This window comes from Phyllostomus hastatus, unplaced genomic scaffold, assembly GCF_019186645.2.
Source record: "Phyllostomus hastatus isolate PE091 unplaced genomic scaffold, TTU_PhHast_1.1 phas_contig_159, whole genome shotgun sequence".
Taxonomy (NCBI): Eukaryota; Metazoa; Chordata; class Mammalia; order Chiroptera; family Phyllostomidae; genus Phyllostomus; species Phyllostomus hastatus.
The window spans coordinates 36,239,544-36,383,722 of NW_025333640.1; the positions used below are offsets into that span (position 1 = coordinate 36,239,544).

The 144,179-nt window shown below is 42.5% G+C and overlaps 2 protein-coding genes across 2 annotated transcripts; both read right to left on the bottom strand.

Moving 5' to 3' along the window:
- Positions 1 to 387: 387 nt before the first annotated feature.
- Positions 388 to 17,024, bottom strand: SLC25A31 (solute carrier family 25 member 31). Its single transcript, XM_045831633.1, has 6 exons — positions 16,781 to 17,024; positions 10,140 to 10,267; positions 9,222 to 9,339; positions 6,500 to 6,654; positions 4,452 to 4,577; positions 388 to 588 (listed from the first exon to the last, which is right to left on the bottom strand). Exons 1-6 carry the CDS (start codon positions 17,022 to 17,024, stop codon positions 388 to 390), a joined length of 972 nt encoding a protein of 323 aa, XP_045687589.1.
- A 3,147-nt stretch (positions 17,025 to 20,171) lies between these two features.
- On the bottom strand, positions 20,172 to 66,428 carry INTU (inturned planar cell polarity protein). The gene is made up of 16 exons (XM_045830685.1): positions 66,218 to 66,428; positions 59,630 to 60,168; positions 55,302 to 55,387; positions 51,288 to 51,494; positions 46,876 to 46,994; positions 44,722 to 44,811; positions 42,317 to 42,394; positions 39,123 to 39,315; positions 36,270 to 36,323; positions 32,191 to 32,253; positions 31,247 to 31,468; positions 29,943 to 30,419; positions 28,512 to 28,609; positions 26,605 to 26,794; positions 24,145 to 24,302; positions 20,172 to 22,165 (listed from the first exon to the last, which is right to left on the bottom strand). Exons 1-16 carry the CDS (start codon positions 66,358 to 66,360, stop codon positions 22,054 to 22,056), a joined length of 2,829 nt encoding a protein of 942 aa, XP_045686641.1. The 5' UTR covers positions 66,361 to 66,428; the 3' UTR covers positions 20,172 to 22,053.
- Between the last annotated feature and the right edge of the window lie 77,751 nt (positions 66,429 to 144,179).

Consider the following 144,179-nt stretch of genomic DNA (forward strand, 5'->3'; position numbering starts at 1 on the left):
TTCAATCAGTTTTTAAGAAGTATTTGTCATATTATATGATTTTAAAAGATGGGAAGACAATTATATTAGAAGAATAGCATTTTAAAAGAACTTTCATGTCTTATATTTTAACATTATACACTTTAATTTTTCATCACAAACATAAGGATTTTAAACTAATAAAAATAACATATACTAATTATAAGTAACATGTCTCATTAAAGTGAGTTTGAGTGTAAGTAGGAAGGAAACACACATTTATAGGATTTTTAGTATTTAAATCTTTGAAAAAGCATATACTTTATTGCAGAATTACCACTTAAAAAACAGTGATAACTATCAAAATTTATACAAATGGCAGCTATGTAATTTGTATGTTTAACAAGTTAAATATATCCATTTCTCAATTTAATCTCCTGATGAACTACCTCCACTACCAAGATTAAGGAATTCTTTAATTTTATCATATAACACCAACACTAAAGCACCCCCGGTACCACGAAGGACGTTGGAGAAGGCGCCACGAAAAAATGCATTGACTCCCTCATGTTGGTATATCTTCATAAAGCAGTCTAAAGTTCCTTTATATTGCCGTTCAGCCTCACCACTCTATATAGAGAAAGACAAATAGTTTCTCATCATCTTAATAGCTTTTATGTTAAGATAGGTTTTACTCAGCACCAAAGACACATAAAAATAACACTGTTTGAGTACGTATGTTGGGTCAATGAGCATGCATCGAACATTGTACATCTAGTAGTTGCTGGAGAACATTCGCATTTCACAAATACACTTGAAAACTGACTAGATACCAGGCTTAACAAATTTCAAAGGATGGCATCATATACCATGATTTATCCTCTCCTCACAATGCAATTAAGTGCTAAATCAATAGTAAAAAAAGATACCTAGAGAAATGTTTGGACATTAAGAAAAACATTTAAATACTTAAAACCTAATAATAACCATAATATTCAACTAAATTTTTAAGATGCTGCCTGAGTGGTAATTTCCTTATAATTTATCAACAGACTAAATTCCAATTGGGATAATAAATGAATTAAAGATATTCCATCAGTTGTTGAAAATGTTCTCATAAAGAAAACCACCTGTCCCGATGGCTTTATACGTACCGGTCTACTACACCTTCAGTAAACATTTTTTTACAAGATTTCATTTATTTATTTTTAGAGAGAAGGTAAGAGAGGGAAAAAGAGAAGGGAATATGATGTGAGAGAGAAACATCAATCAGTTGCAACCCAGGCATGTGCCCTGACAGGGACTGAACTGGCAAACTTTAGCTTTGTGGAATGATGCCCAACCAACTGAGCCATGCTGGTCAGGGCCATCCAATAAACATTTAATTCTCATCTTACATAAATTATCCTAGAGAAGAGAAAATTAGGAAGAGTCCCCAGTGTATTTTATGAAGCTTACATAGCCTTGATACCAAATTAGACAGTACAAGAAGGAAAAATTCCAAGCCAATGCCAGTGAAACACAAATGCCAAAACCCTGAACAGAAATTAGCCAATCCAACCCAGTAAGGGACACCAAATACAATGCATCATGACCAAACTGGATCATTCCTGGCATATAAGGTTGGTCTGGCTCTGGAAAATAGACTAATGAAATATAGATATTAACAAATTAAAAGGGAAAAATGATATGATCATCTCGATATAAAAAAATGACTGCCATTCATAATTAATAACTGTTATAACCCAAAACCAGACAGGAAGAGCCACAGCTTGACAACAGATAATTACAAAAAAAACAGAGGTAACATTAAATCATGTAACGCTGAAGGCACTTCTGTAAGATTAGAAATAAGAAAGATTGCTAGTTATTACTTCTTTAATACAACACTGTATCAGAGGTCTTAGCTAGTGCATAAGTGCAAGAAAAGGAAATAAAGCATTTAAGTATTGTTAAAAACAGGGTGGGTAGTGAGCCTGGTATTTTTTGCAGATCATAAACCCAGAGGGGTGTGTTTAAAAAGAAATCTTGAAAGAATGTATACACAGATTAGTGCTGGTAACAGCATTTAAGAAACTTGTGGGAAATTAAACAAAAACGCAAAAAAATCTACTGAATTGCATCCCCACAAAATTCATATATTGAAGTCTACATCCCCGGAATGCCTCAGAATGTGACTATGTTGAAAGAGAGGGTCTTTATAAATGTAATTAAGGTCAAATGAGTTCATTAGGGTCAGTCCTCATCCAATACAGCATCCTTGTGAGAAGAGAAACAGAGCGGACCATAAAAGACACGGAGAGAAGGTCGTCCACAAGTCAAGGAGACATGCCCTCGGAAGAGAGCAACCCTGCCAGACACCTTGACATGAACGCTGACCCTCCATGTGTGTAAGGAAATAGAAAATAAATTTCTGTTGTTTAAGCTGCCTGGTCTGCTGTACGTCATTATGGCAGCCATAGCAATACACTAAAATACACTTATTTTGACAGTAAACTGTAGATATTATGACCCTTATTCTTAAACACTCCAATGTACATTTTCTAACATACCTGAAGTACAGTTATCAAAATCAGAAAACTTAACATTGATACAGTATCATTTACTAATCCAAAGTCTATATGCAAATTAATTTTCCATTTTAAAAAGTTTCAATGTATTAAACTAGAACTAGATATAGATCAAGAGGAAACACAGATTTAAATGGAATAACTTTAAGCGTGGTCCAAGACAATGGTATAACTCTAAGGATGGTAATAGGTTATATATGTTTTACCCTTCTGGGTAGCCTAGGAGGTTCTTCTAGGACCACTTCGTAGAATAAACTAAGGATAATGATAGTAACTACACCTCACAGCACTGTTTTGAGAATTAAATGAGTCAAACTGTAAAGTGCTTAGGACAGTATCTGTCACAGTAAGCAATACAGCACTTGGCTAGCTTTCTGGCCTCATTATTTTCACTTGCCCTCATGAAACCTATCATCTGGGTATACTGAACCACACTTTTCAAGTCCTGCATGTGCTACGTTTTCTTTCACTCTTAGAAACTTTGCTCACTGGAGAGAAAGCCTACTTATTGAGATTTATCTCTCCAAGAGGACACATCTGATTGCTTTAGGCAATTGGGTACTCTTCCTCTGTTGCATTCTGGGAACCTATGCACATTTCTACTTAAACAGTTAACTATATTCCTTCAGGGCTATGCTATGACTTAGGTTCTGCCTTATTTTATTTGTGTCACCACAGCTAAGCATAGATTAGGCAGTCAAATATTTGTTGAATGAATATAACAAGTAACAGCGATGCATATTGAAAATATCAAATTTTGGCTTGGGGATTTATACTTTGAACATAGATCATTATAAATAAATCTTCATCTTTGAAGTTAAAATTATTTACTTTTATTAAAATATACTGTAACAAATGATATTATATATGTCAGTGGCTTGTGAGTGGGCTTACTCTACTTGATCTGATATTCAGTTAAGATAGGCATACTCATCCAGTCCCTACAATCCCCCAACACCCTTCATACAATTATGCCACAGGAGTGGAAAGCACTTCTGGTAGCAGAATAAAAAGCTGTGCTGGGTGGTGGGTGCTCAGCGATAGGGAAGAATACAAAACAACACAGCATACATTTATTTTAAAATACTCCATTGTGTAAATGTACCACAGTGCCCTGACCAGCATGGCTTGGTTGGTTGAGTGTAAGCCCGCAAAGTGAAAGGTTGCCAGTTTGACTGGTTCAATTCCCAGTCAGAGCACATACCTGGGTCGTGGACCTGGTCCCTGGTTGGGGCATGTGCAAGAGGAAACTGATTGATGTTTCTCTCACACATCAATGTTTTTCTCCCTCTCTTTCTCCCTCCCTTACCCTCTCTATAAAAACAAATAATAAACATAAATGTGCCACAACTTTTTTGTCCACTCATCTACTGATGGGCACTCAGGCTGTTTCCAGATGTTGGCTATTATAAACAGCGCTGCTATGAACATATGGAATACTACACAAGAGTAAAAAAGAAGGAACTCTTACCTTTTGCAACCGCATGGATGGACCTGGAGAATATTATGCTAAGTGAAATAAGCCAGTCAGTGAAAGACAAATACCACACGATCTCCTTATATATGAAATCTAATGAACACAATAAACCAATGAACAAAATAGAAACAGAAGCACATATATGGAACAGACTGGCTGCTGCCGGCGCGGGGGCAGTAGGTGACAAACAGTGAAGGGACTAACCGAGAACATTTATGCATGACCCACGAACAGGGACAACGACACGGGGACTGACTGAGGGAGAGGAAAGGGTGGGATTGGGTGAGGTGGGAAAAGGGAGAAAAAGCGGGACCAACTCTTATAGCATAAACAATTAGAAAATGACCTATGCCTTTCAGTCAAAATTTCTCTAAAATTTAAATAAGTTGTAACTGAATATCAGAGATAGTGGAAAACTCAAACTTTGAAATAATAATATAAAATACCTGCATCATCATACGCCTTCTAACTGTGTCAAAGGGGTAAGAGAGTATTCCAGAGCATGTAGTCACAACTTGAGCAATGAAAAAGGAGACAAGAAATGGGGTTTCCTTTGGTTTGGGTAATAAGCCCTATAAAAGAACAATGTATAAAGTAACCATCTAAATTTCTAAAATGTCTTAAATCCTTAAGTCAAAGAATAATTCTAAGGAATATATGAAAGAGGGCTCAATTATACTTAAAAGTGCAATTAAAAACAGTTGGATTTAATGTGGAAAAATTAAAATATTAGTAGGAGATCAGTAAGAAAGGAGAATGTCATACATGACTACACTTTAAAAACATATGAAAAAGAAAAGCATATTTTATAATTAATTGATCCGTCACTACTGGCACTAAAAACTAGAAAGATAGCAGCCAGTGACCAAAAAAGTTCTTCCATGGCTCTTCACAGATTTGAAAGGAATGAAATAATGCCTGCTGTTATCATCAACAGATGGTATTTTATTTGACAAACAGCTTTGAAGCTCTAACTCAATGAAGAAACATTCCTAAATTTCACAACTGCTACATGTAGTAATAGAGAAAAGAAGGAGAGTACATACAAATTTTTCAGTGATTAAGTAAATATACATAAGAAAAAATACACTACAAACTCTAAGTTATTTCTAGACCACAATAAGAATGACATTCAACTACATCTGATGGAATGTCAAGATGATTTATAAAACTATTGTAAAATTTCTATCCACTTTTAATCCTATTCAGTAAATAATACTGATAGTAATTTCACTGTTTCACTCTGGAAGCATTATTATATAGTGATTAAGAGCATGAGGTTTTTGCTTGCCACTTAAATTACTTGACCACTTCTAGGTTAGTTATGTTTATTTGTTTAAGATTTTATTTCTCTTTAGAGAGAGGGTAAGGGAAGGAGAGGGAGAGAAACATCATGTGAGAGACATACATCGATGAGTTGCCTCTTGCACACCCACAACTGGGGACCTGGCCCACATCCCAGGCATGTGCCCTGACAGGGATACGAACCAGTGACCTTTCAGTTCACAGGCCATCACTCAACCCACTGAGCCACACCAGCGAGGGCTAGATTAGTTATGTTTAAAATGGAGATATTAAAAGCTATCCTAGCCCTGGCTGGTGTGGCTCAGTGGGTTGAGTGCTGACCTGAGAACCAAACAGTCGCTGGTTTGATCCCCAGTCAGGGCACACTCCTGGGGTGCAGGCCAGGTCCGCTATTGGGGGGGTGTGTGAGGGAGCTGACAGATGTTTCTCTCACACCTCTCTCAAGCACTGACGTTTCTCTCCCCATGTTTCTGCCTCCCTTACCCTATCTCTGAAGACACATAAATAAAATCCTAAAGAGAGAACCCCCTATCCTAGAACACTACGAGGAGGTAAAGAATGAACAAAGTTCCTAGAACTAAGTAATAGCTCAAAAAATGATAGCCATTATTATAATCTTTCTCTTTCCTGCCTTTTGAAAATGCTATCAAAATCTGAAATGAAAAGGCAAGTTTCTAAAACAGTCAGGAGAATACAGCAAAGGATCTAATGATATACAATAGACAACTGAGCTAGAGTACCATTTATTACATTTAACTAATTAATTAGCCTTGCCTCTTTCCAAAGAGTGATGAGAGTAAACTTATTTGTATATAAAAAATAAAAGTGATGATAAAGTAAATACAAAATCAGAAAATTCTGTCAGGAGGTTTGCTATAGATCAAAGATTTTGACTATATATAATGTTTCATATTTGCAATATGATGTATAACAGTCTTGCAGTGCAAAAAGCACAAAAACTTAACGTTTAAATTTATGCTTTATATCTATAGTCAGATTCACAGTAGAGTTGTAATTGATTAGGTTATGGCAAGGTTGTGATTAAACAGAATTCTGTAATGTCTCTTACTCCATCATTTATTTTGATTTATATAATTAAAAGTAGATATATCTGTTGAACATGTTATTAATTAGAATAAAAAGAAATAAACCATTTCTTTAGTATATACTAATTAAAGACCCAAATTACCTTAACTGTGTCATAAGCTCCAAAATAAGAGGCTCGGTACACAATGATGCCCTGCACTGAAACTCCAAACCCTTGGTACAAGCCAACAATTCCATCCGACTTTGCTATTTTCATAATACAGTCACCTAAGCCCTTGAATTGTCGCTCATTGGGACCTAAAATAAAGCCATTTGAAATTTATTAGCAGCATTATATATCAGATAAACACTTTAAACATTTTGCAGATTTAAAGTACTTGGAATTGCCACTTAGAAACATTTCTAACAAGAAAAACATACATCAAAATCCTCCCATTCAGTAAAAAGTAGTTAAGGTTTTAAGTAGTATCTTAAAATTTTTAAAAATATTAATCTCTTATAAAAGCAATCTAATTCAAGAAATATGATTGGCTTAAAACATTTCAATAAAATTACCAGAATTTACTGGAAACACAGTTACTAGGGATGTAGACATTTTTGTTTTTCTTTAGGAATGAAAAACTCCATGACTAGTTTCATTTAAAGAGCATAAAGACAGATGAAGCAAAAAGAAAATGCTATAAACAAGTACCTTACAAATCAGTAACATTTTAGATGGGGTGTTGTATTTTTCAACAGTTGATGGTTTTGTTTTTATTGTCCCTTGACTTCAATTCTTTGACAATATTTTAAAAACATTATATGTAGAATACAATCTTTCAAAACAAACTAAATTCTCCCAATTCTGAGAGAAGACAAAGGTACTGAACTTAAAGCAAGATGTATGAGTTATTTTCACTCTCTTGGCAGTAACAAGGAAATTTGGACTGCCAGCTCAGCGTAAGACGGAACTCCTACCTCCGCCCTTTCTCAGACTGCCGCCCTTTCTAGGGTGTTTTCTCTGACCACTTATTTAAAATTGACGTCATTCCTTTCTCCTAATTTTCCTTCATGGATTTATTGCTAAGTGACAGCCTATTTCTGTCGTTTATTCATTGTTTTATTACCTGTGTCCCCTACTAGACTAGAAGGTACACAAACCACGAGCTCCATGTTTTATATGAGGTGTGTGTATATGTGTGAGACACACATACATCTTGTATCTGAGGCAGGGCCTGGCCCACAGTGTGCAACGAAGAAATATTTATTTAATGAGTCTCTGCTCCCTTAAGACATACTATTAAGTGAAAGTAAAGAAATAAAAGAGGTTTAAAGCCATACAGGTAAAGAAGAGTATGTGACAGAGAATAAAATTCACACATTTTAGCGAGATAGAAAAAAGATGAAGTGGAACCTCACTAAGCAGAGAAAGGTGAAACTTCCTTTCTTTATTTTGTAAGATTTTATTACTTATATTTAGAGAGAGGGGAAGGGAGGGAGGAAGAGAGGGAGAGAAACATCAGTGTGTGAGAGAGACACCAACAGGCTGCCTCTTGCAGGCTGTTCTCCATTCCCTCCAGCTGGGAACCTGGCCGGCAACCCAGGCAAGTGCCCTGACTGGGAATCGGAATGGAGAACTTTTGGTTTGCAGGCTGGCACTCAATCCACTGAACCACACCAGCCAGGGCTTTTTTTCTTTATTTTTTAAATTTCCTTTTTATCCTCACCTGAGGACATTTTTCATTACTTTTCAGAGAGAGAGGAAGGGAGAGACAGAAACATCGATGTGAGAGGATCATCGACTGGTTGCCTCCCAAACAAGCCTACACTGGGAATCGTATGTGTCTGGACCAGGGACCAAACCCACAACCCAGATGCCCTGACTGGGAATCAAACCCATAGCCCTTTGGTTGTGGAATGACACTCCAACCAACTGAGCCACATCACCCAAGGTTAGAACTTACTTTCTTGCAGAGAGAGAGATTGTTGAGAAGTGAGCCACTGGACTCTAACCTCAGAGAGACTTAGAAATGAGAGGAAGTACTATTTTTGTGGTGAAAGCAAAGTAGCATCTGAATGTTCAAAATGCACAACTTAACTCCTCTGCCATCCTTAGAACGGAACACAAGCCTCCAGATTGAATGGGGTCAACTGAGTTACTTCTACTATCACTGAAAAAAAGACTCACACAAAGATACATCTTGTGAAATGTCAGATCATCAGGGATATAAAGTGATCAAAGAGAAAAAAAGGCATGTACAGAAGTATCAGCAGTAATAGGGACTTCTTAAGAACAATATTAGAGACTAGAATCTAGAGTACTACTTTAAAATTGTGAAAGAAATTAACTTTAAACCCAAATTTTTTATATGGCCAAGATAAGAGGGTAAAAGAGAGATGTTTTTAGACAAGCAAGATCTCAATTTATATTGTCCTATTCTCATAAAACTCAGAAAACCACCAAAGATCAAAATCTACCAAAACAAAGGGATGACAAAAAGATAAGAGGACATGATAAATGAAATAAGCACGAGCAGAGGGAAGGACAACCTCTAGGATGAGAGTTGTACGTTGAACCTAGACGGGAGTCACAGTTGAGGCAGGGAATAAGCGTATGCGGGATCTAGGAGGTGGCTCTCTAGGAATAAAATGGAATGAAGTTGGTGGCCTTTGTGCTTGTTTGTTACTACAGCACTGGCCTTCCCCTTCTCTCTTTGAAGGGAGAAGAAAACAGTGGTCATCTTTAGGCCCCATGACCCTACCAACTGGTTACGAATAAAATTTTTAGACTGTGACAAACACTGTTGTTACAGCATAACTACAATAAGTAACACACGGATCACAACACAAAGAAGGAAGAGTTAGTCTTTCTGAAAATCCCATACCTTTTCCAATATCGGCACCTAGTCGGGTTCGGGCAAAATCTAGCGGATACACTACGCACAAGGACGTGGCCCCCGCCGCTCCACCAGAAACCAGGTTTGCCAAAAACCACCTCCAGAACTATTAAATTAAAATTAAATTAAAAAGTGGTTATTAAACTACAGAATGAAATTAACATGTTAAATTAAAAAACAGTTATAAACTACAGAACCTGATTGTGTAAAAGTCTTATTTTTCTCGAGGTTAAAAGGCCAGCTCTACAAACGGCTCTCCTGTAGTACACATCTGTAGTTATCACACACCACACTACCCACAATACTTCTCTGCGTGTCCGTGCCTTTGTTTAACCCCAGGCAGCCTAGGGGGTGCAGTTTAGATGATGACATGCTGAAATTCCAAAATACTTTAATGACCTCCAGTGAAAGGAGCCCAAGTCAGTGCAAGTGGCCACATGAGACAGTCATCTCTTTAGGTTATATGCTGTGCACTCTAATCTCAGCTAAATATGTCCTTAGTCACAAAGAAGAAAACAATTTACTTTTCAGGGGATAAATTACCTCAGAGGTAAGAGTACATATCTCTTGACTGCCTTTTTTTTTTTGCTTAACAAAAGGAGATAAAACGCTGAATTTTTCCTAGTGCAATGATTATGAAATATAATTAACATTACAACAATACTTATTCAGAGAAATACTGAGACAAAAGACCCCTTAATTATTAAAACTATGCTAAAAGGTTTAGAGAAATGTGTAGAAGTTAACATAATAGTGTTTTCACATGTAACTTAACACACATTCTATGTTAAGTTACTATGTTTAAATTATTATTTTTCTGCCACTTGAGCACATCCTCCCAACATCACAGGTAAGACGAATCCAACTGTTTCTTAAAAGTTTTTAGAGATATTAAGATATACTTGCCTGTTTTTCTTTATTAACTCCAGACATGAAAAGTTGTTTGTATTTGTCCTTAAAAGCAAAATTTAGAGCTTGTGTTGGAAAATACCGAATAACATTTGCCAAATTGCCACGCCAAAAACTGAGGAAACCTATGAAAGAAAACATAATAAATATAAGTAAGTACATTTAGTGGGGGGGGGGGGATCCATAATCTTGGTGAATCCTAAGTGGAATATAAAGCAGCTGCATGAAGACAATTAAAAAGTATATTTAATAGCCAAGAAATAACCTTCTCAGTACCTACACCTGATTCAGTCTTTACTAGTGCATTTAACATGTAATGGCAAAAGCTACCATTTACTAAGCATTTGATATGTGCCACTCACTGGCTAAGTCTTTATATGTATATTTCATTTAGTCATCATATTATGCTTACGATGTAGGTTCTCCTATAGAACCCATTTTATACATGCACAAACTGAAACTTTAAAAACTTTACAAACTGTCGAAGGACACGGTTACCAAACAGCCAAACCAGGACTTAGAATAAAGTCCCCTGTTTGATTCCAAAGCTCTACTCCCGAAGAACTGATTTTTATTCACTTAATCCTCATAATCACCCATGAAGTAGGTAGTATCAGTCTCTTCATTTTAAGCATGAAGAAATGAGTTCCTTCAGATCTCAAACGTTCACTCTGTGTGTAATGCAAATAAGTGCAGAGGAGCAAAATGAGCCACCCCAAAATGCATCTCTGGAGTGTAGATTATTTGGATTGTTTTTAAGAAACAGAAAATTCAGGAAGTATGTGGTTTTTTAACCTTCCCGTTAACTACCAGAGATGATGCAGAGAGAGGGCTTGGTCCAGGGAGAGAACGATCGCCAGCGATAACCACAAAGAGGGTGGGTGGGGTTCGGTACGCTGGGGGGAGCTGGGCAGGACCTGTTTGTTCAAAGTGCCTTCCGTGCCCCATGGTCTCAGCACAGCACGATAAACATTCGTTTACAAAACACCTGTTTTCCCCATCTTTTTATGAGTTGTCCTCCTTCCTAGAAGACCCAGACCTTTACCACCTTCTCAGTTCAGAAAGCCATAAACCCCAACTGTCTGACTGCCTGTGGTTCTCAGATTCATACAGGGGCCTGTACGCCAGCAATCAAATTGTTTTTCTCCTGTTAATCCATCTTCTATTAATTTGATTATCAGAACCAAAGAACCTAGAAAGGTAGATGAAAAATTATTCCTCTTCTACCCAAGTTTATCCCAGATATACAATGAATCAGAAATGAACATTAGAAATATGTGTATGTAGATTTAGGGGTGCACACATGATGATTAAAGAGTTAAAATGTACTGAGCACTAACTATGCAACAGACGTGTGGTTGAATATTTTATAGGTATTATCTTGTTTAACCCTCACAATGACCATATCATGAGGTATGCAGCATACAAATGAGGAAACTGAGGCTGAGAGAGGTTAAGTAAAAACAATTCAGCCTTGGTGGCTCGGTTGATTAGAGCATCGTCACATTCACCAAAGAAGGCTGTAGGTTTGATCCCCAGTCAGGGTACGTACCTCGGTTGCAGTCAGGGAGCTAACCAAATTGGTGTTTCTCTCTCACATCAATGTGTTCCTTTCTTCTTCCCTCCCTCCCTCTCACTATCTAAAATCAATAAATATATCCTGAGGTGAGTATTAAAACAAAAAACAAAAAACAAAAACAACAGTTCAGGCCCTGGGCTGGCAGTCCAGTTGCTTAAAGCATTGTCCAGATACACCAAGGCTGCAGGCTGCATCTCTGGGCAGGGCACATATAAGAAGCAACCAATGAATGCATGAATAAGGAACAATCAATCGATGTTTCTCTCTCTCTCTCTCTCTCTGTGTCTTCCCCTCTCTTTCAAGTCAATAAATTAGTAAGAAAAATAAAAAGAAGGTTCAAGGTCACAAGGTAAGGGAAAGGCTGGGACTTGATTCCAGATCTGACTGCAGACCTAGAGCTATTAAATCTCTACTGCCTCTCTATAAAAATCCATTCTCAATAAAAACAGTAGTCTTTTTTTCTTTTTGGTCAGAATAATAAAAAAGGGAAAAGACAAGAGTGGTGCAAATGCAGGAGTATTTTGATTCTTTAGTCATACAGAAAAAAAGGGCAGATTTCTAACATATAATCACAAAACTGGTAGAGAAAAACATAGCAATTGTGGTATCTTTAATAATAGCTGAATAGCTAAGTCATTGACTTAACTGCTAAGAAAAAATAACCTCTTCAAAATTTAAGAGCAAGAAAACACATACTCTGAACCTAGTTCTGAGAAAAAAATTAAAACAGGACTGGTGAGAAAATAGGAAAAAATTACCAGGCCCCTTACTGGTCAACTTACAGCCAAGAATGGGAGTGCTGGGCGCATATATATTCTAGACCAGCAGGCCCCGGCCCCAGTATGTTCAGACAGAATGCCTATCAGTGAAAATATATGAGTATGTAGTTAGCATGTCTCACAAATATGTATACATATATTTTAAAGTTATATACCTTTGCTACTATCCTTATTTTATACACTTTTAAGATATACCCAAAATAGAAGTTTAAAAAATCAGATAAAGATTCTTCATTTAAAAAACTTTTATTTGGTACCTAGTGCATGGCAGACCTGCTGTGGATAGCACCAGGAACAGAGTCCTGGGTCTTACGGGCCTTACATTTTAGGAAAGGGGCCAAGGAAAGAGACAATGAACAAATAAATGTCACGTGACCATAAGAATTATATAAATATGTCAGGTGGTCTTAAGAACAAAAATAGAGATGAAGAATGACAAAGGGCTACTTTGATAAAGGACTGGGGGAAAACTTCCAGTAAGAAGATTTAGAACATAAATGAGTACTTATTTGAGCAATATTTTTAGATATCTTGCTAATCATGCCATTTTTGTTCTACTATCTCAAGGCATCCTTAGGGCGAGGTTAATTCTGAAGAATAGTGTACATGGCTCTGGCTGGTGTGGCCCAGTGGACTGCACACGAGCCTACGAACCAAAGGGTCCCAGGTTTGATTCCCAGTCAGGGCTCATGCCTGGGTTGCAGGCAGGGTGCCCAGTTGGGGGTGTGTGAAAGGCAACCACACATGATGTTTCTTTCCCTCTCTTTTCCCCTCCCTTCCTTTCTCTCTAAAAGTAAATAAAATCTTAAAAAAAAAAAAGAATAGTGTACATGAATCTGTATTTCAAATAGTCTTTTTGTCTTTACAAATTCATCTAATTGAGCCAACATAAACTATAATGTTTATTATATGATAATTGAGGATTAGTGCCTGTCATCCCCTCTACACTGTGTAACTAACTCCTACTTCTTTTTCAGAATGCCTTAGTGTCCTGTGAAAAGTAACTAACGTTTGTCCCAAGTATAAGTGCCAGTGTGAATTCACATATGAAATATCAGTAGTTTATTTTCCTGTTTATTTAAATAAAGTGAATATCTAATATTTTATTTGCATACCACAAAACATAATCTTCATGATTTTTATAAAAACCTCGCTGCTCTAACCTTCAAAAAAATAAGTTTGGAGAAGTTCAGATTAAAAATAGTGCCCAGGAACTTCTAAATGAGGAGCGTTGGTAGGCTCTTAAAAATGAGGCTGCATAGTTCAGATCTTTAAAAGGCTATTTTATAATATACTAAATATAACAATTGCTGTAATTAAGAATATATTTACATATGCATATTTTGTTCAGTGAAAAATCATTGCACAGACACCAAGATGTTAACTGTGGTAATTTTGGCAGTGATTTGTTTTTACTTTTTACTTCTCTATTATATTTTCTAATTTTCAATAATAAATATGCATCACAGGTGTTATAAAGATTTAAGCAGCATTAAATAAAAGTGCACATACAAGTTGGAAGGTCAAAAAAACAACTAGAGCACAGAGTAAATCTTTAAAAAACAGCATTAGTCAGGATAGAACCAGAAGCTTTTATAATCCAAGGAAAGCTTATAAAAAGCATCAAAGACACCCAAAGAGATGTTTAAAGCTATTTTCAGAGCAAGAATAAAGAGATTCATCCTTGGGCTGGAAAGAAAGAAAAGAACAGGTAAGAAGGCAGTGAGAAAATATCTAATTGTGCCTTCTGAGTTCAAGTTTCAGCCTCATCCATGTTACCCAAAGAAAGGAAAAGTTGGCAACGTTCGAGCAAACAAAAAACAAGAGAAAAAGGGTAAATTGCAGAAAATAACAACCTCAGAATGTGACTGCGTACTAAATTCCAAGATGATCTAGCACGGTGATTCTAAACCCGACCAGGTTCATCTCCTCTCTCTATAAGTATCTACTGTAAATACTTTACCATCTAGGAACAGAATTCAAAGACAGTGTCCTCTTCACCAATTAAAAAAAATCAATACAATGCCCTCACTGTTCTACAAAAGAGAAAAAGAAAGGAATTTATAATAAAATATGTATTTTAGCTAGTAAATTGGTGAGGGATGATCACACTACAGACGTAATAGATGCTTGCTTCTACTGATAATGAGTCATTATACTTAAGGTACACAATGAATTTTGAAAAAAGGGCTTAACAAACATGTTTATGTATGTGTACGATGATCATGAATTCAACAGTTAGAGAGGCAGACGATGTAGGTGGTGATCCAGTATCACAAGCAGAGTAGCTGTCAGGCGTTTTCACAATGAAGAACAACTCTCAGTGAGGTCATGAACAAACCAAAATACAGTCTTCCCTCTGTTTAGATGGTGGCTGCATTGCTGGAATCGATGTTTACTAGAACTAGGCCCAGGTAGTTCGTGTTTATGCGTAAATCAGAGTTAGGTTTGAGGCTTAGATGATCATGCACAGGTTTCACTGTTGCCTGAAGGACCAGTGGGAGACCTTAGTCTTTCAGGCTGCAGGTTAAGTCTTCGCTGTGCAGGGCTGGCCATGTAGAGCAGCAAGATGTTTAGCCTCCCCAGCTTCTGCCTTTCAAATCATTGCAATTAAAGATGGCACCCCTCTATCTTTGCGATAAACAAAGCATTCCCCACAAGTTTCCATAAAAGCCCCTAGATGGCAATATAGTCCCTGTTGTGAACTACTAACCCCTGGGCATAGACTGTATACCCTAGTCTTACCGTATTTATAAGAAGGCCCTGCATACAAGAATAGAAAACATCTTCAAGTTCTGCTGTTACCATCTCATCTTTGAAGGTAGAGAAAGCAGGAACAGCAATAACAATTCAGAATGACCTCAATTAATAAAAGCCATATTGAATTATGTTTAACTTTAAATATTAAAAAGAACATTTTAAATATAAAAATAAATTAGCACACAATCTGACCAGAATATTTAACTTTACCAGACTAGGTAGTTAAAGCAGAGTAGCTAATAATAAAGCAGCTCCTACTTCTCTGAAGAGGTCTTAGAACACAAACCAAGGAGAGGGAAGTTTCTACTTTCCCTGTGAAAACCTTGGGGGAAATGAGCAGCTCACTCTGATGAAATAAATGGGGTGCAGAGATGCGAACCACCCACTATGGAGTATCTGGGCTCAGCTCTTGGAAGGCATTTTAAATTCACAGTTTAGATGGTGCCTTAGGGGTCTACCTCGGACCCCGAATACCGCGCTCAGCAGATCAAGAAGCGATGCCACCACGTCGCTAAGGAGAGGACACCTTTTCCATGGGAGAGTCACCTGCCCCAGAGTCAGCAGTGGAAGAAAGGACTGCACTGGAGCTGAAGCCACCTCCCTTCCTGATCAGAATACACAATCAAAAGGGCCTGTTTCCTTTTCAAAGTTCGTATACAAGTTTTCAATCGAATCCAATTATATGGGTGGATCACAGAAAGCTTCTAATAAATTATCCCGGTATCCACTGAGCTAACTTAGGAGCTATTCCGCAACAGGACAGCCCTCGGTGGGTAACAAAGCACTTCCACTATTTATCTCTTGACATCTTTCCGTAGCAATGGGGGGGGGAACCCCTCCACAATAAAGAACAAAACAAAACTTTAAATAAAGACAGGGTCTGAGCCAACCGCCGCCCCGCCCCCCCAAAATGGTAACACTGATCTTGTCTTTCTCCAAAATTTTATTTTGCTCACCTTGGATTTAAAAAAAAAATACTGCATTAAAATACTACGTGCCTTTATTATTTTGCTCCCCCCTCAACTTTGTGCATAGGCGTGTGCCTCCTTGGGCTCAGCCCCATTCTTCAGCGGTTTTCAAGAAGAAACAAAACCTCATCCCACTGAATACGGACCAGGGTACTGGGGGGGCTCCAAAGCTCCCATCGTCGGAATATTTCTCAAAACTATTATTCAACAAGTATTTAAGCAACTTAAGCATTTGTTAACACAGCAGAGTGTCTAACAGCATCACCCCTAGTCCTGGGAGTCACCCAATTGCCTTTTGAGCGAAGCGCAGGGGCCCCGGGACGTAAATCCTGCTGTGATGGAGGCATTTAGACAAAGAGGAGGTGGCGGCCTCCCCCGCACCGGGCCTGGGCATGGGCAGGCCCTCTTTTCCCTGGACTGGTTCCGGCAACTGACTTCTCAAAGGTGAAGAAACAAACGCACCACCCCCAGGCAGACACGGCCAAGGCTCCCGCAGCCGTCCCCTCCCGGCACCCCCAGGGAGAGGGCGGCGCGGCGGCCGCCCGTACGCACCCTGCTCACGGGGAATCCGCACCAGGCAGTCCACCATGCCTTTGTACTGGGCCTCGGGGCTGATCTGCTTGGACGATGCCTGCACTTGCAGCAGCAGCTTCACGCGCTCAATGGGCGCCACTGTGGTCTTCGACACAGCCGCCGCGATGCCTCCGGCCAGCAGGTCCTTCCCGAAGGACGCGGCATCGAAGAGCTGCTTTTCCGCCTTCTTCTCTGGCTTCTTCTTCGGAGGGTCCGACTGCATGGTAGCACGTGGGCCGGGAATAACCAACAGACACAGCTTCAAACGAGCCTGGAGAAGCTATGAAGGGAAGCACCAAACCGCTTCGGCGCCGTCCTGGCGGGAAGGCGGCGCTGAGGACGCCGGGAAATCAGTGCACCGCGTGAGGGCCACGAAGCTGCGCATGCGCTTCCAACCGCCTCCCGCCACCAGGTGGTGGCCGCGTGACTGCCTGCACGTGACTTCCTGCACGCTGCGACCCCCTCGGTGTTGGGTGGGTGTAGCTCAGTGCTCTGGCTTTTCCTTCATGCAGGCCGGATGCAGCGCCCGTGCAGAGCCCTTGCAGGCACCTGTCTGAGCAGGGTAGGTGCAGAAAGGGAGCCGGCAGAGCTGTTTCGTGTGATCGTTAGTGTACAAGCAAGAGAAGTCAGCCAGCCAACCATGTGGGATAAACCGAGTGTAGATTTGTTCCCAGGGTTACTCTGAATTTTTCTCTTAGAAACGTTTACCCATGTCATCATTGGTTTTACTGATTACACCCAGAAAGCATAATTCACCGTGTTCCTCTTTCTCCCTTTTTTTATTGAAATTGGTGATTTTACCTAGCGCGGTGCTTCTCACTCCGGATTCACCATCAAAGAAGACGAGGGAATAGCGTTTAATTTTAATGCTTGGACTCCGGTAATTCTAATGTAAAGGTTACCAGTCACCCATTTTAGAACTGGGGTTCACACACTTTTCGATTTTAGGACCCCCTTTTCACTCTTAAAAATTAAGAGCACAAAGAAGCTTCCGTTTTTGTGTTACATAAATTGGTATGTCCCATGTCAGAAACTGAAACATAATTTAAAACTATTCATTTAAAAACACACATTTAAAATAACTTATCGTGGTAGGGGAAAATGGAGACAACTGTACTTAACAGTAAAAATTAGTTAAAAATTAAAAAATTATCAAAACAAAAAATGTGAGAATAGCCTTGTTTGATATTTTTTGGAAATCTCTTTAATATCTGAAGAAAGGACTGCTAGATTTACATAGGAGGGGGACCCCCCAAAAACAGAACTACCTTATGGAGGGTGGATCCCTTAAAGTACAAGCTGCCCCAGCTAGGTGAGTGTTCTGGGAACCCATCTGTATCAGCTGTACCAGCTGGCATTGTTGTGGGAGGCTGCGTTTGGCTTCAGTGAAAATTTCTTTTTGAAGACTCTTTCACTGGGTTTGCCCATTTCATGATGGGTGATTTAAGAGCGTACCTGCCCACACCTTGCTGCACCCAGTAGTTTTTGACAAAAAAACGACATGACTCCCCTGAGCCCCACCCTCCCCATTCATCTGATCTCATTGCAAGTGACTTTTTTTTTATTTCCCCAGAAGAAAAAAAATCCTCAAAGGGAAACATTTTGCCAATATGGAAGAGATGAAACCAAAAATGGTAGAAGCACTAAAAAGTATCAAAATCAATGTGTTCATACACTGTTTTGAGCAATGGAAAAAAAAACCGTCTGGATGGGTGTATTGCATCAAATGCAGAGTACTTTAAAGGAAACTGAAGTTTAAACATGTAAAAATAAATACACATTTTTTTATAAATAAATTCCAGGGTTTTTTGGGTCCCCCTAATAACTGCTTTTCAGGCAACCTCATGGAGCTGCTGGAAAACTCCACTGAAGAGGCTGAGAGGCTGAGAATGAAACTGGCAGCTAATGTCTCACTATTACACATTAAGGAAAGTTTCGAGGTCGTGGAGGTCCAGATGTCTTGGTGACACCTATGCATGCCTCTTGCCCACTGCACTTTGAAACCTCTGAGGCCGATCGGACTCGGGTTTGACTTCTTTGGACAAGAATACTCAGTACATTGTGTCCTTCTGCCTCCCTTTTTTAAAAATCTGCACATCCTAGAGATCCCTCTGTAACCCATTCCCAATTCCTTTCTATAGCCTGTTGGATGGTTTCTCATAACTAGAAACTCTCTGCAGGACCGGCAGAAAACCTGAGTTATTGACAGTTTGGAACTTAGGCTTTAATTTTTCCTTCATTATCTTAAGTGTGTTGTAACACTTTTCATGCCAGTAAAAACCCAAAACTGTAGGCCAAAAGGATTCCAGAGTAGGAATTTTGTCACTGTTTTGATTACCTCAAGTGAAACAAGCGGGCAAGCCCTGCTGGTCTGGCGTTTTGTGCTACTTTCCTTTCTGCAGAGGGTAGTTTTTCAGCCGGAGTCTCTTTCATTTCACATGTTGCCACCAGATTAATCTCTCTGAAGCAATTGCATTACTCACTATTTCTAGTTTTAAAAAATTTGAAGTCTTTCATTGCATTGACTTCAGAATCCTTTGCGAAATCCATTGTAAATTCAAGAAATAAATGATTGGAGTTTTATTTGCAAAAATCTGAACAATGAAAGGTTGTAGTCTCCTTAAAGGGAGTTTTAAACATTAACAAGTACACAGGGAGAAACTTAAGGGGGTGATCACTTAAATCTCACTCCAAGGTGCCAGGAGAGGCCAAAAGAAACATCTCTGGTTACAGGGAATGTAAGTATCTTGGAGGACAGACAAGGTGCTCCTTAGGGCAGTTCCCTCTTCCTTTCTTGCCTCCTTTTCCCCTCACCCCAGCATTTGACTCTGTAGTTGAGGATGTTTACAACATATTCTTTTATGATATCCTTAAGCTGATTTATGATATACATTCATTGATAGGAGACAACAGAACTGAAAGTACTTAGAAATGTAGCTTTTTTGACCTTAAGTGCTTCAGATCAACTCTTTTCAATAGACTGAACTGAAAATAAACATTTACTTTAACTTGCTGCATTGCACTTTATTGACTAATTGATGGGTCAAAAACAGTGCTGGTGATTTATATGTTAATATTAAAAGTATACAGTCTCAGGGCCTTTGTGTTCCTCACTCCCATGAGGGTGGAGACTTTTAGCTGTTTCATTTTTTAAATTTTTTCCCCACTGCTGCATCCCCAGCAACCAGAACAGTGCCTGGCACAGGGTTGAAATTCAATAGACATTTTTTGTACCAATGCATGAAGAGGAACACAACCACAAACAAATCTCTAAACCATCTTTATTAAAAACTACCAATATAGTATAAAAATAGCTTCAATTATATAGAATATAGAAATATAGATATACAAATTAAATTACTTTCACACAGTTTAGTGTATAGACTAAAGTTTTAATAACATTTAACAGTATTTTTCAAAATAACCAAAGTATAAATCCTTGTTCTTCAAAGTGTTTAGTGCTGAATACGTTTCCTCAGCTTCTTTCCAATATCTCATACAGTAGCAGGGATGATTCAGCTGACTCCCTGGTTTTCAACCAATGGGTATTTGGTCATACTAGCAGCAGCAGCTAACACTTTTATAGCACATAACATGTGCTAGGCACTATTTAGAGGGAATCCACACACACAACAAACAAGTATTCACAATACTTTCAAGAATGTTCAGAGCAGACAAACGTGCTAAATTGGTTTCATAGGCATTTCCCATTTGTATTAGAAATATAAAAAGGCAGGCACTGGAAATGTACTATCTTGCCTGCATGCATCATCATTAACAGTCCCTTGGCACAAATAAAAAACTCTCCCTTGCTAAAGTACAGTTGTCTAACCCTAAAAATAAACCAACAACAGTTAAAGGAGGAGGAGGGAGGAAAAGGAGGATACTCTAAAAGGGAATTTTGGGGGACTAAAAATACAGTGTGGGGCAAAAGGAGGTTTACAGTTCTGAGTAACAAAACACAGATTATTCTTATATTATTATTTGTTGATTATTGTATTACTTTCCATATGAACAGTTGTAATTACAATTACATATTATGTAAAATATTACAGTTGTTCACATGGAAAATACAACATATTACATATCATGGTGATAAGACAGCACTTGATATTTTTTAAAAGTGGTTGTTATATAATCTTTTGCATTAATAGTCTTGGTGAAAGGGACCATTTGCAGGATGCTAACGAAATCCGACTTCAGAATGTTTCTGTACCTGCTAAAAGTACACACCTCTGTGGTACATGCACCATCACTTTGTCCACTGTACTGAATGAGGTGGTGGTAGACAGACATTTATTACACAGTAACCAGACTGATCTACTTTCAGACGTGGCTATGAACGTATTTGGGAAATAGACTGCCAAGTTTACTTGCAATGTTTACTTAAAACCAAGATGATGTTTGGTTTCATTTAAAAAAAAACTGCAGTCTCTACAACATGGACATTACAGTATAATCTGTATAGTACAGCAAATGATTTCCCCTAATTAACATCAGTAGTTTACTTTGTCTTTTTATTTCAATTATTTAGCGGTGGTCAATATGATTCTTTGACACCAGAAAAGCTGTTCAACAGACTAAAATTTCATTGAATGAAGCACACACAAAAAAAGTCCTTTATGATAGCTTTCAGTCTGTTTGAAAAGCTCAGGTGATCAGTAGCTGCATTTATTAATAATTCTCAATATTAAATTAGGTCATGGTGTTTGGGGGGGAAATATCAAGGAATTTAAAACATTTAACAAATACTTTTAAACAAAGTGCCTTCATACACATGATCCCTCAATGCCCTGAGCTCAGAGAGGTACGAAGACTTGCTCACGGTCACGACACTATGCAGTTCTAGGACCCGGTCATGCTCCTCGATTTCATGATTCAATGTTAGTCTTGAGATAAATACACAATGAATTGAGTACTTTTCCAAGACAAATATTCGCTATATTAATTTCATATAAAACACTTAATATTATTTCAAAGTAGTCAATAAATTAATGTTATATACCAAAATGGAAATAAGTTAATTCCTTTTTCAAATTTTGATCGTGAATCTTTTTTCAAAAAGTCTCACAGTATGACATAAGATCTAGTGCATAAAATCCAACAGCAAATGCTCTTGATATTCAGCAATATTATGTTCAACACTGAACAGTGAAAAGAAGCTAACCCTTAACTTCTGTGTGTGGATTTCCGCAATCCTGAGACTGCCCAGGGCTCCACGCTCAGTGTTGCTATGCAGCAAGAAGACACAGTTACAAGGTCAACCCGAAGAACAACTTAAAGGCCATTTCAATGGCAATTTCTGTGACTGAGTCATGAAAACAGACGTAAAGTTCTTGAACTTTGGGGTGAAGAAAGAGTCTCCTGCAGAGAAAAACACTTACTTTAGAAATTAAAAAAACAAAGGAAAAAAATGTTCACTTTCAATTGACTTTATTTCTTTTTTGTTCCTGAAAGTATTGGTAACACATTAAAACACTAATCCAAATCTATAGTAGAGGGCAATGAAGCTAGATTTACTTTTAAATAAATAATATGTGCTTAGGTCAATTATTTTTATTTTTCCAGCATGTAAAAAGCCTATTTTACTAATATGTATTACAACCCTCGGTTTTTAAATATTAAATTTAGTCATTATCATTACGATAAAGCCAGTGGTGGTCCCACCATGTTAAGCACAACAGTTATTAACACTGTCATTTACTTTCTGAAGTTTAATTATTATTAAAACATTTTATATAGCCCTGGCTGGCGTAGCTCAGTAGATTGAGCGCAGGCTGCGAACCAGGCATCGAAGGTTCGATTCCCAGTCAGGGCACATGCCTGGGTTGTAGGCCATGGCCCCCAGCAACTGCACATTGATGTTTCTCTCTCTTTCTCCCTCCCTTCCCTCTCTAAAAATAAATAAATAAAATCTAAAAAAACCCATTTTATATATATGACAGCTCATTTTGCAGAGAGTGTTGAATTGGGATTAACAATGAAACTTTACTTGGTTTTGTTAAAGAGTTAAAACCTAAAATGAATACTACTGTATACACACCAAACTATTTAAATCAGGGGCAGTTCTGCCTGACTTGCATAGATGTCTCCATCCTATACAGACCTGCATCATCAGAATCCGACACCTCTTGATTCTTGTTATTCCAGTCGCTGGGAATACAATTCAGGCTCCTCTACACTCTCACCTGTGTGCCTGACTGTTCCTGTCTCTATTCTCTCCTGTATCCATCCACACCATTCCACTTGCTGCTCCCAAATTCACTGTCTAGTAGGTGCAGCTCTGATCACAACACACAGGACTGAACTTACGCTGGTGCTCCCAAGCTTGGCTGGTTGCACAGCAGAATTACAAGGGAGCTTACTAGGGTGGAGTGCAGGCATCTCTGATTTTAACAAGTGACTCAAATCTGTCTATTTACCTACCTATATATCTATCTATATAGGCATGTATCTACATCCATAAAACACATCCATAAATATACAGACATCTGAGCACAGTTCATTTTTCTTTTGCTAGATGTAAGACCATTCGATACAATGAGTGTGACTTGTCTTTTCTGTTCGCCATACCACCCACCTACCACCACAGTTTGTCAGGCACAGCTCCATTTACTAAATTGGTATATGTTTATCGATATATGTGCTAGGTGCCAGTGGCGTTCAAGGCAGACCTCATACAGCTGATATTCGGGTGAGGGGGAGGAAGACCACAAACAAACAAGAAAGTAAATAATGAAGGTTATATAATAGAGCATCACTGAGTAGCTCTTTTAATGCAGGGAAGAGAGTGTGGATCTTTCCTTTGAGGAGGGGACCTGTTAGGACTGGTGTGAATATCAAGGAGCCGCATGCAAATGTTAAGAATGTTAAGAGGCAGAACATCCCACACACAACAAACAGCAGGAGTGAGATTCGATTATGGCCACGTGCTGTGCACATGGGGTGGGGGAGAAGAGGGCAGGCAGTGGAAACAGAGGTGGGCAGGAGCCAGGTCAGTTGGTGGGGGGGGTGAGGGGGGAGGAAAGTGGGGGGGAAGAGAGAAAGAAAGAAGTAGGGACAGAAGGAAGGAAATAGCAGTAAAATTGTGAAATCATTGTTTTTTTAGATTATTACTAATATATTTGTGTAACTGAGTAAGCTTTTTGCCTTTAGTAGAAAAAGACTTGGGAGGAATTTAAAGGACATACTTAGCAAATAAAATAAAATTCTAAAATACAGTAAGATATTATAGTTAGATTAATAACTACATGCCTACACCTTAAAATGTTCTCTCCTTTACCACTGCTTTTCTTTCATGTTGCTAGCGCTCTCCTTCCCTCCCGAATGCGTCCCCCACTCACCCGACCACCCAGTACGCCACGACCGGGGGTGCTTTCCTCGGATCCGCCCAGTTTTCGGGCGAGCACTCGAACAGCACCCCGTGCTCTTTCACGGGGTTGGGGGCAGAGGCCGAATCTGTAGAGTCTGGATGATCTGCAACACTCGCTGCCTTCTTTTTCTGTAAATGAACAGGCATTATTGATATTAACTGGTATGCATAGTGTTACCTTAAAATGTCTTCACATATATATCTGAATTGGCTGATCCTAATACTTAAGAGCCTGCAAAGACATGCTTCTCCTTACCTGCAGGCAAATTTCTCCTCTTCCTCATACTTTCTGTAAACACTACCTCCTAAGAGACACTTGATGGAGCAAGCATCCCTTGACGCTCTAGGGAGCCTTCGGGTCATAGCTCTAAATCAGTCTTTACACTGTATTGTATTAGCAATTTATAGGTCTTTCTTCCCCAGCACGTGATAAGATTCTTTTTCACGGCAGAGACAACACACTAACCATCTTTGTATTTTTTAAAAGTGCCTGGTACATAGTAGGTGCTCAATGAATAGATTACTAAATAGACCATTTTTATAAATACTTGTAACATATTAAAGTTAAAGCAGTACATTCTCTTCCTCTGACGCATACTCTCTAAATTTCCCATTGATTAAATCATTAGCAAATAAAAGACTTTTTGTAAGGCTCAAGCCAAAACAGTGCAGTGGTCCTCGGTTCTTGTTTCTCTCAAAACCCTGACCTAACCCAACGACAAACCCTTTGGGCTCGCCCTCCGGAATGCATCCAGAGTCCAGAAGCCACTACGCTCCTTGCTTTGAGAATTTCCACAGCTCCCAACTGGTCCCCGCCGCCACCCTCGCTGCCCTACAGCGCCTGTTCTCCCACAGCCGCCTGAACCAAGGATCGTGTCCCTGCTCCGCTCACACCTGTCCAAGAACCTCCCATCTCCCTCAGGACAAAGCCCGAAGTCCGTACATCTGTCAGGCCACTCGTGATCTGGCCCTGCGGCCTCGGCCATCTCAGTGCCCACTACTCTCCTGCCCATGTGGCCGCTCCAGTGCTTGTGGCTACTCTGAGCTCCGTGGCTTTGCATCTGCTGTTCCCTCCCGTCTGGAAGCTCTGCCGCCAGATTCGCCACGGGGCTCGCTGTCTCGCTTCACTCAGCTTGCTGTTCACATATTACTCTGACGTGATTAGGGGGGTCTTTCGAAATAGTAACACTCACCTCTCATCCTCCCCGTTTCATTATTCATTGTGAAACTGATCCTACCCGACATATTTCACTACGTGCTAATTCGTTAGAGGCCCCTATTAGAATATAGGCTTCAGCAGGAAAGGGACTCTGTTTTGCTCACTGCTGTACTGCCAGGACCTAGAATAGGGTCTGGAATAGGGGTCCCCCGATATTTAAATACTATGGGGAAGGCTAATTGATATTACCAAATATTATTGAATGCGCAAATGAGATGTTCCCTCACAGAATCGACCGGTTGCGTTAAATAGGAAAGGAGGAACGTAAGAATGCAACATGTGTAGGGATATACAGTTGAACATAACATTTTGCTGAATACCAATTTCTGTTAGCTTGAAGAAGAAATCCTATAAGACACATAATTTTACTGCTAAACGAGCCCTAAGAGATTATATAATTTGGTCTATTCACTTTAGAGCTGAGGAAATAGGAAGAGGAGAGCATCAGTCCGTGATTCCTATTCCTAGCCCAATGTTCTTCCACCTCTAAACCCCGTTTCTTCACAAATTCAGATCCTGAATACACACACTGCTATATGCATTGTGATCACCTTCAGAGAGTGTTTTTGGGGGAGGTGGGTCTGTGATGAGTGACCCATCACAATTAAACTTCTGTTAAATTTATCTTTGTCTAGAAATTAATACTTATCTTTAATTAGTACACAATAATTACTACTTATCCAGAAGGTACAATATTAAATGAAATTTCGTTCTGGATGGGAAAGCAAGCAAGCAACCAATCAACCAAGTGGCTAAAACATTTGCAACAGTATTGTGTCTACTGCTAGACCTCATCCCATTATGTTCCAAAATACCTTACACTGCTGGCTGAATACTTAAGGAATTATCAGTGTTAGCAACCGGTAGATATTACTGTCCCAGTAATGGCTGAGTCACAGATCTCAAACACGGGAGCCTAATTTACATTCTAAGCTATGACATGCTACTTTGCCATAGAAAAGCACAGGCCGCCATTTCCTGAAACGGTGATCTAGGACAGCAAGCTCAGCAGTATAAAACAGATCTTTGAAGCGAAGAACCGTGAGTATAATAATCCTTATGCCAGCAAGTGAGAGTGGGTGACTTTAAAAAAATTTAAATGAAAATGGTCATTACTGGACATACTGGTTCAAGCAAGGGCTTTTAGAGAGAGTATCTGGAGATCTGGAAATGAAACCGGCAGAAAACTGTGTATTTAGAGCAGTGCCCTACCTCTTCCATCAGGGTCTGCTGGAAAACTGCGCGAATGGAGAGACAACACCGATGGAAATTCTTGATCAGCTCAGGGTGGACGGAGCCGCCCAGCCGGGCCACGTCTTCGTGGGTGGGAGTAATGAAGATCCCTTGCACTGTTTCTAAGGCAACGTAGTGGAAAAGTGTGTTCTCTGGACCTGAGGTCAATCTTGAAAAAAAAAAAAAGTAAAAGAAAAAAGATATTGAAGTAAACTTAGAAATATTGCTCCATTTTGAATTGGGAAGACTCCTAATGTTTTTTTTAAAAATTGACAATATAGCCCTGGCTGGCGTAGCTCAGTGGATTGAGCACGGGCTGCGAACCAAAGCATAGCAGGTTCGATTCCCAGCCAGGGCACATGCCTGGGTTGCAGGCCACGGCCCCCAGCAACTGCACATTGATGTTTCTCTCTCTCTCTCTTTCTCCCTCCCTTCCCTCTCTAAAAATAAATAAATAAAATCTTTAAAAAAATCTACAATATAATATTGGGAGGATAATTAGGCAAAGGAAACTAAGGTAAACATTGAATTCCCTCTTCCGCCTTAACTGAAGTGCAGACTAGGGTTATTGTCAATTCCCTTAATGGAGGCAAGCACTGCATATTATGCAAGGATAAATAAACACCAATTCATTCGCAAGTAACTTAATCGTCCCTTTGCAAAACAATCCAAATTGGCCAACTTCCTCTTTTTCCATTGTTGGTAATGAATAACTCAGCCCACGCCCGGCCCAGATCTCTGCAAGTTAGAAACACGCTATCAGTTGAAGGTAGATCACACATATATACAAAAAAATCTTCAATAAACTAAACGCATTTAAGTTAGCAGCATTAAAGCCTTACACCATGATAAATTGACAGTCCTGAAGAAAATTAAAATTATTACCAACTGCAAAGCTTGGTTAATATTCTCAAAGACCATGGCAATTAGTAGTTTCAGTCTATTTCTCATTATTGCAGTCTATTTTTTTCCTGTGTTCTCTTACTATTTTCATTTCTCCATTCTTCTTCTCCATCCTTTATCCCCCCTGGTTGGGTCTCAGACAGGCCAGCAGAACTGATACGTGCTGCTTGTTTCTACCATTAGTGAGCAGAGCCAAAGAACAACAAAATAATAACATGCTGAATGTCCTCTGTGTGCGAAGACAGGTGCTTTAAAGTATCTTGGGTCTTAATTCTCACACTGACCCTGCAGGTATTCAACAGTAGCATCTTGTTTTAGCCATTCTATCCCAACAGCGAAGCGGCAGAGCTCAGCTGACTCGGAAACTTGCTCCGCTGTATCTCACTTTTTTCTCTGCACTGCTGACTTCTGATTGGCCGTCTTTAAACATATCCACGGCATTTCCCCATGGGCATCTCAAACGCTCCAGCTGCCCCATTCTGATTCTAATGTCTAGAGTAAAAAATTCCCTCACTTGATTATTATTTTTTTGGCCCTGAGCAGAGCGGCAAGGAGGAGGCCTGTTTCCGCTCTGAGCCTGGATCCTGCCGTGTGCGTGCCTGCTGGGCACTGGAGCGAGCACTGCCGGCCCAGGAGTGTCCTTATCTGGGCAGCTAGCTCACCGCAGCATCCCGTCTGAGACGAGTAAACTCTACTTTAAAAATCAGACACGCAAAGGGGAGGTTACCTGTGGGAGAGAGATAAAGGGCGGCTTTCTCATTTGAATTATTACTTTGCGTGTTTTTTATCTCTTATGTTTCCTATATGTGTAATGAAGAACACCAGAGAAATAGCGTAGCTATTACCTTTGATATGCAAGAAACAGTGTAATTACCATTGTTGAATAAAATCTCTATACGCTATGGACTTGTAGCTTTCTCACTGTAAAATTTCCTTGAAGGCAGAGTTTAAGTGGAAAAGAATATTATAAGGAAGTTGCTTACTTCATTGCGTTATAGATTTCCAATTCTTTTTCTGAAAGGTCCTTTTTCAAGTTCCCCACATGAAATGGATTTAGAAGAGCAGACTTCTTTTTAATGACCTGAAACATATAGTTAAGTAGGTTAGTTTATATCTAAGAATGGAGTCAAATAGTGTAAAAATAATGTAAAAACTAAATATCCTTCTAAGAGAACTCTTCGCTATTTTGCAATGTTACCTTTGATATTTTCAATGCTAACTTGTGCCTCCTGAGTTATCTTTGCTATCAGGGACCCCGGGGCCACGTGCTAGGAGGACATGAACAGTCTCCCTGAAAACTTCCTACCAGGGCCACTCTGGAGCCTTTACTGAGTTTCATTATAATTTACATATATATATGTACTTGTCTCCCTCTCTAGACGGCACTCTTCAAAGGCAGGGGCTGTATCTTAGTTATTGTTGTATCTCCTTTGTGTCACATAGTCCTGGGCACATAGTAGGTGTTCAGCCAACATCTGTTGGATGGCTAAAGCATAGAGGTTAATTCAATTTTTCTTAGGAGCTGTTCATGGCTCCTTAATACTTTCCAAATAGTCTTAAACTCTATTTCCTACCCATTTCACTGACGGGGATACTAAGTACAGTACCAGGGCGAGCGCTTCCTAAATACATCCGCTTCAGGCTCTGTTGCTTGGAACTGGGGGGTCAAGTCTATGGTTGGCTACACCACGGCACTCAGAATCTCCCATTTCATCCCTGCCCCTTCTCAGACTCCTCCTTCTCCATGCTCTGTCGCCTCTATCCACCCGAACGATAACTTTCCAAAATGTTTCGGAAATGCAACATTACTAGAATAGAAAGGAACCACCTCTTGGGGTGATTACTTTGATAATCGTTTGGATATAGTACGGTGTTTTCATGGGGGGAAAACACACATAGGAAATGATAGATAAGCAGTCTGAAAAATGAACATGCTCTTCCCATAACAGTCACATTTCCAATTCTTGAGTATGGAGACCTGATCTTCACAGGTACAGATTAAAAAAAAAAATCTATAAAAGACTACAACAAGACACTCACATACATTTTAAGTTACCGATTCTGTTTTTGTTTCTGCTGAACATTTTATGGGCTATGTAGTCAGACCACTAAATGCCCACTGCTGGGCTGTTTCCTGTGGACACTGTGAACAGAGCATCAAGAGATGAACAGGGAAGACAGGATTAGAGAGTTGCCCTTCTTGGACGGTGTGTCAAAGCAGATGTCCTGGATATTACTTGTTATTTCTTCCTCTTTTTGGTTCTGAATCACTGGTTTCCCAACGGTGACTAAAACCACCACCAGTTCAAATGAAGAATGATCTGCCATTAAAAATCCTATCACAATTATAAAATAAGGCCTGGAAAGACAGCTCAGCTCCCAGAATGCACACACTTGAATACACACACACACACCTTAAGCAAGGCCCCACTTTCTTCCGAGCCGTCAGCTTCTCTCTGCTTCCGCTCTGCGTCTGGTGTGGTGTGGGGGCTCGGGCCGCCGCCGCCTTCCCCACCTTCGCCACCGTCGTCAGGCCCTCCACTGCTTCGGGAAGGACTGGGCTTCCGGGTCTTTAAGGAATAGTCACCGAAAAGAGTTCTTCTGCACGGTGGAGAGGTGGCTACTTTGGAAGTACCTTGGAGCTTACTGAGGATAGGTGAGGTCGTCAAACAATCTAATTTTTCATGTGACCCAGCAAGGAACCAGTCAGCACAAGACAAGCAGGGGCTTGGAGAAGATTCCAGCTGTTCATTGATGCGGCAGTCCACTCCTTGCAGCTGGTGAAGAGCTGTTTTGACCTGATCCACGTATACGCAATCTGGTCCAGGATTCCCAACAGCTGTGGATGCACAGCCGCCAGCTTCTAATAGCACACACAACATAAAATGCCGCTATAAGAAGAAAAGGTTATTAGGACAGATTTAGCTACATGAAGATATTTATATGCAATATGCATGTATCAGTTTATGAATACTGAAGACATATGGGCATATGGCATAACCACGTGAAAATTGTTGAGAACTCCTGTCTCCCTTTTCCTTCTTAGTAATTCTTAGTCCTTCTTGATCACCCTGGAGAACAAAGCTCATATTGCCTTATCTTGATGTGCTATCAGTCACTACTTGTGGCACATGGAATTCCCTAAGGTAGCTTTCAAAGAGCCTCAATTACTAGAAGTCCATTCATTTATAATCACATACTTATTCTTTTTTTTAACATTTTAAAAAAGATTTTATTTATTTATTTTTAGAGAGGGAAGGGGGAGAGAGAGAGAGAGAGAAACATCAATGTGCGGTTGCTGGGGGTCATGGCCTGCAAACCAGGCATGTACCCTGACTGGGAGTCGAACCTGCGACACTTTGGTTCGCAGCCTGTGCTCAATATACTGAGCTACGCCAGCCAGGGCTCACATACTTATTCTGATTCTGTATTTTTTATATGTTTCCCTCTATTTCCCAAAACAAACCAGGGGATACAACCACTATAGAGATGGGAACAAAAGACTAAAGAACCTGCTAAAAATCTTATTCTAGGTTTCATTACTGGTTCTCCACGAGTATTAAATGAATGCTGAAGAAAAAAAAATAAGGGGCATGTAATATTTCTTGAATACTGGTAGCTGACAAGCCTATCATTTTAAATCATCATATTTGTGTATTTAGCTAGTAAAAGGCAAAAAAAAAAAAAAAGCACAGGAAAGAAACCAAGGTAAACGCACCCAGCCGACAATTAGCAAAAAATATCTCCCCTCAGGCTCCTGGAAGGCGTCGGGGTCCGAGTCTGCAGAAGGCCGGCAGTGACACCGAGGGAACACTTCTCTCCATATCACCAGCTGACCGACTCTTTGCTTAGCTGCTAGAGGCAGCAGGCCATAGTGACGACAGTACACAGCAATGTCAATCAGATCGTCCTTGGGCAGATGGCTGCACGTCAAATAGCCCTTGAGTTTAACCACAAAGAGCACACAAGTCAACCGGTGGCATCGAGCAATATAATCCCATAATACATTTGTCAGATTTTATAGGGACTTCTTCAGGTGGCTTAAAATATTCCAGTTTCCAATGGAATAAAGACATAATAAAAATAATTATTTTCCTGCGAGGTCAACTAGAGATCAAATATTTATGCTAACGCACGTCTACAACAGGTAGGCGGCAGCACAAAGTGGGATCACCTCTGAGTAGTGTCAAACCTGAGTGGCAAAATGAGAAAAGAACTGAATTCTGAGGATGGAACGTGGAGGAGAATCAGGAGTTGAAAAATGAAAATACCTAAATTCGTTTGATGCTTAACTTGCTTTACTTGGAAGTCAACCACTTAATGTTAAAAGACTTATTAAAAAGCTGCATGCCTATGTCTGATAAGACACCAGCACACTGCTGCAACAGGAGATTCGGAGAGCACTCTCTCCTCTCTCACACGCTTGGTTCTTCGAGCACAGCTTCTCCTTTTCAAATCTGCAAGTGCTTTAGGGCACAGTGAAACCAGAAAGGTTCACTGCACTTGTACATATGTAGCTACAAGTTTTAACAAGTTAATTTTAGGGTACCTACATTCAGAGGAAAAGAACAGACGTATTTTTCATGTGGTAAAAGCCTGAGAAAATTTAGGTCTGTTCATGCAGCAGTCTGACATTCGTGAAAGACTCAAGCTTCAACTCACCTTGTAGAACAGAGAAGACCCTAGAATTGTATACAACCGCCGCATGTCGTGGTAATCCTCAGACTGGGGGGGAAACCACAGTGGATTTAAAAATCCCGGTTAAGCAACAACAGTTAACATGGCAATTACATTCTTTAGTAACTGAACTTTTCATAGTGTCTTTATCAGAAATCAATATTCTAGGATATTAGAGTGAAAGATAATGTACAAAATAAGTACTTTGAGAGCAGTCTTATTTTTTGTTTTTATAGGAGACTGTTGATCAGAGACATCTAAGAATAAACATAAGATCTGTTACACCAAGAGTGATTATCATTAAATAAATGTATTAAGACAAAGAGCTTCTACACTATATATCATTTAGAGTAGATAATATTAACATATGCTATTTTTGAAAGTACAAATTGACACAACCTATTTGACCACTGAGACCACTGAGTAGCGTGCAAAATTTAAAAAATATATATACTCTTTAATTATAGAATAATTAATTATTTCATTATTTGTAATATGCAAAATGGAAGATACAGTGAGTTTCGACAATGGAGAATGGTTAATAAAATTAGGTATGTTCATAACAGAGAATATCCTACCTCTGTTGGAAACTAGGGCTGATCTATACGAGCAGGTACGAAGTATTTTAGGACATACTATTCAACAAAGAACACAGGCTGCAGAGCAAAACACCACTATGGTGCAGTTTTCGTCAGAAATAGCAGCCCTGATGACACACACGTATATACATGGACATGGGTGTTGGCTTGTGTGTGGGGGCGTGTACAGAAGGTCAGGAAGAACACCCTCCAACTGTAAGAGCAGGTACAGTTGGGGATGGAAGTGGGGAAAGGGATGAGGAGAGTGGACATTTGCTTTTAATAACCAGGTTTGCATTTTTATCCAATAAGTATGCATTAATTTTGTAATAAAAAAACAAACAATAAAACCCAAAGAAAACTGAAAACTGGAAAAGATCTAAATATCCTCTTGGGAAATGGACAGCACTATGATACGTTCACACGGTGGAATACTACTCAGACTGAACCACTGGCACGTTCAATGGTGTGAATGAATCTCAAATGCATTACACTGAATGCAAGAAGTCAGATACCCCCCACACTACCTCCTGTATGGTCTGATTTATATGGCACTGCAGAAGAGGTAAAATCCAGGTAAATAACCTAAAAAAGGGTTATTAAGAAACTGCCAAACTTTTTCAACATAGTTGTAGCATTTTACATTCTCAGTTTATCATTTTTTTCTTTTACGACTGTCTTGATGTTGTATCCAAGGAATCCCCACAGATCCCTTTCTAACCACAGAAAATACTGCCAATCCCACTGCTCATCAAAATGATGTTCAATCAAGGCAGGGGCTGGAGTTTTCATTAAACCTGTTGGATGTAAGTTCCCAAAACCCAGAAATTTTAATTCTTTAGATCTAAAGTGCTCCTAATGATTAGCACCTATCGAAACAATCTCCACTGGTGAAAAATTTTATGATGTATGACGAGTTCACCATCCTTAAATTTCCATTATTTTCACAAAGTACCCTTCCGTGTGCTCAGGATCTTAGTTAAGACTAAGTCACCCCTTCAAATTAACATCCTCTCCCCACTTTTACGGTATTGTTCTTAAGAATGATCCACCCCCACTGCTTTGAGTCCCTAACTTCTCATGTGCTTTTTAAAACTTTTACTACTAAAAGTTTTAGCATATACAGAACTAGAATAGTATAATTAGCTCCTATGGACCCCTCGCCACCTGCGTCAGTTCTGACCAGTACACAGCTAATTCTGTGGCATCTAGATCCCCCTCTCCTTCTTCCTGCTTCCTGTCGAATCCTTTCCAAATCAACCCCAGATGTTATGTCATTTCATGTGCAAATACTTCAGGAGGCGTCTCTCAAACAGGACTTAAAAAAATACATGCATAACCCTAAGACCATCACCACATCTAAAGAGTTACTCTCACCTAATAGCCAGTTATCAGTATTTACATTTTCTTGATTGTCTCGGATATTTTTAAAAATTTTGTTTCTTTGAATCAGGATCCCAGTGAGGTCCATATAATGGAACTGGTTGATATGTTTCTTAAGTCTCTCAGTAGTGACAGGTTTTCTCTCAGCTCTTCCCACCCCTCCCCTTCTAATTTATTCATTGAAGAAGTTGTCCTGTTACGTTTCCCAGTCTGGATTTTGCTGATTGCAATCCCCTTCCTCAGCTGGGGTCACTGAACATGTCCCTCTCCCCCAGGTATTTCCTGAAAATTGGCAGTTCGATCTTGAGGCCTGATCAAGCACACTCCATCAGCGATATGTGTGCTTCCATCTGGGGCCACCTACTGTGTGGCTGGCTTTTTTCTGTGTGATGTTAACAGCCATGAAAGTCATTGCTTAGGCCCCTTGCAAAGGGGTGACATTCCAACTCTGTCATTCTTTCTTGACACATTCGGTAAGCCACTTCCATAAAGAGAACCCTCCTCCCGTCTCTGTTTGGTAACCTTGAGGTATGGTTTAGATGGGAAAGGCAGGTAAGTGTTTGATTCTTCTTTCTTATTTACCAGTTTTCACAATAAGGATTCAGCTCCTTAGTATCTTCCCAAGTTGACCAAGACATTCAGTTTTTCTTTGTATCATTATGAACCCACAGATTAAAACATACCTGACATGTTTCAATTTCTCCCAGTTATTATCCTTATAGACACTCAAGTGGGAACCTCTTTAAGCTGTCTCCTGATTACATGAGTCCTACATTAACTCTAAAGTTTTTGAAAGGTTCCTTGATTCCTGTTATAACAAGATGTTGCCAGGCTTGTCAGGTATATTTTCAGGCCCAAATCTGGATTCAGCCCTTTCTCTTAAAAGTCTTGGTTCCTTTTGGCAAGAAATATTATTGATGCACCAAGACCTGGGTGCTAGTGGTGCTCATGAGTGCTGGGATGGTCACAATGTCTGGGCTTTTTCATTGGGCAGAACTAGGAAATACACTTTTTTAAATATTAAAAACTGGCAAGGATGTGGAGAAAAGGGAACCTTTGCACTGTTGGTGGGAATGCAGAATGGTGCAGCCACTGTGGAAAGCAGTGTGGAGATACCTCAAAAAGTTAAAAATGGATCTGCCTTTTGACCCAGAGATCCCACTTCTGGGAATACATCCGAAGGAACCTAAAACACTAATTCAAAAGCACATAAGCACCCCTATGTTCATTGCAGTGTTATTTACAATCGCTAAGATATGGAAGCAGCCCAAGTGTCCATCAACAGATGAGTGGATAAAACAACCATGGGACATTTACACAAAGGAATTCTACTTGGCATAAAAAAGAAGAAAATTTTACCCTTTGCAACAGCATGGATGGACCTGGTGAACATTATGCTAAGTGAAAAAAAACCAGTCAGAGGAAGACAAATATCATACGATTTCACTCATATGTGGAACAAACTGAACACATCTAATGAACAAACTGAACTAACAAGCAAAACAGATAGATATAGATATCTCTATCTCATGAGATATATGAGACGTATCTCATGTATCTATGAGATATTCTCCATCTCATAGATGGAGAATAGATGACAGCTAGTGGGAGGGGGCAGGTTAGGGGCTGGAAGGATCGAGTAAAAAAGGAAAAAGGACTCATGGACATGGACAACAGTGTGGTGATTGCTGGGGGGAGGGGCACATAAGAAAACTAAATGGTAATGGGAAAATATATGATAAAGATTATATATTTTAAAAAATAAAACAAATCATATCAATACTTTCCATTTAAATTCAAATCTAGAGGGTTTTTAGTTGATTTAATCAACATTACATGTATGTCCTGTTATCACAAAACCCAGTTCTTAATGATATCAATGTAATTAATTAATCATTACATATACATTATATAAAAATTATTTTTAATGGAGTAGAATATCTTAAGGCAAGCAAAACAGATTTTGTCCTTGTTAAGACAGAGACCTAGTGTTTTGCATTTCAAGATTATTACATTCCCATTTGCAAAATATTTAGAATGATGACTGATTTGCAAATGACAAATCAACATTGAGTCTTTCCTAAAACTCACTGCTCCTCTTACCAGTTCTGCAAAATCTGCAGCCTCCAAGTCACTCAGTGCTGTGTCTAACTCCACCTATGAGGAACAAAAGAGCAACACAATCATTCAACTCAGTTACTTTTTAATGATGGCCATATAAAAGTGTTTAATAATTACTTGAAGAGTTAAGTATCTTTCTTCTTTGTATTATTTAACAACTGTCCCAAACAGAACATCTTGTTTTTAAACTTTCCAATGCAAAAAAAATTAATTTAACCTATAGGCTTTTTCTGATTAAATCAAAACTGCAAAATGAGCTTCACTCTGTATTCAATATAAAACAATTTATGACATCAACAAACAGCTTGTAGTTTTAAGTTAGAAAAATTTTAACATATTAAAATTGTTCGAGGAAAAACAGTCAACCATAATGAAGCCTATTTTGAGCTCTTGCTTTTTTTACTTCTTCTGTATTTCTCAACAGATCGATTCTTGGAAAATATCGATGTTCTTCCCCGTCTCTCTCCTATGTTTTGTATAAAAGGAGTATCAATCTTTATCCGTGGATTAAAACATGAAGGCCCGTGTACCCTGGAATCTGGCACAGCTTCACCACCCTACAGAGTTATTGGAAAAATCTTTTACTTAGGATTTAGCGCTTGTTTCTATAGAAATTGCCTGAACTCCTTTATTCATTTTTTTTTCTCCCTAAAGCATTCACAATTTAAAAATAGTAAACATGATCAGCAGTTTAATCTGTAATGCATATACATCAATTAAAAATTATTGGTAATTACAGTGTGTAGCGCCTGTGCTATTTGCAAAAGGAGTCCTTTTTAATTTTTTTTTTTTTTTACAGTCCAAGGCACTCTCTGCAGGACTGCCCCACAAACTGTGTCTGGCTGGGATGATGAAGCGTTGGAAACGCTGGTCACGCCTCTCACTGCATTTCCCGCGGTAAGACTTATTACTCCTCTGGGACCTACATTCTTCTGCCTCCAGCAAATGCTTCATGCTCTCCTTTGGGCAGCTACAGTTTCTCTTGAGAAAAACTACAGGACAAAAAGGAAGTTGCCCACTTGAGATTTTGATCTCAGGAATGTTACTGTTTCATGAGTTGCTGCCCCTGCTGCAGGACTCCACAGGCTACTGTACGAGGTTGCTGTCATTGTTTCCTCGTGTTCCTTAAGACAAAAGGTAGAGTGTCTTTTCTCTTCACTACTCCAACGTAACTTAGGAAAAACGAACTTTGAAAAAGAGAACATCTGAGAAACAGACAAAATAAAGAGATTCTCAAACACCTGGGAAAGAAAACTGAAGACCTCGTTGTATACTAAACTCAGAGCAAGTTTTAGTCCAAGTTAAAACGACTTTCTACCCAAAATTTATCAGGCACAAATAACTTCATCTATATATATGTTTTCAACTAGATTTTTAAGAAAATCCTCTCTCAAGGACATTGATTTTAGAGAGAGGGGGAGGGAGGCAGAGAGAGAGGGAGAGAAAGAGCGATGTGAGGGCAAGAAAGGTGGATGGGTCGCCTCTCATACGTGTCCCAACCAGCGGCTGAACCTGCAACCTGGGCCTGGGCCCCGACTGGGAATCAAACCCTCGCCCTTCCGGTTTACAGGAGGACACTCCAACCAACAGAGCCACACCAGCTGGGGCTCAACTTGAGGTTTTTAAGGCATAAAATTCCTTAATATTTTTCATTAGGAGATACAGAGTTACTAAGCCCTGTTATTTTTTAACACAGTACGCAGTTTGAAAGAGAAGAAAGTGTGTAAGTTTTCTGAGTTTGCTGGTAAAAGAAAAACAAAAACTTCAAGAGTTATTAGTTTTTTAAACCTTATATTCACCAGAGACCTTTAGGTCACTTGACAGAAGGTATCTATCTCTCTTTCCAGAAATTTTGTTCTTAATTTTCTTAAGCAGACCACGAAATACAGAAAAAGTCTAAGCCCTCTCCTCAGTGTTTTCTGTGTATGAACTTCACTGACCCACCTGCGTGTGAGCACCCAGGGGAGACCTTTTGGGATTCCCCAAAGCACAGCACAGGTCTGAGAACCCGGCACGGGAAGACTAATCTTTGGACGGTAGTGTCGGACTCGACAAGGGTCAAAGCAACTAAAGCTTTGGTGAGAGAAGCAACTGGTTTGGGGCAATGAATTAAAAAACATACACTGGAATTCACAGAGTGATTGCTCAATCCGATCTTCTTTTACATTGAGAGAAATGAAAACATATAGTCCTTTTAATCAAATGCATGCTAAATTAAGAAAAAAGAACAATAAAAAAGAAATCTGAATATAAGAGGGGGCCTTTACATGGAATTTATAAGACTAAAATAGGCTATGTTTTAAAATGTGTTCAGTTTTCTTAGGGGGAAGATAATATTTAATCTTCATGTGTCAAAAGTCTAAAGACACTGCTCCCCAAAACAGTAAGCACCTGTAGTCACAGAAAGAAGAAGATTTTGCCATCATTAGTGGAGATCTGTACTTTAGCTAAGAATATTGTTTGTTAGCCAATCATTCCATCCAGCTTTCATCCATGAGAAACAAACCCGAACATAACCTTGCATTACAAAATCAAAGTCACAAAATTTGTAAGTAAGATACACCCTACAATTATGATTTCTGGAAAGTACCCCAAGTTTGGACAAAGCTTAAACATTGTAATAAGATGAAAGAGCTCATCTCTATCTAGAAAAGAAAATCTGTCTAAGTTCACTCACTGGAGCTCCTGCTTCCCCAACGAACGCCTTTCTAACACTCACCCACAATCTCGACAAGAACAAAAAGTTAAGGGAGAAAAAAAAAAAACAACGGAGAAGACAGAGAAGGAAAAGACAGCGGGTTCTGAGTCTTACTTTGCGATGGCGCCTCCGATTACCTTGATCTCCTGCGGGAGCGGGAGCCACCGTACTCCGGGCAGCCCGTCCAGAAGAACCGCGCTGGCCGCCTCGTACTGCTGCGCCCCGGGGCCGGCCCCGCCGCCGTGCGGCCCGGCAGGCAGCAGAGCTCTTTGAAAGAACAGTTCAAAGAAGTGATCCACGCGAGAGGCGTTCCCAGCCTGGCAGAAGGCACTGAGGGACCAAGAGCTCCGAGTTAGAACGGCACGTGGCAATGGCCGGCCGTCTTTTGCACGCTGCTAAGGGGACTGGATCTTTCCCACCACATCCCTAAGGACTACCGCCACGGTGTTACTGATGGACCGTGTTGAGAAATTCACCGTCATGGTTTTTACTTTAAAATCTACTCTCAAATGCACTGAGTAGACAGTACTATGGAAGCGCCACGGGGCAAATATAAATGGCCTATCTACAGCAGAAAGGGCTGAGGGACCCTTTTTGCAAAAAATGTAAGTTGTTTTTACCTCTGACTAACAGCCATTTACAACTTTCAATATCTTGCAGGCAGTATAGAAAAACAGAGATTTTGAGCTTTGTAATAGGACAGATCCGGCCTTGAATCTTAGCCCTGCACTTACGAGGTGGATATCACAAGGAAAACCATCTAAGCTTTCTCTGAATTTCCTATTCACATGTAAAGTATCTAGTATACAATTAGTAGGAGCACATACTAGGCTCCTTACTTAGTAAGCACACAAATTAGCCTAAGTTATTTCCTCCCCTCTTTACTAATGAAGGCATAACTGTTGGAGAGGGGGAGAGAGAGCCTTGGTTTTAGCCATGCAAAAGTAATGCAGCATCACCCACAACCACGCACTGGAAGAGCCCACTGGATAACACAGTAACTGGTATACGTCAGAATACAATTCATCGATTCATTCAACAAATTACGTGAGCGCCTCCTGTGCCCCAGGCACTGTTCTCATGGCTGGAGGCACAGCAGTGAAAACACCAAGTGGAGCCCGCGTGCTAGTGGAGAAAGGCAACAAGGGCACGAACAGTAAGAACGGGACCTCTGACAAAGGGCTCTGCAGGGCCGTGTGAATGTGTGATGTGACCGGCTGACTGTTTTAGACGGAATGGTGGGGGGAGAGTCCCTGAGAAGGAGGCCTCTTTCCCCAACCGTCTCAACATTAGAACGAGGTCCTCATGTCAAGAAGGTCCCAAGGAGAGGGAAAGTGCAGAAGCCCAAGGGAGAACAAGCGTGGCCAGGACACCTGCAGCACGGTGCGGAGGGCTGGGTGGGGTTTGAGGTCTGAAACGAGAAAGGTGGACAGGAGCCGGGTCACGTAGAGAGGCCACTCGAACTGCATTTGGAGATCAATTAAAGTGGACTTGACTTGGGGCCGTGAACACACAATACAATGTGCAGATGATGTGTTATGGAATCACATGCCCGAAACCTATATAAGTCTATAAACCCATATCACCCCCCAAAAATTCAATAAAAAATCAGACTTAAAAAAAAAAAGAAATTCGTGAAAGTGGCAAGAATGCAGGCAAGAAGGAAACCAGTTAGGAGTTACTGGAGCGCTGAGAGATGGTTATGGCCAGACAGGGCAACAGCGAAGGTGGAGAGAATGGACGATGGGCTGATGCGGCCTCTCGGGTGGACGGGCTGAGAACGGGGAGGGCAACTGTTGTCCTTATTGGGTCACAACACTCACCTTTTTTCACGTATAATCAGTTTTCTGTGGCTCAAGGGGCCTTCCATATCTCCCATAATCAGAAAAAAAAATCCTTATTATTAAAAAATCATTGCAAAATGACTCTTAACAACATATTGGATCCACAGCGCTTTTTGGTTTTAAGAACCCAATGTATCCTCACATTTATTGCTTAGTTTGCCTTTCAAATTCTCACTGGAACAAGGAGAAACTAGCTCAATTGCTGCCAACTTGGAGGTACTTCCAAATCGATAGAAGCTCTGCCTCCAACCTGCTCCAGCCTACTGAAATTTGCACAGCAACACCAACCAATTATCTTCTGAACAGAAGTCATTATTGCAGGGATTTATTCTTTCGCTTATCTCGTTTTATAAAAACACAAAGCTCCAATCAGGGCAAAACAGAGCAATGCTAGCTTATCTAGTATACATTTAAGGCAGTAGTTTATAACCACACCCTGACACCTCCTTGGCTAAAGATTCCCTTATCAGTAAAAGGCAAAAGCCCTGTTTGTGGCTGCCTGGCCTTTTGTGGCTCACACATTTGGAAAACGCTGAGGAGTAAGTAATTGGTTTTCAGAGGAATGCATCTCCTCAGCAGCTCCCGGGGGAGGACACTGCAAACCAGACGGTTTTCCCAGATGGCACAGTCACAGAACGTTCCTGGCGGCTGCGCTGAGAACAGTGACAGCCGAGAGCCACAGAGATAACAGAGAGCCGACACCACTGTAGTTTGGGAAAATGCCGAAACTGTCCTTGGACTCATAGGTGCGTACACGTTTAAGGCTCTGAAAGCACAGGTATCACTCTAGCTCTCTGAAGCATTGGGACTTATAAAAACCCCACAAAGAGAAAAATTTTTTTTTCCATCCATAGTTTTATGTGACCAAATATTGAACAGTTTCCTCAAAAATCCTTCTTCAGATAAAGAAAGACGCATCATATTATGCTGTAAGGTTAAAAAGGCAAGAGACAGAAAAAAAGTATGTACAGTATGAACCCACGTGTAAAAAAGAGAGCATGCGTACTCACACATATAGAAAATGTGTGGAAGGATACACAGGAAACTGAACAGTTAACACCTTCCGTATTGCGTCTTTTGTTTTTAACAGTGCCTACTTTTTCACTTACATTTTTTTTACAAACAAATATCAGATTTTAGAATAGTGAATTTGACAATAGAGTTATATAATCAGAGAAAAACACACACATACAAAAATATTTAAAATCTTCTGTTAGGAAAATGCTCTTACATTTGCCCCTACAGAAATATATCAAGTCAGAATGTAACTGAGGTTACGTCTTTATTTCACTCAAGTAACATACGAGACCAAGAGAGAAAAAGTACGGATCGAATGAAAAACTGTGCAGAGCTGTAAAATAGGATAGGAGGGATTGGGGGAGCAACTCAGACAACTAACTTGCCAAGCGAGGAATGGCAGTCAAGTGCAAAAGCTGATTCAGAATCATGCACTTAAAACCTGAGGTTCAGTTCAAAGACATACTTACCTATCTAGAGAACCATACATAAATTTCAAGGTTTGGGCAACATCTTCTATCATATTCCGTAGCTGAGGAAGAGGAACTCTAAAAAAAAGGCATTAACACACTTGTTTATTTACAATACAATCAATCACATGATACTTACCTAAGAGACGCAGATCAAGTTTACAGCCTCTGCTCAGTTCCTTAGCTGGGCCTTCCTCTCCCTCTCTGACCGCCTATGGTACCTTTAGCTGCCACTGCATTTCATTTTTCTTCTGCCCGTGGGCCTCTCCAGACGTCTAAAGGCAAATGCTTCCCCTGCCACTGCACCCTCAAGTGCCCTATTACGGATGTCCCACAGTCCTTGTAAACCCACACCAGCTGAGCAGCCGAGCTTTCCATAACCCGGCCCGTGGGCCTTGGGCAGTCTCCCAGAAGGGTCCTATGCTATTCCCTGTGAGGGGCTTGGATGCCCACGGATTTCGGTATCCACGTGGGGCCCTAGGACCAATCCCCTGGGGATGGCAAGGGACGACCATAGCTCCCTTTTAGACAGAAAAGTACACACGAGCTGTTTCAAGACAGCCACCATCTAGGGTTTGTCACCGCACCATTATCCCTTCATGTGAAGAAGTTTGAACCCCACATTTACAACTGGTCAGATCTCTGTTGAAGGCTACAGTCACCTTCAAAACATATCCTTTCAATGTTTCCCACCGTAGCTTACTTTGGAGTTCCTGTTTGCGGTGTTAAAACATGTCCATAAATTGATACGCTTCCCCCACAAGAGGCGGAGTTAACTCCTTCCCCTTGAACGTGGGCAGGACTTGGAAACTCACTTTAGCTAAGAGCAAATAGTGGAAATGATAGGGTATCTGTTCTAAAACTAAGTCATAAAGTGTCTTGCGGCTTCCCCGCCCCTCTCTATGTTGGATCTTGCTTTGGGGGAAGCCCGCTGACATGTCGTGTGTGCGGAGGCTCCAGCAGCTGCACGGAGAGGTCCGGGTGGCGTGGGGCCGAGGCCTCCTGCGGTGGCCCTGAGCGTAAGCCGCCTGCGGGCTGTGTCCCGGGCTCCCGCTGGACCGCAGCCGCAGAGAAAAGGGAGCCGGAGCCAGGACCACCCAGCGAAGGTGCTCAGGGACTCCCTCCCCACAGACACACCTGTAAGATGATCAACGTTTCCTGTTTTAAGTCCCTAAGTTTTGGGCTGATTTGTTAAGCAGGAATAGATAACGAACACACTGTTATATAATGGAAGAAACCTGGTTAATAGGCATTAGTACCTAGACTATAGTCATAGCCAGAGTGTTCATTGTGTTCAGATTGACTGAAAGATTCGTTCACAGTGGTGTTCTCTAAAGCTGCAGCAGTTACATGCCGCCCTATTCGTTTTACATTTGATTCCGAATTGTTAGACAACCTGTGACGGTTCTATGGACCAACAGGAAAAACTGAAGTCCATATAATAGTTTCATAGAAATTGACCAATTACTTCTTAAAGTAGGCACATGTCTAAATTACAAGCTTTATAAAGCATTGAACAGGGACACAGAACAGTCTGCCAGGAGTTAAGTCCATCTCCTTGGGGCTGTTCTCCAGACTCCTCCCTCCGTCCCCCTGCTTCCCCTGTGCTAAGACACTAGGGAAGTGATCTAGTGCTCAGAATTCAGACGGACACTTGTTCAATTTCCAGTGCTGCTGCTTGCTGATTATGTGACTTCAGGCAAGTCATTTAACCTTCTCTTTGTTCTACTTTCCTCATGTATAGAAAGGGGCCAACGGCCGTCAAGTCCATTGGAGCTGATTTTGAAGAATAAAGGAGACTGGTTTACGAATGTAAAATACCTAACACAGTCCCTCGGTTCACGGTCACATCATTATCAATATCAACCCTGCTCTGACCTCCAACTATCAAAATGAAAAAGATATACTTAAAAAATCCAAGCAAGTTGGAGACCATGGGAGACCATGATAGCACGATAAGATGTACTATTAGAGAAGTCACTTTAGGGTTAAATATTCCTTATTTTGCCAAAGGTGCTCAAGACCAGGGCAAACACCTTTTTGCTGACCGCAATTCAAAGTCTCAGTAGCAAAAAACTGTACACGGGCAAACTCCTAATTACGGTCTCGTCCAAAGTCGGCCAGAGGACACGCTTGTCTCTCAGTTGCCTCCACCTGCCGGCCATATGGCTGAGAAGAGTGAATGACAGCTCCCACCTTCACCAGGGGGCCCTTCTGGCCCCTGTCTGCAGAGTTCTTACCACAGGGACACTCACAGCCATTGCACCAGCGCAAAAGACCTTCAGATTGTACAGCTGTTTCAGGAGTTCGCAAAAATGTCGAAAATGCCATAATTTTAATGAAACAGACTTTGTAAGTAATATTCGAGAAATGGCTTTTTAAGGTAAATAAAAATCTCAACTTACTCTTCAGCAGGCAGGCCAATTAACAATAACTTGTCAGATTCTTTCCAATAAGCCACATTAATTTGTTTCCCATTTAAAAGAAGGGATGAGCTAAGAAAAAAATAGAAAGTCAAAATAAATTTAGAATATCTATAAACGTTATAGAACTATAAATAGTCATTCAGAAAAGATTGCATATAGTATGATTTAAGAAACATATGTTTAATAAGCATATTTCTTTTCATATCCCTAACTGCCAAAGAATTGTGTAACAACAAAAATATATTCTGAAATAGTTTTTAAAACCCATAAAAACTAAAAAAAAATTAGACATATTACAGGAAAAAAAAAAAGGTTAGAAAGGATCCTGCACCTTGCAAACATTATGCTAAGTGAGAGAAGTGACAAATAACCACATATGATGATTCATTCACACAAAATGTCCAGAAAAGGGGAATCTACAGACACAGAGCCCAGGTGAGTGGGGGCCTGGGGCTCGGGGTCCATGGGCCGATAGCTAAGGGTTCAAGGTTGCTTTCTGAGGTGACTGAAATGTTCTAAAATTGGATCAGAATGCTTGGGTGTATCTGAGAATATACAAAACCACTGAATTGTATGAAATGTGAACCAGATCTCAATAAGGCTGTTTTTTAAAAAAGGGGGGCTTGCAGCCTGAGTTTATGAGTCCAAATGTAGGCAAAATGTATACACCAAATGGAACCTCCATTCCTAGTGTCTAGAAAATTAGTATTTTCTATATGCACACTACATTAAAAGTCCCACAGCTAAACATGACTTGTGTTTAGAAAAACAAGAGAATTTTTCTTCTTGTTATTTTGTAGATCCTACTTCTTATAAAACCACAGAGGTGTCAGAAAAATGAAAAAAGAAAAGTTGAAGCACAGGAAATCTGACATTTTATCCGTATTTGAGGGCTCTTAAATTTTGAGACAAACTTTTTTTGTAAAGTCAAAAATTGTTGAGCCCTGGCTGGCGTAGCTCAGTGGACTGAGTGCGGGCTGCAAATCAAAGTGTCGCAGGTTCAATTTCCAGCCAGGGCACATGCCAGGGTTGCAGGCCATGGCCCTCAGCAACCGCACATTGATGTCTCTCTCTCTCTCTCTCTCTCCCCCTCCCTCCCCTCTCTAAAAATAAATAAATAAAATCTTAAAAAAAAAGAAAAAAGAAAAAAAATTGTTGAAATATTAAGGAAGAAAATGTTTTATAGTTCACAAATTTATTTTATGAAAAGAGAAACCAGTCCCTAAACAAAACTTAAGAGCTTTGAGGTCCCTCTTCCTGTAAGTTAACTGTGGCTCTTCACGGTCAGGGCTGCATAAATCCCTGTGCAATGGGATATTTTGCTATATAACTGATGACATGATGTATTTTATTTTCCCAAAAATGATTTGACCTCAGTCTTGCTTATCCATCACTGAAAAAATGTGCACAGATGACACTGCATTCTGAATATGCCTCCTAAAAGATGTTGTTTTCTCTATCAGTGTTGTAAGAACTATGATAGAAGAATACAGAATAAGCATTTAGTCAATTTTACCAACCACAAAGGTACTACCCACCCAGAAAGTTAACAATCAAGATAAAAACATGAAAAAGTCCTGGCTGGCGTAGCTCAGTGGATTGAGCTCGGGCTGCGAACCAAAGTGTCGCAGGTTCAATTCCCAGTTTGGGCACATACCTGGGTTGCAGGCCATGACCCCCAGCAACCGCACATTGATGTTTCTCTCTCTCTCTCTTTCTCCCTCCCTTCCCTCTCTAAAAATAAATAAATAAAATCTTAAAGAAAAACATGAAAAAGCCTAGACTCATCATAATGCCATACTTAGGAGATATCTATCACCTACATGAACTAAATTCTAAAGTGCAGGTCACTGGCCCAGCTTTGTGAATGAAAACATACCCAAACACCCAGCTCTGCAGTGGTGCTGGGAACCTACACTTCAAACACACGACTGGACGAAATAACCTGGCTGAGAGACAAAATATCTGCAGATAGATCTATATTACATATCTGTACATGTAGATTTATCTGCCTATTTGTATAATATGTAATAAGTGTATTTGGATACTGGAGACTTCTGTAGCATTTTGTCAGAATCAAGGCAAAGAACTGGAAAGAAAAAGAACTCAAGCGAAACAAAAACCAACCATTACCTAGTAACTCGTGTCCCGGTTACACTTTCCAGCATGTCGCACAGTGTGAGAAATATCCCTCTCACACTCTTCAGTTTCTGAGACGCATCGGATGCTGGATAATGGTAAAGGATTTCCTGCTGTCAAACGAAAACAGACAAAAATGACCACACTCCCCAAACATCCCAACCACTATTTTTTTGTCGTGGAAAGTTCAGATTTTGTATTAACAAAAGAACATCAACAACAACAGAAAGAATCCTTTCAGCTTCAGTGGGAGCTACATTCAAACGTAAGAAGAGAAATATGCCTGGAATTTGAACACATTAACTGGCATTTAAAATATTACACTTGGAAATAAGGTAGAGAATATCAAAGTTGGTCACAATACCAAAATATATACTGAGTGGGACACTAATTAACTGGAATAATTTCAGCTGATTTCAAACCACATTTTAAACTTGAATCTCCTTTATAGGAAATTCCAATAATTTTCATTATATTTCAGTGTACAAATATTTTTACCTTCTGTAGTCAATATTTACATAGATACCACATGTAATTTTTAGGAATATTTAAATTTAATGACTTTCACAAGATAATTTTTGTGATTTTTTGTGAATTCATGATTAATGATTAAATCTATATTTAAACCCCAAACAACACTGAAATTAAAAAGTTTCATGGAAGAGGACATGGAAGGATATTAGAGTGGTGCAGATGGGGAGAAAGAAGCATTACGATATTATAAAATTGTACCTGTCTTAAATTGGAAAGAGTTCGCCCACTACAATTAATCTGAAAGAAATCTTTAAAAGACAGCACATGTCAAATTATGGAAAAATACTAGATCTATAAGATAATCACAAAATGTTAACTACTTTTCTACTTCCAAGAAAACCATGCTCTCAGGAAACATGCAGTTTTCACAAAATGACAAATTCCGAAATCAGGATGTGTACTGTGCCAGAACTGTTTGTTACACGAAGGGGTGAATCATTCTGGACCTCACGTATTTGCTGTTACTTAAAGCACTGTGCCATTCCTCTTACAAGGCAAATAAAAAGAAGGCAAAACAAAAAACTTCCAGATAGAAACCTTGGAGAATGCAGAGTAGCTTCCACTAATACAGGTGAACGGCAATATACATAAATATTAATATAGCCACTATAAAAGCCCAATCTCCTGAAACATTACCAGATCTTTTCCCTGGTTCTCTCTCTCTCTAAAGAGTATTCTATGCCTTGTTTTGATCTCTTTTTACAAGAAATAATTATGTCACATGGTGTGTATGTCCTGGCAACTTTTAAATCAAAAAAGTATAAATAAACTGTACACATCTGCTTTTTATACTTATGAATAAGCACATTCAATATATGCAACTTGCTATGGAATAAGTTGGCCAAATACACTCTGCCTAACAACTCCAATTTCCTCACAGTGTTTCTAGTGTAAAAACAGTTCAATGCTTTATCTCTAGAAATTAAGTCGGATATTAAGGTAAGATCTTCTGTTATGTCTGCGTAATGCATTTAAAACGTGGCTAGTAAATAAACGTACTGCATTTAGCCAAATAACAAACACCGCTGGGAACAAATAACCTTATTTCCTTTGATACTTTTGGTTAAGTGATTTCCTTTCCTTTTTTTTTGGTTAAGTTCCCAAATCATGCAACTCAAAGAAAACAAGCTTTTCTGAAATATGTAACTCACGTGAAAACAAAATGACCCTATGACCCTTTATTGTAGAATAAGTCATTCTGGTAAAAAAAAAAAAGGTCCTTTAAGAAAATCTCTATTCCCACTGCCCGCGGCGACCGGCCCCAGGAGCCTGGCTGTGAAAGGCCCGGCTGGCCCCACGATTCCCCCGACCGGCTTAATTAGCTGCGTTTGCCAGCACTGGTTAGCAGCACGCATGGGCGGCGGCGGCTTCCACTCTATTCAGCGAGAAGAAAAAGCCTCTGCTGAACACGGTGTTGATGCAGGGCTGTCCGCAGACCGAAACCTGCTCACTGGGAGACGCCGGCACACTTTCCCATGGGAAGACGGGCAAGGACGACAAAAGGCCCCAGCAGTACCCTGCTTGAAGACAGCCTGGCCAGAGGCAGGGCGCTACCATCCCAGAGACTGGTTGTGTTTTAGATAGTAAACGCTTCAACTTCTCATTTGTTCTAAAGATACCAAGGATTAACCAGGCATGCAAGAAATTAGGATAATTCACTGTAGGTCTTGCATGTTTCAGAACACAGAAAAGTGACAAAACTACGAATAGGCAAATCCCTACTTTCCCATTCCAGTTACTGACTAAATTTTGATACATGAAGAAGCAACACATGGAAATACACCCCTGGGATAAAATGGCTTTGGCACTGAGAATACAGACTGCGAGGATTTCAAAAACAAAGAGATGTAAATGAGGCAAAAACTTCTCAGGTCCCACTTCCGCTCCGAGCAGAATCATTATGGTGAAGCAGATGCCTCGAGAGACCCTTGGGCTATGAAACAGCCAGATGCACGGTCAACGCTCGCCTGTCTGAACTGCTGGACCTGAAGGAAGTAGAGAGGTTTCCAAGGACGTCCTCTCCACACCCCTTTCCCCACCACTGCAGAGCAAGCTGGGGCCGCAGCTGGGAGTGCTGAGTGTGCCAGAAAGGCAGAGGAAGGGCTGTCCCGAGGGTGGATGCCTACGATAGCTTTGATCAAGACCCTGAGCGTTGGGCTAGTGGCTCAGGAGGTGAGCGAAGCCTAAGACCCGTGTGTTAAACCCAGAACCTTGAGTGAGGCTGCAGTGCCCAGGTCAGTGGCAGAAGCAGAAGCAGCAAATTCTCTCTGGAGGAACGCATTCCCGGTTTATAAACACAGGGCTCCCAAAGATAAAAGCAAGCAGTAAGTTTAGCTAATGACCTCCGGGGACATAAGAAGGCATGCCACCGCAAGTCAGAGTCCCCTCAGGACTTAGAGATAGTGGGATGGGCAGACTCAGAACAGAGAAGAACTCTGTAGGAAATGCTTAGAGAAACAGAGACTCACTAAGAGGAGCAAGCAATGAGACTGCCAGGAGCAGCAGTGCAGACTTTCAGAAACTTCTAAAAATAACACCGTGACTGTTAAAATAGAAAACACAATGGAGAGGTTCAAAAACAGTATGAACAGAGCAGAATGAAGAAACTGGATGAAGAGAATAAAAGACATTCCTTACAGAGGAAAGACTGACAGCAGACTTCTCAGCCGCAAGCATGGAAGTCAGAAGACTAAGGAATTGCTATCTTTGAACAGATTGGAGAAATCGCTTTGTGCCTGGTTAGCCTAAGCAAGACCATGTCTCCACCTCCTCTTCTTCCTGGCCACACAGGAAGCCTGACTGCACTTCTCACCTCCTTGCATCAGGGGAGACCCCATAACTAGCTCTAGGTGCTGGGACACGAGCAGAAGCGATGGTGCTGCTTTGAAGCCAGCCCTCTGGAATGTGCCATGGGTCGCTGCATGCTTCCTCCCTTCTTGCATGCTTCCTCCCTTCTTGCAATGGCCAACTGGAGGCCGAAGATGCAGCAGAGGACACAGAAGCTCTTGGGAATAAGGGAACCACTAGATGAACTGCATCGCCAGGAACATTTGCTTTGAAGTGAGAAAATTATGTTGAGCCGCTGAGACAGGAGGGCCAGTGGCCTCTTCTGACTAATTCAATACGGAAGAAGGGGTGAAAACCACACTGACAGGGAGGTACCGAAAACAACTCATCACACACATACTTTCACTAAAAAGAAATTCCTAAATACCTGTTTGGGGAGAAAGAAAAAGCGACCTGGTGAGCACAGTCCCAGATGTGAGGAAGAATGGTGCACGGAGAAATCGGTAAGCGTGCAGATAAATTTAAAGAAGGCCCATTTCCGGGAAACACGTGTGAAACGTGAATTTGATAATACATAATTTATAGTTTATAAAGTATACACTAGAATAATAATTATTATTAATAATAGTACAACTATGCCCAATTTGTGGGATGAAAAAATGACGGCACTAAAACACCGGAGACAACAGCGTGTGGGCGGACGGGGGTGACTGCGGCGAGGGCATGTGCAGGGCCTTGCCTCGTTTTGGAAAGGGGCGAAGACCGTGTTTACCTTTAGGATGTGTGAAGACAAACGTGATAAAATGTTAAGAGTATTCACACAAAAACAGAAATAGAGTACAGAACAAGAATAATAAGGACGCAAGCAACCAAGCTATCACGAAGCAATCCGTGCAAAGAGATTTTCAAAGAAGACAGCAGACACAAATTCACATCTCCACGAATGGATTCGTTGAGCCAGTCAGTTGGAAGAAAGAACGTACCGAGAACAAAGACACGGAGTGACCGAGAAACTGTGTCTTCTTCCCTTGGAAGACTACGCAGGGTCGCTCCGTGTTTCCCTTGCACCCGGCGGGGACACTCACCTCCTCCTTCGACGTCTCGGAGTCCAGCTCCAGGGTGAGATACAGGACGGCGTGCGGCGTGTGGAGCACCTTCTGCTCAGAGCCTCCGACCTCCTCTCCCCAGAGAAGCTTGACCAAGTCCCCCTCAGTGTTCAGCTGCGCCTTCTTCTGTGTCGGCTGCGCTGCTTCCTTTTTCACGGCATATGCGTTTTCAAACGTCAGTTTCACCTTTGCACATTAAAACAACGTGTTGGTGTTGGTGTTGGTGTTGATGTTTCACCGAGGGGAAATCAGCTGCGGTTTTTGCAAAGGAGGCTCTGTACACGCACACACACACTCTCAGGCATGCACGGCGTGCAGCGACGCCTCCTGGCAGCGTGGGCTCCTGGGGGGCAGGGGCCGCGCACTCTGTTCACGGTCGTGTCTCGGCTCCGGCCCAGTGTCCTGCACACATTATCCCACGAACAGGAAATGCTCCAGAAGGACAAAAATCAGTGCGATCTGACAGTGTGGGAAAGGCTAGCACCACATTACAGGCACTGGTAGCACCGACTCGTCTGGGGAAAGTGATGGAGGAGGTTCAGGATTAAAAGTGACCTCAGTCAACCAGAACCGGCGCTCCTTCCAAGTGAGGTGAGGCTCAAGGACCCTTCTCTTAGACATCCTTTAGAATACACGCTGAGGACAGTGAAGAACCATCAGCGTGCTGGGACCTGGCCCACGGCCCTAAGAAAGATTATCTATCAGTTGTACCAGGGCGGTTCTCATTTCAAGGCCTGATGTCAAACCAGACTGGTCAGCGTCCAGGATGTGGAAGGGGCTTCCGCTCCTCGGCTACCTTTCCTTGGAAAAGGAGAGATGCCGCTAGGGTGGCCAAAGAGAACTCGCTCCTTCCACAGCACCAGTGTGTGCCTTGACTAAAAGTAGTTTTCACTAGAAGGCTGAGTATAAAATTAGTATATTTTGGGGGGAGCAGAAATATGAAGCAAATTAAAAAAATAAATTAAAAATACAGATTCTACATGGGAACAGTCAAGATTTCTGTGATGGAAACTGACATATGGTTAAGGTGAGGAAGAGTTGAAAACACACTCTTTCAGGAATGCATTCAGGATGTGAAAACAGTGTTTGGTATGCGGTTTTGGCCCCAACGAGCAACCTGTAAGCATTACATGGCCTGATAGACCATCCTCTGAGGGTGGCATCTGTCGCGGTCGGTGATGCTCAATATTTGTGTGCAAGAAAACAAATACAAACGTAAGCGTGAACACATAAAACCCTCGGGCAGGCTCTGAGGAAGTAAACGGCTGGGTGGGCGGGGGCTTCTCTTATCGGTGAATGATTTAGGAACGTCCAAAAGAAAATTCACGGGAGCCTTTGAGGGTGTTCCTTGGAAATGTAAGAAACCTAGAAGTTGGGGAAATCCTGAGCACAGACTTTGTGACAGCACAGACAGGACCGACGGCGGGCTCTGGGCTCAGGGGAGGCCTGGAGGCAGGGAACCCTGGCTGTCGGGAGCACAGAGGAGCGGCAGACACCCTAGGGAAGCAGGTGTCACAGAGACGGGCTGGGTCTGCGGGCAGTGCTGGGAGCGCAGGAGGAAGGCGGCCCCTGGAGAGAGAGAGCAACCTCAGAACAAGAGAGGCAGCCTTCCCAGCCCTCTCCAGCCCAGGTTCCCGCAGCAGAGCGGTCTGAGGACAGGGGCGTGATTCCCCAGCAACGACAAAAGGAAACGACTTGTAGGCTTAAAGTAACACTTCACCCATCTTACTTCAGGCAGCAGCAGCAGCAGCAGCCTAAAATGTAAGAGCGGTTTGCTGTGCTTCGTGAAGAACGGATCCTGGAAGACCAGCGTGACTGTGACACTTGGCAAACGGCAGCGCTTCTCTGCGGTGCGAGGGCCTGTCCCCGCCGGGACAGACTCACACCAATGCACACGCCAGAGGGCTGGCCGTTAAGATCCTTCGGGGAACTACTGTAGCCACCCTTCTTCTGATTTAAGTCCGGTGGGCTCTATAACTCGAAGATAATTACGCTTCAGCAAGACATTCTGAAGAAGCTTACAGGCTAAGTGCTGGAAGCGCTGGGAGACCTGGTTGCCTCGATAAAGTAATAAAGGGTGAGACAGACAACCAAATTGGGAGTTAAGTGCTATTTTCCAAAAGGGGGTTGATACATGTAAACGTTAGGATATTATGTGTTTTGCAGGAAAAAAAAAACCCTTTAAAACAACTAAGATCGTTAATATGAAGCTTCTCATAAAAAAAGTTTCCTGTTCTTCCACAGAGATGAACACGTGGCCCATTTCACGGTTCCCCACCTCCTGTCTCCCTCAAAATGGTTTTGGATTTGCACAGTCTGTCCGTCCTTCCTCTCCTCCTCTCCCAGCATGGGAGAAGATGCGCCTTTCTCAGGTCTGAGGACATCTTCTCTGTAACTCATCACTTCCAAAATCTTGTTGTTTTAATGTTCCTTCATTCTACGTCTGTCTGCAACCCATCCCATTTAACAAGCACCTTCCCTCTCCTCAACCCTCTGCCCCTTCTGGGCAGTCTCACTGAATTACTTCGGATGCAACCTGGAAGGCACCTTGGACTCCTCTCCGTCCTGCAGGAAGAACTATCCTCTTCGCCTCCCACCTGTCTGAACGGAATCCCCTCCTCTTGTGCATCCTCAGCCAACACCTCACCTCAACCTTCATCGCCTCTCTTCCAGACCGCTCCAAAGCGGACCACCTGGCTGCCCAGCCTCCGGTCCCACCCAGAACGATACACTCCTAAAATGCAAATCTGCTAAACTTTTAATTTTACATTTCTAAAGGTAGCTAAATTGAGAAAGGGAGAAATGGAGGGAGGGAGCAAGGTAGACAGACAGACGGACAGAGAGAAGGAGAGGGAGACTGATTTAACAGAAGGCGGTGAGTACAGGGAAATCCTATTTCTTAGAAAACAAGAAATTTCATCATGTGTCCTCGTATGTCAGAATCTCAGATCGGGTGCAGATCAGATTCTGATTTGTCAGGGGTTCTGTTCCCCCGATCAGTCCCCAGAAGCGCGTCACCTGCTCACCACCACCTGACGGAGTCTCTCGGCCGTCGGAAGCACAGGTCCTCCTCACCCCTCAAAAGGGAGAAAGCCACTTCCTGAGGCCAACAATGGCAGAACATTCTTACATAGGAGGTGCAGCACTGTCACAATACATCTAATGACCGGAAATGCCATCCCTGATACAAAAATATCAACGCTTGAAGTATCAAAATCACTGAATATGAAAGAGATTTATTTTCACCTATAAAGAATGAAACATAATACAGTAAATAGCTAAACAAAAGCTCAGGGGTAAGGCTAAACTAGGTTTAACAGAAAAATCAAGAGAAGAGCATGGTTTTTAAAATAAATAAAGCCACAGAAAAAAACTTGATAGCAATAATGACTTTAACAAGTCAGAGAACAGACAGTTCCATGACTGTTTAAAATGACTTTTCTAGGAACTGGGTTTTCATCAGCACAAATGGTAGTTATAATGGCAAGTTGGTCAATATGTATGTTTTTATTATTGTTCTTGTTCCTGCTTTACTTAGGATAAGTTTTATTTGAAAATCCTATCTCTCACTCTTTCTTTAAAAGATATTTATTTATTTTTCAGAGAGGGGGGAAGGAGGGAGAAAGAGAAGGAGAGAAACATCAATGCGAGAGAGAGAAACATTGATAGGCTGCCTCCCGTGTGCACCCCAAACCAGGGACTGAACCCGCAACCCAGACATGTGCCCCGACTGGGAGTCAAACCCACGGCCTCTAGCTTTGCGGGACGACGCCCAACCCACTGAGCCACACCAGTCAGGACATACTGTTCTCTTTCAAGAACACGCTCCAAGACCTAAAAATGTTAACGAGATCTAAAATGTTTTAAATACCCAAGTATGTAAGTAGAGCTCACCCATTAAGCATGACAATTTCCAGAATCTTAAAGAAAGAAAATAGCGCAAGACGCACTTAACCTATGTAATTCATCACAAGGCCCAAAGAGCGTCCGTACCTGCATAGGTCCGGCAATGCAGGACAGCACTCTCTCTATGTTCTCAGAAGTCACATCCACGTCGTTCACGGCAACAAGGACATCGCCTGAAAAAAGAACAACAGCAGAGGAGAGCTGTGTGAGTATCCCCAAACCAGAACGACCTAGAATTGGGACATTACAAAGCATCTATTCCGACCTCTTTGAAGTGCAGTGGAAAATACGGTGCAGACATTCAGGGGCTTGTCCAGGGCTATAAAGCTCATTAGTGGCAGAGCAAATCTCCCACCACACTCTTTCCTAAACTGTAATTCAGCCTAACATTGCACCATGACTGAACACAACCTATGACTATTTAAAGACAGGAATATTCTCATTTTTGAGACAATTAGAAGAATTATGTAAGCCCAAATGACAAACGGAAAATTTGTAGCATAAACCAAGTATCTGCACATAACAAAACCGAATCTAACCACTTACGCCCGTAGTAAAAAAGTTCAGCTGCAATTCAAATAAATCCTTGCGGTACGCCGTAACTCAATACGCTGTGGTGCTCACTGTTATGGCTCTGCGTCTGCACACAGCCCTGTGTTTCCAAGGCCCCACCGTATCAAAATCCACAGCATGTTTTGGTAAAAATCTCCTTTGAAATGGTTTTTCTTTAAATTTGTATGTTTATAAATTTGGGGGCTTTGATATAAAAAAAGATCAGTCTTAAGATGGAAATTTACTTTCACATCACAATTAAAAGTAGTAGCAAAACACCAGTAAGCTATAGTAATAGAAATATATACATAACAAGGTTATTTCTCATCATAAACGTATCATTAGGGATCTGATCAAATAATTCATACTTATCCACTCATTAATTCATCCAACAAATACTCATTGAGCACCTACCGTGTGCTAGGCACTGCAGATAGAGAACTGAATTACACATAATTCTCTCATGGAGGTTAATATTCTTTGGGGAAGATGGATAATAAACATGTATATAGATAAAATAGTGTTGATAGACAATTCTCCACTTAGATAGACAGGTCTCTCATGGTTTGCACATCTTGCAACCCACAGCACTGAGAGTCTTTGTTCTGGCTTATCCTTTAAGGATGCTTGCATGAGGGGGACCCTCCATCCAAAAAACTGGAATTATCTTCTGGAGGGCAGGCCCCTTGTGATACAGGCTTCCTCCGCTAGGTAAGTGTTCTGGGAACCCATTTGTGTCAGTGTACCAGCTGGTGTTATTGTGAGAGGCTGTGTCTGGCTTCAGTGAATTTATTTTTTGGAGACTCATTCAATGCATTTGCCCATTTCATGATGGGTGATTTACAAGTGCACCTGCCCACAGTTTTTGACCCAAAACAGCATGACCCCCCATGCCCCACCCTCCCTGTTCACCTGATCTTACCCTAAGCCACTTTTCTTGTTTCCCTGGATGAAAAAAGTCTTCAAAATGAAATGCTTTGCCAGTGTGGAAGAGATGAAACCAAAAAAAAGGCAGAAGCACTAAAAGGCATTAAAATGAACGAGTTCAGAAAAGCATTTTGAGCAGTAGAAAAAATGTCTCGATAGGTGTATTGTATCAAATGCAGAATACTTTGAAGGTGACTGAAGTTTAAACATGTAAGAACATGCAATTTTTTTATAAATAAATTCCGTGTTTGGGTGGACCTCCCTTGTATACCGAACAGCCTTGGGTGACAAAGACAGTGTCTCCCTCCAGAGAAAAAGTCAAGTTTGTTCAACCTACAAACTGTAGGGACAGCATTCCCTCAGTACCTTATTATCAGTATTTGTTCCTTACAGGAGATTCACGTTCCTTAAGGTCCCCGTTCCTCTCCCTTTGATACGACTCACTACAGGTGTGTGTGCAGGGTCACCTGGCCCTCTTCACATTGCCCTGGGAGCGAGGGCTGGGGAGCAGGTGGAAGTGCTGTCCCATTATCTCTGCTACCCCTCCTCTCTGCAGCCTCCCGAGCTCTCCCCGGCACTCCAGCACAGGGGAGAGCCGGGCGCAGAGTGAGCGGGCGGACCTTGCAGGTCAGTGCGGGAGGGCCCTGGACAGCCTGCCCCAGGGCTCCGGCTGCTCGGTTCACAGTTCTGCAGGTGCGGGGGGCGCTGAGGCACCGTGACGGCCGACCCCAGCAGCCCTCCGCGCAGCCCGGCCACTTCTCTTAAAAGTAGGAACTTGCAAACTAAACTTCCAACTTCAGTTTAACGTAATGGTAGGGGGAAGCAGCGTAGCCATTTTTTTAAAAAAAATAGGAGATTAAACAAGTATACTGTATCAAATGATTTGTAGCTATAGATTTTTTAAAAGAAACAATGAAGGATACTGGAGTATTGACACAAGACAAAACCACCTCTACACCATCCTATCTATGGGCTCCGTCGTCCACAGGATGATCGGAACACCTGCACAGTGACACCATGTAAAACTTGCTCCTCTAAACCAAAACTCCGTTGGATGATGTTCCAGATGACTCTTCTCCGAACCCCGACGAATGCAGTCCTGCGGCTGAGTGTCACCTGAAAGTGTCGTGTCCCTCAACCTCTGAGAGTGGGAGACAGGTACCATCTTAAAAGATCCGAAAATACTTCTTAGAGTTACATGTAGTGAAGTATCTTTAAAAGGAAAATTTTATTTCTGTAGAAGCCGTGTCACATCCGCTTCTCCTTCTCCCAGGGATTTGCCTCCTCGAGTGTCCTGAGCCTGTCGTGAGGCGACTGGGAGGAGGCAGGCGCCCGGGGCATCACGTCCCGGCAGCTGGCAGCTGCATTCATGGAAAGTTCTTTCTCCACACGTGCAGGGGACTCACCAGGACGCACTGTCCCATTTCTTTCTTTTTTTTTTTTAAGTTTTTTTTTAAAGATTTTATTTATTTATTTTTAGAGAGGGAAGGGAGGGAGAAAGAAAGAGAGAGAGATAAACATCAATGTGCGGTTGCTGGGGGTCATGGCCTGCAACCCAGGCATGTGCCCTGACTGGGAATCGAACCTGCGATGCTTTGGTTCGCAGCCCGCGCTCAATCCACTGAGCTACGCCAGCCAGAGTGTACTGTCCCATTTCAATGGCTGAAAGGAATTCAGCTGTATGAATTGTTTTCAATTGTTAAATAAGAAATGGTCTAGGGATTATTGGTGGGCAGGAAAAAGAAGAAACATTTATCAAGAGATACAGTCGAGGATCAAATACAGCATAAAGAGGTGAGATCAGTTTATCACAGTGCTTACATCAATTCCCCATTGTAAAGTTAATTGTTTGGGAAAACCTATCAATCCTTTAGCATCCGGCAAACAGCAAATGCGTCCCGAAGGGCTACTACATGAGGCACCACGGGCCATGAGAATATGCAAAAGTTTGTTTACTGCTCTGTTTGTGCCCTGCTCTGTGATACTACATGAAACGAGTATACAGTTTAAGAAATTACTTTTGAAACAAATGACACATAAATGTAGGGAAAAGAAAGAATAGGTCTTACCAAAACAAACAGAAACCACAAAAAAACTCCAACCCACTGTGGTAGAGTAACCATCTGCCAAAGATATCCACATTGCCATCTGGGAGTGCATTACCCTGCTGTGGCAACGGAGACTTTGCAGATGTACTTAGTTAGGTTAAGGGCCTTGAGGTGGGGAGAAGACCCAAGTGAGCCCAAGGGAGGGTCTTTATAGGAGGGAGACAGGAGGGCCAGAGTCAGAGAAGAGAAACTTGAGGGTGCTTCACCATGGGCTTTGAAGATGCAGGAAGAAAACTGCAAGACAAAGAACACACGTGGCCTCTGGAAGCTGGCCAAAGAAAGGGATTCCCTGTGGAATCTCTGCAAGGAACACAGCCCCGTGGGCACTTTTTTTTTGTGCAGGAAGAAACATTTTAGACTTCTGACTTCCAGAACTGCACAATGATGAATCTGTGCCCTTTTAAACCACTGAGTTTGTGGTGATTTGTCACAGCAGCAGTAAAAATGAATACTCCCTCCTAGACACAGAAAGCAGTGTTGGCTAAGCACGGACTGAGAGCCAGGGACCACGAGTGTTTCAAGAACAGAGATGACATAAAATTATATAATTTTAAACTCAAAAATCAGCTGAGCTCTCCCCTGGCCTAAGCAAGGCGGTGCACCCACATGCTAAAGGCACTGAAGCACTTTAGTTTCCTTCCAGGACACTGGGCCTGGCGGCATGGCACCCTTAATGACATCATCCCTGTCCCAAGTGTCCCTGCGCAGTCCAGAGTCTGTTCAGACGCCGGTTGTAACTCTGTTTGATCACGTTCCTCACCAGGCACCTCTAACTACACCTCGCAGCAAACAAGGACACGAGGACAGACGGTCAGCAGAGGCACTTACCGATGAACACCTGGCCGCTCTTCATGGCCGGCCCTCCCGGCAGCAGGCCGTGCACCACCAGCCTCTCCCCGCCGGCCTGCTTTCCGCCTCGCCTCCAGCTCCACTTGGTCTGATGGATGACCCCAACCAGCACTTCCAGGAGCTTGAGCTGCTCTTTGGCTTTGGTGACCGTTAGCTTTTTGGGGTTCACACACACGCTCACGTCCTTGTACCTCTGCTGGACAAGGACCCCTGTTTTCTGGTGGGACTGGTGCTTTAGAATGGAGACTGGGCCGCTGTCCTTGCTGTTCTTCTTATTGTGGCGCTTGGGTAAAAGTCGTTTACTTTTTAAAATGTTGGTGAACCGCTTGAGTCTGGGCTCATACTTTTTCCCTTCCCTGTCATCATCCTCTTTGATAATGATCTCGTTTTCGCTGAACCGGACATGGTTCACCACAGGTGGCTCGGGAAGCAGGCTTTCTTCCTCGCCCTCGCTCAGTTCCAAGTAAAACAGCTCTCCGTTTTTCTGCACACTGTCCAGCCACTCAGGCTCAAGGTCACTGTGGGGGAAAAAAAAGATAATCTGAACAGCAGCAGAACATACGAAGAGCAGCTACGTCTTCCTGGCGCAGGGGTGGGGATGGGGGCAGGTGCAGGGAGGTAGGAGATGTGAAAGTTTCTTGGTTATTAGAATCTCATTATCCCTAACTCACTGCGAGCACCCATAGTTTATTCTGGAGGATGCTTTTTGTAGCACCTTGAAGAATGGGTTTTGGAGAAGGAATTTAAAAGCACTGAAAAGAAAACAAAAAAATGAGATGGTCCCCTTCTAGAATCTAAGTTTTTGTTTCTTAAAGACATTTAGTTCGGCCCCTGTGTGGTTGTTACTCACACCACACAATGCCACTGGGTGATACTTCACATGAGTAGTGGATCATGCAATTATATTCACAGACATGAGCCACTTGGAAATTCTACATACAAATACACTGTTTGCAGAGAGATTTTTCAGTGTGGCTGTCCTGTTAAAATGAAAGCTGAAGACAAGTATTGATAGACTTTGTTTAATCGTACATCTTCAAGAAAGAAACATTCCCTTCACCGTGAATAAAAATCGTTGCTGAAAACAACCAGTATATAATCACAGTTCATAATAATCACTTCTATAGCCTATTATTTCTATAAAACTCCTTTTTACAAGTAATTGCAGTAGGAAAAGTAAACCACATATTACATAATTCATCATGTGACTGTTAAAAAAACCTTTTAACTGGGAAGTGGGCCACTGAAAGAAATAAAATCATTGACACTAAAAGTGACTGACACAGCATTAAAAACATAAATACTCATCTTAAGCTGACATACCTCATCAGAAACTCTACCCTGTTCAATGTTACAAGCACTGACTTTTCAAACTGCTGTTCTCTAAAGCAAAACTGGCTACAGTGGAAAAACCACCAGTGGAGAGAGTCTCTTTGGAAGCAGGAGCTGTAATACTTTGGCGTGAAAGGGTGTAATTTGTGTCCTAATCGTTCAATCAGAGACGACAGTTTGGTTTTCTGCAGCGTGTACCAGCAACTCTCGTTCCTTTCACTTAAGAGTCTCTTTCCATGTACTGTGAAAATCGGTCCAAAAAATGCACTTTTCTATTACTCCACGCTGAAACTAGCCACTGCCTCGGGCTGGGGTTGGGAATTAACACATAGTTTTCAACTATATACAAAAGGTGCAAAAAGGGCACAACTAGCCCCAAATACCCAACCCAGTACTTCTGTGGCACTTGTTGGTTCCCAGCGTGCGGCATCGTTTAGGCCCTGGGTACCACCTCCTGCAGGTTATTAGTCACACGTTAGTTGTTTCGACCACCCCTATCTGTACCTGCAGAAGTCAGTATTTCACAACTGCACTCTGCTCTCAGGGGACAATCTAAACAACTGTGTTGCCACCGTTAAAACTTCCTGACAGCAATGTACCATAATTTGAAAAGCCACAATATAAATACCATGATGACACACAACTACTTAATGAAGATATAGATTGATTTAAACATTGAGCGAACATGTTTGTTTTACAATCCCAAATCTCACTCTTTAATCTGGTATGGTATTTGCATTACAGGCACAATATATGACCCAAATGAAACATTTCCCCCATCTATTAAATGTGAAGTTTATTTGAATCCCTAAAATCTAAACGTGAAACCACTTTTTGGTTATGATTTAAAGATCCGTGCAGGTTGTGTGTGTGTGTGGGGGTGGGGGATAGTGCTCAGGGGGTGGCCTTCGATCACGGAGCAAATAAACAGAGCCAGGCACAAGAGTAATCTAGAACTACAACGATGAAAACATCAGTTCCCTCCCTTGTCTGGTGGGGAAGAGGAACTGCACAAGAATTCATGACAATACACAGGGTAAGTACTTCAGGGGGGTCATTGAGCTTAGCCAGGGCTTGAGGGTGAGGTCAGGGGGGACTCTCTGGTAGATGAGACCCCAGACATGAGGTTTTTTTCCTCATGAATTTAATCTTTATTGTATATTTTTTTCTATTACCATTTAGTCCCCTTATACCCCTCCCCCCAGCAAACACCACACTGCTGTCCACCGGACTTGAGATTTAAAAGAATAAGGGGCCAGGCAGGGGAGCCTGAGGAGCAGAAGGAGAAGAGAACTCCAAAAAGAAGTAAGAGCACAAGCACAGGCCTTGGGCAACAGTCTGCGTGGCCTGCGTGGACAACGTAAGCTCGTAAGCTCGTCTGCGTGGCCAGAGCTTAATTCGGGACGTGGGGGTGACGACAGGAAGAGCAGCCGAGTCCTGATCTTGCAAGGCCTTTGGACCATGGCAAAGGGTTTGGGCTTTGTAGTGGAGGTAAGAGGGCATCGATGCCGTTCAGGTTTACATGTCAGCTATCCTTGGACACAGCTACTTTGACTAGGGGGCAGAGACGGATCAGAGGTGCCTGAGGCTCAAGACAAGAAGCCATTTAGGGGGCTTTGTTTGTCCCCCAAGCAGAGACGATAATGAAGGCAATGGTAGAAAAAAATGAAAAACAGGAAAAACATTTAAGAAGTGCTGGAAAATCCCCCAGACTGTGAGACTGATTAGGTGAGAGGACGACAGAGAGGAAAGGGTGAATGTTGACCAGATTTCTCGCGGGCGACTGCTTTCACGCGCCCGTTCACGCACACAGACAGACGCACAGACCAGTCCCACACAGACAGGCTGCAGTCGCCACGCAGGGCGTCTTCCCTTCCCGCATTTCATGGCACAGTGTTAAAATCCTATGTTCTTATAATCACATAAAAACACATAGGGGTTGTTTTGTCATTGTTTTTAAAAAGTAGACATGCATGTTTGTATCGTTTTCATTTATCAATTAACAATACAATTTAGAAATCCCTAATGGCTGCATTAAGTGTCCACATCAGTGATGTAACACATTTCGTTATTCACCGATTGATGGGCTGTGTGTTCGGTTTCCAGTCCCGCCCCCCCACCATGCCCAACAAATACAGTGATCACCTTTACAAGACTGTGCACGTAGAGATCTTTGTCCAAAAGACCAATTCAAACGTCCAACACAATGAATGAGATCCATTTTCCCAGCCTTTAGGTGGAAGAGGAAGAAGAAATTTTTTCTTCTTTAAGAGGAAGAATTTAAAAAAAAATTACAGGAAGGGAGTAGAGAGACAGGAATAAAGGCAGGAAATAAACCTGAGACTCTGCAAAAGAAGGCGACGTATAGTGAAAAGACAATGAACAAAGAAGACACGGAGACATGGGTTCTTTGTGTAGATAGTCCCCAATCCAGGAGAAGAAGCTTAGTCTCTCCTCCCCTCGAGCACAGACTGGACTTAGTGACGTGTTTCCAAAGAACAGAGTGTGGAAAGTGAAAAACAGTAAGCACTGCGGAGAGACCTGGCTGACATCACCCCAACCAAGAGATGCAGGTTATGAAAAGCAAGGCGGGACCAAGAACTGTCGCAGACCAGAAGAGACTAAGGAGACGTGGTCACGAAATGCAATTCAACATCCGGGACTGGATCCTGGGACAGAAAAAGGGTGTAAGTAGAGGAATGGTGAAATAAAAAAAAAGTCTGGAGTTTATTTCACAGCACAGTACCAATGTTAATTTCTTTGCATTGAATAATGTGCCATAACTGTGTAAGATGCTATCAGCATCAGGGCAAACCCACTAAAGGATATGCAGGAACTCTACTATCTTGGCAGCTTTGCTGTAAATCTAAACTTACTCTAAAATAAAAATATACTTTAAAAAAGGAATTAAAACTAGCAGTTTTAATTCCTAGCAGTTCATTGTAAAATATGGGTCACAATAATCAATATTCATATAAATACTCTTTCCTCTCTTTTCCAAGATGCCCATGGTGCAAGCTGCAAAGTTGTCATTGTGTACATGTGTCTCAGTGAGGTTCTTATTTTGTTTAGTCTATTTTGCTCTAATCAGAAACAACCGTATAGTTATAGTCTGCTCCAAGTTTGATGGATCTATATATATATTTCCTGAATTACAAAATACTTTGAAGTAATGAATTTTCCTAACATAAGATTCTCAGATGGCTCACTTCCTAGGAAACATGACTAGTTTACCTTTCAAATCTATCCAAATTGGGGTGCCCCCGTTGAAATCAGGTCTCCTGAGTTCCCATACTGACAACACTCAGCTGTGTGGCTATGAGCAAGTGACGGATTCTCTCTGAGCTATAAGTGTATGATTTTAAGATGCAGACAAACCAATACTTTGAGTCTTACTGTCTATAGCTCCCATAGCAAGACCTAATGGGTTCCATGAAATTCAGACTTCCTTTCTGGGCAGCTTTGATTGATAACCATGAATTTTCTAATTATTTTTAAATAAGCACAGTGGTAGATTATGCAAAATATGTGATATTCTTAAATTTGTTCAAGTCTTCAAGAATGTGACCTGTCCTCATTAATTAAGCCTTTAGAGAAGGAGTATCCAGTATTTTGGCATCCTGGGCCTCACTGGAAGAAGAGTTGTCTTGGGCCACACATAAATACATTATGACATGTAATCACACACCAAAAAAATCTCATAATGTTTTAAGTAAATTCACGATTCTGTGTTGGGCCTCATTCATAGCCATTATGGGCATCGTGAGGCCCATGGGCCACTGGTTGGACACCCCTGCTCTAGAGTATATTAAGTAGCTATTAGTAATGATTTTCCTCCATGTTTTTAAAGACAATGAAAAGTGTTTTACATACTTACAGATGACAGTAATTGCCAAGTAATTGTTACTCCTAAATACATATAAAAATGTCATCCTAAAACTGACATAGATGGCAGTCCATTACAGCGTGGGTTGGTTGATGTTTTGGCACCTGGACCTTTTCAGTCTTTGTCATTTCAAGCTACCACTAACCGACTTTCAGCAAGTTCTTAATCCATAGTAGTAATGGATAGATTCCTTTAAAACAGAGGCAGCACTAAATACTATGAATCAAAGTAACTTTTTCACTATTATTAAGGTTAAAAAAAGTGGAAAGCGATACTTAGGTATTCTGTATTTAAAAAATTACATTACGGTAAAAGAAAACAAACAAGAAAACCATGAGGATATATAGGAAAATATAGGAGAAATACCCCCAAAATGTTAAGAGAGGTGGTCCCTCACTGTGAGACTATGGGTGGATTTTCTTTCCTTTACACATCTATTTATTTTTATAACAGGAAAAAACTACATACTTTAAATAGTTGTCTTATAAAATGTGTAGGGTGTCCTTTCGCTCTCAGTACTGATGAGGTTGAAGTCACAAACATCATGATGCTAAAAAAGCAAAAAGACACCGACCGCAACAGGGCAGTTTTACGAACACCCTAACAGGGGTGTCAACTCATTTTCACCGGGGGGCCACATCCGCCTGGGTTGCCTTCAGAGGGCCGAATGTAATTTCAACTCCTTAACAGTTACGGAGTAGTTACATTAATACAGTCCTAAAATTATTTTGGCCCTTTGAAGGCAACTGCAAGGCTGATGTGGCCCCCAGTGAAAATGAGTTTGACACCCTTGCTCTAACAGACAAACCCTCATATACTATGGAATCCACCAGAAAGAGGAGAGACTCCTCATCGGAGAATCTTAAAAAACCTACAGTAGCAAAGAATGGGCACTTCATTTCGGCTCATGATATCACACAACTGAAAGCTGGCACAAATAAATCCGCTTACTATAGAACAGCGATCTTCAACAGATGCGCTGCAAGAATTTTTCAGACCTGCAGTACCTGATTATTTAGTCAGGGACACTGATCTCCTTTCCTTTAGATCGCCAAATAAAAAAAAATGACAATACAGCCAACACAACAATAGCCATCCAGAGTAAATGAATCAAAATTATACCTATTTTTTTTATCAGACAGGCAAAAAAAATTTTTTTTCTTGGTGTGCCCCAGAATTTTAACAATTAGTTTATGTGTGCCAAGACATGAAAACGGTGGAAAATCGCTGCTATTGAAGATCACTGAATCCCAACCACCCAAAACTCCGCAGTCCCCCCCAACCCACGTGCACCCTCCACTCTGAGCACTGAAGGCACGGATTTCATTGTCCCTCTTCCAGAACCTTACTCGTAATCGCTACTGGCGGACGAATAGGAACCCCAGTCGCTGGCTCCATCATCAGGATCACAGTCCTCATCTTCTTGCGGAGAGGAGTCTTCAAGGAGCCCCTCTGGGCTCTGACGGGAACCGCACAAAGCCGCAGTCGCCATCAGCAGAGATGCAGCAGCCACAGTAGAACAATTCAACTTTCACACCCAGTACTGGCCAGGGCCGCCATGTTTCCTCCGCTAGAGACGCGGCACAGACCACGTGATTACCAATCCTTGGCTGCAATTGGTGGCAGCTCAGGTTGCCAAGGAGACAGGGAAGCTTCCCCGGGAAGACTAGGAAAACTGAAAGGAGCCAATGAGCTGAAATTTCTGGGAGGGCGTGTCGGAGGAATGGAAGTAGCTAAAATTCCGCGTGGTCTCCTCTCAGCGCACGGCTCTGGTGCAGTGTACTCAATAAAACAGGTGGGGATCCAGTTCCCCCCTCTGCGGTTCGCACTTTGTTTCTGCGCCGAAGAGCTGTCGGAACCTTAGAGACGCTCAGCCTGCGTTTCCTTTGCGATAAAAGAAATTACCTTCTGTCTTTCCTCAGGGCTTCTACGTCTAATATGGGAAGGGATGCTGTTTAGCAATACTCGCCAGGTGTTAATGCAAATACGCGCCATTGCTTCTTTGGTTTTCCTATTGTTCCGCATTTGTAAACATTGCTCCAGTTCTCCCAAGCAGACATTGTAGACAGGCACTTCAAGTAGGTGACAATATTGAGAAATCAGCTGTGTGTTCACCTTCTAAGTCAAAATTTTATAATTTAATAAAGCGTTCCCATCACTAAAACAGGTAAGTTTTACCTGTCATTTGTGAAAACCTACACCAAGTATTTTTTGTAAGTGCAAAATAGGTAGCTTTTATTGAGTTAGACATTGCTCTGATTACTGGTTCTATTCACATACTGTGCTAAATAGTCACATACGATGAATACCTTACACTAACCAAATCCAACCAAGAATCAAACTTAAAAGCCAATAGCCACTAGACTGTGAGTAGTGCAAATAAAATGTATAAAAGGGAAAAGCTGAAAGCAATCTAAAAGTTCAACAACAGTAGGAAATTTTGCATACACATATATATGAAAATTATGATCTTAACAGAAATGCTTTCAAAGTGGAATGCATGGGGAAAACATTCCCGTTACAACAATAAAATGAAGGATATACTGTAATGCTATTTTATGATGTCACTGAATGGGTGCTGGGGATTTGGTGTGAAGGGCAAGGGCAGATGGAGGAGACTGAAAGGTGAATGGGAATTTTATAACACACAGTGATAAGTATTCCAGGATAAATACAGACTTCTAAAGAAACATTCAAAGGAAAACAAACTAGGGTGTGTAGCGCCATAGCACATTTCTTAGGGGAGGCCTTAACTTATCTCGTTATTATAGGGTGTGATGTTCCAAACAAAGAAGAGTACTGGGAGATGAGTCGTCCCCTGGCCCAGAGGGACACATGCATGGAGAACCCAAAAGAACCTGGGTCAGTTATAGAAACTGTCAAGCTGCAATTTAGTTTCACTGTCACATTAAACGATGTCCATTTGAATACCTGTGTTTTATGGTTTTATTTGTGTTCATTTTTAAATGTGTCTTTTATATTAGCACACCAGCTATCGAATTTTACTTTGTAGTTTATGTGTATTAATTTGTAAAATTGCTTTTATCTTATATAAGAACTATATAGCACAGAGCTTTTATGTCTGTTTATTTAAAATTTTGGTTTATAAAAAGTCTAAGTCGTCCCTGGGAATCCTCAATAGTTTTTTCCTTAAGAGAGGCCCACACATCACTGAAATTGGAGGACCGAGGGACTACTTCATAAAGGGATAATGGCCCAAGGAGGTGTGGGAGGTGGCAGGAGGGGATGGCACTCAAGGCACAGACAGGCGGTATGACCTTGCCGATGCCTTTTCCTCAACACTGCTCCCCCAACAAGGGTGCAGGCGTGGATGTCCACGTGCCCCTTCCAGTAAGGATGCCGAGCCAATCTCCATGAGATGGTGTTTCTTTTTCTCTGGTAAATGCGAGCGTGGGGCAACCTTGCCAGCTGAAAGTGATGGAGGAAGCAAGGTGGTCAGAAGTTGGAGGAGAGTGGATCCAGGAAGCAAAAGAAACAAATGTTTCCAAATATTTTGGGGGTTGAGGTCCCAAGAAAGATATTAATTTTCAAATCAGAGAAACAATATTATTTTAAAAGTTGGAATCGCTATAGTAGTTATATTATGTTTCATGTTAAAACATACATGCTTATTCTCACCACAACCTCAAATGTGAAAAAGTACTTAAGATTCCATTGTAAAATAAAAAATGCCTTAGATACCTCTTTAGTAAATTAAACTTTCCTCATTTTAAAAGCACCTTACTGGAATTTTTTGAAGGATATTTTAAGTTTAAACAAAAATTACATTTTATTCCTATAAATAACACTTCATTCTTCTATAAGTACCTAATAATTGTATATCCTGCTCATAAACCAATGCCACCCCATTAGAGGTCTAAGTGCAAACTGTGTAGTTTCCTTTTTTTAAAAAAAGGACATTTCTACAAATAATTGAGCACCAATTACAGAGTTAGATGCCTTTATTTCCAGCTATACATTAATCGGGTTAAACAGGTGTGCTCAACTTGCTTGATTGAAAGATGACCTGGGGTCCTTGTTAAACATACGCATTTAAACACCTGCCCCAGTCCAGCAGGATCTGAGAATCCAGGGGCATCCACCTGGAAACCTCTGCTTTATTTTTTATTTATTTAATTTTTTAAAAGGTTTTACGTATTTACTTTTAGAGATGGAAAGGGCGGGAGAAAGAGAGAGAGAAACATCAATGTGTGGTTGCCTCTCGAGTGGCCCCCACTGGGGACCTGGCCCACAACCCAGGCATGTGCCCTGACTGGGAATCGAACCCACGACCCTTTAGTTTGCAGCCCATGATCAATCCACTGAGCTATGCCAGCCAGGGCGAAACCTCTACTTTAAACACGTGCCCCATGGTGCCTGGGTTGAGGCCGACCTGGGAAAGCTGCCCTAAGCCTTTCCTCAGCTTTGTGCTTCACACCACTGCCCATTTCCCCAGGAGGCTGGGCCCCACTCCCACCTCCAGATTTTGAGCTTAGCAGACAGGCCTCTGCCTGCTCCAGAACCCATCATCTGGGTCATCTTGAGCGGAGCGGCCTCTCCAAGCTTCACTTCTCGTCTGTGAATGCGGGTATTGGGTCCTGCTTCACGGGACTGCTTGGGGTCCAGTGGGTTCATGCATGTAAAGTACCCAGCACAGAAAGTGTCCATGAAACTATTTTATGGACCTTTTAATTCACATAGTTCTCTCACTGTGGAATGCTCCTTATCCAAAACACTACATTTTTCCTTCAAGATCCAACTCAAATAGTATCAAGAAGCCTTCCCAGACTCTTTTCCTATCTCAGTAAGAATTCCTGGTTCCATCTTCCCTCACAATGTCACCCATAAAGTTCTTTTATAACAAGCACCAGTCTGCTTAGTATCTAAATTATTTAAGGATGGTCTACCTTTGCTGCCAAATGACAAGCTCCAGGAAAAAAAAGACTGGCTTTTTTTTTTTTATATCTTCCTCTTATACAAGGTTAAACTGGAGCAAGGAATGCTACAGAAAAGAATATCTTTTAAGAAACGTTCCTTCACACTAGATATGTCTGAGGTATATCAACTTTCTTGGCTAATTTATTTCCGTATGTTAGTTTAATAGACAAAATATTCTGTACCCCCAAAGTTACCACTTTCTGTGATCTTTCACTAAAGAAGAAATAATAGCCATCATTTTAAATTCTTATTTAAACTTTCAGGGTATGGTATTAGCTAATCAGATTTCTAACTTTAGATGTCATATTTGTACTGATTAAATCAATATTTAACAACCTTAGATGTGTTGGAGAGGATGAAGAAAGGAAAAGAGTAAGATGCCATTTTCAGGGCCTTTTTAAGAATACTACACTTGTCTATTTCCTAATTAGCAATTGCAGGAAGAGTTGGATTGGGGTATATTCTCATTTTCTACTTCACAAATGACCAGCCACCTTCTGAGGCCCAAAAATATTTAGTTTAAGTCTCATATATGGGCAACTTAAAGTCCTTATTTGCATAGATTATCATCTCAATTAGGCAAACAATACAATTCTGACATAAAATACACCAGATAAGAACATAGTGAAATATTTAGTACCTTCAGCAGGTCCAGGAGCTCTTTCCCCAGTAATAATAGAAGCTAGCATTGAGGAGTGAATGCAGACAAGGCCAAAGGAGGTCAAGGCCATTCAAAAATGTAACATTTTGTTAGAGATTAATTAATATCGCTTTACTTGTGAACATGGAAATAATAATTCATGAATTATGGGGTAATACTGACACCAAATAATTTTTAAAATCATGAATAAATAACTTGGTAGGTCAGCAAATTGCATTTAAAAAACTGAGACTTATAATATGGATAATTTTAAAATTTATAAAACTGAGACTTAAAAATCTGAGATAGAGACATAATATATAAAAGTAACATTTTGGCGATCAGCCTGTGTATAGAGCTACATTATGATCTAAAATTATCATTCACCTATATAAAAATTGAGTTATCTGTAAAAATGTATGGAACGTGTTCTACGATTGTGCATTTTCCATTTGAATAATAATGGAACACAGATGAGAATGCAGAAGTAAACAGAAAAGTAACTGAAGTAGGTGGCACAAAGTTCAAGCCCGAAATCTTTCATTTACTCCTAATTATCCTCACTTGGTATTTTCATTCACAAATTATAACAAATTCAGCGAAGTGTCGTGCTGCCAGAGATCACTGGCTGCCACCCAGAAGGAAGGGAGGCCTCCTTCAGACAAGCACACAACAGCGGCAGAAATTGCTGATGGCTGACGACCTGCCAATGAAGAGGAAAGTAGGAAACAAAAGAAGACAGATGAATTACAAAACATCGTAGCTTGTGAATGAGTGCTAAGTGCCCTCAGTAGCACCTAAAAATAAAAGTTACTACATTGTGGAACCTTACACAATGCAGTAAGTTGATGACAAACAAGAAAATGCTTGACCCTCCATGAGTGCTGTGCACTCCCCAGTCTGTGCAGCTGGGTTCTCATCCTGATTCTGGCATTAAACAGCGTGAACGTGGATAGTTTTCTCCTCGGAAGACAGCGATAAGAACCCCTGCCTACTACACAGTGTTGCTAAGAACCAAATGAGACAACCCTAAGAATCTCATGCCTTACATCCTAAGAAATAGAGCAGTGTGCTATATGTTTTAAATGTTTTGATTCTATTATTTATTTTAGTTTTTTATTTTTTGAATTTATTTTTTTGAAGTTTCATTTCTTTCTTTTTTTATTCTTATTCAGTTACAGTTGTCCCCATTTTCCCCCATTACTCTCCTCCGCCATATCCACTCCCATCTCCCACATTTAATCCTAACCCCCCTCCCTTGTCTTTGTCTGAGCCCTTTATACACGTTCCTTGACAACACTTCCCTTTCTTTCCCCATTATCCCCTCCTCCCTTCCCTCTGATCACTGTCAGTTTGTTCTTTATTTCCATGTCTCTGGTTCTATTTCGCTTGCTTTGTTTTGTTATTAGACTCCACTTAAAGGTGAGATCACATGGTATTTGTCTTTTACTGCCTCGCTTACTTCACTTCAAATATTGCTCTCAAGTTCCATCCGTGCTGTTGTGAAGATTAGGAGTTCCTTCTTTCTTTCTGCTGCATAAGATTCTATCATTAAAATGTACCACAGTTTTTTGATCCCCTTATTTACTGATGGGCACTTAGGCTGTTTCCAGCACTTGGCTATTGTAAATTGAACTGCAAAAAAAAATCCTATTTGCTATAGCAACAAGAAAAATAAAGTACCTAGGAATAAACCTAACCATGGAGGTAAAAGAACTGTACTTAGAAAACTATACAACACTGAAGAAAGAAATTAAGGAAGACACAGATAAATGGAAGCATATACTGTGTTCATGGACTGGAAGAATTAACATCATCAAAATGTCCATACTACCCAAAGCAATTTATAGATTCAACCAAATCACAATTAAAATACTTTTTGAATTGAAAAGGGTATTTTGCTTATCAGATATATTATCTAATGGGTCACACCCTTACCCCTGAGAGTTCTACCTATTCAAGGTATTTTAAATATACACATTCTGCTGTTGACAAAAAAAGGACATGTGGGTCATCCACCATTTTCTGAGGCTCACCTCTAGCTCCCTTTCCCTGCTGGCTTAGACGTCAGAATACAAAACACTCGGCTTGAACTGGCACTATACAGCCATTAGGCTTTGGGAAAGTCACTTAGATGCTTAGATGAATCTTCTCAGAGCCTTTAGGATAGCTATCTTTGTGCTTCTAGGATAGTTGTTAACCCTTATATTCATATTTATGTTTTTAGTTTTTATAATTATTTATTTTTTAGAGAGGGGAAGGGAGGGAGAAAGAGAGGGAGAGAAACATCAATGTGTGGTTGCCTCTCATGTGCCCCCAACTGGGAACCCAGCCCACAATCCAGACATGTGGCGTGATTGGGAATCGAACCAGCAGCCCTTTGGTTCACAGGCTGGCACTCAATCCACTGAGCCACACCAGCCAGGGCTAGAACTGTACATATTTAGAGTGCTTATATGTCATCTGAAATTCATACCACCACCCAGTAAGGTGGGTATTAACTTTTCATATTACTAGAAGAACAGGAAAATATAGACAAGTTAAATATCGTGCCAAGTTACACAACCAAGTTTGAAATAGGACTCCAAGGGAAAGATTGAATTGCAATAGCCTTGTGCAAAATTTTAAAAAAATCTTTGAAAGACTGAGTGCTAATATTATTGTATTGGGGTACTTCCTATAATCAAGATCACAGATGTGTTTGTTAATTAAGTAAAAGTAGCTGAGAAATGCAAAAACTTTTCCCTGACTTGGACAACCTATATGTAACTTTTTATCAAAAAGCAGGATAGCTGAACATTTTTTTTGTGCCAAGATGTTGTTATTTTAGTATTGACATATTTTGAAGCTAACACCACATGCAGAAAACGTTTGCAACTTTGTTTCCATTTTGGTTTGGCTGAAGTATCTTTTTCAAAAGCATAGCAATTGAATGCTTTACATTTTGAAAACTGTATTTGTGACAGAAAATATACAAATAATTAAAACATAAACACTCAGAAGACACCCTTCAAAATAAGACGTAAAAATCCAATAGACTAGTCTGCTAGTTTCTCTTGTATATAAGTTTTTTATGACTCACGGCTCCTGGTCTGTTTAATGCAATTTCCAATATTTTGTGGATAGTCTTACCAGGGATGTTTTAAAGGAAAAACATAAACATTTTGTTAAGCTGATCTAAAACAATAGGCCATGCACTGGACTACACAAGAACTATGGTGAATAGACTTAGTATGGTTTAAAAGTTACCTAATTTCTATTATGTCTAATATTACAAGCAAAAGATATTTGATTAAATATATTTGAACACGGGTGAAAATATAGCTCCACTACATGAAAGACAAACCTCTATAGGTGTATAAAAAATTTTCACTGTGTTTGAAAACATTAACAAATAAATAACCACAGATAAAGATAATGTGTCACAAAAAGGCTTTCATATACTGTTAAAAAGAAAGCACTGCTCACCGTGATACCAGCACACACATGTATGGTTTCAGATTCCACTGGTTCCTATGGCATATGGGAGCAGTTATTTGTAATTCAGATAAAGTAGCTTTTCATTTACCGAGCAGGGTTTCACGCCCCCCCCCCGCCCCCCCGGAAACTCTCCACTGCTTACTTCCGAAAGATTCATCTCAGTCTTGATAAGTACATCTCAGACATACTCTTCTGCCCTGTTTCATTCCGACAGGTTTGTGCTTTGGATCTGAAACACTGGAGTGTTATCAGTTAAGAATTTTGGGGGGGCACCTGACCTTTAACACATGAAGCAATTCGGTGGCAGGAAGGTCTTCAGCTTTTAAAACAAACGCCCCTTCCAGCTTTATCAAAGTCAAGCTGTGAATGAGCTTCTAGTTAACACTTTGGGGGGATTATTTCTGGACAGTAATTTTATCATGGGCGGGGAAACTGTCTTTGGGAATGCAGCAGAAGCCCCCCTGTGAGCGGCTCACTGGGTAATATTTTATTGTCTGCGGCAGGGGCTCTCCTGGGCGGAGCGGGGGTGGGGAAGCCAACTGCGGAAAACTGCGGGTTTCCCAAGACAGCTCTTACACCCGAGAGCCCCAGTTCCTTCCTCGCGCGATGGGTTTCTCTTTCCCCCGCGCTTCCAGCCGAACAGGGCTGCTGCAGCTCATATGGTTTCGCACAGACTTAAAAGGGTCACTGGAAACGTTCGCAGATGAGAGAGCTCACAGAAACCTCCCCCGGCAGTTACCAAGCGCCACTCACTCGTTCCCACCACAAATGTATTCAAGAGGTCCTTTGGCTACATTTCTAGAAGGGGTTTTCCCGTAGAATGTCTCACGGAGGCCAGGCTTTGCTCGAGTGAAAGCGGTTTTACGCGCCCGCACTCCACCCCTCCTCTCAGTCTTAAAATGGAAAAGGACCTTGTTTTGCCTGCGGATTCTTGTTTCTTTCGCTTCTGTAAACTCATCGCCAGTTACCAGGGAATGGGCCGTTCGTCTATTTTGCATAAAGGGTAAGGGTGGACAAAGCTACCAGCAGTAAGTTAATACACTGGCAATCTACGGAAAGTTGGGGTTCTCAACTCTCTGGAGGAACTCTTCAATTTCTTTCGTGTAGTTATGTGTGTGGACGCGCGTGTGTGTGTGCATGCGTGTCCGGGGTGGGGAGGTGTTAAAATGAGATTTCTTCAACATGGCTCGTTCTAACTCCAATCACAACCAAACTCCAAACAAAACTCAACGACTATTTTTTTTTTTTCCTGGAGAAAGTCTAGAGGTATTTAAAGAACAGGGTTGCTTAATGGTTCTTTCCGCTTCTTTAGAAAGTGGTGTTTTCTGGCGGGGGTAGGGGGGTGGGTATGCTGGACCGCGTGGGACCAGACTCCCCTCAGCGAGACCCCCGCGGGTCGGGAGCATCAAATTCCGGATCACACGGGCGTGGATCCCACCGTCTCTCCCACGCGAGCCCCGCACCGGGAGCATCCCAAGGAGACCTCCGCGAGCCCCCGGGAAGCGTTGCCCCTCCTTCCCCGGCACCCGGAACGCAGGGCGGTCTGTCCCCCAGCCCCGGCCAGCACTGACCTGTGCAGGAGGACGCGCTGCACTGAGTCCAGGTCCTCCAGACTCCGGGGCGCAGGTTTGGGGACACTGGACCTGCCCACCTGAAACATGCCGGCTGGACCGGCGCCGGGAAGGCCCGCAGCAGGTACCGGGCGGAAGGCGAGGGGGCGCCCAGCTCTCACGCGCGTGCTGGTGGCGCCGCCTGCCCCGGACGCCGCTCGGCCTGCTGCTGGTAACCCGGGAGCTGATGGAAAAGCCGGGCAGCTTCGGATGCCAGACAACCTGGGACTGGAGGGCAGCGGCTGCGCATCTCCTTTGCCGTCTTGATAACCCACGCGAAGTCTGGGTGGGCGCAGCGGAGTCCCAAGGCAGATCGGTGCTTAATTGGCCGCTACCCCGCTGGGGCGGACCAAGTCCAGAGGGCCCGCTTTTCGAGTCTAGGTCCCCGCCTTCCACTGTCCAATCGCTCTCGGAAGGAACCTCGCACCAGCAGCCAGCCGTCGGGCGCCTCTGGCCTGGTTACCCAGCACTGCGCTTTCTCGCCGCCTAGTGCTGGCCCAGGGACACGGTGTCCCGGCACCGCCCCCAGCGGTGCTAAAGAAGCTCGCACCTGCAGCCTGGAGGGCTAGGAATATTGAGGGGCTCCTCAGAAGCCTGGAAAGCGAGTGGGAAGGAGAGACGAGTTTAGGTGTCTGTTCTTGGTGGGAATTTAAATTCTGCGTAAAGACACCACATCCATATCCACCCACCCATCCATGTAAATGTATTTACTACCTAACTATGTACCAGGCTGAGTTCTAGTTTCTGAGTTTCTGTCTATAAAAGGGTGGCTAAAAGGTGGTTGCCGACCTGTCCAGTGTGGACCCTATATTCTCCTTTGGGGATCTATTTGCTTTAAAAAAAACACTTTACCCTATACAAGATAGTATAGGAGAAAATCTGGATGACTTTGGGTGTGGTGATGACTTTTTAAATAAAACACCAAAAGTACAATCTATCAAAAAAGCTGGACTTAATTAAAATTAAAATCTTCCCTTGTTCAAAAGATGCTGTCAAGATAAAAAGAAGATACAACATGGGCAAAAGCGTGGAGTAGTGTCTTTTTTCCACCCTGCAGACCACGCATGCATGGGAAGTCTAGATGTTTTACATGATGGAAATATCTTGGTCTAGTCTTCACTTTTAAAGAGATTAGCTTTATTTGGTTTTTACAATGGACAGAACAGGCTTCTGTATCTCATTTACACCTCATCATTTAAGAGGGGTCTTTTAGCCTAAAGGCAGGTTGAAATTACTATCAGCTGCCAGGAGGGTTTTCCGTATTGAGTTGGTGCTCCTTTATGAAGAATTTGAGGATCCATCATTACACCAGAAAATGGAACAAAAACAGACCTCAACTCTTTGACCACAGCAGACACTAGACAGATGGTCCCCGGCGGAGGCAGGATGGAGCGAGAGGCAGGTGCAGAGGAGGCCGAGGAGGAATGAGGAAGAGGAACAGGGCTTTGGGCGCACACAGCCGATGGGGTGTGAGCAGTAAGGAAGGAAACGGGTGCCCTCTGGAATCTGTGGTCACGATTGTGCTCCTTCTGCTGATGAGCAGTGCTCTTGCAGACACTGAGGGGCATGATGACAAGGCCGTGACAATGCAGCATCTCTGACTTTTTCTCATTTATTTAACACACTTAATGATCACAAATATTTAATTAAGAGTGACATGCACTCTTAAATGTGTGTCACCGTGCTATTATATAGACATGATTTAAAAAGCCTTCTATAAGCCCTGGCTGGCATAGCTCAGTGGATTGAGCGTGGGCTGCGAACCAAAGTGTCACAGGTTCGATTCCCAGTCAGGGAACATGCCTGGGTTGCAGGCCATGACCCCCAGCAACCGCACATTGATGTTTCTCTCTCTCTCTCTCTTTCTCTCTCTGTCCCCCTGCCTTCTCTCTCCAAATAAATAAAATCTTTAAAAAAAAAAACCCTCTATCACTTGGTTCCAGCTTCATCTTCCTGATGAGTGGAGGTGTCTTGTTTCACTTCCCCAGGAGCTGGCTCTCAGCTCTGAGCGGCGGGGCTCTGCGCTGTCTCAGCCTGTCCCCACTGCCGAGCTGCTGGAGCAGAGCAGGAACACCTGTGTCTCCACCATTGACAACCTGTCAATATGCCCTTAACACTTCCCAGACCACCGTGTGCACATTCATGTTTTGTTTTCATCCTAAACATTTTAATACATATGTGGAGTGATACAATTCATTTGCCTGGATCCAAATCCTTTCTGTGTGCAAATCTTTCAAACAAAACAAGGGAGAAGGGACCTTTCTTCCACCTAGTCCTCCCCTTAGGGCCTGGCCTGTACCCCTTCTTCAGGAGCGGGGGATCAGCTGGGGGTCACGGAGACCACTAACGACACCCCTACCTTCTTGAGGTGGAAGGTGCAACTGGGTCTTAGAATACAGGGATGTGCTTTGAACATGCTCTTCTGGGTGTGTCTGTGGGAGCTGCCGACTGTCCCACCCCTTCACTCCACCTTTGAGGGCAGCCCACGGCTGAAAGCAAGGTTCGCCCTGAGCATGTGTAGGAACCTGTGTGGGACGGGGGAGCAGACAGAAGTGCTACAGAGCCGTTGTGCTCCCGGTCAGGGCCTCTTAGTCCGCCGTGGTCCAGGTATGAGTAGTGGCATGGTGACGTGTGAAAAATAAGGGTGTTGTTCCACATCACTGAGAATTAAGGAAATGGGATGAAACCTAGGCGGGGAAACCTGGAAGGAAATAAGGTCACGGCTGCACAGACCGTCAGTGGGTATCACAGCTGGCTCGTGTTTATGTTGTGGGGACATAGATGAACGAGGGCACGGAGACAATACATCATTTGTTATGTTCAAAAAGCCTTTTGCGGTGGACAACTCAAAAGGTGTCAAGAATAGTATTAGAGACATGAAACAAGCAGTCTCTGGGAAGGGAACTGAACAGTAGGGGCCCCCAAAAGCAAAGCTAAGGCTGGCTGGGTTTAACAATGTATAAATAATGGAAAATAGGCAGAGGCACTGATATCTTTGCACTTGAAGATATCACTCATTGCTAAGCTATTTTGCAAATTCTAATGACTACGGAATAAAGTGTAGGAACATTTTGATAACTATATAAAGAGACCAGAAAAGGCGCATTAAACTTCACTGATAGAAGATATACGGGAAATTTGCCCAAATCATATCTATTTGTATGTATCAGTTATGAGCCAGGCAAGGGACCCTGGCAGCCAATTAAGGTATGTTCTCAATGTGCATGGTCTAGAAAGGCAAGATTTAGAAAAATGTTGATATTGGATACAAAGTAAAGGTTATTATCAATTCTAGGTCAAAGACAGGATGCTCTTCTAAGAGAGCTCCATGCACAGTTTTGGATGATATTCTATAGTAAAATAATGAGCAAACCAGCAAATAATTCCAAAAAGGCACTTTAAATGATCCTGAAGATGGGTGAATTGAAAGTTTTCAAGGGATTAGGACTGCAGTTTGGGAAGATGACCAGGGAATATGATGTATTAATTGTTTCTTGATTTTTTTTTATTTTGAAAAATTGCAACCCTACAGAAAAATTGGAAGGACAGTACAATCCACACCCATATGTCCTTCACCTAGGATTCTGTTTTTCCACATTAGCACTCTGTTTTTCCCAATTATTTTCCAGATAAATTGCAGATATCACGTTGCTTAGCATGTTTGTCCAAAAAAGGACATTTTCTTCCATGACCACAATACCTTTGTCACAATGTTACTGATACACCAGTATTATCTAATACTTGGTTTCATATTTCCAAATTGTTCAGCAATATCTTAATAACTTTTAAAAAATAAAACAGGAGCCAATCAACAATTATTTGTTGTTATGTCTCTTCACTCTTTTATCTTGAGCATAATACCAGTCTGTTTTTTTTGGTTGTTGTTGTTGTTTTGTTTTACCTTGGCTTTGACATCTATGAAGCGTCCAATCCAGCTGTGCTGGAGAACGGCTCACAGTCTGGGTTTCCCTGGGGTCTCCTCGTGCCTGGGTTCGGATGAAACGCCTTGGGCAGGAGCACTGCCCAGATGAGGCCGCTTCCGGTGCACGGCAGCGGGCGGCGTGCAGCAGCAGGCGGCGTGCAGTGGGGTTTGCCTCCTCACTTGGTGCTCTCAAGCTGAATCGCCCGGGGAAGGTGCAGCTTGTCCGACTTCTTCACTGTGAAGGTTACTCTTGCCATTTGTAATCAATCAACAGTCTTTGGAGTGATGTGTCAAGTTGTGTTCCACAACAATTTTTTTTAAAACTAGAGTTTGGGCATTGTTGGAATAGGTCAATAGAAGATGTGATCTCAGGTCGACCCTGTAGCTGGCCCCTGGCAATGGGAGGCTCCCCTCCACCCTCGTCTGTGGAATGTGTGTTCTACTCGTCTCCCTCCAGGTAGATGTGCCTCTACCCAAGGGCACAGTCTTGAGATAGTCAGGCAGTGCTGAGACCATCTTGACTGAGGATGACTGAACCCCCCTGAGGCTTCCATATAAGCTCCAAAGGTTCTGGCTGGCAGGTGCGGAGGTCACCTTGCAGCTGCCTCATAAGTTCCCTTGCTTATGAAACCTGCCACCAGCAGTCTGGACTGGTCAGTCCCTCTGTCCTCCATGTGCAAGGACATGTCTCTCCTTGCCCTCCTTGTGCGCAGGGGCAAGTCTACAAAGCCAGAAGCACCCTCTGATGAGCCATACTCAGCTTCTCCTTCTTTCGGTGTTTCTTCACTCACTAGCTGGCGTTCTTCTGTAAACACAAGCTGCCTCCAACACCCTTTGAAAGGATTACTATGGCCTCGTGGATTTTTAAATATATAACTTGTTATGATCCATTCCACAACAATTTTTTGACGCCCGTGTTATTCTAGTTCCTTTGTTCTTTTGACTGTCTTCATCAGTGTTTCAGGATTCCCTGCCTTTCTGACACAGAAAGATATTACAGACTCACCTGTACTTTCTCTGCCCTAACCTTATAATCAGCTACTTATCAAAGAACTGCTTTTCTTTCTTTCTTTCTTTCTTTCTTTCTTTCTTTTTTTTCTTAAGTGGGGTAGGGTATTTAGACACCAGGGCCTGGGTGTTGGGAGACAATGCTCCATGGTTCTCTCGTGTTTCGGTCCATCTGGCCAGTGACGCGGCAACTGCCCTTGTTCTGAACTGTTTTCTCAAGGGCGTTTGTAGAGTGAACAGCCTTAGAAGATACTGATACTGTCTCCCTCCAGAGCCAAGGACTGGTCTGCCTACTGTCCAGTATAACAAAGAGAGACATCAACTCCCTTTGGGGGTGAGCCTGAGACAGCCTTCCCATTCTGCCAGATTCTGGTTTTCCCGCAGTGCAGGGTCCTGTAACAGAACCCACTGTGTGTCCAGGCATCGCCTGGCCCCTTTCACGGTGCCCTGAGGGATCGGGGCTGGGGAGCTGCCACAAATGCTGAGACTCTGGCGGCTGCGATTACCGAGAGCAACCAAGTCCTTTGCGGCTGACTCAGGAGCTCCCTGTGTCCTGCCAGCATTCATGAAACTGTGTCGGGCGAGGTTATTGGGTTGCAGATAGAATGAACATCTCAGGCCGTGTACAGTCCTTGACACTGGGGACCAATGTGTTCACTGCTAATGGTGTGCTGTTGCTCCTTTGCCCTCCCTCTGGAAAAGACTGGGAAATACACATATTTAAAAAAATAAGTCTATATGCTAATACCTCTTATTCCAAAGCAAGGACGTAGGTTCTTCCTCTCCTTCCCCTAATCCATACGTACATCTCTCTTCCCCCACGGAGAGAAAACATCGATATAGTCACTCCTTTGCTCTCTCCTACAATTCATATAAATTAAGATTAGAATTATTATGTCAAGTCCTCTACCCAAGCCACATCTTCTAAGCAGTGCTTTTTGTCCATAGAATTTGTCACACTATGGATACAGCGAGATTACTGTCGTACTTTAAAGATACTTTAATTCCCTTTTTCTATGATTATGCGATCAGTGCAATGTACAGTTAGGTTCACTTGTTTATATTAAAATTCAACTTTAGTGCTACCTAATACTCAACGGTGTGCTTGTTCCATAGTTCACTCAAACAGGCTCCCGTGGACGGGCATTGAGATTATTCCTGATATTTTGCTGTGAACTGTAATGGCACATTGAATAAACTTTTGTTTTTCTTTTGCTGGCTTGTCTTTTCACTTGTTGGTTTGTGAGCCCGCCCCTCCCCCTTTTTTTTGGAGGTATATCTTCAGGGTGAACCCCTAGAAGCTAGATTGCCGGCGCAGAGACTGAACACACGCACGGCCTCCGCAGACGCTGGCAGTCCCCGCCCACCGCAGGGGCGCACTACCGCGCGCCGCCCCCCGTGAGTCTGAGGACGCGGGGGGTGGGGCTGGGGGGGACGTTTCTGCACAGCTCCAGGGTGCAGTGAGAAAGCTTCCTGAATTTCTGCCAACATGAAAGGTAAACGAATAGCGTCCGTAGTTTGCATTTCTTTTATGAGAAATAAGATTATGTGTCCTTTTATATGTTTAAGGGTATTTATTTATTTATGTATGCATTTATTGACTACTCGGGTCTTCCCATTCTTCTATGGGGATTTTGGTCTCTTTTCTATGCCTCTTAATTTTTAAAACACTTTTTCCCCTTACAGTTTTATCAAGGTACAGTTGACATACGACGAACGGCAGACGTTTAAAATACACAGTTTGTCGAGCGTTGACGTACGTACTCGTACAACGCACACACTGATTCCCCCCAAAGCCCCCTCATGCCCCCTGCAGTCGGCTCGCTCCCCTCCCTCGCTCCCGCCCTGGTAACCTCCCTTCTGTCACTGCAGACTGACGTCCTGGTCACTTCCTTCCAGGATTGTTCACTCTGCTGGCGGGGACATTAGCTGTTCCCCGTGTGGCGCAAGCTCTGAGGACGGTTTCTTCTGCTGCTTTCCCGTGGGTCTTCCTCTGGCTTCTGAAGGTATGTTCTCACCAGTATGTTCCTCACATGTATGTTCTTACCTCGCATGTGTGTTCTCACCAGTACTTAGTTGAAGACTCAAGGGGAATCTTGAACAGGATTGGCCCTGAACAGGATGCTTCGTTGGCCAGTGCATTGTCCCAACACACAAAGGTTGTAGGTTCAATCCCCAGTCAGGGCACATAAAAGAATCAATCAGTGAATGCACAAAAAAATGGAACGACAAGTCAAAGTCTTTCTCTCTAAAAAATTAATCGGTAAAAACAGAGGAATCCTTTACAGTGTCTGGAGTTCTCGAGCTGCACAACCCTTTCCTCGGTGCGCCTCCTTGCCCTCCCTGGTGCTCTGCCCCACCCCGACCTCCTCAGTCTGTCTCCTCAACTCAGTGGAGACAGCCTGGCTTTGTCTGGGCTCCCTTCCCTGTGCTGTGGCCCGGACACGCCCACCAGGCAGTGCACTGGCGCCCTCGAAGACATGACTTCACTTGTTTGCTGCTCTCAGGGCTCACGCCCTGTGCTGCCTGTGGCCCGGTGTCTGAAAACCGTCCTCTCCCGTGTTTTGTCTGGTTTCTCGGCTGTTCGAGATGGAAGAGTCCTCTAGCCTCTGCCGCTCTGTTACGGCCACGGTCCCCATCGTGGGGACTGCCCCCTTTAGCTTGTGTAATTTTTTTTTTTTTTACATATTGGTGAGATCAGCTCTTTGTGACATCTGTTCAAGTATTTCCTCTTATTTATCCTCTAACTTTGCTTATGGTGTCTTTTTCTTCTTGCAAAAGCTTTTTCTTTTTATGCAGATTAACTTAACATTTTCTTTTGTGGCATCTGACTTCAAATCATTTTTAGAACACTTTTCCCACACTGAAATTACAAAGGAGTTTACCTATATTTTTCTACTACTTGTATGGATTCTTTGTTTCTTTTTACATTTGGTTTGATCTTTTCTCCACTTGAAGTTTATTCTGGTGTATGGTGAGAATTATGGATCTAATTTTATCTTCTTTCAAATGACTGTCCAGGACACCGTGTATTTAAAATCCCGTCCTTTTCTAGTGATTGGAGATGCTACCTTTGTAACAGTAAGAAAGTAGCTTCCATATATGCACTTCTGTTTGTTTCCGGAATTTCTGGTCTGTTCCTCTGTCCTGTCTGTCTCCAGCACTGTGCTCTTTCCATTCTAGGGCTTTCTGCTGGATTTCAGCTTCCGTTCTCCTCGTTCTTACTTTCCAGAGTTTCCTAGTTCGTTTTTCCATGTTTACTTCTCTCTCTATATATATATTTATATTATTATATATTATATATTATGCATTATATATTATATATGAATAATATATATAATAAAACAACACCTTTTTATTCGGCCTATCAGAGCTTGAGTCTGGAAACACCCTTGCAGAGTTACCCGCGAGTGCTGGGGACCCCCTGAAAAGATGGTCCCTGCATCAGGAGAGCTGGCTGTGTGCACAGGGTTAAAAACATTCACGGCTCAGACTAAAAGGAGGAAATACAAGGGAAGCCCAAAGGGGAGGGTAGTGCTCTCGATTCAATGGTCTTCCAGGCACACAGGTATAGCACCCCCGCCCCTGCACGCCGCAGGGGAAGTGAGGGGCGGTGGGCACGTGTCCTGAGCAAGGGAGCTGCCCTGGGAGGAACATCTCACACACGTTTGTGACTGTACACAGCACCAGGTTTGTTAGCGGGGACCACCCAATAAGCCAGTAGTCACAAGCAGGTTACACACAGACAGTGGGAGCCTACAGGCTAGAGGGGCGCGAACAAGCATGGGGGGGAAGTCCCTGTCACTGGCTGGGCCACAGGCGGAGCAATGGGCGTCTGGCTTAAGAAAGCCAGGTGGCTCCGGTGGGTGGGCACACCTCCTGTGGAGTGCAAGTCGGACAGGGCTGCCAGCATGACCCATGGTACGGCCAGGCTGGTGGGAGCTCTGAGATCTTATAACCCATCAAAGGGCCAAGCCCCACTCATGTCAGTACCCAGATGGAGCTTTCATCCAAGTGTCCAGACTTGTGGTTTGGGGTATTCAGGGCCCCTCTTGAGGGTGTTCCTTTATAGCCGTTACCTCAGTCTCCCTGGTGGGTTCTGAGATTCTGGTTCAAGCGTCTTCTTTTGGGGGTCTCCCTCCTATAGTGAATGTTGGTTGGGGGAGCACACGTGGGCAAGGGTGGGTGGTCACAAGGGCCGGGCTGTGCATGCCAGCCACCTGGGCTGTGAGTGGGGCACTCTGTGTACCTGTGGAAGTGATCCAGTGGCTGGGGAAGGCCTGGGTTGCATTGGGCACCTGGACCTGGCTGGGGGAGGCGCCGGCGCTGCCCCGAGCTGGGACAGGATCACCAGGCTGGGCATGGGCTCTGCCACATGGAAGTCGTCAGACCAGTCATGCTGCACATGGAGGCAGGACTTGGGGGCCCGTTCTCCACTCCCGAGATGAGCCCGGCCCAGGAGAGTCAGGTAGCAGCAGGTCATGACCTCCGGCCCCTGGGATGCTGCCCCGGCTCTCTGTGAGCAGGTTGGTGGCCTCGGCCAGTGGCCCGTGTCCACCAGGACCAGCCCGTAGTGGTGCAGCCAGCACCTGGCCAGCAGCCGGGCAGTATGGGGCCCCACCCTGTTCGTGTTTCTCTATGAGCTTTAGCGTCAGATACCCTGGCTCTAAAAACAAAACTAAACACACACAGAAACTAACTTTCGGCATCTTCATTGGCAGCCATTGCATTTATAGATTTACTTGGGGAGCATTGATTGATATCTTTATTATGTAGTCTCATCTTACTCATCTTACCCAATAGAAAGACTGATCTGTCTATTAGTTCAGGTCTATTTTTGTGTTCTCTAGGAGTGACTAAAATTTTTCCTCATATAAGTTTTTATAAAAATTGACTTTAGAGAGAGAGAAGGGAGAGGCAGATAGACAGACAGACACAAGGAGAGAAAGGTCAGTTTGTTGTTCCACTTACCTGTGCATTCATTGGCTGATTCCTGTATGTGCCCTGACTGGGGATCAAACCCTCGGCCTTGGCATATCTACATTCTAACCAACTGAGCCATTCATGCTAAGAAAAGACTGAGAAAATTTTACACCCATTCTTGGTCTCTACACCCCCAAAATAAATAAAGGCTTCTACTTGCCAGAGGAACACCAGAGTCATGGCCACAAAGACCTGGAGCAGAGCAAGTGTGCTCTTTTGACCTGCTATTATTGGACTAGACAATGGCTACTGATTTTTGCCTGCCAATTAAATGTCCTGCTGTATGATTGAGCACTTTCATTGTCAGGGTGAGCTTTGTTAGTGACTCTCCTGGGCCAGCAGGTGTACCGTCATATTGTCTGCGTGCAGAAGTTGTTTTACTTCTCTCCCGAGTACCGTGTCTGTTTGCATCCTGTCGCCTGATTTCACGGCAACACGATCTTGAACAGCAGTGGAGACCACGGGCATCCTGGCTTGGGTCTCGGTCTCCATGGGAATGCCTTTAGTGTTGCTTTAGTCAATAAGGTTCTGGCTTTCAGACTGAGTTGTATAAGGTCCTGTTGTGTTTATTTTGGGGGGTGGTGCAGACTATGTTAGTTTGTTAGGGTGCTCATAACAACATACCACTGACTAGGTGGCTTAAAAGAAACTTATTTTCTCACAATTGTGAGAGCTGGAAGTCTGAGCTCAAGGTTTGGCAGGGTTTTTTTTTTTTAAGCCTCTTTTCTTGGCTTGCAGATGGCCACCCTCTCGCTGTGCCCTCACACAGTCGTCCTTCTGTCTGCGTGTCTGGCTCCTCATCTCTTTTTCTTACAAGAACACACTTTTCTTGTAAGGGTTAGTGCCCACCCAAACATGCATTTTAACTTATATATCTCTTTAAAAGTCTTATTTCTAATTTACTCTTGGGGGGTAGGGCTGAGTTCAACATATGAATTTTGGGGGTACACAGTTAAGCCTATGATAACCTACATGAGGAGAGGGTATAAAACTTTTTGAAAGACAAAATGATTTTTTTTATCTTCACTTGACATTTTCTGATTGCTCTGAGAGAGAGAGAGAGAGACAGTGAGAGAGACAGAGACAGAGACAGAGAGAGAGAGAGAGAGAGAGAGAGAGAGAGAGAGAGAGAGAGATTTGAGATTTGTTGCCTTCTTGTACGTGCCCCAGCCAGGGGTCAAACTCATAATCTGGGCATGTGCCCTGACTGGGAATCAAACCTGTGTCTTTGCCATCTATGGGACTATGCTTCAACCAACTGAGCCACACCCTCCAGGGCTCAAAGACTTTTTAAAAGCATTAACGGAGACAATAACAATTTTTGTCTTTATTATATAACTATAGAAATTACAATAATGGATTTCCTAATATTCTTACATTACTAAGTAAATCTAATTTGACTACCATGTGTTACTCTTTTAACATACTCTTGAATTCTGTTTGCAAATATTTTATTTAGGGTTTTTGCATTAAAATTTGTGAGTAAGATTTGTCTGCTACTTTTTCATCCTATGTTTATCCCGTGTGGATATTGGCATTACACCTGCTCTGTGAAAAGGACCTGGGATTTTGCGTCTTTTCCCACACGCTAGAACAACACATATGCCCTTGGGATTGTCTGGTTTTTGATGTTTTCAGTCAAATTTGCCTGTGAAAGCATTTGCACTTAGTGCTTTCATTGGGGTAGTTCCTCAATCACTATTAATGTTACTTTTTTTCCTATACATCTTTTTAAACTTTCTGCCTTTTCTGAGATCAATTTGGTAAGTGCATTTTCCCAGGAAATTATTCAGTTCATCTAGGTTCCCACATTCATTTACAAAGTAATCTCTTATGAATTTAACAACATTATCCTGTTTTAATGGTTATTTCCCCATTGTAATTTCTTATTTTTGTGGAAGCCTATTTATATTTATTGTCACATTTCAAATGTTTGGTTTCAACTCTGTCCTTTGATGAATACCTGTTTTTTTGATCAGTGAGATTATTTCGCTCCTGAAAACCCTAACGTTAAATTAAAACATGCCATAAATTATAACAATTTCTCTGAATTTTGATGGAAAAATTATAATGCATTCCATCTCACCCCAAGATAATGAAACAGTTTTCATAGGTAGAGAAAAAATCAATTGAATGATGTAAATATAAGTAAAAGCAATTTGCCAGTAAATAAATTCAGGTAGGACATAAGATATAGCTGAATGAAGATTTCTTGCGTTCTCCGAAGGAGGAAGAGATGATTGACAGCGGGCGGAGGGGGCGCATGGGGGTCACTCTTTGAAAGGTGTGTTCTTCTCTCTGCAGGGTCCTGGTTTTTTTTTTGTTTTGTTTTGTTTTTTGTTTTTTACCTGAAGGAAGCTCATGACTATTTTGTACCTAAAAATTGAGATATAACAATTAAAAGTACCTTCAGGGAAAAATAAAAACTAAGCATTACAATTCCTTTTTTTAAAAAAAACTTTTCATTTTTCAATTACAATTGATATACAATATTATATTAGCTTCAGGTATGGAGCCCAGTGATTAAACATTTATGTAACTTATGAAGTGACTGGCCTTTGAAATCTGTGTCTTCACCTTAAACACTCTGCCTGGTTTCTCATCCTGTTCTCTTGTACTGGGGAGGCTCAGCTCGACGTTCATCCTTCCGGAATGTCTTCTCTGGCTCCTGGGTCCGCCGTTCAGGAGGTTTCTCGGCTGTGTGGCCCCACCACAGTCCTCTGTGCCTCCTTACGCACAGCAGTGTTCAGTGGAGCTGTGTGCCTCATCGTAGGCATCCTGGTCTCTCACGTTCCCAGAGGGCAGGCGCTGTTCACCTTATTCACTCCTCTGTCTTCAGCACACGCCAGCGCTCTGTACCTGTTTTAGAATGGACGGACACACACATAGGCACACAAACTGTTCCCTTAAGCACCTGCAGGAGATTGGTTCTGAGACACGCACACCTCCTTACCCAGACGGGGAAGCCCACGTGCCTATGTCAGCGGTGTATTATTTGTATAGAACTTACATACACCCTCCGGTACACTTTAATTCATCTCCAGGTTACTTATAATACCTAATAATAATCTAAATGTTATGTAGGTAGTTGTTATACTGTATTGTTTAGTGAATAATGACAGGAAATACAAATCTAAACATGTTCAGTAAAGACGCAAGCAACCACCATATGCCTGACTACTTGGTATCGTTAGCGACAACGTGAAGGTTTGTTTTTCCTCCTGACTGTTTTAATTGGAAGTCCGTGCAACCCCGGGATGAGGGACCGAAGATGCAGAACCTGAGGACTCAGGGGGCTGACTGTGCATTCCTTAAGGTAGGTCAGCCTTGTCATTAAAAAAGAAAGGTTTTCTGGATAAAAAATTTTGCTTATTTGTATCCATCTCCCTGCAGTGACAGAGAAAGAATTCCCAAGAAAGGGTCTGTAGGCACAGAATCAACGATGCCTCCCGGCTGTCACAATTCACTTGTAAAAACGCGCATCTACATTGTAAAATTAATCTGATCCTTTAGCTTCTTCTGAGAATTGGCATAGAGAACTTGTTAAAAATTTTGTACTTTATCTTTATAACCCGAAGCTAGTTTTAAAGCAATATTCCTCCTACAGAGATGGTGGACGGGATAAACAAGAACGAACGTGAGCCAGTTGGCAGTTTGGGAGAGTGTTTTCCGTCGCTGTTGATTTGTTTAAGAATTTACCATGAGATTGAGATTAGGTTCTTAACTTTTTCCTTTGAAAAGATGCGCACGTTTAAGGTGGTATTGTTTAAAATTTTATTTTAGAGATTTAACCATGTTTTTAGTCTTGGTGGTTTTATTTCATTGATATTGCAGTTTGGTCCAGTGCGTGGTATTTGGGAAAATATATCAGGTTTACAATGGTGACAAATATGGTGTGAAGGCACTCAGATGGTTTTAAAGGATGACTTAAAACCTATTTTAAGCCTAAGCCTGTATCACAGTTAGGAAGAAAGTATTCTCGCTCACCGTTTTAAAAAGCAAAAGAGCTCCACCTGGTGTTGAGCAAAACTAAATAATTTATTTGATAAGTTACACTTGTTCCTTTTGTGAAACTTGTAATTCAGAATGCTTTTGTCAGGGTTCTATTCTATTTACAGTAATGCTATTGATATTGTTCCCCCAAAATGTGAAATTGGTTCTTTTATGAACCAGTAATTTCTGATAAAAAAACAGGACCTCCCTTTAAGGTTAAGGGTTTTAGACAAGTTTCTCTCTGCACTGGAGCGGTAAGAAGGCTCCTCGCAGACCCTTGGGCCCAGCTGCTGTGTGTTAAAATCCATCCACCCCTTGGTGTGCCCGTGGGCCACACCCGCATTCTCTGCTCCCACCAGTGAGCAGTGCAGCGATAAACTGAGGCTGACCAGGACCTGGGAGACAGGTGGGACTCCTTTGCTAGCCCACTTTGGCTCCAGGACCTCCCGTGGTTTTGCCAAACCATTTCTTGACTGCGCAGCAGTGTGGAGTGTGTCTATTAAACCACCTGTCAATCTCTCATTCTCTGGAGTTAGATTTGCAGGCAGCCCAACAAGTCCACCAGCCTTCCCAGCAGCCTTTGTTTCTTTCACAGAGGCACTCTTTTTCTTCTCCTGCAATCCTGCCTTGGCACCTGCTTCTGAGGGACCCCAGACTAACACGGCATCGTTCTGGACTTGTCAGGGAGAATGTGGAAGTGGAGACATCTGTCTCGTTTTGTGTGTCTGGGTTGTCTAATGTATGGCTCCTACGCATCGAATTAGATGTTGAGACAGGAAACTCAGGTCTGGGTGGGTCCCCTGTGGGATGGCGACTGCATGCGTGGAAAAGGGCATCATGTGTCCTGTGAGGCCACCTGGTTCTTCGGTGCTCCATGGCCTCCTAATGAGCCAACCATCTTGTGGTTTACAGCAGTCAGTCGGGTATTTAGACAAGAGTGGTATGAATCAAGGCAAATCCAACACCTCTTCTAAAAAAATACCTTCATGGATTTAAAAATATACACAGAGGGAGGGACTTGAGTGTCCTTGTTGTATACACACAACAAATTATACTCAGTATTACATTTCGGTATCGAGTTCTGGTGATTTAAATGCAGGTGCAGATTAGTTTGACTTTGCCATTGAAAAGGGACGTACGTTACTGGAATATTCGGGAAAATAATCCATACTCTGGAGTGAGAGACCCTTTGCAGCTCCTGACAGAGAGGCAGTGAGCAGCGGTTGTTTCTAACCACTCCTGCAAAGTGCCCAGGGGCATTGTGCCCTGGCGCGCGCGGGGTTCACGCCCCTTTCGCTGAGGCTGACTCCCAGCGGTAATACAACCCTAGGCGAGTAGGACCGCACGTCATCGTGTGTGCGCGGTGGTGGAGCGGAAAGAACACGGCCTGGAAGATAGAGCGTCTGGAGCAGAGTGGGCTTCCCTGCGTGATAACCCTCTTCCAGCCTCCGTTTCCTTGTTTGTCAGACGGGCCCGCCAATCGTTGACTCTTTCACAGTCACTAGGTTTAAATGGGATAATGCATATGGAAACATTAGGTGAGCTAAAGCACAAAGCATGTCAGGTTGCATTATGATTGTTTAATTGTACTTGTAAAGAAATTATCTGCTAAAGCAGGCAAATAAGTGTTCTGACCTTATCTAGGAGTTATGGATTTCTCAGTCCATGCTAAGAGATTTCTTAAATAAAAATGTCCTGAACCTATTTAAATAAACAAAATTGACCTCATTTCACTTTGCTCCCTTTGCATAAAATATATGAATTATTTAATAAGAAAGAAAAATATTTCATCATTAATTATTCTATGAAAGATTAATTATGTAGAAAACAAAAGTGAGCATAAATTTAAATGGAAGGATTTGGATGAGATAGAGAAATAATTCTCACCCTTCGATTTGGTCTGGTGGTGACAGAGAAGAGACCTATTTATACCTACCTGACAATTAAAGAATTAAGAAAATTTTATTAATTTGTAAACAATAGGAATAAAATACTTTTAGTCTAATTTTTTAAATTATTCTCTTTTGGAGCTTGTCATGAAAGTACCTTGAAATATAACTTCTCCACAAATTCTGTTTTAAAACTGTAGCTGACAATGTTATTCTATAACAAAATACCCATAAATTATTCATTTAGAATTAAAACACAACATAATTATGCCATTTAACTTTATTCTTCATGTTTTATGCACCTGTAAGTATGATAAGTGTAACAGTATTACCACGAAGTCCTTCAATGTGGCATCCTTATTCTGGTTACCTCAAGCAAAAAGAGAAAATAGTAAGATCCTGGAACCTCACACAGATCCCAAGGAAAAATGGACACCTGGGCCGTGGACGCGCAGGCACCGGCAGTTCTGGGGAGCTAGGGGGCGACCTTTCTTCCTCCTCTCTCCGTCCGGATTCCTGTTCCTCAAATTCAGTCTGGTCAAGGTTGTGTTCGTGCTCATCCCTCACTCCCAGAAGGTTATACATGGCCCCCGTGCAACACCAATTCCAGGCACTAGAGGAGGGGAGCTGCCCCCCCAAAAGGCAAAAGGATACTGCATAAGAAAAAAAGTAACAAATACCCACTAAGGGACATATTCAACTTAAGAATTTCCCAATGCTTTTTTAAAAAAAAGATTTTGTTTGTTTGTTTGTTTGTTTATTCTTAGAGGGGGAGGAGAATGAGAGGGAAACATCAATGTTTGGTTGCCTCTCCTTCGCCCTCTACTGGGGACCTAGCACACAACCCAGGCATGTGCTCAGGCTGGGAATTGAACTGGTGACTCTTTGGTTCACAGGCGGGCACTCAATCCACTGAGCCACACCAGCCAGGGTCCGATGCTTTTTTTGTGGCTTATGATAGTTGTAATCATTTTCCTAGTTATTGTGATGATATGCAGTGATCTGTTAAGTTGGGACAAGCAGGGTGTCCATAACCTGCTTCTGATCCCCTGCTTCTTTCGTCTCTCTGAGCAAATGCTGCCTTCCATAGGCCAGGCACTGGTTCGTGACCACGCGGGCATTGCACTTCTTATTCTTGGCATGATTGCTGCCGAGTAACATTAAGGCAAGGTGCACAGGGACATTGCAGGTGGGACATGTGTCCAGGTAAATTGTGTGCCTTTACTGCCTTCTGATTTCACCATGGCATTACCAGCAGGGGCACTCGGACAGAGGCCAGAGGCAGAAGACGCCCATGGAAACAGTGTTTTCTCTTCCAGGGAGAGAAGCTCTGTGTCTGCGTGTGCCTGCCTGAGGACGGCGCACAAATGTGGCTCTGGGGACTAATCTGCCGGGCATTCTGCTTGAAGAAGGACTCCTGTAACTTCTTGGGTTTGGAGTTGTCTGGGAAGGCAGTACTAAAAGGTAGAAGGTGTGTTTCAGGGGTATCAGCTGCCCCCTTTCTGAGAAATTCAGAATAGCTCCGGCTTCTGTCCTCTGCGTGCACATCACGATACCGCCTAGTGTTCAGGTGGGACAGCACTCCACCAGATGTCCTGATGCTTCATTTTCTGGTAACAGTTAAAACATTACCCACACTTACATTTTATTGTCTTTGAGTTTACGTCTTAAGTAGTTGTGAAAATATCGTTTACATATTCAATTTATTTTTAGTATGAAAGCTGACATTCTGGCAAGAAACACTAGAGGGCGTTCCCTGCTCTGTGGAAAGGCATCTGCACACTTTATGTTCATACTTTCCAGTGCAGTTTGCTCAGATGCTGAAGAAATAAAATATGAAAATTTGCATTTTCTAAAATATGTCACTGAATAATCTAAAAATAAACAAACAAAAGCAAAAGCAAAAAAATGGATAAGTGGGCCACGAGGCACAAGAATACTCAATATCCACTGAGGTCAGAATGGAAACAAATCCTTAAATAATTTTTAATGTGGTTTAATTTTTCTTAAAATGTGTCAGCAAATAATACAAAATATCAAGTTTGTAGAATTTCTAGCACAGATAGAAAAACAAATTTGACGACACTTTAGACCTTTATTTAAATGGACACAGAATTTAAAAATACAAAAATAAATGATGAGGTTGAGGTAACTTTGGGTTCAATGAATCTATACATTCATTACTCATTGTCACTTTACTATAAAGAATCACCAAAATTGCCCCACTTTTATTTCTATTCTCAATCTATCTCGTTATACTTAAACTTGTTCTCTGTATAATGTAACTTACTCATTTAGGAGGTCAGCTTGTTTATTGGGCACATTCTCCTCGTACAAGGTATTGCGTTGGGTGCTGCGATTCTCAAAATACTGTGTGTGTGCCATCACGAGATGTGCCCAAATAATAGTTTGTTAGTTTGAAACTAAGTACAAACCCTCATGAACTTTTATCATGCAGATAACTGAAAAAAAGCAGCACTTTCTTTTAACCTCAGTGTCTTTTGGATAGGTTTATGTTAGACTGTATGCATGGCTAAATATTTATTTGCTTGATTTTACCCCACAAGATGTGAAATCACACTAACAATTTCACAGATAGGTAACTTAAAAAAACACATGGTTTAACAAAGATCCAAGAAAACATTTTCTTAGCATTTTTTACCCAAATCTTTGTGTTTATATGTGAAGAAAGTCTTTTTTTTAGAAGACCATTGCTCTAACCCCTGAGCTATGGAGCCAAGAAAGTCTTCTTAATCCAAGCATCATAAACATAAATCTTAATATATCCTACCCTGCCTTTAGGAACTCATTGTTTCAGATCAAGGAAGAATCTAATGAAAGTGAAGTATTATATGCAGGAAATCCTTTAAAAGGTAGAAAGTACTGTTTATCTGCAAGAAGCTGTCATTTTGGGCTTTGAATTCTGGCTTGGATATGTACAAGCTCAGGGTTTTCATCTGTAAAAATGGGGATGACAATGTATTTTGCAATGCCCTCCTCTCTTTTTGCCTCCTTGCTTGCCTGAGAAATGACAGTGCAGGCGATGTGTAGATTCTGGGTACCTCACCGAGGGACAAGAGAGATAAAAGCAAGGGGGAATTATGTGACACAAGGGAAACTGATAGAACTGTGACAATGATCGTTTCAATTGTAATGTAAGACTACCAACCTAAGAGATAAGACAAAAAAATTACACAGGGACAAAGGGGCATCTCTTTGACATCACTAATCTTACAGTGTCTCAGTCATCCGGTTTCTGTGCGAGGGCTATCCGGTGTATGTATATTCCAGCATGGTTGGAATATCCACTGGCTCCTCCCAGTCAGTGTTGTGTCCAGTCTGTCTCCTCATTGTAAATTAGTACGGGACGAGGAAATGCAATCACAGATTAAGTTTAACGTATTTAGAAAAGTATAGCAGTTAGCATGCCAAAGAAAAACATATGACTTTTGGATTATTCCCTTTTCTCCCTGCCTTTGGGATAAATAATTAGGAAGTTTAATAAATTGTCCCTTTGTTTGAGTGTGGAATGAGCTCTGAGACAGCAAAGCACTGTTTACATAAACAGTAGCTGTGGTTTAGAATGGGTATTTTATTCAAATACTGTAGGTGCATTCGGTGTGGGACAGAGGAGTGTATTCTGGGAGGCCGCTGGTAGAGACCTCGGAATCCAGACAAGCATATTTAGTTTAAAAAGGATATCTAACTGTATAATTACTCTGATGTATTCTTATTTATTATTTTACACTGAGATTTCAAATAACTTTGGAAAAGAGGCAACAAGTCTAGAAAAGGGTTGAGAGATGGACTGTGGGCAGCCTCCTTAGCACAAATGGTCCTTTGTTTTGCAAGTGGCAGCACTACAGGATTCCTGGGCAAACGGAATACAGTTTGATCTTCTGACATTTTCTTTATCCACATTTGGGGAGGGACTGTGTCTACTTTGGAAATGAGGCATGTCTGGAATTATTTTTTTTCCATCTTGATAATATGCTGGGCAACTCCTAGTTCTGATAACGACCGGAGAAAATGAGGCATGTTGGGTAACAACCTGGGGCCAACACCACAGCTTCTCCCAGAATCCTTAGACAGCATTTCGTCTTCTAAAGCTACCAACGTTATGTTGAACCTGTCCTACCCTCAACCTGCCTCTTACCCCTGACCAAAACCTTCTGTGACCCACCAGCTCAGTTGAAATCAAGTATATAGCCTTCAGCTTGGTATTTAGGGCCCTCCAAAATACTCATGTAATAATTTGTCCAATATAACTTCTCAGGTATTTTTATTTATTCTCTACACTTCTGTCAAACCCATTCATTTGCCTTTTCCCCCTAAAATTGTGCCACATTTTCTCACCTTTGCACATTTGTTCTATTTGGTAGGAATGCTCTCTTTCCTTTCCGTCTGCCAAAGTTCGGTCGTCTTCAAGATGCATCCAAATACCAAGTCCTTGATTAAGCACCATGCCCCACCTCCATTTCTCATTTGCACATGACACCTCCCTTTTCTGAATTATACATTTAGCTTCTGTCTTTCTAGGTCTTATGACTTGTTTCATATTGTAGTTATTTTACACTTGTTGTATGCTATTCTGTCCTTGAGGACAGAAGGAGTATCCTATCTATAGTTTCATCTTTTCATGCAGCATCAAAAACAGGGCTAGGCTCAGAGTAGGTGCTGAACAAATATTTGTGGAATTGAGGTTAACTCCCAAATCTACCCATGAACTTTCTACTGGCTCATCTCCCATGCATTTACAATAGTGAAACCCCCTGAAACTACAGGTGCTTTGAAAGTATGCATTCCAATTATTAATTAAAAAATGTGGTTTTTAGGAAATGCCTTTACTGTTATTTTGCAATCAGAAATAAATTGTTTTGCATTATTCTCATATTAATTTGGGGTGATTTTAAAGACTGACTTAAAAAAAATACACTGCAGTGCTGGAAACCGTATTGTACACGGAACTGTCACTAAGTAGATGAGGCTCTGCCCTGGAACAGTGTAACCCTCAGGCACGTGACGATTGCTTGATCCAGGACTGTGGTCTCAATGTACATTGAATTCCTTAGTGCACCTTTGTGACACTTCTGGATTTGAACCAAAGTTATAAATTGAGGCCAATATTTACACCGAAGGATGTAACTCCGAAGTGGGTAGAAATCTCGACATTATTGTCTGGTTATTTTATTCTCATCTCAGTAGGAACATGTCCCAAGTCAAGTTGGCATCAGGCGGTTACTCGAAGATCATAGCGTCATTATGAGTGAGATGATCCTAAGGAATTTTGTCAAGCTTTGGATACTTGTGACCTTTTCCCTAATTTTACAGGGCACCCTCTTTCCAAAGTCTTTTCCTTTAATTTCCCTTCAAATCCATGTAGACCGCAAAGTGTGTCAGAATAGGGAGAACTTAGTGGAAAGGGCTTTCTACCAATATCAGCTGCTATTTGTAGCACAAACTGCTTATCAGAGGGGAAAAAAGATGGATTCAGTCATTTCTGCACACGAACTGGTGTCTGTAGGCCATGGTGTTGGGGCCTTTGAACTCTAAAACACACCCACGTCACTTCCTGTAGGTACATTATGATCGTACTTCTATTGACCTCACTTTTGCAGCCCTTGTCTAAATGTCTAACTGCCACTTACACAGTGTTTGCACAGTGTTTGCACAGCATTACCTGTGTGCAGCTCAGGCCTCTCTGGCTCCAATGTCCTCAGTCTGTCCACTCTGGCTGCCTGGGCTCCAGTTCTGACGGAATCACATTTATAAACCATCTCATGGGGACTTGTTTCTCACTTTGCTTATTATCTTATGCAGATAGAGAATCCTACTCATTTTATTTTATTTTATTTTAATTTAATTTAATTTAATTTAATTTAATTTTTTATTGTTGTTCAAGTACAGTGGTCTCCAGTTTACCCCCAGCACTCCCCCCCACCCAAGCCATCCCCAGCTCCCTCCCCTGAGTGATTTCAAGGGCACAGAGCCGTTCTCCTTAGAAAACAGGAGACACCTTACAAATAGTTCAGTTCTTTTGTTTAAGACCAATTTTTAACAGTTACACTCTTAAAAACCTTAACCCCAGTTCTATAAATGTTTTTCTGCATCGTAGTGGTAGCATTCTTGATGGAAATATAGGGCCAGTTACACACACTCTATAGAAAAACAATAAACTAAGTAAGTCTTGTGGAGATTGTGGTATCATGTTTCCAGAATAAGAATAATATGCTGCACTCTATCAGTAATCAGTGTGTATACTATTCATCAGTGTGAATTTTTAAAATGGTATAGCATTTTCTTAATAATCTAACATCATTTAAGCAATTCTTCATATATAAAGTTAAATGAAGTCTGAAAAGAGATTGTAAAGAATGATTGAGAAACCACAGAAACCCCATAAGACAAGGTGAATAAGGAATATGGAGGAGGTAATACGTGTTTGGGTTGGGACACGTGTATGTATATGCACATAGGTGTATGTGAGATCTTTTTGCTTGGCGCCCGTGTAATATTACGTTATGAATAGAAATCGTCCATTCCGAAGATCAGTCCAGTGGAGAGAGTGGTATCACAGAAGCCCTTGGATTGCCTGGATAATGAAGTGTTAGCTGAGACACCCTGAATAAATGCCAGCTGGGCTGGGGAAGGACTTGGACCAAGTCTTGGCTACACTTTGTTGAGCCCACCACTTGAACAAATGCCACCAATCTGGTGGATTCTGAGTATAATTTTTCTTAGCCATAAAACAGGTCTTCAGTCAAACACAATTTCAGCTACTTGCTTGATTTTAGGCTGTGTGAGATTAGTCAGCAAGCAGGACATCATCTTAATATTTAAAACATCATGGAGGGAGTTATGAGCAAGAAGCACCAGTAGTGGTGCTGTGGACTTTTTAATCGGGCCAGCCTTTGGATGTCGTGTGTATATGTCTGAGAATGTAAGTGTATCTGCCAGGAGTCACCCGAAGAAGCAGAACTGGTAGGATGTAGGTATTAAGAGATTCATTGCAAGTGATTGGCTTCTGGGTGGTGGGGGCTGGCTGGGCAGACTGTGGGGAAGAGCAGAGTGGAAAGTTCTGGCACACAGGAGCTGATGCTGCAGCCTTTGCTCTGTTCTAGCAGCCTTCTGACTGATTGGATGAGGCCCCCCCCCACCCCCACCGGTTAACTATGATGATTTTCCTTTCTTTAAGTTCAGTGATTAGGGCTTCAGTCACATCTACAAAATGCCTTCACAGTGACACCTAGACTGTTCGTGTTTGATTGGATAATGGGGACTAGAGTCTAGATGGGTTGCTGTAGCAAAAAGACCATCACATCACATCAACCAAAGGAAATAAGCCTGAATACAGAAAAGCTTAATGTGCACATCTGTCCACTTCCACTAAAAACCCTGGAAACCTGAAGTATTGATTAGTGGGAAAATGGTTAAATTTTGATACATTTACATGAAGGATATTGTATGTTGTTAAAATGATGTTTAAATCATATGTATTTTAAAAATTTCAAAATTAAAAATCACGGAACATGTGATTATAACTTTTTAATAATGTGAATAGAAAAAAATGGACATCGGCAAAATGCTAGACAAGGTATCTTGGTACGGTAACACTATTTGCTAACTTTATTCAAATTATCTCTAATAGGAAGAATAAATGTTCTAAAAACGCTTGTTCTGAATTTTCAAAATATCATGCTGGGTCAAGGACATTTTATTTCTATTAAGCCAGTTGATTTTCTAATTTATTTTTGCCAATAAATTTGTATGTAAAAATGTTAATAAAGATGCTTAAACTTTTATGCATGGTCACTATGATAAATTAGGGCAGGACGATATAACTTGCTTGATGACTGTCTAAGAAGGACAGAAAAAAAAACACAGGTCTCAGGTTGGTGGGTATTTTTTATCACAGGTGCAAACAAGAACTTCTCAGGGTAACTTACTTGTACCAACGCATTCTGCTTTAATAAAACCTGCTGGAGAAAAGCTCAGAGTTGTAACCGAGGAATTAACACATATTCTACCTTCTTAGAAATGACAAAGACATCCTGGAAATGGATCATATTATTACAGACATGGTCATGTGGAAAGTTGGTGTACCCCTATAGGGTATTTCATATTTAAATGGAAATACATTAAATGTGTGATTCCAACTATGTGTAAAGAGTGTTTGTGTGTGTATATGTGCATGCATGTATTTGTGTGTGTGTGTGTGTGTGTGTGTGTGTGTGTGTAGTACAACAAATTGTTAGAGATTATATGTGGGTGGTGAAATTATTGTTATATATTTTTTCTCTACTTTCCAAACATTCAAAAGTATTGCTGTTATAATGATAGAATCCTGCTTTAAAATTAGTCTTTAAAAATTCACATAGCTTTTGAAAACATGCATAAAGCTTTTAAAGTGTACACCTGGTGTGTAAAAAGCATGTCTAAGGTGTGGTGTAAAAACAGATGATGACGAGCTGGCCGGTGCCTTGTGAGTGGGACTCAGGACTTTTAAAGCAGGAACCGAGGGTATTCGGTTCACGGCAGTGACTTGCAGGTAAGCCTTCCGAAGTGTCGAAGGACTGAATGATCTCCACCTGCCCCTGCAGGAGTGACACGCCACCTTCTTCCAGTCCTGTGGCTGCTGTCCAGTCCTGTGGACCCTGTCCCTCCCTCTAACCCCACACTCCCGCTTTGCCTCCTAGGCTGACCACTCCCCACGGGCAGGGGCGGCCTCAGATCTGTCCATTGTTTCTAGTGTCTAGCCCAGAACTTAGGACATGTTGGTATTCAGTAAAGAGTAGCTGAAATACGTTGTTGCCTTTATTATTGTCAAAATGATAAATATCAGAGGATGTCCATAAACATAAACGTTCCTCCTTATGACTTTTACTTTGGTCTTCAACATCAAGAACTGTTGTTCTGTGTTGGAGTAATTAGCAGGAACAGTACAAACAGACCCAAGAACCACGGGACTAGATCACAGTACTAGGAATCCTACTTTTAGTTAAATTTATTGGGGTGACTTTGGTTAATAGGATCATATAGGTTTCCATAGTACATTTCTATGATACATGATGATCTGCATGTCTCATTGTGTGCCCCGGCCCCCAAAGTCAAATCATCTCCCATCCCCATATATTTGGCCCCCTGCCCCCTTTACTAGGCACCCCTGGGGAGAGAAAATATGGCAGGAAATGAGCTCAGAGAGCTGTGGGTAGGGCACAAGATCACATGTCTGAGAGTGTGCTCTGTACCTCTCTGGGGTACGTGGAATTGAGGGCTCGGTTGTTAGTCATGGTGGCAGGTGTTTAACCACAATGGTCTTACGTGAGAACAGTCTGTAAGTGAACAGCACGCGTGTTTTTAAATCTAAAGTACTGTGATTAAACCTTAAATGTAGAAGTGGATTTTGTGTTTGCACAGTGTTTTAAGTGTGAGATATTTGAATTAGAACTGAATTAGAGGAAACTGCAATGATCATCAGGTAACATCTTATTTCATGGATGAGTTGATTGTGATTCAGAAAAAATGGTAATATGTAACCATTGCCCTGTCAGTTATTCTGCCAACCACTTTACACATTCAACCCTCACTGCAAACTGTGGGATAGGCATCAGCACCCCCATTTTGAGGACACCCAGGATGACTGAAGTTAAGAAACTTAGACATTAGAGGTCAGAGCCCTCCTAAGTGGCAGAGCCATGAGTCAGAGGCAGATGCGATCTTCTTCTTGTCTGGCAGAAGCTTTCCGACAACTGATGTTTTATATTTAGATCCTAAAAAATTCCAGTATCCAGGCTCCTTGAGTTTTGGGACAAGACCTTCTGTTTTTCCTTCGCTTGACTCAGAAACTTGGGCTTTTGACCAATGTGTCCTACTGCTTCTGAGTGATAATGTGCTCCTCGTTGATAGTTGGAATAGCTAGGTTTCAAATCATACACCACAGCCACTAGACTCCCAGTTCGGTGTTCTTTATAGGTTGCTGCCCCATTCACTGAATACCTTCTCCCCGCACCTTTCTAAGAGTCAAGTCAGGGACCACTCAGGGAGGGGAAGGGCTGTCCCATTCAAGCCTTGCCACAGCCCTGTCACCAAATCACCAGGTCCTCCAACAGAACCACCTGTGAGTGACTGCTTGATTTTTGGTCAAGGTCAACTTTACCTTCTGCACTTGCCCTAAATTAGTTTGGCTGTTGGTTCAAGAATGTTTCCAAATTACACTACATGGGAAAAATAATTCTATCAGTAATTTTTTTTGAAGAGTTATTAACTAGGGGAGAAATTGGAGGAAAGACAGAACACATTTAATGGTGCAGATCATGCTGTTCTGCCAGAAATTCTTCCTTGTTTTTAATTCTCTTCTCCAGAGACAACATTTTAAAGAACCTTTAGAAGGAAGACATAAAAGGCTAACTAACATCTTTGAGAAGAGAAATATGCGTTATCTGAGCAGAATAACCTGGACCAACATTTGCAAATGACATAATAAACATCAGGAGGGCTGAAAGCAAAGAACAGCAGGTTGTAGCCTTCCAGAGTTTTCTTTGAGATTTTGCTGTGTCTTTGTTTTGTGTTTCTTGTGGGAGAAGACCATTATGCATGCCTCCCAGAGGACTCAGGATAGCTGGCTTGTTCATTCTCTGTCTACACCTGGCTAAATACTCTTCGGCACAGTACAGCTCAGGGTAATACTTGGATTTATTGACCAGCGGGTTGGGGGAGTGCTGTGTCAAAAGAACATTTTTCAGAAATTCAAAGGAGCAAGAAGATTCTAAAGAGTTAAAGAGTTTTGAAAACTAGAAAATTGACTTAGGTACACCACAGCTAGACATTTATACTTAGGAAATAATAGAACAAGCAAACAAAGTTATAAATGCAAAGTTGTTCATTGAAGAGTTATTTCTAATAGCAAAATTAGGACACAAACATATACAAGAACACATAGGGAATTAAAATGTTTTAAAAATAAATTACGTATGTGATATAAGCATCATGGTGAAGTAAGATTTTCCTCATTTTTGTCCTACCCCTCACAGCAGTAATTTGGCATTCAGCTGTGGACAGTAGTACCTTTGTAGGAGCTGTGAGAACCTCAGTTTTCTCTAGGCCCATCAAAGTACTGGATCGGGAGCCAGATGACGTCACTGGTGAATTCTATCAAACATTTAAATGAGATGCAACCTTTGTGCACTGTTGGTGGACATCTGATTTGGCATAGCTTCTATGGGAAATGGAATGATGGTTCCTAAAAAAAATTAAAAGTGAAAATATGATATGATCCAGAATTTACATTTCTGGGTATATATCCAGAAGAAATGAAATCAGGATCTCGAAGAAAGAGATATATATGCACCCCCCATGTTCACTGCAGCATTATTCATAATAATCGAAATACAGAAAGAACCTACAACAACCTACGTGTCTCTCAACAGATGAATGGATAAAGATGTCACACACAAGAGGAAGAAGGAAATCCCATCACTTGCAACAACATGGATAGACCTTGAAGGTATTACGCTAAGTGAAATAAATCAAAGATGAACATTGTATGCTGTCACTTGTAGGTGGGACCTAAAATGAAGAAACTCACAGAGACAGAGTGGAAGGGTACTTACTAGGGGCTAGGGAGTAGGGAAAATGAGAAGAGACTGTACAGTTTCAATTTCTCTAGGGCTAACTCCATCTCTTTTGCACCTTTGCTCAAATAATCTCCTTAGTGAGGACTGAGCTAACCACTGAATTTAAAATTGCATTCTCCCCATGCTCCTGATCCCCCTTGCTGTGGTCTAGCATTTCCTACTGGACAATATGTTATTACTTAATTGGAGGGTGAAATGGCGATCATCACATTTAAAGCTCTCCAAAGGCCATGTGTTCTTTGATTGACAGTAAATATATTGATTAACACCAGATTTTGTTAGATTAAATATGTATTTTAAGTGTCTGGGGAGGCAGAAGAAAAGTAAAAATAGAGTATGTATCTATAAATAGAGCAGAATAAAGGAATGAATCGGGGATGGGGAATCCCCAAAAAGACATAAAAAAAGAAACTAGGTAAAGCAGGATAAAATAAAAGCACAAAATAAGAAATAAATCCAAATATATTTTCAATAAATATATGTATTTTCAATGAATATAAATCAGTTAAATTTTACAATAAAAGCAAACATTGTCGGCCCAGATCACATGCCCTTTCTCTCTCTCACTCTCTTTCTCTCTCTCTCTCTCTCTCTCTCTCTCTCACACACACACACACACACACACACACACATTAAGGGTATGAGGGTGTAGGATTCTAACATGTTGAACATAAAAGAGCAGGATAAGTAAATATGTAAGAGATAAAAGCTGGTATAGCCATATTACTATTGGAAAAAATAGACTTTAATAGACTTCATTAGTGAAAAAGCTGGTATAGATGATTAATGTTAAACATGTTAATATTTAATGTGTTAAGATGTTTAGTGAAAAGATCACATAATTAATTTTAAAAGGTTTAATTTATCATTCCAAGCTGACATGTATGTAATAATATAGCTAATTATATAAAGTGAAAATTAATGGAACTACAGCTTGAAGCTGATGTATTTCCTATGTATCTACCCTTTATCAAATTGGTCAATATCTCCTATCACCATGGGAAATTCTAATAATTCTCTCAGTAATTTATAGATTAAGGCAACCAAAAATTTAATGAAGATATAAAAGATTCAAATAACACAACTGCCAGGCTACATCTACTGGAACCCTACAACTGGCATGCATCTCTCAAGCTCATAGATCATTTACAAAAACTGACTATACTCTGGGCCATAGATCAAGAACTCAGGAAGTCAGTATCATATAGATTATTATTTTTTTACCTCAAGACAATTGTTAGAAATCAATAAGTCAATCAAATAATATGATAACAAAACAAACCCCCTATATTTGGAAATTTTATAAGAACGTTCTGTAGTTCATTGATCAAAGAAGAAATCATAATGCGAATGAGAAAAATTTGTTGTGGAATAAGAGAGACCTTGTGAGAAATGTGTAGCTTTAAATACTTGTGTTATTAAAGAATAAACTTAAAAGAAATATTGACCTAATCGGTTCACTTTAGAAATTAGAAAAAGCACAGGAAAATACTCACACATTTAAAAAGAAAGGAAATAATAAAGACAAGACAAAATTAATAAAATTTAAAAAATACACTAAAGGGAATCAAGTAGTCAAAAGTTGATTCCAAAACACTAATAAAATGATCAAATGCACAGCAAGACTTATATCAAAAAGAGAAAGGGTACAGACAAACAATAAGGGATGAAAAATGACTCAGTATAGATGCAAGAGAAATTAAAAAAGATAAAAGAAAATTACAAACCACTTTATGCCAATACATTTTAAAGCAAAGAGGACAAATTCCTAGAAAAATATTTATTTTAAATAACTTAGGAAGGTTTTAAAAACATGAATCAACCTGTAACCATTGAAGAAATTGATTCAGTAGCTACATATCTTTCACAAAGAAAGCACCAAGCCAGAGAGCTTTTCTGTTGAGACATAGTTAATATGCAAGGAAGACATAATTCCAACCTTTCAAATACTGTCCAATTCATATTGTAAGGATGCTACAATCTTGATATCCAAACCAAACAAAGAGTGGGAGAAAAAAATTGCAGACTAATCTTATTCATAAAAATAAATGTAAAAGCTCTACACAGACTCATAAATCCAGTAGTATGAAAAGTATAGTGCATAGATTATTTAGTGTTATATTTAAATATCTTACACCATATTACAGATGAAAATATGAACCTGTGAGGTGAAGACTGAGCAACGTGCTTGCACTAAAATTAAGATCTGTTTATGAAGAGATATACCAGAGCTAACTTGAAAGAAGAAATTTGCAACATCTGTAACTGACAAAGAAATGTTGCCTGAAATATAAAAAATCCCTTGAAAAGATCAATAAGAAAAAGGCCAGCAACCCACCAGGAAAACAAGCCAGTGACGTGACCAGGCATCACACAGAAGAAGAAACAGGAGCGATCGTAAATGATGAAAAGATGCTCAGCTCCATCAGTAACCAGGGAAACACAAATCAGAACCACAATGAGGTCCAGTGAGGTGCTGTTTTATACCCATTATAGTGGCAAAATTACAAGATGCGTAATACCAAGGGTGACTGAAGATGCGGATAAAGCAGAAATTCTTGTACACTGGTGATTGAAATAGAAATTTGCACAAAATCTTGGAAATGATTTTGGGATGATCTAGTAACATAGAAGATGTGTAAATCTGACAAGTCAGCAATGAGCCTGCCCCTTTTACATCTAGGAGAAACCCTTGCACCCGTGTGTGGATCAGGAGGCGTGTACAAGAATGTCCCTAGCCGCACTGTGGATGATAGCCCCGACCGGGAAGCAACCCAGAGGTTCAATGGCAGGAGACTAGACAAACACACTGTGGCAGATTCATATGGGAGAATACTGCACTGCAGGGGACAGTGAATGAGGTACAGCCACTCACCTCACCACAGGTGCACCTCACACACAAATCGTGGAGTTAAAGAAGGAGTTCTAGATGACTATGAACAGCGTGAGTCTGTTGAAAAAATCCAAAAAAAACACCAAAAACCCTACCATAAACCAAACCCAACAAAAAAAAACCCCACCAGGCAAAATTCAACAATACATTTATAATTTCTTTTTATTTTTCAATTACAATTTACATTTGGCATTATTCTGTTTTAGGTTCACACGTACAGCATAGTGGTTAGAAAATTATCTATTTACACAGTGGTCCCTGCAATGTTTCAAGCATGCACCCGACACCACACACAGTTACCGAGATAGTATTGGCTCTCTTCCCTGCGCTATCATTTACATCTCTCTGACCATTCTGCAACTGCCCATTTGTGCTTCTTAATCCCTTCACCTTTTTCACCCAGCCGCAACCCCCTTCCCTCTGACAGCTGCCAGCCTGTTCCCTATGAGTCTGTCTCTATTTCGTGGGTTTCAACAATACATTTTTAGAGTGACGCAGGTATATGGTGAACTATCAAGAAAAGTGAGATCAGGATAAGCGCAGCCCAGGACCGGAGGTTAGAGATGGGATGGGGCGGGGCACCACCCTGGGGTCTCCTTTCTCACGTGTCCTCTGGGAAGGAAGGTCCCTGGAGCTGGGACACTCCCTGGCCCCTGGGGAGGAGCTTACAGAGGCTTCCACGTCATCGGTAAGGTTCAGGTTCTTACGCTGAGCACTTGATCATAATATGTATCCTTCTGTACATAAAAGAAAATAAAATAGGAAAAGAAGTACTAACAACCCCTGCGGATAGAGAGTGTGTTTTGTCCTGGCTCCACCTCTACTAGAAAACCATGTCATCTTTGGCAAATCAGCCTCCCTGGGCCTCGCTCTTCTCAGTTTAGTTAATGACCATAACAAATCCAGCCCTCCCTATTTCACAGGATTGTGTGAGGGTCAAGTGTACTTGAACACATTTAACGTGCTACTAATGAAATGAAATATGCACATGCAACACAGTGGGTTTTTTTTTTCCTGCATAGGAAGCCAAAGGTTTATCTCTCCAGCTACTATTGCAGATCCACACGATGAAAGGTAAGAATGTCCAGTGTAATCGGGCAGCTGTTCCTCCGCCAGCTCAAACGTTCCGGAGGGCTATTAGCTAACGACTGTCTGAAGCCCGAGCAGCCGTGCTGTAGCTGGCTTTGGAAGGAACACTGACTGGTCTTGGAGCTAAGAAACTTAGTTTGGAATCCTGGCTTTGTCATTCACAGACGTGGGGATGATGGCAATGCACGTCCCACTCCTGCCCTTAGGTTTCTTGATGGGTAAAATGACGGCTTTCTGGGCCTTGTCCTAGGGAGACAGCTGCAGCATCTGCGCCCACAGGTCTGCGCTGCATGTGGGCGTGTGAAACAGCAGCACTGTGTCCCTGTCCAAGGCCGTTCAGACTAGCGGTGGCTTTTCACTGTGGTGAACAAACAGGCCCGGCCCAATGGTTTCCTTCTCTGTTGGTTTCTTCTGAATACGCCATTGTTCTTCCACAGACAATGACCTCTTCTGCCTTCTCATTATTGACGTGCCCTCGGCCGGTTGGTGAGTCAGGAACACACGCTTCCCTTTCGCCCTTCAGTTCCTCCTGCTCCCTGCTCGGGTCACATACACAGTCCAGCCAAGGTGACTCTAATTCTTTTGATTGTCATCATATAATAAAATGCTGGGCAGAGTTAATGGGACCAGGAGTCCCTGCCCCAACTTCATGACAGCTTTCGTGGGGTAAGAGTTAGTTCCCGTAGGCTGCATTATTTTGATGACTAAAACCTAGAGAAAATTTTTCAAGAGGAAGCTTCTTATCTTGAGATAATTATAGATTCAGATTTAGTGATAAGAAATAACGCAGAAAGATGCTGTGTATCCTTTACCCAGTTTTCCCTAATGGCAACATCTTCCAAAACTATGGGATACTATTACAAGTAATCCACAGATTTTATTTAGATTTTCTTGTACTCCTGGTTCTCTGATATTTATAATCACATGTGTAGGTTTGTGTATGCCCCATTCCTAACCTTTGGCAGCCACAACTCGATTCATTTGTAAAATTTTGCCATTTCAAAAATGTTATATGAATTGGATCACACGCTATGTACGTATTCTTTGGGGGTTAGCTGTTTCACTCAGCATAATTCCCTGGAGAGCTGTCCATTGTTGTGTGTGCTAATAATTCATTCCTTTTTATTGCTGAGTAGTGTTCCATGCATGAATGTTTCAACATCCATTTGTTGAAAGACATCTGGGTGGCTGTCAGTGTGTGCCTTTCATGCACAGAGCTGCTATAAGGATGCATGCACAAAGTTTTCTGTGAACGTAAGTTCTCAATTCTCTGTGGTAAGTGCCCAAGAGTGCAGTTGCTGTGTCATATGGTAGTTTCGTAAGATGCTGTCCAACTGCTTACGGAGAGTCTGTACCATTTCACATTCCCCCTCCAGCAATATAAGAATGATCCAGGCTCTGTGCGTCCTTGTCAGCATTTAGTGTTGTTGGCATTTTTTATTTTTGCCACCCCAATAGGTGTTCAGTGCTATCTTATCATGGTTTTAACTGGCATTTTCCTAATGGTGAATAATGTTGAACATTGTCTACATGCATATTATCTTCAGTGAAATAATTTTTCATACCTTCTGCCCACTTTATGACTGGGTTTCTTTGTATCATGAAGTTTTGAGAGTTCTGTGTTTTAGATACTAGTCTTTTGTTAGGCTCGTGAGTTGCAAATATTTCCTTCCAGCCCATAGCTGGTCCAGTAAAGGCTTCTACCTTTGATGAAGCCCAATTTATCGATTTTTCCTTTTATGGATTTTGATTTTACTGTCAAGTCTAAAAACGTTTTGCCTTAACCTAGACCACAAAGTTTTTCTCCTATGCTTTTATTGTCTAGAGTTTTATAGTTTCAGGTTTTACATTTAATTGTATGATCCATTTTGAGTTAAATTTTGTGTAAGGTGTGAGGTTAGGTCTAAGTTAACTTTTTTTTTTTGGGCCTGTGGATATCCAGTTGCTTCTACACCCTTTGTTTAAAAGGTTATTCTCCCTCAACTGAATTAATTTTGTACCTTTCTCAAAAATCAGCCATAAATATTTGTGTATATATGTATTATAAAAATGAGAAAAGAATAAAATCAGGAATTGAGAAATCATAATAATCAATTTATAAAATCATAAATGTAACTGGAAGTCCTCCACATTAACGTCCATGTAGAATATAATGTTTATATAAACATAAGTAATACAAATATGCTAATTTGAAATTCACATGCATATTATTAAAACGAAACAGTAACCATAGCAACTGTTCAGAAATTAGGCCAACAGAAGATTTTTTTCAGGTGGTAGTATTTTATTGCTGACATTGTTTGGAATTGTTAGCTCATGGTGATAAAAAGCAGACCAACTTTTTGTTTGTTTCATTATTGTTTTAAAAGTCTGTACGTATAATGAGCCCCTTCATTGCCGGGGTCCGGGACAGGCTGGCACGCTCTGGGTCTGGAGGGTCCGAGGGGGTGGGGCCTTCTCAGGGTGGCTGGACAGCTGTGCTCAGCTGACAGCTTGATGGGAGCACCCTCTGTGGCATGGGAGCTGCAGGCTGGCCAGACTTCTCACAAGCTGGTGCAAGGCCCCCTCTCGCCCCAGGGGTATTCTAAACACCCCAGGTGGGGCTGGTGGCAAGCTTTCTTGGACCTAGCCTTGGAGGTCAGAATTTTGCTTCCCACACTCTGTTGGTCAAGCAAGTCGCTAAGTCTAGTGCAGATCCAAGGAGAAGGAAATGAGCCTCCACCTCTCAACAGAGGCGTAGCAAGGCCTTTGCAGCCGCCCTGCATCTTCTGAGTCGGTGTAGTAACCGTACTTAGGGGCACACCCCCTCGCATCATTGCGTTAATTTTTGCTCCTCTCTCTTCCTTACCTCTTATTCAGTAAGTACCTAAATCTGCTGGTTCTCTGTCTGTCAGGCCCTCAGAATTTATGAATTGTTATGATTTCTGGATTTCTGATTCTTTTGATTGATTGTTTTTATTCATTTGTTTTTAAAGGCCCACTTGAGGTGGTAAGTAGCATAGCATGGGATAAGGGTACAGGCTCGGGAGCCATGCTGGCTGGGTTCCAACGGTAGGTGTGTATCCCGTCTGGGGTCCAGTCCCCCGTGTCTACACTGGGGACCACGATCACAGTGTCTGCCATAGCCAGTTGCGTGCTAGTTAAGTGGTTGAATACACATGAAGCTCTTAGAACAGTGTCTCTCCCACGGCGTATGCTGCACAAGTGATAACTGTTACTATTCCCATATGTCTGTAGTGGGGTTCACTAGTCCCTGAAAGGAAGATCTAATGGCAAGTAGTTTAATTCGGGGGTGATCCCAGGAAACACCACTAAGGAAGTGAGGATGTGAAGCAGGGAAGGGAAGGTGGCTGATACAGGCAGGTTACCTTCCTGGAAAACCAGAGCTTCATTCCATCCACCAGAGAATGGAGAACAGAGAATGCAGGGAGCCAGCACAAACACACCTCCGTGATCGCACCCAAGGGGCAAAGCAGCTGGGTGTTCACACACCAACTCTTACCCATCGTGGGACAAAGACTTTTGCCAGAGGGTGTTAATTCCCTGATCCTTCCTCTCCGCGTGTGAGAAAACCCTCCGGCCGAGACATACAGAGGTCAGGCCAAGGGCACGGAAAGGGTAAAGCCCAACCTGAGGGGATATGGGATGGCTTCCACTACTCCGCAGTATTTCATCTGTCCAGGATTCTAACTTCGGTTCCTGTATGTGCTGACCTCCCAGAACACTGGGCAAATATAGCTCGGAGAAGGAGGGCAGGGGTTTTCGTGAGCTCGGAGAGAGAGAGGAGTAGCGGAAGTAGAAGAGATGGGCATGTGGCAGGGCCAACGACAGTTGCTCGCCTGCCCACAGGGGGATCTTTATAGTTTATTCAAGGCCTCGCGTCTCTCGGGCTCTCAGTATTTATCCACTTTTTCTCTTAATATGTATTTTTATTGTTTTTTTTTTAGTTAGCAAGTCTGAGCTACTTGCATAACATATGCGATTCTTTTTATTTTTATTTAAAATTTTTTTTTGTTGTTGTTCAAATACAGTTGTCCCCATTTCCCCCTCACCACTCCCGCCTGCCCCACGCATTCTCCCCCACCTTCCACCCTCAACGCCACCCCTCTTTGGCTTTGTCCATGGGTTCTTCCTGCATGTTCCTCGACGACTCTCCCCCTTGTCTTCCCCACTATCCCCCACCCCTCTGGTCAGTGTCAGCCTGTTCTTTCTCTCACGGTTCTTGACCATCCCCACTTTAAATGCAGAATAATGCTGTCGCACGCGTAGTGAAGCAGGAGAAGCCCTCCTTACCAGCCAAGTGTGAATTTATGGCTGTGACCAGATCCTGTAAACTGCACAGAGCATGCATGTTCCTCAAGGTAGTGTTCAGGGCCCATAAATATGGGTGGAGGAAGCTGTTGTAACCTATAGGCTAAGTACTTCCAAATTGGGTGAGAGTTTGCAAAAAGTCATTCAAGATTGCTTCTGACCAGATAGTTCTCTACTGTGGGAACCTCTCATTCAGATAATCAGGGGTCTTCTCAGAGAGCCACAATTAAACAAGAAGGCCATTAGACTGAGGTGGCTCCAATGGCAACGTGGCCTATGTAAGCAAGCCCAAATCTAGGCCTGTCAGTGCGTCAAGGTTACAAAATTGAAACCTAAGGACAACCAATCGCAAACAGCCAATTAGGCCTCAAGCTACAGCCAATCACCAATTTCCTTACGTGGCTTCTGTCTTTTCTCTATAAATATCTGTCCTCAGCTTCTGTTGGTGGAGCACTCATAACCACGTCTGGCTTGGCACTGCCCAATTTGAATCGTTTTGCTCAAATAAAGTCTTCATTTTTTTGTGCTTCAGTTTAGCTTTGTAACAGCAGGAAGCACACTTAGGAGAAAGTCTCAGGAGGGAAGGGCATTGTGTGTGGCTTCCGTTTCCAGCCCGCATCACTCTGGGGAGCTCTTGGAGCTGATATGTGACCCGGGGTGGGGGGGGGAACAGAAGGATTTAGGGCTGGGCTGGGTGTCATGGGGGGAGGACACTGTCTCCTGCCAGAGTGTTCGGGGCCGAGCCACACTAGGAATTTTTTTTGACATGGTAAGCTCTTAAAAGAATCAAAACCAGAAGAAATCAGAGGAGTAGAGAGCATTGCAGATCGCTCTGTTGTTTTGGGGCAGGCTGTGGCCCCCATGCTGGCCGAGGTTCTACTTCTTCAGCTTGGACCCAGTCCCCTGAAACCAGAGCTAGAACCTCATCAGAGGTTCCGTCAGCAAGGGTTTGGTGAGAGCTCAGGGAAGACGCCACTGAATGAGGGGCGTGTACGTGAAAAACCCCCAAACTCTGGCCTGGGGGAGTTTATAGTTTTACAGGTCGAACGAGTGTGTAATCAAAATAAATGTAGACTTACAAACGCAGTAATTGTGGATGTGTATTTAGGGAGACGGACGGACCGAGGAAAGGGTAGAGTTAAATGAAGGGAGCTGCAGAGATGCAAGCAGGTCCCTGACACCACCACCTCCTCCTGCCTGGTGTTTCTCATGTAGGCTCTCCTGGAGGCTCTGGCTACAGGCTGGTGCACAGCCGCCCGGTCCTTTGGAGGCTGCATCCCGAACTGTCAGAATGCATGAAGGAGTGTGACAATAGCTATTACATGAAAATATCCATTTTCTCAGGTTTTGATGGCCCTCTTCTGGGGACTCTATTTTAGGAACAGAAGCATTCATATCTAGGAACATACACATTATTTGTAGTGGCCAAAGTGTTGGGAAAAAAACTTGAGTGTACATCAGGAAGGGGATTGTTGTGTTACTTGTAGAGCATTTATACTATAGATTGATTATGCAGTTATTAAAAATGAATTGAAGCCATAGCTATTACTCCAGAGGGGTACCCATGCCTATTATATTTAGGAAAAGTTTCCAAAACTTGGAAATGAAGAAAAAAAGATGCCTGCATGATCTTTATATCCCACTATAGCATTTTCTAACAAGCCAGTCTGAGGGGCATGTGGAGAGATTTGGCTTGACGTAATGCTCACAGTCGACTAGGGCCCGGCGTTTTACATCTCAGTAATGTTTAATGTGTAGAAATCTAATAAGGTGCAATGATTTTTTTTTCTGTGTAGTAAAGGAGATAACCCCAAAGGTTATGATTTATTTCCCTATAGGACAATGACCAGTTTTATATTTAATCTAGCAGCCTTATTTATAGCATTCCTTTTTTCACTGTTTGTATAAGTCCCAGTTTCTCATGTCCAAACTGAATCAATATTATCCTTCTGCTGAGTTTCTCATTAATGAGTCAAATGAAACTTTGACATGTGGCCATTGCATTTGCGTGGAGATCTGTTTTAAGCAGTTTGAGAATTAGGTCTTAACAATTGTGTTATGTGAGAAAAGACAAGTTGCAGAGTAATGTGCATAGATTATTTATTTAATGACGCAAAAATCCTTATTCATATGCCTGCCTGTTTGCATACATTTGTGTGAGCACGGATGCAGGTGTGGAAAAATACACACTAACCCCAGCGAACATTTCTCCTGTTAACTGGGGGTGGGGTGCGAGGGAAATTGTTATGATTTTATATACATTTTTATTTATTTATTATGTGAATTAAACATTTTAATAAAGAAAATTGAGGGGGGAAATTCTTTCAAAAGATTCTATAACAATATATCATCCATCTTACTTAAATAATGTATAGAATATGTTTGTAATAAAAAGTTTATATTTCAAATGAAAAAAAATTTTTCAAAATTGGGTTCTATTATACTAGCTGCATCTAACCATGCTTGTATGATGGATAAAACTAGTTTGAAATGTATTAATTTGCTTTTCTCTCTTCCCCTCCTGAATCTAAAACCTTAGTTCCATCTAGTCTAGAAACCCATTTCCATGGGGTGGGGATGGAGAGAAGGTATAGCAGGAAGGTAGCTCCTGAGCTCAAAATTGCACCAACACCACAGTCTTGCAAGCCAGGCTACTGACAAGAAAGGGTTTTTGTAGAATCCTGTATTCTCCCCCTTTGGTATACCAGGGGGCAACTTTGGAGCATTCCATTTGAGGAGGGATGCCACTGCCTGGCCATCTAGAGCAATCTGGAACACAAGTCTTGCTGCTCTATGGTGGAGGGAGGGACCACGGGGTGCTACCTGGGGAGACAGCGCCCACTCCTGGATTGGACGAAGGTCTGAACCAGTTTTGACGTTAAGTCGTTTTCCCTCTGCAACCCATGGGGGTGGGGAGCTCCTGAGAAGAACCGTATTAACTTCAGAGTGGGGGAGCTATTCCTACCTGCCCACTCGGGCTGATGTGTGAGTTCATTGAGAACGCCTTTGCATCTTTGTGTTTTGTGCCCGGAGTTAGGCCCGTGTGCGGTGTGGTAACCTGGGAAGGGCTGGGGCTTTGAAGTCAGCCGGACCCTTCCCAATCATGGTCCTTTGGTAGGTGATTTCTTGTGACCTGTAAGAACCTCACTGACCTATCTACGCCTTGTAAAATAATAACGTACTCGCAAATAACGTGCCTGGGGCTGGGCTTGGCACGAGCGGGGCTGTCAGGAAGCGTGACCTTCCTGTCTGTTAGGGTGAGATGTTAAACCACGCGGTTCTGGCGAGAGTCTATAAAAGGGCGACTTTGCCAGCACAGTGCACATAATGGATATTGCCTATTACTGTTTCTTGGCTCAGGGAAATCCTCCACTAGTTAATATTTCATAAGACATTTGTAATGGTTGCCACCTGCTTTATTAATAAAACGCTTTCTCTCATTAGAGAGATGAGAAAAGCTGACTGTACTCTGGGGTCCGGGCGTGCCCTGCTGAAATCAATAGGAGTTTCTCAAGGGCAAGTCCGTCGGGACTCTAAGTGCGTGTGACTGCGGTTTTGGTGGTCTGAAAGCGTACAAGGGACTCCTTTTATGGAGATCTCTAATGGTGATATTGGCAGAGACAAAGGGACGTGGAGGTTTGAAGTAACGGTTTAGACACCTTGAGCGGAGTAATCTTTAATGAGCGGCCTCTCCTGCAGAGACCGGCCAGATGAGAGACCACTGTAATCCTCTGTGACGGCGTTTCCCTCCTCTGGGGGAGCTGGAGGTGCTTACATTTCTGTTACCCAAATAAAGATTCTCCAGCGTGAGAGGATTACAGCCTTCGAAGGAGCAGCGCTGGGAAGAGCGGAGTGTTTTATGTAGCCACTGAGCCTTTTGATCGACCCTGAGGCAGGATTGCGCAAACGGGCAATGCTCAGTGAAACAATGGAGATGCGTGGTGAGCCAATCAGATCAACATGTGAATAATGCTGCAATTCATAAAGGGTTTATTGATTTTTGTTAAATGACCTCCAGATGTGTTTGCATTTTTTTCATAACTTATTACAACCCATATTATAATATTTCTATATAATACAGAGAATTCTTTGGGGATGAAGCTATATATAATAAGCTGATCTACACCAGATGGCGTTAGGTAAGACGTGAATACTGTTAAACCTGAAGGCCTGTGTGATGTAGGACTTGAAGCAATTCTCAAGCAAGTCGTAAAATAACCAGATAGCTAAATTTTAAAAATGCACATCTCTTCTAAGAGGGAAAGTTTTGCAGATTTAATCTGATGTTTATCTCACGTGTGTGAGACAGTTCTTGGCTGTTGGAGTTAGCTATTGCCGCTGCAACTCAACCTCCTATGGATTCTGTAACTCAACAGCAAGTGTGGACATCTGCAAGGATCACTTACCTAAGCTGCTAAACAAACAGTCAGAGAAGAAATCTTGCTTCTTGTGATGTGCCTATGTTACGTACTCGCGGAACATGTACTGCTGCAAAACATATGGTATATATGCATCTGTGTACATGCATGCATGTATGTGATACACACATTAGAACGGCATTAATGAAGGAGAGAGAAGAATCTCACCTAAACATAACGGAAGAAACTAATTTAAGCAGCATGTAAATAGAAAGCAATTTCAGATTTTTTACAGTAAGTAATGTGGACAGATGACTGCCAAGGAAAAACAAGAGAAGAGAGAAAATTCTTTCTGGAAAATAGCACAGTTGACAGAAAATAAAAGCAGCTCAGTTTTCTCTGTGGCGCTCTGTGCTCTTCCAGTTTCTCTGCGACAAGGGCTGACGGCCGTTGTTGGAGAAGCGGCCGACTTTGTTTCACGGGGCTCATTCACAGTAAGAGATCTGGTCATTGCCGTTACCCTGCCACTTCCGTGGTGGGGTTCTCATCGCTGCCTTACACGCTCGACATGAGGTGTGCACACACCTGCTGCCCGGTAAATCCCACCTCGATGAACGTTATCACCGACACTGCTGCTTTTTTTTTTTTTTTAAGAAAAATACTAAACCAGTGCTCAAATTCGGAATTGACAAAAAAGGGAAGTTATAAAGCCTTCTTATGGTATATGTGATTTTTTGATTCTATTAATTTAATGCTAGATTGAGATATTTTCAGGCTTCAGCATTGTAGTGAGATCATTCCTCTGTTGGTGGCTGAAGGACTGCGACTTCAGGTGACTCTGGTACCTGCTCTCCGTTCGTGTCACTGTTGCCCTCGCTGGACCGTCATCACTTCTCTGCTAGACTATTTCTGTATTCCGCTACCTGGCTTCCACGTGGGTCAGTCATTGCTCTCTGCCATCTGTTGTGTACATCACGGAGAGAATGATACATGTATTGGAATGCACACCTGACCATTTGTACCCCGAGATGGGCTCTCTGGTGAGGTGTTCCCAAGAGTTGGGGAATCAGGTTACACTTTGGGAGGAAAACTTCACTACCAACACAGATGATCAGATTGTAAAAACCTGCATGGCCCCCAGGAGAGCCAGACTCCACTGCAACCCGATGGAATGTATCCACTCGCTTACAGGGAATGCTGGGCTGTCGTGGAAGCTGGCAAAAGGCGAGGGAGAGGTCAGCCTGTACTGTCGAGGGAAGATGGCCTCTTGGCCGCCAGCTGTGCCGGTCCCATTGGCAGGGTTGTATTTGCTGTGGAAGTAAGCACTCCTGCTTTTCCCAAGGGACGGCGAATGAATGCTCTGTCTTGCTGATGTGATGAGATGCAAGTGCAATGCACTTGCCTTCCCCTTTCATCTTCCTCCTCCTGGCTCCCTTGCCTGGTGCCACTCCCTCCAGGAAGCCCTCCCCTCCTAGTCTGTGAAGTGCCCTCCCTCCCCTTCGTGCTCATGACTGGCACTTCGCACACCACACTGAAGTCGTATTTTGTGTGTCCGACTCTCCCGCACTGTTTTCTTCTCCAAGACAGAGACTGAGCACGCAAGGACAGGGAGTGTGCCTGACTCCTGTTTATCGCTAGGGCTCAACACCGGGCTGTTCCCTCTCTGGGATGTCTCTCTTGTCACCGCCGTGTTTGCTTTCTGACCAGCAGAGGACAAGAGTGACCGCAAGCCTCGCCAGGAGTGCTGTTATTTTCATTTCCGTTTCTCGTATCCTGTGTGAGGATGAACATCTTTTCTTAAAGCTCAGGGCCATTTTTTAAATCATTTTTTTGTGTGTGAATTATCTGGTTTTGTCTTTTGCCCCCTTTTCTAGAATGGTTTTGATCTACCACCCTTCATTTTTAAGAGTTCTTCGTATGTTAGGGACCTTAGCCCTTTAATATTTGTTCTCAGTTTGTCATTTGTCTTCAATTTGCCTTTTTTCCCCTTCAATTAAGTTGTTAATTTTTATGGAGTCAAATGTGTCAATCTTTTAAAAACTCCTTCTGAGTTTTTTTTAAAGATTTTATTTATTTATTTTTAGAGAGGGAAGGGAGGGAGAAAGAGAGAGAGAGAAACATCCATGTGCGGTTGCTGGGGGCTGTGGCCTGCAACCCAGGCATGTGCCCTGACTGGGAATCGAACCTGCAACACTTTGGTTTGCAGCCTGCGCTCAATCCACTGAGCTATGCCAGCCAGGGCTGAGTTTTTAGTTATGGTTGGAATCGTGGTTCCTACAGCAGGTTAATGAAGAACTCAACCGTGTTTTTGTCTCGTACCTGCAGAGCTTTATCTCTTGCACTCAGCTCTCTACTCCATCCCGAGATGTGTGTGTGTGTGTGTGTGTGTGTGTGTGTGTGTGTGTTGTGATGCTGCCGGGTGTGGATCTCATTTTATCTTTCTTTTCAGATGGCAGGCAGTCGTTCCTGTTCCGTTTGTGAAAAAGTCCACTTTTTTATAGTGAACGGAAATGGCACTTTAAGTATCAGTTGTCTAGTTTAGTTTCACCTAACAGCTTGCTGGTGTTTTTATTGAGAGGTTGCATAAATGTGTAAATCAGCTTAGGGGCAACTGACATTTTTAAGATGGTAAGTCTTCCTATCAAAGAACAAAGAATGGCTTTCTGTTTACTCAGCTCTATTTTATGTGTTTTGGGAGTGTTGTAAAGTTTTTCTAATATAGGTTTTGCATATTTCTTGGTGAATTATTCCAAGTACTTAAATTTCTTTGTTGCTATTGTAAATGGACTTTTTTCTACCCTTATAACATCTCATTGATTATTGGTTGTTTATGTGAAGACTACTAATTTCCATGTGCTAATTCATAAGTTATTTGGAATAGAAAGTCACAAGAGTGTCATAATCTATAATTTTATTAAATATAAATAAAAAGGTTAAAGTACATTTTGGGTAAACCTTGATAAATTTAAATTTTATCTGAAAGAAGAAATATTTTATCTGAAAGAAGGAGAATATCCAGGACATTTCTTAAAATGAGGCAACACTTGGACACTCACATGTTAAAATGATTTATGAAGCTTCAGCAGTTAAAATTGATATAATAGCAGCCATTTGGATCAATGAAGCAGAATTCTGATATAAACTTTTGTATATATGGACAATAAATTGATGATAAAGCTTTCATTAGAAGTGCCAAGGAAAATATAAACTATTTATTGAATCATATTGGGAAAGCTGATGATCATTTGAAAAAATGTATTTCTTCTTTTAGTTTCTGTGTTTAATGAATTTAGATGCATCAAAGTTTTAATGACAAGAAATAAAGCCACAAGAATAATGGAGAAAATATAGTTGAATATTTTTATGATGTGGGGCCTCATGGAAACTTTTCCAAGCAAGGTATCTGATCCAAAAAACAAATGTCTATAAGCCAACAACAACAACAGCAAAATATTGCAACATATATGATAGATACTGACCAGGAAACTTGTTTAATTTTAATTTTTGCAGTTAAAAGCTTTGACTTTTGAGACGGCATCCTGTACTAGTCTCAAGTACTAGATATCAAGTGCTTATTTTGGAACTCAAAGTCAAGAATTTGAACTTTTTTGCTGTTTTCTCCATTTATCACTCACTCTATTGAAGCCATACGTCATTCTCATGGCCCACTTTTAATGGTGGAGTGGCCTTGAGGGAGAGGGGAATTTCCAAAATAAAATAAAAACCAGCAGCAGATAAGCATATTGCTAATTTTTAAATTGCTGTTATAAAGTGATAGGAAAAAGATAAATCCACCAATGCAAAAATGGACCAAAAGATAAAGATATTATTCATAAAAGAAGTGAAAGTGAGCAGTAAATATATAAAACAGATGGTCAACTTTGCTTCTAATCAGAGAAAGGTAAAGCATATTAGGGTGTCATTTTCACCTATCATATTAAAACAGGAGTAAGAATATAATAATGTCCGTGGGTGGAAATCTGGTGTAGGAAAAACAACTTCCAGGTAGCAAAAACCAGCACTTCTTAAGGGGGCAGTTTGGCATAGGTGGCATAAATGTATAATGTATATACTTTTTGTTCTACATTTAGGAATTTTTTTGAAGGATATGATCTGATTTCTTCACAAAGGTTTGTTTGAAGAGTTAATTGTAGCATTCTTCACAAGAATGAGGAATTAGAGGTCAGTTCTGTGTGTCGGTAGCTGACCATGGAGTCTTATCTAGTATGGGACACTATGCAGCTGTTGAAAGTAAGGATACAGAATCGTCTTTAGTGATGGGAGAAATGTCGTTGGCACCGGGGAGTTACAAAGTAACGAGCAGAGCATTGGGTGTCTCTTCGTGCAGAAACAGAGCCACGTGACCGCCGGGGGCCCCTTTCTCACGGACACAGACGTGAGTGGCGGCCCCACTGCTCTGCGAGGTAGCAGCCCTGATAGCGTGGTAGTATTTTTGTTGTTGTTGCTGTTTAAAAAAATCTATATATCTGTAGAGACTGATAACTATGATTTTAAATGACGACCTCCGAACTCTCTGGGAGAAAGCAGTGACCGTGCTAGCTGGGTGTGCTTGCTTGTAAACATAAGCCTCCTTCACCGTGCCCGGGAGGAGCGGGGAAGGGATGAAGAAGGAGAACGAAGCTCTGCTGCCCCGGAGATTGAGTGGGATTCTGGGATTAGAGGCTAGCCAGAGGCAGTGGCGGCGAGAGGGAATGCAAGGGGCGGGGAGGGGCGGGGAGGGGCGGGGAGGGGCTGGGAGAAAATTTCCTTGGGGCCCAAACGGCTGAGGGACTTCTTTACGAGAACAGGATGTGTAAGATGACATTGCACATTGATCTCTTTGCTCCGCCGCCCCACAGTTGTGGTCCGCGGTAGTCATGTCTGCTGCACAGACTGCCCTCGGAAGCCCTGCAGGGGTGGGGCCGGGCAGCGCGGTCATGGGGCGGGAAAGCGCGGAGCAGAGGCGGAGAAGCAGCTCACTTAGGGTCAGAGCTGAAACACCAGCCTCTTACTAGTCACTGGGCTGTAGCGAATGTTGAGCTTAGATATTCATGGGAGTTGTTCATCAAAATAAAAAATGTGTTTTTTTTCCCCCTGTCGGTGGAATTTGGGGTATTTTTTTTTTTTACATCCCTGTGGACTATTTACAATGGTCGTAATTATGTTTTTGAATTAGGAAAACACTATAAAATTATTTTCTTTTCAGCGAGCACAACCACGTAAATGCACATAATGCCAACGAACTGTGTGCTCTTTTTAAAAAGGGTTAAGATGGTAAATTTTATGTTATGTGCCTGTTATCGCAGCTTTAAAAAGAGGCCTCATTAATGGTACAAGACATGGATATCCGCTACAAATCCCTGTGATTTAGAGGACGAAAGGAGAAATGGTGACATTGAAAAAGTGGGTCGCAGTTTCTCTGGGGTAACTCCTGGGATTTTGTGTGTTGTTTGTTTTGGACTCCTTCTGGTAGGAGAGAAAAAGCACTGAGCAGGCAAGAAAGTTCACCATTAAAAAGCTAGTGTGCTGGTTACAAGGAAGACATGCATGGTTTTCGTCTCCCAGTGTGCATGGTTTGTTTTTGCCCTTGTCACGGCCCACGTATTTCTAAAAAGTGCCACCAGGGGGCAGGAGTGTGCCAATGTCAGGTACCTGAACCAGCCAGGTTTGGGCGTTCCTTTCAGACCAGGTCCCCACAGAGGACTGTCTGTTTCCATTGCACGAATAAGGAAACCGAGGCACAAAGTGAAGTAAATAGTAGGCAACCTGGCATTTCATGAGTGGCAGAAGTAAGATTTAAACACCAGTCTCTGGAATCCATCCCTCAGGCCCTTTTAGGGCTCACCTGAGTTTATGGCTATGGTTTCCCTAGGTTTTCAATATTTTAAATGTCTTTTTTTAAATTTATGTATTTTTAGAGAGGGAAGGGAGGGAGATAGAGAGAGAGAAACATCAATGTGTGGTTGCTGGGGGTTCTGGCCTGCAACCCAGGCATGTACCCTGGCTGGGATCGAACCTGGGACACTTTGGTTCCTAGCCCGCGCTCAATCCACAGAGCTATGCCAGCCGGGGGTTTTCAATGTTTTATGAGCCCCGTTACTAAAGTCAGTAAGTCAAACTTCAAACAATGAGATGAAGAGACAGCAGGGGTGTTTACGTCACGGATGGCATGGGGGCAGTTGGCATCCTTGTGGGAAAGTCCCAAAGAGGAGCTAAAACTCAGGGGAAGAAAGGAGGCGTGGCCTGTCCATTCCCTATCCTGAAACCTTTCTTTCAGAGCTTTTACTTGTGAAAACCTTGTTTTTTTCCCCCCTTTCTTTTTAATGCCAAAAGATGCCTTAAAGATGGCAGCAGCAGGTGATGAAGATGACTTCTAACCACTGATAAGAATTTCTTTTGTCACAGCACAGTTTCTCAAGTGCCACTGTTATGGGCTGAGTTGGGTACCCCCTGCTCTCCCCAACCCCGCCATCAAATTCACGTGTTGGAGTCCTAACTCGCATCACTCACATTTGGAGGTGAGGTCTTCAAAGAGGTACTTGTCATAAAATGTGGCCATTAGGGTGGGTCCCAATCCAGTACGACCACTATTTTTGTAAGAAGAGAAGGTTAGGACACAGACACATGGAGAGGCCTGGGTAAAGTCACAGCCAGGGACAGCCACCTGCAAACCCAGGAGGGAGGCCTTCAGGAGTAACCAGCACTGCCGATGCCTTGATCTTGGCCTTCTGCCGCCAGAACTGCGAGGAAGCACATTTCTGTTGTCCCAGCCATCCAGTCTGCAGCACCGGGCAATGGCAGCCCCAGCAAACCGACTTCGAAACACCTACACTGAGAGGGCCGAGGAGGCTTGTGAAGAATGAGAGACCTGTGAGTGATGGGAACAAGAAAGGAGCACGCTAAGGAAAATGTCTATACCTTTAGTTTCTTCTGAGAATAGTCAGGGCACAGGGCTGTCAGAAAGATGGCATTGACCTTGTGTAATTTTCATTCTTCAGTAACCATAATCACATTACCATGTGAGCAAACCACACAGATTTTTTTTTTTGGTTTAAAAAAAGAATGATTTTTCTATTCTTTAGCCTACTGTGGTTACGTACTCATGGAAATAAATCAAAAAGGCAGCTGCACATGGACTGTGGATTCAGATGCTGCTGTAGAGGGTTCTCAGACCCAAACCTTAAGAGTTAGACCAGTGACTTGGGGCTGAGTATGTGGCTTTTTTAAAGGTCTGAGTGGTAGGTTTATGGCTGTATTTACTTCATGGGTATATCCCTAGATACACAAACAGGAGACCCTAAAGCCGTCCAACAAATATTACTTGATTAGCCAAGGAATACCGATTCTGGTATCTTTGTCTCTGTTTTATGGCATGATAATGTTCTGTTGTCCGTTTGTTCTTCTTCTTCAGAGCTCTTTTTAAAAAAGATTTTATTTATTTTCAGAGCGGGGGAGGGAGGGAGAAAGAAAGGGAGAGAAACAGTAATGTGTGGTTGCTTCTCAGGCGCCCCCTACTGGGGACCTGTCCGGCAACCCAAGCATGTGCCGTAGACTGGGAATCTAATAGGTGACCCTTTGGTTCGCAGGCTGGTGCTCAATCCACTGAGCCGCGCCAGCCAGGGCTCTTCAGGGTTCTCGTTGCCTCGCCTTGCCTGTTCCCCCTCTCTCTTCCCATCTCCTTGTCCCCATCCCTTGCACGTAATGTCATTGCTGTAATGCAATTCACAAATCCTTGTTGCTAATTCCATTCCCAGTGGCTATATGTACATTACAGCATCTGTCATTGCTGTAATGCAATTCATAAATCCTTGTTGCTAATTCCATTCCCAGTGGCTCTATGTACATGTGGAAAACAATTAGCATTATTATTCTTGGAATGTTTTCCTTTAAAAAATTTATGAGTGAAAAACTACATAAACAATAATAAAACAAAATACCAGAGTTTGCTTATAAAGCTTACCATCCTTTTTGGATGGCACTAATTTTACAGCAACCCTGCAGGGAGAGGAGACGGAGTTGATTTGCAGCTACTCGAAAGCTTTTTGTAATGCTCTTATAAAATTCTCTAAACAAAGTAAGTATCAATTTGTGGAATTCCAAAGCCTTTACTCCTAAAAGCATATATTACACAGCTAATGAAGCTGGCTTTGTAGCAATGTTCTCTAGAGCTGCTCTCTCAATTTAGTCTTCGCTGGGAAGAGGGGCAGCCAAGTGCCTGACATGAGCTGTATCAGGAGAATAGGAAGAAGGAGAAAAGACGTGTTGAGAGGAGGTGAAAGAGGGCTGGCGTCGTGACCTGTAGAAGTGAATCTCCCTCCTCACACAAAATCGGGGACATGGAGCCCAAGGGGGAGGAGCCAAGGCTGGCTGACTTTTTGAATCTAGAAGGTGCATGGAGACAAGTTCAGGTGCTGTGAACGGCAGGGTTTTATCTGCCCAGCCCTGTGATGTACACTGGGATGCTGGCTCTGGGGCTGAGCTACTGACCACAGATGGATGCATTCCTCCTGCAACGGAGAGAGCTCAGCACACCTACTTACTTCAGCTCTGGAAAGCTGGGACAGGAAAAAAGAAGCGCATGGATAGCAGAGTTCTTATGCAAAGAACTCTGCAAAGAAGTTCTGCAAAGAACTATGCAAAGGAGATTTCCCATGGCTGGTTTGAGCAGAGAGAGGGCCAGGCAGCCAGGACCTCAGAATAACTTCTAGGAGCCAGGAGGAAACCCAGGCCAGGAGCCAGCAGGAAAAGGGGAACCTCAGTCTTACAACTGTGAGGAAGTGAACTTGGCCAAAGGCTCCACAGACTTTGGAAGCACTTCCTGCCCCAGAAACTGTAGGCGGAAGCTCAGGTGGGCTAAGGCTTGACTGTGAGCCCGGGGGCCAGGAATCCATGTGAGCAGGATTAGGAAGGACTTCAGATTTACATAACTATGGGAATAAGTGGGGGCGTTTAAGCTGCTAAATTTGCAATGTTATTATGCAGCATCAGAAAATCAATACAGTGACATAATACTGAAAGTTCTTTCCTTAAGATAGCTTGATGTCCCGAAAGCAGCCTCAGACTAGTTCTGCCTTTCGCCTGCTCTTTGACTTTGGCACGCTTCTGAGTCTGTTCCCTCACCTGCATAGCCAAAGGAAACAATGACTACCTCCTTCAATGGGTTCTAGGTGAAGTGAATTAATATGAATAAATGTGTAGCAGGTTCCTTAGCATCCGGTAGACACTCATAAATGTCTTCTCCACTCTTATTCTTTCATGAGTGCATTTGGAGTTTTCCAGAAGCTACATGACTTATCATAATAGATGGGATGTGGAAGTAGATATGAAGATCTAGTTGTCTCCTATTAATCCAGACATTAAAGAGACTCGCAAAACAAAACAAAAAAAACTTGCAAAAGATTAAAGAGACAAGGCCAATCTTCCCACAAGAGATATTTTTGTTTGGGAAACTATAGTTATTTTAAAAAATTTTTTTTAAAGATTTCATTTATTTATTTTTAGAGAGGGAAGGGAGGGAGAAAGAGAGAGAGAGAGAGAAACATCAATGTGCGGTTGCTGGGGGTCATGGCCTGCAACCCAGGCATGTGCCCTGACTGGGAATCGAACCTGCGACACTTTGGTTCGCAGCCCATGCTCAATCCACTGAGCTATGCCAGCCAGGGCCAAACTATAGTTATTTTTAAAAAGGAAAATATTATTTATGCTAACATGTAAAAAAGTTTATTATATTCATTTTTCAGTGAATTAATAAAAATCTAATCTTTCTCAGTTTTTTTGCCAGTATGGTAAATATCAAACATCAAAAGCTCTTTGGTGTCCTCGATACTTTTTAAGAAGGCAGAGGTACCCTAAAACCGACGTATTGTGCTTTATCAGAGGCCCCAGTGTTTCCTGGTATGTGTTCATCCTCCACCCGGGGGGTGGGAAGGGCGGGATAAAAGGTACTTAGATGAAGAAATCTCTGGAAAAAGGAATCAGGAAACACTGCTATGTGTTCACCTCTGTGCTACCCCTTACACCACAAATTAAAGGGCTAGGGATTCTACAAATACACACACACTTTCAGTTTGCTTAATTCAGCATTTCCCTTCCTTAAACTGCTCCAGGCCACCGAGTTAAGTCCTCAGCCAGGGTTATTTTAGCAGCCTCTGAGGGCAAGGCTGAGACTGTGGGAGAGTAACCGTATTTTAACAGCATCAGAAAAGAAGGTAAGGACACTCATACCAAGGAAGATGATTTTTTCCCCCAAGGACAAAGAATTTTAAAACAATGCCTACCGAGAGATCGACAGCATTTTCGGTGCCCAAGGTCAAGGAGCACCTCTGGCCAAGTCACCTCCACGGCGGTTCACCCCCTGCTCTGTCTCCTGGCCTCTGTGCTTACTCATCGTGCCTCCTTGTGCAAACTTACTGCCACTTTGGAGAGTGAACATTTAAAAGATATCCTTCCTTTCCTTTTTTTTTTTTTTTTACTTTGAATGCACAGCCATTGTTTCTAGAAAACAGTTTCCCTAGCTGTGGATGTGCCCTCAGAAGACGGAGAATGGCCGGGGGAGGAGAGGGGAGTTTGTTGTTACTAATTCTCTGCCAGTTCCTCATGCCCACTTGCCTCCTCATCCCCTGCCTGTCCAGCTGCCTGGGCCTCAGGTCCAGAGCTGTCACTGCTCTGGGGAGAGAGCTGCCACCCGGACACAGGGAGCCCGAGCCGCACGGTGTAGTGAAAGGTGTTACGTGCTTTCCCTTGTTCTATTTCTGTACCAGCTCACTTCTGTGACACACAATCTCCCTCTCTATCTTAAAATAGTCTGCAGAGAAAGCCGCCAGGCTGTAAATCATTAAATGTTGCGGTCGGGGGGGGGGGGCCCACACACTGATTGCTAAGGAATCTAAACATAACAAAGGAGGGTGCTGGGAATTGGAGGACATTCTTTCAGAGAAGAAAAAGGAATAGAATGAAGTAGAAAAACATCAACCTGTGATTGGGGGTTAGCAAACCAAAGGGGAGCTGGTGCTTTTTAAAGGAGAAAGACTATTTTGAGAACGCCTTCACACCCTCTCAGGGGTCGTCTGGAGTGGGAGGGACCCGAGCATCGTGGAGCTGGTGGACGAGGGCTGGCCTGGCTGTGTGGTTCCTGTTCTGCACATCCGGCCCCCACCCCGAGTCTCCCTCTCTTTCACAGTGACTGATCATCAAGTCATCCCAGCCAAAAGTTTGATAGTCAAGAGCCGCTTAAAATAGTGTTGGCCCCTCTGGGCATTTCTATTTCCAGGTTGAGGAGCGGGGTCGGCAGGAACAGACTGGTAGGTCCAAACTCTGATGATGCAGGTTGTGTGATACCTTTGGTGTCCGTGGCTTGGGGTCCGGGAGGCTCCGATGGGAGCCTCTCAAATGCCGTCTCCACTGGAAGGACCTACCTGGAGGGAGGGAATGAAGTCTGCAGGGTGGGCTTTAGTCTCAGGGTTTGGTGCTTCTGGTTTTCATTGTTTGACGTGGTCCGTGCACACTTCCCGTTAGCAGGGTGTCGTGTCTGCTGGGCTCATGGCTGCGTTTCCCTCCCTACACGTGGCCCTGACCCTACTCAGGGAGGGTCTCAGTGCCTCCTTTATTAGACAGCGCCAAACAAGGCCTTCAGCAACCAAAAACATTGGTCGATATTCGTAAGATTAGCAATTTCCACTTTCTGCTTAGTCCTCCAGAATTTTCATTACATGTGCACAGTGGTCAGATGGGTGTCCATGAAAGCCTGAGGGTGTCATATTTCAACAGTGTCAAGGGGTTGATTCCATCTTATACGTTAAATAGCCGAATGAGGATTACTTGTTTTCTTAATATAAGAATATGTTCTTATCTTGACCTTTCTGATGGGAATTTTTCAATCAAAGATCAACTGTCTACTGATTCCAAATAATTGGGTAGTCAGTTTAATTTCTACACATTTGTAAGAGATGTAGTAGCTGCATACATGTACAAAATCCAATCGTTGTTATTTAAAAACTGTTATTAGCACAAGAACTGAAATAAAACTCAGTGTGCTTTAAGACCATGGGGTCTTTGTACTGATGGAAAAATTTAAAATTTAGAATGGACATAAAAGGTGCTTAAATTAGCGTTTCTGTTTTGTTTTTTAAAAGAATGCCCTATTTGTTAATGGATTTCTTTGGGGCTAGTTTCTTGGAAACATGAAGGATACTCAATTTTTGTCATCATTTGTTCTTTGATTAGTACATACTTTTCTTTAGAAAATAGAAACTCAACGTCTGTTTTTCTCTTTGCCCTAGAGATTTCACTCATCTTTTCTGTATTATCCTGCAGGGTGAGGTGCTTAGGTCCATTTATTTTATGTTTCCTCTCAGAGTGGATTTCAGTTCTTTTACTTAGAAGCCATCCCTTCCGGGAAGGAGGAGGGCTTGTCTTCGTGGCCACGTGGGTTCCTGCGCACTCTCTCATCCACCAGGAAAGCACTTTACACGCCAGCAATGCGCAGCTCGCTTGTGTGGCTCCAATATTTGGTGAGCTTTCCGTTGCTTTCCCCTCTGTCTGGCACGTGCCCTTTGAGCTGTGAAACACTGTGTTCGTTCTTCGCTCTTCGCTCTTCCAAACCTCGTTTACGATTTGAGTCTTGGTGAAGCTTTTCCTTTCCATCTTCACCTTCCCCATTCCTTGCCCCAACCCTAGGCCAGAGTTCACCACGGCTTCTTCCCCAGCGTCTCCGCACCACGGGGGTAACTCTGTTATTACACCGATCACACTGTATTGTGGCCATAATGTTATCTCTCCTCGTTTCATTTAGCTTTCTAGGATTGGAGTTGCTGAACTCCCCAATCTCAGCTCCTGGGTTTCCACACACAAGACTCATAAAAAAACGAGCTAATATGGGATGATAACACACCCGATATGTATCAAGTGCTCACTACCATATGTTGTCAGCTCCGAGAGGTACATACTTTTCTTTCACATGCAAACATCTCTCAAATCAGGGTGCACCTTGAAGTTGCTGAAGTCTTAGGTGAAAAACAATGTATGCCAGGCACTGCACCAATTTCTTCATATTTCATTTCACCCTTGATAATCCAGTAAGGTAAGAACCATTAATGTTTAGTTTGTTGTTGGGAACCGCCCTGCCTGGTATCAGAAGCTGTAACCCCCGCCAAGGCTAAGGCTGAGGGAATGACCTTGGACTGTAAGCCAGTGAGGAGACAAAAGCTTATCTCCCTGGCAGGTTCTTTGAGACTGTGTTCCCTGGGGGGGAGGGGAGTTGCAGGGCGGTATTCTTCCACCTTGGCTACAAACAGAAATGACCTGAAAGGACTTGAACAGCGCTGGCGCCCGGGCCCCGCCCCCGAAGATTCTGATTTGGCTTCTCTGGTGTTGGGCTGGGACACCCGCCTTCTTTAAAGCTCAGGGGGCATTCGGGGTGCAGCCGAGGTGGAGAGCGAAGCTCCAGAGACACGCCCCGCCCCATCACTGCAACTAGCGAGGGGTCCCAGCTGATGGGGTTGAGCCCGGGCCAGAAGAACACCGATTTTGTAGGAATAGTCGTCTCTCTGTAGACTTTGCGGGCCGAGAACGTGCCTGAACCCTTGACGTGTGTGCAGCCAGTTCACGGTCCCGCCAGCCCAGGGAGGAAGTCACTTGTACTGTCCCCATTTGAGAGGCGAGAAGACTGAGGCCCAGTGGCGCATGGTCTGGCTCTGGAGGTTCCGATCTTAACCGCTCGGACACGGTGCCTCTAAACACGGGGTAACAGTAATTTTACACCACGGAGAACTGTAACAGATGAGGAAACCTGACCTAGCGGCAGGATATCATTAGTTAAATACCAGTTAATAACTGAGAGTGGCTGCCTAGGGTACCTTGGGGCTCTTTGCATACGTGTATGTCTTTTGTCTTTCATCGAGAAATACCCTCTCTCCCCTTTTAAGGGAAAAGCAAGATGGTTTCACAAACTAACCTTCACGCACCCACAGTAAGAATACAAATATCCTTGGAAAGGGTATATAGTCAGCCCTTTCAAAGTTTTCATTTTTCACATGGGTAACTTCTGCTATGTAACCACAGTTAATGAATTCTGCTGTGTAACCAGAGTGATGGTGCCCCAAAAATGTGTCCCACCAAGTATTAGCTCTAAGAGGCGACCTCTGAAAGTGGCTTCCATGGTCAAACTAATTGAGGACGTGTAGCAACACTGTTGCTCCCTCAAAGAATTTAAATGTTGGTCTCCACGTCCGCCTTTAATAAGGACCTTGAGCTCTGGTGAGTGTGTTGACGTCTCCTGGCCCTGGTGTTTCACACCATGGCGGAGGTGGGGGGTGGGGAGAGTGCAGTGGTTCCCCAGTATCCGTTCTCTTCCTTCTTTTAGGGAGAGAACCCTGGCATTTTGGTTGGGCACGGAGCTTCCCAGCCAGAGCCTACCTTTCCCAACTCCTCTGTGACCCGCCGTGGCTGTGTGAGCGCGTGTTTGCCAGCAGCGATGTGGCGGCCTCTGCGTCACTTCTGCAAAGGAAGTGGCTTGCTCTCTGCTTTCTGTCTTCTCCCCTCCTCACTGGCGACGCACTTGGGACCACGTGGCCAGGACAACACGCCGGGGGATGCAAAGGAAAAGGATGCAGGGTCCTGTGTGGTTTCGGGGACTGGCCCTCTCTCTACCTGTGAGCTGTTTCACGGACGAGAAATAAAATTCCATCTTGTTTGAATTATTGCATTGGGGATGTTTTTGTTACATAGCTGCTTAACCAAAACTGTCACTAATCACTGTCCTAGAATTCTCTAAGAATTTTATGCTTGGGTTAGCATAAACTTCCTGAATTCTATGGGCTTTTCTTAATAAATGTTTCTAATGAGGAATTCCTAAGCGCTTTAGAGGAAGCTAAAATCTTAGGTCAAATAACATTTAGAGTGAAGCTAAGTTGTTGACTTAAGATTAAAATAATGTACAGTCAAATCAAGAAACATTTGCTCAGACCGAGCTAGGTTAAAGGCTGCCCTTTCTAATGATAGAAGATGAGGTTTTAAATGACTCGTGTTGTGTATAGTATCACTAATTCTTCTAAGTGTGTTTATACGTAAGTGTCTCAAGCTACTGAAATAAATGAATGATTCATATTAGCTTCAAAAAGAAAACCTTTGGGGTTTTTCTGCGTCTGTTCAGTATTTTACTTGCCATTATTTAAAGGCTTATTCAAGACATTTCATAGCAGACTCACTGGCAACAATGTCATTTCTGACCTCAGTCAAACATAATAGGAGAGAGCAAATTGTGTTTTCCTCGGAAAAGAAAACCGCAGCATATTTTCCTCCTGGAATAATTTGATTTCCTCTTGCTGTAGAAAGTCCAGAGCCAATGGCTGCAGTTCTGCCGCGAGCTTCCACAGGCCGAAGCTGAATGCCTGTGATTTTACTTCGCCTGATGACTTTTCTGCACTAATGCTTGGGTTTCCACTCGAGGGCCCCTGATTACTGGATGTGCTGGGAGATCTTAATGTAACCGAGCACGCTGGGCTTGGCCCTGCCGCGGGGCAGTGGCATCCCGCCGGCTGCCGTGATGGATGTGTCTAGAGCTTTAGCCCTGAAAACTCCCGTCTCCAAGGAATAGCCGATCTTGCCTCTGACGTTTATGAAGGACACCTGGGTAATGTCTGACCGCGGCCTAAGGCTCTGTGTCTCCACCTTTATCACGGTACCTGTGTTTACCCGCAAGCCGGGCAACGCGAAGGAGCCGTTTACTAATTGGAAATGGTAACAAGTTTTGCCTTTTTTTTATGGAAACATCTGTGAAGCAGTATGAGATTTGATCAGTGTCTAAAAAAGTTTTTATTTAATTTACTACCAGAAGCAGATTGAATTTCAGATTCCCTTTGCTGGCATTAGAGTCAAGATAAATCTTTTATGAGGGTGTACAGAAATTCTAAAGAAAAAGTGAAACCAATGGCTTTTTTAAACTTTCCTTTTTTCATGTTGGGCTTCCTGGAAGAAATAATCGTTTCTTGGGAGGAAGTTTGAGAAATACATGTGCAGAAGGACCACAGAAAAGCAACCATGGTATTTAATATTTTCAGGCTCCTGAAGGCTTACTTTGATCCAGTTCCTATTCTTTATTGAAAGATTCGCAGGTCATGTCACCTCTGGAACATTCTCACCCGGTTATCACTGAAACGCAAAGGCGTGTGTGGGAATCAACTGTTATTGCAAAGATGAGCACAGGGTCACTATCACCAAAACAAAATAGCACAACCCTCTCCCGGATCACACCTTCCGAGAAGAGATTTTGAGCCTTTTGGGTGCATGCGCTATAAACATGCAAAATGGTGGTGACAGGTGATGTAAGGGGGAAAACAGATTTCTATAGGGTCCCTTTCGTAAAGCAAACAAAGACGTAGGCTGTACACGACGCTCGTGCCAGGACACACCTGCTCCTGCGCCAGCCCGCCCACTCCCCCCACCCTCACCCTGTGTGAGTGGGACCTTCTGAGCGCAGTGCCCTGCTCCTGAAGTGAGTCTCAGCCCGTCTCAGACGGCGGAATCTTGAACCTGGGTCCTGTTCATGAAGCGGTTTTGGTGACGAGCTTTAGTGCCACCGCATAGTGAGCAAGTGCTCGAAAAAAAGGTTTTTTTGATCGTGATACCTCTTAGATATTAGGGAAAAAAACCACACCTTTCTTTCAACCGAGTAGCTTCAGGTTGCATCTTGTTGTTAAGCAAACCGGCCAACGGCCCGACTCCGTCCAGAACTGAGGTAGGGTTTTCTCACCGAATAAAACAAAGGGATCTGCTCATCGAGGCAACAAGCGTTTGCTCTTCGACAAGGTTTCGGCAGAGCGTCGGCCGGGCTTCCGACCTCACCTGGGTGAGCGCCCACGGGCACAGGCGAGGTCACGCGAACTCCAACAATTCAGGTTTTATTCACTCGTGAGAGCCTTCGCCTCCTGCAGACTGCCTGCCGAGTATATTTTTAGGGTGTCTCCTCTGCACGCAGAAATAGCTCTTCTGCCCAATGCTGTCCCCCACCTGGGAGGATCTCTAGGAGTGGTTACTGCCTGCTGTCCCTTCTCCTGGAAACCCCCAAAGCTGCAGACTCGAGGGGCCACGCACAGCTGCATGTCCGGCAATGGCCCCGGCCCAGTGGCAGGCTGCGCTCCCCACAGAATGGGCAACATCGTACTCGTTTCCTTCCTTGGGGCCTCCACAGTGCCCGCCATATAAACAGGTACTCATGAAAGGTTGGGCGGGCACATAAAAAGGGTCTTAGGCTGTGTCTCCCCAGTTCCTTTGGGAAACAGTTTTGGGGTTGGTCTGTCTTCCCATTTTGGCCTGTGGCACCGCTCTGGAGAGCTCAGACATGAGTCCATGGGTCCTGAGCAGGGTAGTCAATAAATGTGCTGTCCCCTTTAAGTCCCAGGTGTCTCCCACCATGTGCCTTCAAGAGCCCTACCCCCCACAGCCACGCTACACCCCTAGGCAGATCGGATTGTATAAATAGACACCCGTGGGCTGCCCCTCCCTTGTCAGACATGCTCAGGCTGTGTGAGTCCCAGCAGAGAGGCAGTGACTGTGGCTGGGACCAAAGTCCCTGAATGTGCGTAACGAAAATGCACACAAAATACTATGACACATAAAGTCTTTTAGTGGAAAATGCCTCATATTGACTTGGGCCATGCATGCATGCTTCATTTATAATCCAAAAAAATTCCAAGGCCCCATATGATCCCGTCTTGGCACTGTGCCACGCTAAAGAAACACAGTCTAGCCACCAGAAGTAATTAAAAAGCAATTCCCTCATTTCTTTGGGCTTCTTTAAGAACGTGAAATGAGTGACAAGTTTGTAAGCCTTAGTGAAACTTTTAGATGCTCTTTTCTTCTTCCCTGTATTTCTCTCTCAAACTTGCCTCTATGTGTCTTACTTTGTCTTCTTTTCTTTTGCCTTTACAATTGTCCCTTTCCTTAAAATCTAGAAATTTCTGTAAAAATTGAACTCATCTCAATGGGTCAAAGCAGCCGGGAAGCTAGTAGACCCAGGGAAAATCCCATTTAACGAGCAGAAAGAATGGGGAGAAATCGACAATTTTGTTTTCCTATTATATGATCCAACCTCTCTTGAGTACCTGCTAAATATGGTGGCCACTGTGGAGGCACCAAGGACATGAATGAATAAGTTATTGTCTCCAACTTCAGCAAACTCATGTCCATTAGAGGGTACAGGCACATTAGGCCAGTGATTGGAGTCAGGGGTAGGTATATGGATGGAGTTAGATTTTAGGCCGTGGGTGACATCAGGCTTGGGTAGGTCAATAAAGACTTCACAGAGGGGGAGACCTTGGCCTTTAAGGATAAGCTGCACTTTTCCAAGTGGGTGGTTTCCCAAGACAAAAACTCAGAGTCATCCTGGAGTGAGTCTCTCATTCCTTTATCTTCTACAAATACCGTTAGTCCTCATGGCCGATTGCAGGGGTGTCAAACTCATTTTCACCGGGGGTGACATCAGCCTCGCAGTTGCCTTCAAAAGGCTGATTGTAATTTTTTAGGACTGTGCAAATGTAACTGCTCCTGAACAGTTAAGCGAGAGCTCCGTGTGGCCGCTGAGTAGAAACAAGGTGCCGTCCGGATAAAACAAGGTGCTGGGCCGGATTTGGCCCAGGGGCGCTGTGTTTGCCACCTGTGGCCTCTTGGTTCCATCTCCTTAACACCTATTCTCTCCAACTCTTCCTGTGCATCCACGTGGCTATTGTTTATTGTTAGAGCACCTTTCACTATGAAAGTATCCAACTGGCTTCTTGTTTATCTTCTTGCCTATAATCGGATATGTTTTGAAAATATCTACCATGTTGCTTATTGTCTAGACATGTAGTTTTCAATTTTTTTTTGTCTCAAGACTTCTTTACATTCTCAGAAATGACTGAGGACCCCGAAAAAGCTTTTGCTGATGTGGGCGATAGAAATATTTACCACACTGGAAATTAACACTAAGAGATTTAAAAATTAAACTAAAAATTTAAAGACCAAAATAATCCCATTACATGTTAACATAAGTAACATAGTTTTAGGAAGAATGTGTTTTATAAAAACAAAATACAATTTAGCGAGAGGAATGTTTCTTTTTTTTTTAAGATTTTATTTATTTATTTATTTATTGTTTTAGAGAGGGAGGGGAGGAAGATAGAGAGAGAGAGAGAGAAACATCAATGTGCGGTTGCTGGGGGTCATGGCCTGCAACCCAGGCATGTGCCCTGACGTGGAATCAAACCTGCGACACTTTGGTTCGCAGCCCCACTCAATCCACTGAGCTACGCCAGTCAGGGCAGTCTTTTTGCAAGTCTTTAAAATGTTGAGTCTAACAGAGGACAGAAGGCTTCAGGTATCTGTTTCGACATTCAGTCTGTTGCAGTATTCTGTGTCGGTAGCCTCTGTAAGCCTCCGCCACAAACTCATAAAAATGAGAGTGAACAGTATCATTATGAAAATACTTCTGACCTTGCAAACCCTCTGAAAAGGTCTTGGGGACCCCAGGGCTTCTTAGGTTACGCTTTGAGAACTGCTGATACAGATCTTTCTCAAGTACAAATCTGATTTTGTTTCTCTGCTGCTTAAAATCTTTCAGAAGCTCTCTTTCGCCTGCAGAATAAAGTAAGTTAGGGGATGGGGAGACAGGAAGGTGACCCCTAGCTTTTAGGCTGAGGTACTTGTATAAACAAAATATCAAATCAGAAAGGAGAGAAAGGGGAAGCATATTTTTTCACAGCGATGAAGGTTGATGAATTCAGGTTGTCTTTGTTTTGCTTTGTTGTTGTTTTTCTTGTCATGGGTTTTGAGGTGAGTACCAGTTAACTACCGTGCAACACAAACCACTCAGAAAACATAGTGGCTGAAAACAGCATTTGTTCTACAACACCAAAGACATGATCTATGGAAGAGAGGATTGATAGCTGGACTTGATTAAAATGAAAAACTTCTGCTCTGTGAAGGAGAATAACAAGAGAATTAGAAGACCAGCCACAGACGGGAGAAATGATTTGTAAAAGCCCCGTTGACGAAGTGCTGCTACCTTGAAATGACCCGTGAATTCTTAAAGCTCAACAAGAAGAAATCGAACACCCCATTAAAACAATGGGCCAAAGACCTGAGCAGACACCTCACCAAAGAGAAAACACAAATGCAGATGAGCAGGTGAGAAGATGCTCCGCATCCTCTGTCGTCAAGAACATGCACATTGAAACAATAAGGAGATACCACTACAGCCCTATTAGAGTGGCCAAAATCCCGAACACCTACAAGGAAGCTGTGAGGAGGTGGAGCCGTGCCGGTGGGAATGCAGAATGTTACGGCTCGCTTGTAAGCCAATGGGGAGGCTTCTTACCGCACCTCCCCGTTTTCTTACCGTACAGCCCAGCAGTAATACTCCTTGGAATTTACTCAAAGGAGCTAGAAAACTTAGGTCCACAAAAACTCCTGCACAAGAGCGTGTATAGCAGCTTTATTCCCAATTTCTAAAATTTGGAAGCAACCAAGATGCCCTTTAGGAGGAGAAAGGACAAATTGGTCCACCCAGACAATGGAATGTTACTCAGTGCTAAGGAGAAAGGAGCCATGTTTGATATTATAATGATCAATGTACATTTGACCAGACCCACAGAATGTACAGCCCCAAGACTGAATGAACTCCAAGGTAGACTGTGGACTTTGGGACATTAATATGTCAATGCAGGCTTATCCGTGGTTAAAGGATGTACCACTCTGGTGAGTGATGCTGGTAACAGTGGAGGCCGTGCGTGTGTGAGGCCAGCGAGAACCTTCTTCTCAGTTTTATAGTCAATCTACAACTCCCCCCCAAAAGTCTTAAAAATCCCTCTAGCATTCGTTTATTATTTCTCACAGGACCACAGGTTACGGGAGCATGCGGGGCTGAGTTTGACTTGCTCGCTCACATTGTGGTTGTCAGTGGGAGGACTGGCTGGGGCCTCATTAGACTCCCCCAAACACTCTAAAGCATCCTTAGGAATTCCATGTTTTAATTTATTAAATGCGTTTAGAGTGTTTTGCTTTGCCTAGTTTCCTTAGTGGTTGGTCTAGGTGGCACCGTATACTTAAATAATGAACCAGACTGCGGATACCCCTTCAAGTGAAATGCTGAAAGCTCATTTCCACTTGCGTCTTCTTACATTCCCCAATTTTTAAATACACGTATTTCCACGTACTGCCTCAAGTATTCCCCATCTACTTATTGAACACTACATCACACAGTGTCAGAATTTTTGCTTTAACCATCAAATATGATTTAAGAAATCCATGAAGAGAAGGACAGTCTATTATCTTCACTCATATTTTTATCCATTCTGATTTTCTTTTCTTTCTGAAATTCCAAACCTTTTGTTATCAGGTACGATTCATTGGGAGAGAGCTGTCAGCTGTTCTTTAAGTGTAAGTCTGCTGGCAACAAATTCTCTTAGTTCTCCTTCTTCTGAAAGTGCCTTCATTTCCAAAGGGTAGATTCCCACTACTTCCAAACCAGGACCGATCAGAAAAAGCCGAACAGATTCTCCAAACCAATCACCTCCTGTGTCCTGCTTCTAGCTGGCTCACCTCCAGCTTCCCTGCACTGACCATCACCAATCAGAGCGTCCCTGCAGCCTTTTCCTTTTTCACTGTAAAGCTTCTTCGCTCCTCTGTCTGCCGTTGAGCCTTTGCCAAACACAAAAGATGATGACTGACCCCCTTGACAGAGCAAACCCTGAATAAATCGCCTCTGTTGGTTCTCATTTGGGTGACCTCCACGCATGTCTATACTAGTGAGTGGAACGGTCCATGGGGGGTGGAGCCAGGGTAGATAAGGCCGAACAAACACCACCGAACAACGGCCAGTCTAGGGACCTTGGGAAGCCGTTTCATCTCGGCTGCTTTATAAATTTCAGTCGAGTTGGTGGTGAAGGGTTCTGGTGCGTAAATCTTAGGTCCGTTGTCATGGTTCCAAATCGTTTTCATAGCTGAGTCAACCACGGGAAGCACTGTTTGCACCGACCTGCTACCCAGTGCTTCCTCCTCTGCCTGCTGCTTTGGCGTCAAGCTCTGTTGATTTTTTTCCCTTCTCTGTCCCATTGCCACTGCCCTGTGCCTGTGTTCCCGATCCCATGAGCAGCAGTCTCGGCGACCCTTTGAGCCTCTTTCCGCTCTAGATCGCTGTGCATGCTAGCTCATGCTCGTCTTCCCTGGACTTCCTTCATGTCAGGAACTTCCTCACGATCTCGCTCTCTTCGTAAACCTCGCCTGGCGGTGGCGTCCTCTGTCATGGTGGCTCCCCCGGGTGACCTAGCAGCCCTGTGTGTGCTGCTGCCCCGCTGCACGTCCTGGGCTCCGACGCTCACCGTGTTTCTGCCCCTTCGTGCCTTTGGTCCCTCTGTTGCTTCATTTAGAATATCGTACTTTTTCCTTTCCACGTGTCCTTGCTCAGCCCACTCTTTAACTCTTACTTTGTCCTTCAGGAGTCTGACCCCCTGTACTAACCCCATTAGGGACTTTGGTTTCCCTGGCAGGGTCCAGGTTAGAGCTGGCCGCGAGTGAAGCTGCAGCAGATCTGGGAGGCAGAAATGAAAGCAGGAGCCATTGTGTTTGGAAGGTTGCTTATTGGTTCGATGCCAAGACGCCAGCGGGTTCCAGTTTGTCTTTGCGCTTCCCCAGTTCCACTCCTGGCTCTCCCTGCCAGCAGCCCTCCTGCTGCCAACAGCAGCCCCGGGCCCACCCCAGAGGCTTTGCTCTCAGCCAGAGGGAGAATGGGCAGCCTTCCTCTCAGCGGCCCCCTCCTACCACTGGCAACTGGATGGGCCGGGCTCCTGGGTTCAACCACGCCCAGGGAGCTGAGCACTGAGCTCCTTTCTCATGGACCCACTAGCACCTACTACCTAGTTGCACCCTCTCTGGTCTTTTTCTTCCTCACTCACCGAATTCTTACCACGTTTGGGGCCAGAAATCTGGTTTTCTCTTATCCAGCATGCTTCCTTACTCTGTATCCATATATTAGAGTCTGGATTTTGATATTTTAAGGGAAGCTATTTTTACTTTTCATGCAAGACACCCTTTCACTTTCCTGCACCTTGCTGGTGCAGTGAGAGCCAGGCCTGTGCAGTAGTCGTATGGAAGTCCACTCACGAGCTCCAAAGGCGAGGACTTGACTCTCTGTTCTTCCTGAATCCGCTCCAGCTGAGGGGCAGTTCACGGAGAAAGCCGTTGCTGCTCTCGGTGCCGAAGGCAGAGAGCTGGGCAACCGTGGGACGATGGAAACCTCGGTTTAATGGCCCCAAATAGAATCTTGATGTGGAGGAATAAAATTCAAAACTTCTCAGGGAATGAGTGGATTGTATGTCCTTTTTGTAATGCTATTCTTTGCAAACCGACTTGATAAAAATTGGTCAGTAGCCAATGTGAGGCTGCGTTTTCTGGCAGGGAACCGAAGTTCATGTGTTCTGTGTTCCTGATTAAGAGCAGATCTATAGCCTCAGAAATCCACTGGAAAAAAATGAGCAGAATGCAGGCTTGAAATTCTGTTGCAAAAATGAGAAAACATAACCAGCTTTCTTGCCTGATTAGTTGGGCACCATAATCGTTGTCTTCTAAACAAACATTTTTTCTTAAGAAAACGGAATACTCTCTTTTCTGTAACTTTCATCATTTTCTTTTTGTAGAGAAGGAAAGATCGCTGGAGATAACTGTTCTGACCTGTGCCTTGAACAGACTCTCAGTCTCCCAGGGCCCCCGACACCACTCCTGAAACCACTTTTTGATTGAAACTAGAAGGGATAGTCTGTGTGTCTGCAGAGCCTGACGTTCCATGGTCTATGAGTGTGTGATTTGGTAAGGCATTAACCCAGGAGCAGAGCCTTGAGGACCCTGGAAAATGAAGGAAAACATCCTTCAGTGCTGATTTCTGCAGAACAGTTTTCTAGGGAAAATCTTGGCTCTTCTTACATTCCTCTGTGCAAAGATTAGCCTGTCAGCACCAGCCGGGTAGCTCAGTTGGTTAGAGCATCACCCTGGTTAGCCAAGGTTGTAGGTTCAGTCCCTGGTCAGGGCACATGCAAGAAGCAACCAATGAACACATAAATAAGTGGGACAACAAACTGATGTTTCTCTCTCTTCTTCCCTCCTCCCTTCCTTCCCTTTCTCTCTCTACAATCAATGAAAAGATCATTAAAAAAAGGTTGGCCTATCAAATACATAGTGGTGGTGGTACACAACATTGTATATTAAGGCTACTGAATTGTACACTCAATAATGGTTAAACTGGCAAATTTTATGTTATATATATTTTACCATAAAAATTTCCAACAAATAAAAAAGAGGGTCCATCTCCTCATATAAGAATTCTGGATAAGCTTATAAAGGTGAGTGGATTGATGATTTATATGATAGCAGAAGAAAGAAGCAAGACTCTATTTACAAGGGGGAAAAAAGATTTATATAAAGTTCCTGGAAATGGAACTGTGCTACAGTTTTATGAGAAAAGACTGATTTTTAGTTTGCTAAGCTGGAGAGAGAGACTGAGTTTCTTTTTCTTTATTTCTATTTCCAAGGCTCTGATGCTTATATATTGTGGGATTCATTCATATTCATTCATTGTTTTCTCTTTAGCAAGTGTAAGAACATGGGACATTATTTATTTTATTTTAGGAGAGAATATGCTAATTTAAAAAGTACCTATAAAAATCATGACATGAAAAATATGGGACCAACAACACGTTGGTCTTCATAGTTTTGCATTTGCTGAATTGTCATAATCTGAGATTCCCAAGGGAAAGAATTTCCTTCCTTCCTTCCTTCCTTCCTCCTTCCTTCTCTTTCTCTCTCTCTCTCTCTCTTCCTTTCTTAGAAAGTTAGGGGATGTGTCTTACTGATTTTCTAAACGTTCATGGTATTTGATTCCTTCCACTTCTGTTTTTATTAAATAATATTTTTCATAACCTGGAGATAAACAGCCTTTATTTACATCACGCCGTCATTTTATACTGAATGAAAGGTCACACACCTGACCCAGAGCCTGGTGTATGTTAGCAGCATATTATTTCAGCAGACTTAAACTTCACCTCGAAGTGATGTCTCACTTGCCCCATGATAGCTGGATGTGAAATGCATAATTTTTTTTATGATTAAAAATGAATTGCCATTTTGATTTTTGGGGGATCCTCCAAGTGGTGCACCTTTAAAAAAGGAGTTCAATCTTGGTTTATAGAAATTGAAATAATTCTAGTCATACATTTAGCTTGATTTAAATGTAAAGGTTTGAACCAATGGATTATGTCTCTGGGAGATCTTGATTCTGCCAACCCTATAATACTGAGCTGTGTCAAAACAGATAAAAGACAGTGGCAAGTTAGACAATTTCCTATAAAGATGGTGATAAAATTTTCTGTAATTATAAATGAGAGCTGGGTGGTCAAACTATCTGCATTCATATAATTCAGGCATTAGGACCATCCCGCTTTCCTCCATGAGTACGTAACAGATTTCATCATTGTTCTTCATGCTCCGATTGACTAGGCTATTTTGATTCTCCCACTCGAATCTTCGAGGGTAGATGTGCTCCTACAGGAGGTGCACATGCGCACTGCGAACTGAGCGATCGAGCTTTCTTCCGCCGCCAAGATGTGATTTACAACAAACGTGCTGATAGGGTTTTACATTCTCTGCAGAAATCACTCTGGTAAACCAGGTTTTTTTGGCCACAGCAAGGTCCCCTGCTAAGAGCTAAATAAGCATGCTATTGAGAAGCCAGGCCGGAATTTAGCTGTTTAATTGTTTTCATGTGTTTGCCTCCGAACGGCGGTGAACCCTGGCCAGTCAGCTGCACCGAGGTCGGAGTCGGAATCCGGGCCTTGCTCTCAAAGGGCTGAAGCGACACCGCTCCCTTAGTAGCCTGGCTTAGCGGTCTCTGTTTCTCCGGGAAATAAATTCCACTGATTTTGAAGGAAAGTGAAGTTATTTTAAGATAAGACCCTCTCTCTAGTCCGGTTACACTACCATTTCCTCCTGGTGTTTCTTAGAACGCTGCAATAATCCAAGGAAATTAACCTAAACCTTGACTCCCAACAAATAGCTTCCAGGTTACCCGTGCATTATGCATTTTACGTTCTTGCACAGATTCCCCAAATCTACTTTCTGAGGTAGGCCTGTTATACCATGTCCTACTTTTTAACAGCTTCATTGAGGTGTAAGTGATAGGTAGAGAACTGCGAATAATGAATGAGTACAATTTGATGTGTGACCATACGCAAACACCCAAAAAACTGTCACTACAGCCAAAGTCACACAGACTCAGAGGGAGGATTTTTGCTAATGGCCCCAGAGATAATAGGTGAGCCAGTGAGGATTTGAACACTGGTCTTTCTGACTCCAAAATCCATGCTCTTTCCATTTCCATGTAGCGAGGCTGCCCAGGTACGTCTTTACCTGGACTGATGCCGATGGGCTGGCACAGGACTTACAGAGATGTTAGCAGGGAAGACCTGGAGGTGTGGGGCCCATTTTCTCCATTGAAAGCTAAGACACAGAAAGATCTCTGTGAGACAAAACAAGTGGTGGAATCGGGCTGTTCAAAAAGAAAAAATCCAGACTGTGTTAAATTCCAAAAAGCTCACTGTACTCTGAGACAGAGACAAGAGATCCTCACACCGCCCGGGTCTCTCCATCCCTCAGGTGCAAAGGCAGATGGGGACACTGTGTGCGCAGCAGGAGTGACGGAGGCCGGCTGCCCCGCGGTGCTGCAGAAGCACATCCCACACTTTGTGCGACGGGTGGGCCCCTCTTTCTAGGGGACACAGTGCCATTTCCCGAGTGCCTCTTTAAAGCAGGAGTGAGTTATGTACCTGTGTATATATGGTGTTGGTGTAGTCAACTGCTTATTACATTTTATTTTCATAGATTTGTCTTTTTCCTAATGATGTGCTTGCAGCCAGCAAATATGTACTGGCATCTGCAGGTGCTGAAATCACTGAAAAGATAATCATTCTTAACTTTTCCAGCATGTTCCATGCAAGGAGATAAAAGTTTGATACCTTTCCAATCATAAAAATAATATTTACTAGAAGACTTGGCCAATGTAAAATTGTTCAGAAAAGAAATAATATTGACTTTCAACCTCACCAACCAGATATGACTTTTGCTGCTCTTTGGCATATTGATGAAGTTATATAAAAGAATGCTTTGGATACATTGCTACATGGATGAACAATGAGTGAAGAAATATTTGATATTTTACACCATTCATTATAAATGGATTAAGGTGCACAATAGCAGTATATCCCAGCATTTCACAGAAGGCTAACAGAACAACTGCATTTATAGGTAGACATTTCAAGAAAAAAGAAACATAGATTGCATTGGAAGTATGCAGACAGCAATCAGAATTCTGGATCTGCGGCTTCGAATTCACAGTAAAAACACACATGGCCACCTAGTGCTGACGGATGCCTCCTTCCTCCAGCCACACCTGGGATCCTGCTCTAATGGCTGGTGGTTTGTTTTACTTCTTGCTTAAAAATAGCTACGGGGAGAAACCACATGGAAAACAGTCTAAAAGTATTATTATTTAACAGATTGTATTTTTGGAAAAATGGATGCAAAATAACTTTTAGAACCTCACCCATCAAGAGAGGGAGCCTGATTCTCCCCCTTGCCTTGCCTTTGGGTGGGATTGCAATGGCCTCACAAGCAGAATGCCATGGAGGCCCCTTTGCCTGACTTACGACACTCGCCAAGGGCAGATCCTAGGCTTCTGCAGGGTTCTCTTGGGATGATGGCCTTGGCAGAAGTCAGAGCATGGGAGCCGACCAACTCCCCAATATTGTTATGCTGTGAGGAGCCCAGAGTAGCCCGCGTGGGGAGCTCACATAGAGAAACGGAATCTGCACGGAAGAGAGGAGTGTCAGCTGCCCTGGCTGCTCCAGCTGCTCCGTGTTCCAGTCCAGCTACTGTGTGACTCGGGGCCAGAACCGCCAGCTGGGCCCTCGCCGAGTTCCCCACCTGCGGAAACCAGGGAAGGCCACTTAAGCAAGCAACGGAATATTGGGGTGATTCATCATGCGGCACCAGATAATTGGAGCCGAATTTGATGCGGAAATGGAGTGCTGACATAAAACCCTGCCGTGGCATCGGATTTTGGTCCCGGGCAGTGGAGAGGATCGTGTTGGAAGGGATGGTTAGTGAAATCCTGAAGCACGGAGGGAGGATGTTAGCGAGCGCCAGGGGGAACTCGAGGAGAGTGTTAGCAGCAGCCTAGGGGGCCTCCGAAAGGCTGCCTGTGTGGGCTCAGGCCAAGGAGAGGAAAACAGAACTGGAAGTCGGGGAGAAGGGGACCCCCATTATGTAGTGGCAGAAAGTTTAGCAAATTCTTGCCTATGTCAATGCAGAGCATAGATGATGTGCCGAGTGAACTCAGAGGCCTGGCTGCTTCTTGTAGCCCATAATAAAATGACAGAGGACAGTGATGGACAGTGATGGATATTCTGTTCTGAGTAGAGTACATAGAAAATGCAAAGGATGCAGAGCAGCCTTTTCAGATAGCAGAGTGTTCTTAAATTTAAAAAGGGTT

Bases quoted from the DNA above. Each gene is read 5' to 3' on its own strand.
- SLC25A31 (XM_045831633.1), bottom strand. From the start codon at position 17,024: ATGCAGTCGGACCCTCCGAAGAAGAAGCCAGAGAAGAAGGCGGAAAAG. The intron at 9,340-10,139 runs GCAAGTATATCT...TTAATTTAATAG, and splicing joins GAGTTAATAAAGAAAAACAG to TTCTGGAGGTGGTTTTTGGC. The intron at 6,655-9,221 runs GTATGGGATTTT...GCTTTATTTTAG, and splicing joins AGGTGCCGATATTGGAAAAG to GTCCCAATGAGCGACAATTC.
- INTU (XM_045830685.1), bottom strand. From the start codon at position 66,360: ATGGCGACTGCGGCTTTGTGCGGTTCCCGTCAGAGCCCAGAGGGGCTC. The intron at 51,495-55,301 runs GTACGGACGCTC...TAATGTGCAAAG, and splicing joins GCATTGCCGGACCTATGCAG to GTGAAACTGACGTTTGAAAA. The intron at 24,303-26,604 runs GTAGGGCACTGC...GTTCATTTACAG, and splicing joins AGCAGACCCTGATGGAAGAG to AAAAAGAAGGCAGCGAGTGT.